Below are 144,179 nucleotides of genomic sequence, written 5' to 3' on the forward strand. Positions count from 1 at the left end.
GAAAATAAAAGTACCTAATGTTGTGTTGTATGTTTAGTCTAAAGCACATAAAGGCTTGATCGTCCGTTTTTAGGTTTGTTTCTCTAGTCGGGGGGGGGGGGGGAGGGTGCTACGAATGTAGACTCCAAGTCCGTGCATATGTCTGTCAGAGTCCTTACGGCAGAGTGGGAGATAGCCAGGCATGTTAAAGTAGTTAGAAGGGATGGAGGAGTGTAGGTTAGTCTCGCTTAGTGCTAAGATATCCGGGGTATTTGTTAGGAGAAATGCTTCAACATCAGCTAAATTAGTTCTAAGCCCACAGATGTTAGTGAATGTAAGCCTCAAGGGAGAAGGCGAGTTGGATTTGTTTGACCCTAGGCCTGGTTTAAGCTTATTTTTTTTATTGTACTGTCATCATATTTTTAAAGAGTTTCAGTTAGGTGAGGGGGAGCTGAACAAGAGGTTATGCAGGGTATCAGACATGCAACACAAGTAGACCATTTGCTGACCTTTCTTCAACTAGGACTGTGGCCTCGGGAAAGCCCATCGGGGATGAGTGCAGGGTCCCTTTCCATGCGCGACATGGCACTACAAACATCCCGATATTATACAACTGTTGATGAAGCAACCGCTCTAAGCGCTACCAAAGAGTTAGGGCACCTGTAATACCAGTTGGAAACAGCAGCCAGGAACTGTCAATCCGGTGCCCTCAGCCCATCAGAAGAAGATCACCCCAATCTAATTGCACAGGCATGCGTGGTACTCAAGCACTCCCAAGTGCCCAGTTATGATGGGTGGGATGTGTCGGAAGTGGAGGAACGGCATTCAATGCCCTAGACAAGAAACAAGATCTACCACTAAGTGTTTTGTTGATTCACTTGTGATAGTGTCTCTACGCCTGACTAATAGGCAAAGAAGGAGTATGGAAGCCGGCGAGACAGAGCCTATCTACTCCTTAAGCAATTTAGGTTTGCAGACCGGTAATTTGTTTGAGTCACCAGCTCTAGGAAGGTTGTAATGCAAGACTGGAGAGGCCTCCCTCCCCTTTGGTTTAGTTTCAGAGTTTTCCTTCTCTTAGACAGGTGATCTGGAAAGATCAACTGGGTCCATCAGCCCTGAGAGGGTTTGCTCTCTGTGCCTGGGTCCTACTCCAGGTATTTCTGCTACCCCGCCTGGTTAGTTTGTAGAGGTTTTATATCTAATGAATAGTTACACTCCTCAAAGTGATTAAGGGGCATGCAGTGGAAGCAGTTTTGTGGGGAGGCTTGTTAGAAAAGCGTTAGTGCGGATTAGGACTCTTACCTGAGGTTTTTCCATTTTTTTTTTTTTTAACTTTATGTTAGTTTAGGTTCAGGATAACGTTATAGTTTGAGTAGGTATTAGGAATTGAGCTAAGAAATTTGCCCAGTCACTGTATATTTAGACAATTGGTTGTTTAAACAGCCTGTGACAAAAAGGTACTTGACTTTTTGTAAATAGTTGTGTACTGACAGACGGGATGGGTGTGATCAAGCTGGTGTATCTGTGGGGACCAGGAAAGATGGTCTGTTAGTAGAGCGGCGAGCGGTAGCTGGAAGGAAGGAGCCGTGTAATGCGACGTGGACAGAATCGCGAATTGTTGACCCTCGGTGACCTTGAACACCACGTTCGCTCTGCTTGTGGTTAGAAAAAAAAAGTAGCATTGATGAACGCTTTGCCTGGAGAATGGTTGGGAAGATTGATGCTTGTCAGTCATAGCTGCATTAATGAATACAAGAGATATTTGTGGAGTAGAATAATATACCCGAATATTAAACTCTTGGAGGATAAAACATTAGTGTTTGTGTTTGACTTATCGAAGAGGATTCAATAAGTCGAGGAACCAAATATAAGGTTTATCAAGTTGTACCCTATTCACTGGACACACCCAAGTTAGGGTTGGTAGCCAGTAACAGAGTGGACTCCGAATATGCAGTGTTTAATATGGCAAGAGATAGATTCATGCGGTTGAATCAGCGAGAGGCAGGAATATGCCAAAATAATGGTCTTGGAATTTGCCGGTCACAGAGTCCGTTGTATGTCACTGGAGATCATGAGTTGTGTGTGTTGGGATTATTTCAGGGGGATGAGAAAGTGATAAATAGTGTCTACAAGGTTGAAGTGGCAAGTGAAGGTCTTTTGCCACTGGCTATAAGAGTAGCTGAAGGCACCTGGTTGGTATCCACGCAACAGAAGATGGAATTGTCTAAGGTATGTGGTAACACGGCTGCTGGGATAATCAAGGTGGGACCACCTTTAACTATGGTAGAACTGGACAGGGGTTGTGATGCCCGGGGAAAGGGCATAGGGTTACCTGCATATTATCAGGTTGAGGAACAGTATTTGTTAAAAGCATCTGAGGTAGAGTGGGCGAATGGCCAATTGACTAATCTCACTGACCTCTGGGACCCCCTGATCCATAGTTCACCGCCACATACTCGACTTAGGCTACCAAAAGCTATGGGAGGAGTTAGACGAATAGATTTGAGTGAATTACAGGCCCGATTAAACGGTCTGGAGATTACAGAAGCTAGGGATAGGCTTGATAAGGTAATGGTTACAGGAGCAGGAGTGAGCACGATAATTGTGCTGTTGTTGGTGGTTGTATGGTGCGTGAAGAGAGCGAATATGGGAAGAGAGCAAGGTGATGAGCATCTCGAAGCTAATTGCACAGATGGCGGGAGAGACCCTGGTTCGAAACCACCTGTTATTTTGGAAAATGCGGCTGCTTATGCTGACGAAAACAAAGTGCAATCCAGAGACTTCCCTGATGCTGAAATCCAAAGGAACTGAAGACGACTTGAAGAACTTCTCTTCTTTTCTTTCTTTTCTCTTTGTTTGACTCCAAATTCTTGCAGGGCGCTGAGCTGAGAACTGTCGAAAGAAAGTCCCAATGATACCTTGAATGACCGTCTATTGAGGTGAGAAGAAGTCCTCAGTGTAAGAAAATTCTTACTAGATGCTTATGAAAGAAGGCTTGAACTGTGAAATAAAAGGTGATGGTTCAACTACAACTGCTTAAGGTGAGAGAGACTCCCCTAGCTCAATAAAAAGCGGGTCCTTTTAGAATCCTGATTAGAGCTACATACCCTTTATTACGAGACTGTGCTGTTAATAGCAGCAAAGTGAAAAAAAAAACTCTTGTAAATTGCGACTGACACTCTGTGAAACCAAATAAAAATTGAACTATGAGTGAATTGATGAAAAGAAAATGGAAAAAACTCTTGTAAAAGCCTTGAAAAAAAAAACGAGTAATTTTATTTTGGAAAAAAAAGGGGCCAAAACTTTTAACCGAAGGAAGTAACTCTTATGAGCTAATTGATGAACTTAATGCATTTTATTAAATGACAATTTCTTTTTAAATGATGGTTATCGTATCTTTGAATTATCAATGTGAATTGAAAAAAAAAAAGAATATACAAACAAAGGAAAAAAATTTGCTTGTGAAAAAAAAAAAGAAAGTGTATTAGCCCTGACGAACTTTGAATTTTTACATTTTTTATGAACTTACGAATTTTTTAATTGACTTTTTTATGGACTTTTGAATGAACAAAAAAAGGGGAGAACCCTGATTAAAAAGTGGATATGGGATTGTGTGTATATTACTTTTTTTTGATGGGTAATTTGAGGATGGAGAGAGGGGTCTGTGAAAAAAAATCTGACGGCGAACTGTGAAAAGGGTGTGTTGATGAATTAGACTCCATTGGTTCAATATAGTCTAATGGGGGCGAATGTAACATAATCCCTCATTGGGGAGCTTTAGATCCCCCCAGAGGCCCAAGAAGGGCCGAATAGCTATGTTAAGATAGCTTTTGACTGATCCCGGGTAACAGCAGGTGCCTCGGGAATTTAGGGTAGATAAATATAGATATATTTTAATTCATTGTCAAAATGGGTATATTTGCTTTTTTGGTTGGAAAACCCTTAAATATTTTGTTATTTGGGAAAAACTCAACAACAGGAAGTGTGAGGATGTAGAAGAACATATTGTGATGGCTGATGATCTCAAGGTTATGGGATTTAATCTTGAATTGGGTCTCAGATCATTGGGGTTTAGCATGATTTGATGGCTGGGGAGACTTCCACCCCACCCACATCGGGTCAATACACTCTAAAATTAAGCAGATTGCTTGTTGATTTCAAGGAGAACAGATCACATAGAAACTGCCGTTCCCTGGAGAGGGGACCTCTCTACATCCTCATCCACCCGCCTGTCGCTGTCTGTGAAGAGATTTGAGACTTTCAAAAAAAATTACTAAGAACTGAATGATATTTTTAAAAACATTTGTACATAAGTTGTGAAAATTAACTCTGCAGACTAGTTACACGAGTTCGTTTTTCTTCCTGCCTGCAGCTTTGATATTCGCTTTCAGCATACAGGATTCCATGTAATAACCCTCAGAGAAGACTAGACGACACAAGCCGAGATTTCCAGATAAAAAGGGGTTCTAACCACTTTCTTCACAAGGAGGGGCTACACAATGACAAATTGTAAAACAGTACTTTCAAAAGGTATACCAAATTGAGTTTTTTCAATTAAAACTTAAATTTTGTTTTTATATAATTTTTTGTTTTTTGTTAATATTCTTTATATATATATGTGTGTGTGTTTCAAATAGCGGTGCAATGCATCTAGTGTGTAGTTGTAGTCGTAGTAGATGTGCTTATCTCTTGCTATCAGCTAACACCGCTGACTAGCATTTATGTGAAAAAGGAGTCGAATGCATTAAGTCTCTCTCTGCCAGTATACAGCCTCTCCATTTGCAAGGCCTATGTAGTGGTTCCACGCACCGAAACATGGAAACTGAGCAGCCTGCAGCCTCATGCTAAACTACAAGGACTCTGAGGACGTTGGCCCCCAGACATGTAACATGCAGGCCCACCGTCATGTGGATATGCCCTGGTGACTCATCAACCAACCCCCAGCTATGTGTCAAATAGTTTCACTGTCTTGTGGCTGTCTTAGGAAAGACAAGGCTAAGGGTGTAAACCCCAACAGAAAATCCGGAGTGGAGCCCCTAAGGTGGTGGGAAGACAGACCAGTTTCCTTCCGACAACTCCTGCATCCTTATTCGTTCCCAGCCATCTTGACACAGTCCTGCCACTGAAACTGGCGCATCAGGAAGAGAGAGTGAGGCTGATCCTGCACAAATCTCCCTCACTTTAATCCAAGTCAAGCGCAAGTCATGACATCGACTTTTTTTAACCTCAAGTCCTGCGGCGACAGGGAAACGGTGAAGCAGTAGGTGTGGATACACTGGAAGCTGTAGCTGTGAAACTACACGTAGGCGATTCAGGACATGTGGTCATTCCTGACTAGACTGAGGCAGTGGTGGGTCCGGCAGCCTCCTGAGTGACTGAACAGCCCTCTTTAGGATCGCTCTGCTCACCTCCGTAGAATGAGGACGGGGCTGGAAAAGGTGCCCTAAAAACAGCCTGCTTCACCAAACCCTGGCCAGCATACCGTGACTGGTGAGGATCTCTCTTAAGTGGTCGAAACAAAAGAAAAAAGAAAACAAAGGTGCTTACTCTAGCATCGTGGAATGATCGAACCCTGCTCGACAATACAAAAACAAATCGACCTGAAAGACGAACAGCGCGTGTAGCTCGTGAGCTTGCTCGCTACAATATTAACATTGCAGCCCTAAGTGAGACTCGTTTTGCATACAAAGGCCAACTGACCGAAACTGGTGGAGGCTACACCTTCTTCTGATGTGGGCGCAGTGATGAGGAGTGGCGTGAAGCTGGTGTGGGTTTTGCTGCTATCAAAACAACTCACGTACCAAAACTAGCAAGCATTCCTGAAGGTATTAACGACAGACTAATGAAAATGCAATTACCTCTTGGATGCAATACCAGCGTTACACTGGTCAGCGCCTATGCCCCAATGCTGACTAATCCTGATGAGGTAAAAAATAAGTTTTATGAAGAGCTGGACTCTCTCATTTCCTCAGTCAGAGAAACTTGTAATTCTTGGCGACTTCAATGCACGTGTTGGTACAGATCATCAAGCCTGGCACAACATCTATAGAAAGCATGGTGTAGGCAAATGTAATAGCAACGGACTCCTCCTCCTTAGACCCTGTGCGTCACATGATCTCAACATCACAAACACTATGTTCCGCCTCCCAAATCGCAATAAAACCACATGGATGCATCCACACTCTCGGCACTAGCATCAAATCGACTATGTCATTACCGGAGTCAAGGACAGGCAGGATGTGAGACTGACCAAAGCCATGTGCGGGGCTGATTGTTGGACCGACCACCGCCTCATCATCTCCAAATTCAACTTCTTCATCCAACCAAAGAGAAGGCCCCAGGGTAAAAAAACAGCCAAGAGGCTCAATACAGCCAAACTGAAATGTCCTAAAACAGCAGAGGAATTCCAGAGCAGCATACATAGTAAACTTGCTAACTTCAATCTCAATCACAACAGCATTTAAGAGAGCTGGACATCCTTCAGAGATGTTGTTCACTCTGCTGCTCTTAATGTTCCAAGTCTTGCCACCAAACACCACCAGGACTGGTTTGACGAGAATGATCCTGAGATCCACAACTTCTTGCAGGAAAAACACCGCCTGCTAAGAGCGCATCAAAATGACCCAGCTTGTGTGGCAAAGAAAACTGCCTTTTCTAACATGCACAACAAAGTCCAATCCAAGCTGCGTTCAATGCAGGATTCCTAGCTCAGTGCCAAGGCAGATGAAATCCAAGGCTACGCAGACAAACATGATACAAAGAATTTTTACGATGCACTAAGGGCAGTTTATGGACTAGTCTTCGGGATCCTCTCCTCTGCTCAGTGCCGACAGCTCAACTCTACTCACGGGAAAGGAGATTCTCAACAGATGGGCTAACCATTTCAACAAAGTGCTCAATCGCCCTGGAGCCATCAATGATATAGCAATTGAACGTCTCCCCCAAGTCCCTATCAATCAACAGCTCTACTCCCCCATCAATCGAAGAGGTCAGAAAAGCCATTCAGCAGTAAACCAGTGGAAAAGCTCCAGGTCAAGATGCCATCCCAGCTGAGATTTACAAGTTCGGTGGTGCAGCCTCGCGGGAGCAGCTGACCTGCTTGTATCAGATCATGTGAAGGAAGGGACAACTACCACAAGTTAAAAGACACCACAATCGTTCACATCTATAAGTGAAAAGGAAATTGCCAATCCTACAATAACCACCCATGTATCTCTCTCCTGTCCATAGCAGGAAAGATCTTGGCTAACATCCTCCTCATCCGCTTACTTGGTCACCTGGAATAGGGACTCCTGCCGGAGAGTCAATGTGGTTTCCATGCCATACAGGGGACCACTGACATTATCTTTGCCACTTGTCAGCTTCAAGAGAAATACATCGAACAGCACTGAGACCTTTACACAACCTTTATCGACGTGACCAAGGCATTTGACACGGTCAGTCGGGATGGTCAGTGGAAAATAATGAAGAAATTTGGTTGCCCAGGTACTTTCATCACAGTAGTTCGTCAATTCCATGAAGGCATAATGGAGCGCATCCTTGACGACGGTGAACCATCAGAGGCTTTTCCGGTAACAAGTGGAGTTAAACAGGGCTGTGTCCTTGCCCCTACATTGTTCAGCTTGATGTTTTCTGCAATGCTATTTGATGATTTCAGCGCACAGTCACCAGGCATCAACATTAAATTCAGAACAGATGGAAAGCTGTTTAACCCAAGGAGACTGCAGGCTGTGACAAAGGTAAGGGAAGCAGTGCTGAGTGACTTTCTTTTTGCTGATGACTGTGCCCTCAATGCCAGCAACGAACGAGAAATGCAAGATCAGATGAACAAATTCTCTGCAGCCTGTGACAACTTCGGCCTCACAATTAGCACCAAGAAGATCGAAGTTATGTTCCAACCAACTCCTAGAAATTTGTATCATGAGACAAGTATCTCAGTCAAGCGACAGAACCTTCAAGCGGTTGAGACCTTCACCTATCTGGGCAGCACTCTATCTCGGACAGCCACAATCAATCTCGAAATCAAAAACAGAATCGCCAAGGCAAGCAGCACATTCGGGAGACTCAGAAGCAAAATCTGGGAAAGGAAAGAAATCAGCATTGACACCAAGCCGAAGGTTTACAGAGCAGTTGTCCTCACCACATTGCTCTATGGCTCAGAAGCCTGGATTACCTACAGAAGGCACAAAGAAAAGTTGAACCACTTCCACCTGAGAGGTCTCTGAAATCTCTTCCATATCAGATAGCAAGACAAAGTCCCTGATACAGAGGTCCTGAAAAGTGCTAATCTTCCCAGCATAGCTACTACCATTCGAAAGACCCAACTGAGATGGGCAGGTCATGCCTCCCGCTTGCCAGATGAAAGAATCCCAAAACAACTCCTGTATGACAAGCTGTGCCAAGGCAAGCATTCAGTCGGAGAACCAAGAAAACGCTTTAAGGACAACCTCAAAGTCTCCAACACCAGTACTGAGTCCTGGGAATCACTTGCATCAGACAGACCCCACTGGCGTCACCTCATCAACAAAGGAGCTGAAACAGTTGAAGAGAGAAGAACCCTCAAAGCAGTACAGAAGTGTGCAACCCACAAAGCCAGAGCAACAAGCTCTGTCCCCACAACACCTGCTCATCACTGTCCAACTTGTGGGAGAGGCTTCCATGCCCGGATCAACCTTACAGAAGCACAAAAATATTACTTTTAATCACTGATGTCATGGTCATCTTCGATTTCAAAGGACGAACACGAGGTGAGGCATATATATATATATATATATATATATATATAATCTTTCTTTTTTTTATATATATCTATATAAAAAGTACGATGTTGAATATTATTCTTTTGGTTACTTTTGTTCTTTGATTAAAATGGAATAAAATTTAAATTTTCATTCCATTTTCAAAACAACTGTAAACCAGAACATTCTCTGTAAGTTCTACCAAATTTAGCATAAAATGTATATAACTTCTGGACTAATATATATATATATATATATATATATATATATATATATATATATATGGAAATTTTAAGTAGAATACATTATAAATACGAATCCAATACATCAGATAGCAAAATAATTTTTGGCAGATTTACCGTTTAGTTTGCTTCCTACACAGGAGTTTCTGTTTTTAGTTTCATTTCGTTAGCAGCCATGTTTGAGGACTTTTTTCTTTGGCCAATTTGTAGATTAATACCCTCAGTTATATCAACCCACCAACAATAATAAATTTAATTTTTCAGGGGATTAAGTGTGGGGATCAGATTTGGATATAAATTAACCATAAAATGTATATAATTTCCACACACACACACACACACGTGCGTCCCACTCACTGCCATGGTTCACTACAGATTGCACAGCTGCCATTGCACAAAGACAGCATGCATTCTGCCGGTTCGTACATCATAAGTCAAATGCAAATAGGCAAAAATTTATAGATTCTAGAAATCATTGTGAAAGAAAAAGCAACAGCCAAAAGAAAGCATGCTGAGATAACTAAGGAAAGCATAGAATTTCAAAAGATAGGAACTCGTGATTTTGGAAAATCTATAATAGGGTAGTGAATAAAGGACAAAGTAATTTCCCCACTATCCAAAAACCAGAAGGTCACATGCATGGCATCCGAGAGGGTAAAACTGCTTGCCTGGTGATTCGCCGCCAACTCCAACATAGAGACAACAAACAACTCCCTTCCAATTTTCCCTATGTGGACTGAAGCCATACTAGATGATGTGAAAATCACCCCTTCTCATGTCAATGATATCATAAAACACTTAGACACCTCAAGCCATGTCGACCTGATCTCATCTCTGCTATACTAATTAACAAATGCGCAGCTGAGCTAAGCCCCATATTTTTCAAGCTCGATAATAAATGCCTTGTTGAATCTTGCTTCCCTAATAGCAGGAAACCTGCCTCTGTGATATCAGTGTACAAGAACTCTGGTGAAAGAACTGGTCCTCTCAATTATTACCCTATCAGTCTCGCTCCCCTCGTCGCTAAAATCGTTGAGACCTTAATTAATCAAGCACGAGTCCACCACCTCGTAAAAGCAAATTTTCTCTCTCACAAACAGTATGGACTTAAGAAATGTCGTTCTACTACAGATATTTTAACAGTCAACTCTGCACACATATACCATACACTGGATAGGGCAGGTGAAGCCAGTGTATAGTCATTGATATATCCAAGGATTTTGACAAAGTATGGCAGATGAGGCAGAGTTTGTAGCTCAATTCGTTTGTAGCTCAATTCGTGGAGAAGAATTGGGTCTTTTATTTTGACTAATGTCGTTAGTTGTGGGGCCTTTTATTTTGATTAATGTTGTTAAAGTTTGTGATGCATTTAATCCATTTGTTGACAGTACTTCTTTGCTGTAACAGTTCTGTCTGCATTCAAACATTGCAATGGATGAGACCGGGTGCAAACCACAAACAGTCAGCATGACCTTCTTTTGGTACAACTCTGGCTTCAGAAATTGTTGCAAGACTTTGTTGGCATCTAACCACTGTGCTAAGCCACACTGGTTGTTGTAGAGAACCCACTTTTCATTGCAAGTCAAACCCTGGCCGACAAAATGGGCCATTCTTGCATAAAAGGGAAGTTGACACTTCATACAGCATTTCTTTTGATTGTTGTTAAATTTGTGAGGCACTTATTTATCAAATTATTTTTGTCTTTCCAATCTCTCTCAATAGTTGGGAATTGTCAGATATCTCACATCTAATTTAAAACCACGGTTTGAATAGGTGTGTGTGTGTGTGTGTGTGTGAATTGGCTTCGACTAAGGCTATTCATTGATCATTGTCAACATCTGATGGCCAACCACTAAGCTCATCATCTTCAAGACTATCATCGCTGCTACAAAATTTCTTAAACCACCCTTGTGCTGTGCATTCAGTCGTGGTTCCTGGGCCAAATGCTTTGTTGATATAGCAAGCTGTTTCTGCAGCTTTTCAGTCTAGCTTTAATTGAAATAAGCAAATTTTATGAATTTGCTTTTTTTTTTCATCTTATATTTAACGTTCTGTAAAGAACACAATTGTTTTAAAACGATCGTAATTTAAATGATTGGATAGAATAAAAATGCTTTTGAAAATGATATATAAAGTAAAGGTATTATAAGGAAATTTGAAAATACATCATTTGAAATCAAAATGAAAAATTTTGCATGAACCTTCTTCTCAACCAAATTTCAAGGTTATGAAGCATGAAAACAATGTTGTTTTTTATATTAATATATTTTATCTTTCATATTTCAAGTGGTCCTCTGATCTTATTCACAAAAAGTAGCCCCCCCCCCAAAAAAAAAGAAAGACGTTAAACAAAACTGGAAATTTCTATTTTGGATTGTGTTTATTTCTTGCAAGAAATGTCCAAAAAGTTTGAATGAATTATTTGTGGAAGAACAATGTTGTGATTTTTTATTTTTTAAATTTGTAACAGATTAACGTTTATTTCAACTAACACTACACAAGGCACAATTGATTTCAATATGTATAATAAATGTTTAGAAACTGAAACAAATGTGTTTAATAATAATAATGTTATTAATAGTTTTCATAATAATAATAATAGTTGAAACAAAATTAATAGTAAATAAATATTGTAAAGTAATAATAACAATGGTTATAAAAATAATAGTGCTAATAATACTATTATTATTAATGATAATAATGTTAAGTATTTTAACCAGTCTAACATACACATATATATATGTATACAATATATATATATATATATATATATATATATACATACACACACACACCTAAACTCATATAACATAATAATAATCAGTTCATTTTTTCATCAGTTTGTTGTTGATAGGAGTTCATCAAAGCACATTCCAATAAAATACTTACAAAACAAACAACTGGATGTGACATTGCAGTGATGGGCAGGAGTTGGATTTCATAGTGTACTTTAACTAATCTGTAGTATTGTATAATTTTCATTGTCACAAGAGTTACAGTAGAGAAAATGGGAGACAATCCAATAAATTGTTTTAAATACATCATTTTGATGATCAGAAGCTTCCTTTTTTATATCAACCTCATAATTTTTATATTAACCTCATTTTTCTCCTTCCTCCTCTTTTACAATAATCTCATCAATTTACTCCTCCCATTTTTATAATAACGTCATCACCTTTTCCTTCCAAATGCCAATCTTCTGCTCTTCAGATATTCCAACCGAGCAGTCTTTGAAGGATTTTTGCCATTTCTTTTTTATTTCTCTCTTTATTTTCATTTCACATGAATAAACTTTAACCCTAGTTTATTTTCTTTCAGTTTATTTTTTCATGTCAAAGGAGCACAAGTGCTAAGAGTTCATCAGAGAACATTCCAATAAAGTACTTGCAAAACAAGCACCAGCATATGTCAATAAAGTTGTTTGAAATACTTTGCTATTTTACTAATCAGAAGGTTACAATGGGCAGAAGCTGGATTTCGTATAAATGCGCTTTAACTAACCGGAAGTATTTTATTATTTTCATTTTTGGAAGCGTTACAATAGGGAAATGGGGAGACAAATTCATGAGCACTCTATTAAGGATTTCATTTTTTTTATTTTGTTCTTTACAATGTCAGACAATCTCCTGCTTTTCAGAGGATTAAACTGAGCACTCTTTTAAGGAGTTTTTGCCGTTTCCTTTTCTATTCCTCTCTGTTTAAATTTTATCCTTTGGTTTTACCATTAATTTCATCAGTATATAGCCACACTGAAGAGATCTTATTTGTTTTTAAACATTTTACTAATCAGAAAAATGCCAGACAATCTCCTTCTTTTCAGAAGATTCATCTGAGCGCTTTTTTAAAAAACATTTTGCATTTCTTTTATATTTCTTTCTTTGTTTTCATTTTGTTTGGCCATTAATTTCATCATAGAAAAGAGGTTTATTTGTTTTAAATATTTTGCAATTCGGACGCCTCCATTTTTATATTTATGCCATCATTTTCTTTTGTTTTTATATAAAAAAACCTCATCACTTTTTATAAGCCTCCTTTTTTATGTAAAAAACACCCATCACTGATTCCAAAAAACCTCATCACTTTCTTCCTCCTTTTTTCATATTAACCTCATCACTTTTTTCTCCATTTTTATATCTATGCCATCACTTTTTTCTTCTTCCTTTTTTATATTCACTTCATCACTTTTTTCTTCCTCCTTTCTTATATTTACACCATCACTTGTTCCTTCTTCCTTTTTTATATTAACCTCATCACTTTTTTCTTTCAAATCGCATGAAATCTGCTCTTTAGAAACTTCAACTGAGTGCTTTTTTAAGGATTTCTGCTGTTTCTTTTTCCTTCCTCTCTTTGGTTTCATTTTATTATCATTTTGTTTTGTGTGCAATTTGATGTGCTTGCATAAACCTGACGACGTCGAAAAAGACGAACCACACACATCACAAGAATATGGTTTTTCCCCTGTGTGTGTTCTCATATGTGTTTTTAAATCGTATTTTCTTGAACACAGATGGCCACAGATGTTGCAAGAATAAGTAGTCTCTCCGCTTTCAGTGTGCATTTGTACTTTTACACAAGTTTTGCTATTAATATCAACACTTTTTTCTTCCAAAGGCCAAACAATCTCCTGCTCTTTGGAATCATCAACAGAGCCCCCTTTTAAGGATTTTATTTTCTTACCATTTTGTTTTGTATGCAACGTAGAGTGCTTGTTTAAACCTGACGACGTTGAAAAAGATGAACCACATACGTGACAAGAATATGGTTTTTCACCTGTGTGTGTTCTCATATGAGTTTTTAAATCGTATTTTCTCGAACACTGACGTCCACAGATATCACAAGAATAAGCGCTCTCTCCGCTGTGCGTTCGCAGGTGTAATTTTAGATGAATTTTCGTTGTAAACGATTTTTGACAAATTTCACAAGAAAAAGGTTTAATGCCGGTGTGTTTTCGAACATGCATTCTTAAATTGTATTTTGTTTTGAACGATGAACCACAAACGCCACAAGAATGTGGTTTTTCTCCACTGTGGGCCAGCATGTGTAGCATTATTGAAGATTTATATGCAAACGACTTATCGCATATCTCACATGTGTATGGTTTCTCTCCACTGTGTTTTCGTATATGCACTTTTAAAGCATATTTATTTTTGAATGAAGAGCCACAGGTTTCACAAGTATGAGGTTTTTCTGTCGTATGTGACAGCAGGTGTCTTTTTAAACCAGCTGGAGTCAAAAAAGCTAAGCAACACACTTCACAAGAAAAAGGTTGCTTTACACCGTGGTGAGCGATCATGTGTCGCCTCACAGAACGTTTGTATCTAAATGATTTTGAACATAGCTCACATGAATGAGGCTTATCACCGCTATGTATAAGCATGTGTAGTTTTAAATCGTAGTGTTTTGGAAACAATCTAAAACAAATCTCGCAAGCATGGGCCTTCTCTCCTGTGTGCGTTCGTATATGTACCTTTAAATCTGAGTTGCACTTGAAAGAAGAGCCACATACTTCACAACTGTGTGGCTTTTCTGTTGTGTGTGACAGCAAGTGTCTTTTTAAACCAGACGAAGTTGAAAAAGACGAGCCACACTTGTCACAAGAATAGGGTTTCTCTCCAGTATGCGTTCGAATATGAGTGACCAAATCAGACTTTTCTCTGAACGATCGATCACAAGTCTGGCAAGTATGTCGCTTCTCCCCAGTGTGAGTTCGGACGTGTGCCAGCAATGCAGGCTTCCGTTTGAATGACTTTCCACAAGTTTCACATGAAAATGGTTTATCCGGCATGTGCAGCAGCATATGCATCCGTAGGTTATACTTTTTTGGGAACGATTTGTGGCAAACCTCGCAAGAGTATGGTCTCACCGTTGTGTGAATCTGCAGGTGTTCTCTTAGATTTGGTTTTGTTCGAAAAGCTTTGCCACACATTTCACAAGAATATGGTTTTGTCGTTGCATGAATCTGCACGTGCAGGTGAAGGTTACCTTTTGTTCGGAAACGTTTGCTACAGGTTTCGCAAGAATATGGTTTCACCCCAGAGTGGATCCGAAGGTGTTGTCTTAAATTAAGTTTTGTTCGAAGTAACTTTCCACAGATTCCACAAGAATAAGCCGCCTTCCCATTATGAGTCTTGTCTTCAGTATGGATATTCTCCCCCTTATTGATATCCTCTTCAGTATTGATATCCTTCCCCTCATTAGTATCCTCTTCAGTATGGATATCCTCGTCAGTATTGATATTCTCTTCAGTATGCATATACTCCCCCTTATTGGTATCCTCTTCTGTATAGGTAGCCTCCCCAGTATGGGGCGAGGTGTGTTTTATGACATTGCTTTCATTTGGTAATACTATACCACAAACCTCATAAGGATAAGGTTTTTGCTCATTGCTGGTTTGCATGACTATTTTTTAAAGTGTTTTTTATTGCAAAGGATCAGCAATCAAATTCAGAACATATGTTGTCCATTTGACTGGAGTTTGTCACATTTTCACAAGAATAAGGTTTCTTTATATTTTACTTCAGTTAGTTCTTAGCGATCAAGATACTCACCAACACTTGTATTAAATTCTTATCCAAGAGCTCTTTCAAGAATAAATGTTTCATCTCAAAAAGAAAAAAATTGCAGGTGTTTTTTTTCAATTTATCTCAACATTTAGGAATTTAAAAAGTGTCTAGTAGGCATTTAAGTTCACAAGAATAAAGTTTCTTTATATTTTTATATTTTACTTGAGTTAGTTCATGAAGATCAGGGGGATCACTCCTTGTTCTAACACTTGGTATTTACAAATGTACGTTGTCCATTTAATAAAACTGGTTTTGATTGCAAATGATGCGCAACACAATTCACAAGAAATAAGTTTCTTTATATTTTTATATTCTACTTCAATTAGTTCATAGAGATTGAGGGTCTCACTCTTGGGGTTAACTTACTTGGTTCAGCTTTGTGTTAAATTTATATCCAAGAGCTCTTTTACGAATATATGTTGTCTTTAATTACTTTCACAAGAGAAAATCTCTTCTTTTTTTTTTCAATTTATTTCCAGCGTGTCCATTTTTTTTTATCATTCTATATATGTGGCTGTTATCTGTGAATAAAAAAGAAATTTTATTTTACAATTTCAAATTAGAAAGCAAATATCAACATGGGTACCCTCCCCAGTATGGGTCGAGGTGTGTTTAAAGACCACTTCATTTGGGAGTGCTTTACCACAAACCTTATAAGAATAAGGTTTCTGCTGACTAATATATATATATATATATATATATATATATATATATATATATATATATATATGACAGCTTTTTTTTTTAAATAAATGTTTCTTTCCAATAGAAAACAAAATTAAATTTATCTTCACATTTCAGAAGAATAAAAGTTTTTTTCTTGCTGTCACCTGTGAAAGAATAAGACATTTTATTTACCAATTTCAAACATTAATTAAAATAGAAAGCAGCCATAAATTATGCAATAGTTTGGAAATTTGCAGAAATATGGAGCAGGTTGCGTCTTTTTTTTTAAACACCTTCACCCCAAACAAATTCATATCACCACTTGAATGTAAGGGACCATGGCTAAAAAAGATTAACAAGATGTTAACAAGATGCCTAAAAAAGATTAACAAGATGTTGGTTTTACGTTACATGTAAACTTCTGCATATCAGTACAGTCAGGGAAGATGGTAACAGGAAGGGAATTCTAAAATGTAGCTGTTCGATGGAAGAAACTATTAGAGCAGAAAACTTTCTGGCATTTGTATACATTAACAGTGAAGGGATGAGATTTTATTGTTAAACAGGTTTGCCAGGAATATGTATGTCAAGAGGGCACACATGCAATCAGTTCATTAGAGCACATTCCTTTAAAATACTTGTAAAACAGGCACAGCAATGCAACATTGCGGATATGGGACAGAGACTTTTAATCATAAACACAAATTGGCTATAATAATTAATAATTGCCCAATGGTTAGTTTTAAATAGAAATACAACTTTTGCTGCTTGTCATTTGTGCCCTGGAAAAACTGTGGATGAATACTTGGGTGACCTACAGGATCTGGCACATCTAATCAACAAAGCCCCTCTGACCAATGGCTTATCATTTTTTATGTTTTTAATTTTAGTTCAGTTTGTCCATAGTGATCAAAATGCCTACTCCTGGGTGTAACTTACTTGGTTCAGTTTTGTGTTAAATTTATATCCAGTGGTTCTTTTACGATTATATATCATCCCTTTAATAGCTGGAGTGTGTAACATTTAATTATTTTACCCAAGGTAAAGCATTTGCAGGTGTTTCTTATCTCTAGTGTATCTGTTTGTAAAATGAGAGTTTCTATCATAAATTCATACATTTCTATGTTTATAGGATAATTTTATTTTTTTCATCAACTTTGGCTCTTATTTGTGAATGAAGTATAAATTTTATCATACATTTAAAAAAATAAAAAAGAGAATATCAATTATAACCAAATGCTAATTACAGAAATGTTTGTGAAAAATAAGACAAGTTTATAAAGGAATTTATAGTTTACCTTAATTAATTCAAAGTTTCTCTATAATTTTGTTCATACAACAGCCGGTCCGCTGCATTGCTATAGCCTTCTTATACTCCTCCATATCTATTTGTTAGCAATACTTTAAGCAGACTACCTGTCTTTATCATATATATAATGGTACTTTCATTTTCAGAAGTATAATATTCTGGTTCTTTTGTCTTCATATTTCTAGTCTTTCTTTGTGTAAGAAAAGATAAATTAATGCATCAAAACAACATTTCAGAAGAATAAACCTTCTACTGTATACCTGTTATCTGTGAATAAATGTTTTACTTAATAATTTCAAATATTAATGAAAATAAATATACATTAAAACAAAATAGAAAGCAAATATCAATTACAACCAAATTTTAATTGCAGAAATGCTTTTAAAAAATTTATAAAAGAATTTTCCTTAATTAATTCATCAAAGTTTCTCTATAATTTTTAGAAGGACAGCACCTTTGCTATTCACAGAGTGATAAAATCATTTTAAAATTTGCTTCGATATTTTTATTAGTAGCTTTATCAGGGCAATATATATATACATATATATATATATATGGCTCATTCTGTGTCAAATCAACAAGGGGTTAAACCATGTCTGACACGGATTTTTAAAAAATTTGCTACACTTAGAGATCTCCATGAAAGGAACTGAATGGCACCTGTTACACATCTCAAAGCCAAGGAGTTCCTGAGATATGACCCTGACATTTTTACAAAAATGTGAATTTTTATGAAGAAGTGACAAACTTTAAAAGATGAAATCTGTTGTTTAAGAGCTTACAAAATTCATTCATATATCATTCTAAATTACTTGGAGAGATCTGCAATTTTATTGGGGGATATTTTTTTCAAGATCAAATAAAAACGTTGACTTTGACCTTTACCTGAATTATCACAAAAAAACCCCCCAAAAAACGTTATTTTAATTTTTTTTTATTTTGACAAAAGATTTGTCTATCTTATGATAATATATATTCTAAATTTCATGCTGGGCACCAGAACTATTATTACAAGCATTTATTCAAAGTGTGCAAAATTCAAAATGATTGAACGTAGTGCCTGCTACTTTATATAATATTTTGATATTTCACAATATGGTCAAGTTTAGTATCTTTGTAAAGCTATTTTAATGCTGATTAATATTTACATAAAACCATGGTCATAAAATCAATAACAAAAATTCTGTTGATGAAACTGAATTTTCTTCATTTGTTTTCTTTTTAAATGTAACAGATTTTGTTATGAAAAAAGTTATATAATTAGTGTTGAGACAATTACTCAGAATCTGGAAAATCAGAACTTTCTGAGGTATCGAAATCAGAAAATTTTTAGCCTAATTTCCGATTATAAAATGATTAAAATAAACAAAAACAAATGTTAAACTTTTCCATTATTGAAACTAAAAGATGAAATGACATTTATTTTTAAGCTACTGTTATATATCCCAGCTTATGCTGGCATATTGGAAATTGGAGTTGCTGGCAGGTTAGTTAGTGCAAAGAATGGTTTAAGAGGTTAAGGTTGATGTATGCCAAACGGTAGCTAGGATCAGCAGTGACAACCGAGGGCGATTGAGTTTGTATGAAAAAAAATCGATGCATGAAGAAGAAAGAAATCTTTTTGGTTTGCATGAAAATGCAGTCAGTTTTCTGAGTTTGAACAAAGCAGATGGCTCAATTAGATGCAAAGATGTGTTGAAGAAAGAAATGTAAGAATGTAAGTATTTAATAATGCGTTGCTTCCCATCCCATTCACTCATTAGACAAAATAAAGAAGCCATGCTAGAAATTGGTGTTGTGTTCTTTGTAAGATGTTATTCCAGCATTAACCAGAATGGCAAGAAAGCATCCCCATAAAGGAGCAGAAACTGGAAAAAAGGTATGGCGACTTTATTGAAATACATATATATATACACACTGGAAGGGACATGATCACATGTATAGACATACATTGATGATCACAGTGCATACAAGCATAGAAACTAAATAAGAGACTTGTGTACAGATACAGATATCAATAATAAATAAGATATAATCATCAGCAGACAGAGAAATTTCCTTCCGTACAATGTTACATTTGTCAGTTTGGTGCTTTGATGGCCAATTCATAACAAGCCATGAAAGAATTTGGATACACATAAAATAATGCGAGAGAAGAAAAACATAAAAAAAATAAGAAAAACAGCATAAATGGGTTCACAGAACTATAACGAAAAACATGTGAGATGCCACACACGATTTTTGTGTTTTATGTTTATGAAATTAATTTGAGATGTAGTTTTTGTTCAAAGTTATGTCGAAGAAAAAATGTCTAACGAATTATAAAAGAAGGCTTGTTGTGTGTGTTTAGAAAAAACACTCGATGTGCATGTACTCACAATTAAAAAAACGTATTTAGTAAAAATAAAGCCATGTGATTGTGGTAAGATTGAAAAAAAAGAGAAACTTACAGACACATTTAAGACACACACAAAAAATAAAAAATAAAAATCTATATGTATCACGTGAATATCGTTCAGGTGAGTGAAACAAGGAAATTGTGTGAAATTGACAGAAAAAAGAGAAAGAATGGACTTAAAAAAAATATTGAAAGTAAGAAAAAATAAAACGTATATATGTTTGAAAAAAATAGTTTTGGTTAAAATATAGTTGAATTGGATTTGAATTTTAGAAGTAAAAAAGGGCTTGATTTGCCCTAAAAGAATGGTGGATAGAGAGAAAGGAAAAAAATGGTAAAGAAAAAGAAAGTGCGAAGGGTGAACAGATGGAGTTAAAAAAAAAATTTTTTCTCTCATTGTGCAACACTGGCGTGTGTTGTTGGTCTGTCAATATTGCCATGTAGAGAAAAACATTTTTTTAAAAAAGAGAAAGAAAGAATGCATGTTTAGCTTTTGTTGAAATTGACTATTGTATTAGTTTTTTTTTCTCTTATATAGGACTTTTGAAAATTCATTTCGTTTTGTTATTTTGCAGAAGACATTAACAGACTGTCTTTGGTTTTGATTATATTGTATTTTGATAGAATTGTATTGAAAAAATATGATGTATAAATTGTTTCCTTATTGGGGGAGGGGCACGTTGTCGCCTTGCCAAAATGAAAATTATACGAAGAGAAAAAGTGAGAGAGAGGAATGAGGTTATTTTTCATTATTATAAACTGGTATTACTCGGGAATGAAAGTTGTTTAATATGAATGAGTTATAAATTCGTTTTTTAGCTAAGAAAGAATTGTGAAAAAAAATGTTTTGTGTTTCTAAGCAATTAGTGAATTGAACTGTTGTATTTTTTACTGTTTTGTGATTTGGTGATTTGTTATTGTCAATTTTTGTAGTATTTGAAGACATTACGATAATTTGTTGAACTTTGTGTATAATCAATTTTGTAGTGATGGAAAACTGTTGATGTGATTGTAAAATATGAAGAAAAGTTTGCATTGGGAGGCGATCATGCACTAAATTGGTGAATTGATTTTAAGTGAATGGAGAAGAATATATAAATAATTATAAAGAAAAACAACAAAATTATGAGATGGCTATAGAAGTCAGCATGGGTAAAGATGATAGGTTGAAGATTGCATTACGGTCATGATTTATTTTATTATTTACGGTAGTGATTCGCATATTTATTTATTTTTTTATTGTTTAGGGTTTTTGTGAAGATTTTCTTTGGTCACATGCAAGGTCAATGAAGATTTTGTACTCCTTGCCATTGGGATTTGCAGGTTATTGCCTTAACCTTGGGTCAAAGGTCACCCTGCATAGTGAAACAGAGTTGCTCAGGTGTGCTTTGACAAATTGCAAAATCGCACAATTTTGGAGGGTAAAAAATGCCTCCAAGAATTGTTAGCAGACATTAGTATGGCAAATGAAGCCATGAAGCATGATCATGAAAGGTCAAGAGCTGTATAAATAAAAGAGAAAAGGCCGGCATACATAACACATTAATCAGTAGATGGATCCCAAATTAGAGTTATAATATAACAAGATATCTTTATAAATCTTTTGATGAGTATATATGTGGGATGACCTGTCCTGATTCGGTGGCATCTCAGTGGGGGTGTAGGAAAATCACACACGAGTTCTTCAAAACAATAGGGAAATAAGAGGCACTATTTGCCAGGAATCTGAAGGGGTTATGGTTAGGTAAGAGTGACATTTTCTGGATTTGTATCGAGAGCTATGGTTTTTGAAACTTGGAAATCTGAGTGAATCAATACATTAGAAGATATCTTGTGTATTAGAGCACTGACCTTTGTAGATTTTTAGGTAGGCGTTTCTGGTTTTGTTCCCAAGAATTATGGCATGATTGAGAAATGGGACATATAAGTTGATGACAGAAGTATGAGGATGATCTAGTAACACCCTAAGGAGAGGGGAGCGTCAGAAGTTCTGGTGGATGAGTGAATCTTCAAGGGATCAAGGACTGAGGACCTCGATTGTTATGGTTATAGATTTTCTTCAACTTCAAGTCAAGAGTCGACGAGAAAGGGAGTTCCTTGTATTGAAAATCTGAGTTGATGAAGCTACGGGCTGTTTAAGCTAGCTGCAGTTATCCGCATAGTGTAATGGATTGCTCCATGTAGCAGACAAAAACAAATAGGTTTCCCCTAAAGTAAAGTGCGGGCAGTGATGATTATGGTTGTCCAAGTGGTCAGGAAATGACTGACTAACAGGAATTACATAGTAAAATTTTGAAAATATAATGGGGATTTATAATATTTTTTTGACCAAGGGTGTGTGTAGAAATTACAGAGTGCTTATTTAAAAATGTCTGTAAACATTTTTAAATATTGAGAGGGGAAGTATTATATATATTTTTCTTTTTTTTACACAGTGATCACCACTTATCAAGGCCCGGAAGCCACTCAGGGATAAGGGTTATTGCAAGTACATTACGTTAGTGTGGAGATTTGATGAAGTGTTTAATTAAGGGGGCAGTTCATTAGGAATTTGTTAACATTGGACTTGAAGACATCCAAGTTGTATTCCGGAGGGAAGCAGGCAGACGGAACAGAGTTCCACAGGCGTGCAGTTCTAAGAAAGAAGCTTTGTTCATGGAATCCGCGTTTTGATTTAGGCACAGATATAGAGTGGGGGAAATTTTTCACAGTGGATTCAGCTAGACGGGTGTTTTTCGTGAAAGATTGGTGAGGGGGGACCAGAGATTGGAGTTCAGACGAGCACCTTCTATGGAAATAACGATAAAACAAGGATAGGCTCGCAATGTCTCTTCTGTGGGAGAGAGGTTGCAGGGTAGAGAAAAGGACATCCCCCACTAAGCCACGAAGTCTATTTTGTACTCTGTCAAGGCATGATAGGCTGTTTTTGGCCGCTCCTGCCCAGATATGGCAACAGTATTCCATCCTTGGACGTACTTGGCTTTTATATAGATAGAGAATTGCATCAGTAGTGAGATATCTTCTGGAGCGGTAGAAGGATCCCACCATCTTTCCAGCGACCTTGGCAACAGACTTGATGTACGTGTTCCATTTCAGATCAGGAGTAAAGGTCAAACCCAGAAGCTTGTCAAAACACGGGGCCTCACCCAGACGAGAGCCATCCATCACAATTGATGCCAGATGGGGATCAGAGCGTTGATGATGTAAGGATAGGAGTTTGGTTTTGGATGCATTAAAGGTAACCAGCCACATCTTCCCCCACTAAACCACATTCTCGAGATCAGAGGAGAGAGAATCCGAGAGAACTTTGTCATTCACAGCCTTTGATGTGTTGCTGTAGATGGTCGTGTCATCAGCATAGATGTCAACGAATGATTTAAGTATGTGTTTAGGGAGGTCATTGATGTAGATCAGGAAGAGAGTTGGGCCCAGGATTGACCCCTGAGGGACTCCAGCATTTATATTGCAGGCCTCCGATTTTTGTCCATCTACCACTACTCTTATGAACCTATCGGAGAGAAATGATTTAATGATTGAGAAAAAATTTCCAGTTATACCGTAGCTGGAAATCTTGTGAAGTAGACCCTTATGCCATACCTTGTCGAAGGCCTTTGATATGTCAAGAGCAATTGCCCTAGAAAGAAAGCCTTTGTCAAGAGATTCACTAATCCTGTGGGATATAACCGTCAGCACATCTGCGGTAGATCTTGCAGAGCGGAAACCATATTGTGTGTCACTAAGAAGGTTATTCCTGCTAAGGTGGTTGACTATTTCTCTATTTAATATGGATTCCAGCAACTTACTCATAACACACAGGAGACTTATTGGTCTGTACTGAGAGGGAGATGACTGATCACAAATCCCGGGTTAAGCCAGCATATTGGAAATTGGAGTTGTTGGCAGATTGGTTAGTGCAAAGAATGGTTTAAGGAATTATGGTTGACGTATGTCAAACAGGAAGCTAGGGTCAGCAATGACAACTGAGGGTGATTGAGTTCGTTTGAAAGAAAAACGATGCATGAAAAAGAAAGAAAAGAGATCTTCTGGTCTGCATAAAAAACGCAGTCAATTTTCTGAGTTTGGACGAACCAGACAGCTCGGTTAGATGAGAAGATGCATTGAAGAAAGAAATATAAGAAAGTAAGTGGTTGACAATACAATGCTTCCCACCCTGTTCACTCATTAGACGAAATAAAAAACCATGCTAGAAATCGGTGTTGTGTTCTTCATAAGATGTTATTCCAGCATCAACCAGAAAGGAAAAGAAACAGGAAAAAAAAGGTATGGTGACTTTATCAAAATAAATATACTATAGATATAATCATCACTAGACAGAGAAATCTCCTTCTTCGCAACATTACACTACCAGTAAAAGCAAAAGCTAATAACATACAAGAACGGATGCTTGGTAAATATGGTAAAAGTGAATAAATAGGTAAAAATGGCACTTTGACAATAAAAATTAGGACCGTTCAAGAAATTTAGGACCATTCTCCTAATTTAAAATAGGGATAAGTCCCTGCACTTTAGTTTGGAACAAGTCGGATCTGTTGGGTTATAATTCTGTAGAAGCCCTAAAAGAAAATTTTAACGTTTTATTTAAGAATTATATTATAATATACATATTCATGTATAATCTGAAAATAAAAGCCTAAATAAAATTTTCCACTGCCATATTTACCTTAATTTAATTTTTAAGTTTTGAAAATGGAAACTTAATTCAATGATTTAATCGCTGGCAGCCACTGCTTTTAATTTTCTTGCACCAAAAAATTTTTACTTAAAAAAAAAAAGTAATAATACAGACAATTGACAAAACTGATTACAAATTACAAGTATCAAGCGTTACATGAGAACAAGAAAAAAATGACTGAGACGCTAGGAGGAGGACTCTTTAGAGTCTTAATAATGACCCAATAAATGTTATGGTAACATTTTATATTTTAAAGCCATTAAAATAGTAATCTGCAGAACCTAAAGAAGGGCTTCTTTCTTAACTATTCTGTACTTTCATATAACAATAAATAAATAAACTTGGGAAATTAAAACTCTCTAGAAGTTATATTACCGATGAAATTTAATATGAGGGATAGAATCTGATCAAACACCGAGTGCTGGTAATTCTGAATCAGATACTCTTCTGGTTTGCCAATATTTATGAATTATGGTACTTTTGTTTGCTTTTGTTTATATTTTCTCCAATTTACATTCATAACTTTTATGTTGTGAAAGAAAATTACTCATTAGAGCATTGGGTATTTTTGCAGAATAGTAGGAAACATGCTTAAATAATGATGTTATTATTTTGAAAATCATTCTCTATTGAGAAAAATCCAAATTAAACTGCATTGTTCTTGGATTAATATTGATGACAGGCCTCTTAGCAGCTGGTAAAAATTACAAGTCTTTTGGGCAGAATCTAAGAACATAAAATAGGACAAGTATAATAAATGTCAGTCCTTGTGATGCTTAGCTTGGCTGGGGTTATAAATTATGATGAAAGAGAGAAGCAATTAAGTTGTATATTCTTTACGGCTACCTGCATAAAGACTTTTCACACTAGCTCACTAAAAGAATCGCTCAAACTAGCAGAAAGCATTGTTGACCATGATTGTATTTTAAAAAAAAAAAAATTATCCCCCACCCCTACCAGTGAAACTATCTATTAAAAAATATTTAATATTTTTGTGTGAGAAGAAAAGCTTAGCCCTATTTTGATTTGAACTAGAGGAATGGAAGTTTAATCTACATTTCTTGATGGTCCTAACTTTCGTTGTCAATATGCCATTTTTACCTATTTATTCACTTTTGGCATTTTTACCTCAATTCAAAAATATGATGTAGATTTATTTTAGCTGTGTGAAAAACAACAACAAATAAAAAAGATAAAACGTGACATTTTCTGTTTCTGTCCGGTCCTTCAGCATTGATAAATCTGACAAGAAAGTGCTAAAAAGTATTAAAAAATACTTTGGTTTTTCAATAAATTAGTGGACTGAGTGAATATTTTCTCACCTCTATGCGATACATGCTTTGGTGACAACATTTCTTTGATTTTTGAAGCTGATGTCTGTTTACCGGTTAAGGCTGCTGCTTGTTTACAGGTTGCTAAAACAAGTTCTAAATATATAGCATGAAGATGAATGAATATAAAAGGCAATAAAAGATAATAGAAAAATATTATTGAAACCATTTTGCCAGTTGAGTTTGTTCTGGAACAATCAAAGCACACAAATACAGACTACAAGATTGAAATTTTGCCAGTCACCATAAAAATGTGAGTTATATTTTCATGGAAATGTAGAATTTAAGTAGATATTTTTACTATATGCTATTACTTAATATTACCAGATAAGGCTGTCTGAAGATATTGGCTTCGGAGACGAAATGCACCTAACATTGATGCTTTTAATTTTTCTACTTCCTTTTGCAAAACTTAATTATGTTCTGCAAACCCAAAAACAATAACTCATCTTTTCCCCCTTCTCCTTTCCCCTTTCTATCTGCCGCTTCGTGACTGGTTTCCTCACTTAAAATGTTTCAAACATTAATACTGTAATCCCTTTCCCTCTCCCATTGCAAAAAGCATTCATCTTCTGCAGGGCAGGGAATAAAAACGATAAAATCCACTATAAAACAACTAAACCAAACACTAAAAACTAGCGATTGAAGATACAAAGAGCTTGAAGAATAAAACCTACAAAATAATTGGGTGCAACATAAATACTATTTCCAAAATAATTGGATCCGGCATTAAATAACCCCAAAAGAGTTGATATGCCGTAAAACAAAACAACTAAACCAAAATAATGGAAGGATAGTTTGAATTAGAAAACTAAACAATATGGAGTTTGAAGACATTAATGGCTTTGTGGCAGCACTTCATGAGAGGAATTGATAGTTAGGATGTGTACTTGAAAAATGGACCCTCTCCATCACATCCAAATATATCAATTTTAAAATATTCTGATATTCTTAGCTCAGTTGATCCAATAACTCAAACAGAAAGATCTAATAAACTTTCCAAAAATGAGATGAAAAATGCATAAAATATTTTAGAAAAAAAGATTTAGAAAGAAAAATCTAAATAAATATTTACAAAAGTTCATTAATATAAAAATGTTTCAATAAAACAGATTTTTCCTTTTTGAAATGTATCCCAATGAACACAGATTGATTCTTGTGAATATAGTCTATTACTATCATATCAAAGAAACTGTTTATCATCAACATCTAATGATGTTTATTCTTTTGATACTATAACCTAATTAAATCTCAACACACTTCTTTATTAAATAACTTTTTCTGTATCAAAATCTGTGTTGTATGAAAGTTATTCTAAAACAATTTTATCTCTAGAAAAATATTATTTTGACTTCACAAACAAAATTTGTGTAAAACATATGAAGAATTTTTAGAACATTCATTTTTAAAGTTTTTCATCGAAAAAAAAACTAAACATAAACAGAAATTGCCTTTTTTTGTAGATTAAGAATATCAATCATTGAGAAAAATTTGTTCACCACTGAGATCATGTTTTATGTTATAATTTAATTAACTCTTAACACTTTTCAAAATTCCTTTTTATTATATCACTTTTTCCATAACAAAATCTGTGTTGCATTTAAAAAAAAATATGAAAAAATCTAGTTTCATTAACAGAAATTTGTTTTATTTATGCTGCAACCATTGTCTTTATGTAAATATTAATCAGCATTGAAATGACTTTACAAAGATCTCAAACTTGACCATATTGTGAAATATCAAAATGTTTTTATATGAGGTAGCAGGTACTGTCTTCTGCCATTTTGAATTTTACTCACTTTGATAAAATGCTTGTAGCAACAGTTCTAGCAGAAAGCCTATCATGAAACTTTGAATATATATTGTCATAAGATAGATCTTTCATCAAAATTTAAAAAATTAAAACGTTTTTTGAGATAATTCAGGTAAAAGATCATAGTGAACATGATCATTTGACCTTGAAAAACATAGCTCCAGATGAAATTGTAGATCTATCCAAGTACATTATAATGATATACAAATGAACTTTGTAGGCCTATAAACAACAGAGATATCGTCTTTTAAAGTTTGTCACTTCTTCATAAAAAATCATTTTTGTAAAAAGGTCAAGGTCATATCTCAGGAGCTCCTTGATATTGAGATGTATAACAGGTGCCATTCAATTACTTTCATCTATAAGTATAGCACATTTGAAAAAAATCTGTGTTAGATATCGTATTTGTCCACCAGAATTTGTTGATTTTACATGAAATGAGCACTATATTAGTACCCTGGAAAGGTCACAGGGAAGACAACAGAAGCAGCAAAACTAAAACTAGCTTGCTAGCACACTATGTATACACAAACAAATTTGGGCATCTAAAAACAATCACCCTTTCACAAATCCATGATATTATAAAAGAATTAGATACCTCGAATGCTTATGGGCCTAAGTTCATTTCAGCTATACTATTAAAAAATTGCTCTGGTAAGATTGCCTCAGTTCTCTCCAAACTCTTCAACAAATGCCTTATCAAATTTTACTTTTTTAATTGCTGGAAAAATGCTCCTGTGGTAGTAGTTCCTATTTACTTGCCTCCCCACGAGAGCAAAGTTAGACACAAGGTCTGTTTTTAATGTGGGGAAAATCCAGCTTCCCAAAAAGGGGCACTCTAGATAGGAACAAAAATAAAATTGCCTCGGTCGCGAAGGATTTCTCCTACACTGACCGAGGACAGTAAAGGTGAAGCGTAGCATCAGAACAGATACTACACTGGGATCTTGGTCTGAAGGCAAAGAAAGAATAGACTCCCTAAATTATCACCATATTAGCCTCCTCCCTCTTTTTCTCCAACTAATAATTAATAGAACTAAAGTTGTTCTGAGCAGATGAAATTCAAATGGCAAAAGAATTTTTTTAATTAAATTTCACATTAAATGAGATACAAATTTTACAAGAATTTTTCTCCACTTTTCTCTTTTTTAAATGAGATTTATTTTAGTGAATTCACACTTAAAAATTTATAAAATCACGAAGTATAACTCATTGTAATTGTAAACCAGAAGTCGAATTAAATAGTGATAGTCTTTCTTGACTGCTGGAAAATTGCTTCTGTGATACCAGTTTACAAAGATTCTGGCGAAAGAACTGGCTCACTAAATTATCACCCCATTAGACTTCTCCCTTTTTTGCCAACATATTTAAGTCTTTAAGTAATTAAGCTGCAATCTACCAACTTATAGATGCTAAACTTCTTTCCAACCAACAGTATGGATATAGGCAAACCTGTTCTCCTGCAGATATTCTAACTGTAATCTCTGAATGTATATACCATGCATTAGATAAAGCAGCAGAGACAAGATCAGTAGTCCTAGATATACAAGGTGCCTTTAATAAGTTTCTAGACTTTTTGTATGGGCATTTAAAATTGTTGTAGACTTTTTGTACAGGCATTGAAAATTGTTGTAGACTCTTGAAAACTCAGTATGTTATTGCTATACATCTTAGATGATGGACCAATCTTTATGATATCAGGTTCAAATGAACAACAAGAGCAGGAATTGGAATTGGATTATCACAGCTGGTAAATTTCCAAAAGATGCAATCTAGACATGAGGACACTTTAGAAAAATGATATGCAATAAAATTCTGTTTTAAACATGGAAAAAATGCCATAGAAACATATGGAATGCTTCAGACTGCTTTTTCACCATAGCACATGAATCAAGCATCAGTTTTTAAGTGCCATGAGATTCAAGGAAGGCAGGGAGTTTGAGGGATGATGAGATATATGGGAGGAGTATGGATCACCAAAATTGGTTGCCAAATAAAGAATTTCATGGATAAGGATGATTGTGTGTCTATAGAGATATTAACTGCACAGTGTGGGAACTGTATGCACAATTATTCACAAGGAACTGAAAATGCAGAAGTTCTGTGCAAAGTTTGTCCTATGAGTGCTCAGAGAAGATCAGAAAGAAAGACATTATCATGACAGCAGGGAGATCGTCGAGCTGATCAATTTAGATCCCAGTTCTTGATGCTCTAGTGATCTGCGATGAAAACTGGATCTACTGCTATGACCCAGAGACCAAGTGATAGAGTTCTCAGTGGAAGTATGCTGTCTTGCTCTGACCCATGAAGGCCAGAGAAAGTAAATCCACCCAGAAACTTATGATGATCCTTCTTTTAAACAGCATGGCCATGCTCTACATGCACTGGGTTCCGCGGGACAGACAGTTAACAAGGAATACTATGACTATGTTGAGGTTTTAAGGGAGTTCAGGAAAAGATTCTGTCAGAAGAGGTCAGCAGTCTTTAAATCGGGTCAGTTGCATTTCCACCAGGACAATGCACTAATCCACAACTCCATCCTTATCACAGACTATTTGATGAAGATGGGCATCAAGACAGTTCCCCACGCTCCCTATAGTTCAGACCTTGCTTCCTGTGACTTTTGATCATTCCCTAAACTGGGAAAAACTTATAAGCTGTCATTATGAGACAATTGAGAAGATGAAAGAGGCTGTGACGAGAGTCATTGACTTGCTCATACAAGAGGAGTTCCAAGGGGCTTTCCAGCAGTTGGAACAATACAAATGCATTGCAACCAGAAGAGATTACTTCAAAGGGGACTAGAGTTTCATGTGTGTGCTATCAATAAAAGTGCCCATACAAAAATAGTCTGGAAACTAGTGTAAAGACGATTAATTAGAATCGTAAGAATCGTGTATTTTGGGGGGAATCATAATTGGAATCACATCATTAAAAAATACCTTAGATTTACGATTCTTTCATTACGATTCTCTTAATTTTTCATAACATATTTAATATGATCTACAAGAATTTTATTAACTACTTTAAATGTAATCTTTATTTATCTTAATAAGTTTCAAAATTTCTTTGAATTTTTTTCTTTCTTTAATTCTTTAAATTAAAAAAAAAATTTTACTTTCAGCTTAACTTGCTTTTACATTTCGTTTTTTAGTAGCATTAAAAACCGACCTTGTGTCTAACTCTGCCCTCGTTTGGAGGCAAGTAAATAGGAAGTAATATGGCGACTGAAAAACGTTTTTCGACCACCATAAAAGCATTTCAATACATTTAAACCCTGAAGAATTTCCGTCATATGCAGTTGTTGTTCTAATTTAACAAGCCACTATTTGTGTTTCAAACTTAAAAAAACAAAAAACAAAGACGCTTTAAAATAGTAAAAACACTAAAGCTTTTTTCGTTTTGGAAGGGAGATTTCAAGCGCCCCTATTATCCCAAAGAACCAGTTATGTAAAAACTTTGCAATATTTTTCAATAATTATTTTTAAAAAAAAATTCTTTATAATCAATTTTTATTTAAAATTAAGAAATTATTTTCTAATATATTTTGTTTAAATATGTTTACATTTTGTTTTTAAGTAAAATTAAGAAAGTAATATTAAAAATATTTTTTATATCATCTTCATTCAAAAGAGTTACTTTTCAGTAGCTTTATTGGTTTTTAACCTAAATTTTCTGAATGTCAGAACAAGGCTCGTCTGCCGGACCTACTTATCCAAGCTTCACCGATGTTTGTTATTATGATTTAATCTGTTTCTTTTTTTTTTTTTTATGGATATTTTTTTTTGGCCGGAGTTTATGTAATTATTAACAGGAAAATTGTTGAAAGTCAAAATGGAATCTGCGCTATTTTAAAATATTATTTTCAAGTTTAATTAAAGTTTTCCGATACCCTTTTCTTCTTATTATTTTTGTTGTTATTTTTATTTATTTACTTTTTTTTGCCGGATTTAACAAACAAACGAAATGAAAGCAATGCAAAACAATAAATTTGTTGCTTATGCACTTATGTTACCGTTATTTTTTTAAATGGTTTAAGTGCCTCCCACAATGTTTGAAGAGTTTCTAATTGTTTTTAAAGGAAAATTGGTGAAAGTCAAAATTAGCACTTGTGGCGATAAACAAAAAGCTTTAGAGTGTACATACCTCTCATGGAATGTTGTAGATCGAAACACAGTGGAATGCTATTTGGTGCTGGTGCACTTATTGATCCATGCTATTTTTAAATAGTACTTTCAAGTTAAAAGTTTTATGATACCTGTTTTTATTAAATTATTAGGTGAAAGTACAGAATAGGTACACAACACCCTCCCATCCCCATGTTAAGAATAGCTTTCTAAATAATGACATTATTTCAGCACAGCTCAATAAGTGCATGATTACCTTTTATTTTCTTGAATAAAATAAAAACTACTTGACGAGAACACTACTGTTTTTGTTTTGATAATTATTTTTTATTCAAAAATAAAAAATAAAAATTTCAATTGTTTAAAACATGTTTTTTTCCCAAAGCTTATTAGGATTTTTTTTTGATTACCATATTTTTCATGAATATGCTCTAAACCTGTTTCAGAAATATCTAATATTTTTTCACTTTTCATGTTATAAGCCTCTCTATATATGGCCTCATCAACAGGAGATCATTTCATTTCTCCTACTGATCCTGATATGTATTTCAGTCTTCTTTCAGTCCGAGACCAGTAGTCTTCAATATTGTTGGTGCAAACACTAGTAAGCAGACCCACAAAATTTTGTAAATCGGTTACAGTCCTGTGAACATAAACTTGAAATATTTAAAAATAGCGCAGATTCCATTTTGAATTTCACCAATTTTCCTGTTAATAATTATATAAACTCCGGCAAAAAATTAACAAAAAAATTCCATTAAAAAAAAACCCCAAAAAAACAGATAAAATTATAACAAAAATTATGCGCAAATTTCAAGCCAAAATAAAACAAAAAAACTAGGTCACACACGCAAAAATTCTTTCCTTGTAAAAATAACTTCTCCCTTAGTCGAACAACGTACAACATCGGAGCCGATACATATTTAGCTACAAGAGTAGCATTCGTGTACGTCCGCCCTTTTTCTTTATATTTTTTAATATATAAAATAACTTGTGAAATTTATTGTTATTAATTTCATGGTGCATGTTTAATTCATGGTTAAAATATTCGTTTTGACTTTTATCTTCAATGAAAGAAATTTTTTCACTACACAAAACTTTGGAGTATATAATGGTATATTTCAAAACAGCAATTCCACGAGAATCGAAATCAGAATCGTATTTGGTATCGGAATAGTTAATCAACATTTTTCTGGAATCAGAATCGGAAAAAATTTGGGAATGATCCCAATACTACTGGAAACTTATTGAAGGGACCTCGTGCACTTCTTCAAGCTCTGTTGAGGGTCAAGAAGATCAAAGTGAAAATAAAACACTATCTCTTTCAAGTCTGTTTGATGAATTAGCTTCAAATAAGCCTACAGTAATAAATCAAAACTTAGAGCAGGTAGAAGTTGAGTTTAACCTGGAGACTATAACTACATCAGAATTACACAAATCACAATTTAAATTCAAAAAGAGTAAATCCCTTATTCTTAAGTGTTCAAAAGAACTTGACCATTACATAGATTTACAACTACTCGCAATTTCATTTCTGTGGTAGAGCCATTTTAGTGGTAGAATAAGACACAGGAGACCGTACCACTGCTGAATAAACTAGCTTCAAAATATTTAAGCACACCATTTTCATCTGTTGGGAGAAGCTCTTTAGTAATGAAGTGATAAGTATGAACCTACGAGGAACAGGCTGTGTCGTGAGAATAAAGACACTCTAATGTTTCTACATTACAACTTAAAAGTATTCAACTTTAAATAATGAGGAGACTATGAAAGTAGAGGAGACAGGCAGCAAGAATAGAAGAGGAAGTAGAGCAGCAGCAGAACTTCACTTAAAGAATTACAATTTGTACTTTGTAGTTGGTTTATAATTTCTTTTTCTTATCTAATTGCTTGATTATATTTATTTAAAAATTGGAAATTGTACTTGTATTTAGTAATTTTATTTAATAAAGACAAAAAGCTATAATAGTGACCAGACACATAACAAATGTTAAGTTAAATTAGCAGTTAATGTGTCAAGTTAAGCAGTTAATGTGTCAATGTGTTTAAGCAGTTAATGTGTTGATGCGTTGTGTCAAAACTATTTGATGAGTCACTTGGCAGTGATGAAATGGTTTAAATTAAGTAGGAAAGAGAAAAGTTTGGTCGATTATCAATTAATCAGCAAAGTGGCTGATTACCATTTATCTACCGATTAATCAGTACGCAACTAATTCGGCTATGTACTTACTTTCTGTAATTAAACAAGATGGCTAACCACATATTATTTTTTAATCACAACCAATTTTTACAGTAAATTAAATTGCATATAAATTTTTTAAATATTTACTTTATTAATGTAAATAGGTAAAAAATCAATAGGCAAAAAAAGGGTTTTTGACTAATTTTCAAACTTTACTTCCTTTCAAATAACTTATGTTACTAATAATAAACTTGGTTATTGTCCTGAATTACTAAAAATTAAAATAAATGTAAAAAAATTGTACAATGTATGTTCCTATGATGAAATGAAAATATCATATTCTAAAAATCATGCAAATTGATCAAATAGTTTATTTGGTACTAATGCACTTATGTTACCATGCTGAAATGATAAGGCTATTATTTAGAAAGCCATTCTTAACACAAAAAGGGGCATTTGTAACTATTCTGGTTAAATTAGTTTTTATGGGGTCAAAATTGAAAAAATCGTTATACATTTTGTACATACATAGTTCATTTTTAATCAATTCATATGCATGTCACATTGGTACAGTGGTAACATCACCACCAGTGAATCCTACAGTTATGCTTTCGGTTTCGATTCTAACTGATGACACCTAAGTACTTTTTTTTTTACTTTTGAAATCACGGCTTTATAATAATATATATGAAATCTGGACAAATTAAAATATCATATTTAAGTGTATTTTACAACCGAGCAAAACCCCCACCCCCTGCTAGTGTTTGATAAAGTAGTTTGTTTTTCTTTTGTCATTTTTATTCTTGGCTAATTTCAACATTTATAAGGTGCATTCAAGAAGTTTCCAGAGAGATATTAGGTGCCTTCAATAAGTTTCCAGACATTTTTGTACAGTCATTTAAAATTGTTGTCAACGTTTGAAAATTCGGTATGTTATCGCTATAAATCTTACAAGAGATCTGACCACTTTTTATTTCAGGTTCAAACAAACAGCTACAGTACGAATTGGAATACATTCTACAACAACTGGTGAATTTCCAAAATGCAATCTGAACGCGAGAACAATTTAGAAGAATGATATGCAATAAAATTCTGTTTTAAACTTGTATAAAATGCCACAAAAACGTATGCATTGCTTCAGACTGCTTTTAGACTATTTTACATGAATCGAGCATCAGTTTTGGAGTAGCATAAAAAGGTTCAAGGAAGGCAGGGAGTCAGTGAGAAATAATGAGGTGTGGGAGAAGTAAGGAAGTCAGAACACCAGAGTTGATTGGCCAAATAAAGAATTTCATGGATAAGGACTTAATTATCAATGCCAAAATATTAATTTATCCAAAAATTACGAAAATTCATTAAGTACGAAGTTATTTATAATTAAAAATAATTTTTAAGGAAAATTAGGTAAAATTGCATTTTTTGTAGAAGTTTTAAAATAGACAGTGAAGAGATCGTACACAGGAGATATAACTTGGAACGCAAAATTTAGATTACATATTCATTCCATGCAATATTTGTAGCCTATAGTGATAGACAGTTTTTACTAAAAAAAAAACACAATATCAGTTGTTCAACTATGATTTTTTCATCATTTTTGGATATATTACTATACGTAATATTGTTTTTTCTTAAAATGACATTAAAAAATTGATGTGTCGACTATCTCAAAAAGCACTGTTTAAATAATTTGCGTTTGCCAAAGTAGGGTTTTCATTTTTATTCTTGGCTGGACTAGCATATGGTGCAAGGAATTCTTTGTTGGTTACATCTAATTTCAACATTTACAACAAAAGGTACAGAATAGTTAACACAGTTTAAGTAATCGGCGGAGGTTTAGGAAATCCCCCCCCCCATCACTACCACCTCTAAATTCCACAGTTTACACTTTTTCTTTTTTCATGTTAATCTCATCGATTACAAACTTAACTTTCAGATTAAAAAAAAAATTAAAACAAAATATTGTTTATGACTTTTATTGTCGGAGGATCACTTTTCAATTATAACGTTCTACTAAAGTGAACCCGTACTTTAGGACAATAACCGAGAAAAATATTGTGACTCTCACATGACCGGTGATTTTATTCCAATTAAAAAAAAAAACAAAAAAACGTTAGGGTATATTTTTACTTTCCAACTCGATGACGACTTTTACAGGTTTTTGAGTATACTGTAAATGAATATCACAGTAATTTCCTATTTTAGCGTCTAAAATTTTTTTTTTTTAATTCAACAGAAAGTTTAATTGTATATAAAAACAAACAAACATGTTTCTGGGTTATGAGTAAACACATCTGACAATTCAACGGGTCTAACCTTTAGCATTTGATATAAATATTTCAGTTCAGTTTACATTAATTTAGTTTAAATACGTTGTAATTGGGTCTTTTTTAAGCGAGACGACGCGGACGAAATAGATAAGATAGATAGAATGAGAGGGAAGGGGGGGGGTAAGAAAGTTCCCTTCCTAATCCCCTTTTTTAGACTGGTAGTGGAATAATCATAGATCACGTGAGAGTTGCAATATTTGGGTTTGTATTACTGTACACATAGATTCGTAAAAGTTGTCAAAAAACAAATATATAACAAATAAATGTTATCAAAGGCAAGATAAATTACTTTTCTACCAAACTGGATATAATTTTCGTGTTTTTATTCAATTTAACATGTTTATTCAGCTCGAAAAGCATACAGTGTTTACCGATATATTGGAAAATTCAAAATGGCGGCCGACTCTCACTTTAACACGGTAAGTTCAGGAAAAGGTGTAATAAATAATAAACTAGACAAAATACTGTTAGAAATTCGCTCAATATATGTTACCGTGACATAACTTGATATATATTCGGTGTTTTTTTAATAGTATTTTGTCTAGTTTATTATTTATAACACCTTTTCCCGAACTTACCATGTTAAAGTGAGAGTCGGCCGCCATTTTGAATTTTCCAATACATCGGTAAACACTGTATGCTTTTCGAGCTGAATAAACATGTTAATTGAATAAAAACACGAAAATTATATCCAGTTTGGTAGAAAAGTAATTTATCTTGTATTTGATAACATTTATTTGTTATATATTTGTTTTTTGACAACTTTTTCGAATCCATGTGTACAGTAATACAAACCCCAATATTTTTCTCAGTGGGTTACAGAATAGGTGTTAAAACTGATAAAAGTCATGAAAAATATTTTCTTTCAAATTTTTTTTAAATCTGATGTTAAGTTTGTAATCGATGAGATTAACGTAAAAAAAGAAAAACAAAGTGTAAACTGTGGAATTTAGTGGTGGTGGCCAATTTCCTAAACGTCCGCCAAATAATCTTATTAAAAAAAAAAACGAATTTGTTAACTATTCTGTTCCTAACATCCAAAAGGTTTTTTTCTTCTTCTTTTAATTATAACTAAAAAAATCAGTCGTAAAATGTTTGCAATAAAAATATTTTGTGTCGACTTACCTTCATAGATTTCTTTCGGCTTGTTTGTTTTATCTGCGAAAATATGAAATTAAAAAAGAAACACGTGTTAGGTCAATACAAGTTGATGTTTTATATATAAAAACAACACAAAAACAATGAGATAGAAGAGTTTTAAAGGGAGATAATTCAGTATAAAGTTAACAAAGGGGATAATTCGATACTTTTTTTCTACTTTAAATTCAGGTTTTCATTTGACACCGGTATTCCTGGAACTGGAGTCGCCCACATTTTTGAATCGCTATAACTTTTGGTACTAGTGCAGAGAGTGATCCGGACGTAAATAATAACGTTATTATTTAAAAAGTCATTCTTAACATGGAGAGGGGAGGATGTTTTGTGCCTATTGTATACTTTCAACCTTACAATTGAATAAAAAAACATATCATAAAACTTTAATTAAACTTGGAAATACGATTTAAAAAATAGCGCGGATCACTCTCTGCACTAGCACCTAATTTTTTGTACTTATGCACTTTTGTTACCGTGCTGAAATAATAACATTATTTTGAAAGCCATTCTTAACGTGAGGGCGTTTTTAACTATTCTCTACTTTCACTTAACAATTGGGTGTTAGTGCACTTACTGATCCGCGCTATTTTTTAAATCGTATTTCCAAGTTTAATTAAAGTTTTTTTATATGTTTTTTTTTTAATTCAATTGTAAGGTTAAAGTATAGAATAGGTATAAAAGACCCTCCCCTCCCCATGTTAAGAATGGCTTTTTAAATAATAACGTTATTATTTCAGCGCGGACCAATAAGTGCACTACTGCACTAGTACCAACAATTGAATATAAAAGATATCGTAAAACTTTAATTTATGAGGAGGGGATGCCTTTAAACAAAAATTGATTAAATATAAACTCTTTAAAATAATGGAAAAAAAAAAAAAATTATTTTTGTATTTTTTCTGCCCATGTTTCAAAATAATCTCGTCAAATTTTAACAAAATTTAAACAGTGATTGGAGTCATCTCCTCTGGCGCTCTATAGCGAAAAATCAAAATGGACGCTTATCTTATTAAAATTTGATTTTCTTCTGTTAAAAAAAAGCAACAAAAAAACTAGCTGATCAAATTAATTGATTTTTTTTTGTATGAAAACTTTATCCCATAACGAGTACGTACAATATAATTTTTTTTTTCAATATTTACATTTTTTCATGTTTTGATTCAACTGTACAAGTACCAAAAATAGTGCGGTAACAAAAATGCATAAGCACTTAAAAAAATTTTTTTATTTTTAAATATTTACCTTTTTCATGTAGATAGGTTAAAGGCGCAGCATTTTTACACCCTGGAAAGAGCTTTTAAAATTACCAATATTAAAGGGTTTTAGGACTGTGCAAGCCTGTTCTAGTCTCACACAAAACACGCGTTCACATCTCAAGCCACTTTTCTTGTCATACACATACGCGCACACAAACATACACACACGTATATTCATGTTCACGTACACACGTATATATATTCATGTTCACGTACACAAACATACACACACGTACATATATTCATGTTCACGCACACTAACATACACACAGGTACATATATTCATGTTCACATACATACACTCACATTCATGTGCATACACACACATGTACGCACACATGGGCAACATCACTTCCCTTTAAAGGAAATCCACACATACGCAAAAGACCATCGGAAACAACTACAAAAGTAAGAGACCTGAGCTGTTTCCTTCTTTTCGATTCGGCTCCCAACCTGGGCGGTTGACGGACCAACCGCTCCTTCTGGGGCGTGCGCCTGTGCGCTCCATGTCCCCTGCTACTATGTGTGGGGCAAGAGCCAACAGACAGTACGTACACCTTACACACTTTCTCTCTCCATAGCCTGGATTGACTTTCTCTCTCTCTCTCTCTCTCTCTCTCTCTCTCTACAACAATAGACTTTCCTTCTCACCAGTTTACAGCGAGAGACGCACGCCAAACTAACTACAGTTAGTAGTTAGTGTAACAGAAATGTGTAAGGAAAAATTCAAGATGGCGCCCGACTCTCTCTTTAACACGGTAAGTTCAGGAAAAGATGTTATAAATCTTGCAGCAATTCAATAATCTTTTTACACCGGTTCTGCACGGATTCCAACAACGGTAAAATATCCTCACACGGCACAAGAAACAACAGCCACACGATTCCCCAGCCAACTCAATCGTCACTCCCCGACATCTTTCCCCTCACCCGCTTTTATCGTCGTTCTAGGCCGGCTAAATTTGCATATTCCGAGAATTCGTGTGACTTTGCGAGACATCATACTTTACAAAAGACGGCGGCCACCATCTTGGTCTTTCTTTTCTATTTTTGGTCGGTAATGCTGAGCTGGTCTCGAGATAAGTCTTTTTCCCCTCATCTGTCTCTCCCACGTACCCACACAACACGCAAACACGCGGGCGCTTATCTCCTGGATGCACGTTACAGTTAGTCCACTACAGGACTGCTGAAAACGAAAATAACGTTTAAAATTCCAGGAAACAAGTAGTTTCCAGGATATTAAGAATTTATAGTTTCACTAAGTGTGGGATCACTTTTCTATATTGATTTAACGTAAAATGAGCACCTACTTTATGGCCACCTTTGTGGAGGAGGTTCTGGTAACGTTTTTTATGGTGGTGGTGTTTATTTGGTAATTGCAGCCTAGTGTGCCAACACAAAACCTACCTTAAAAAACTTGTTGGTGCTTATGCACTTTTGTTGCCGTGCTTATATTTAGATGGTATTTTCAAGTTAGATTCAAGTTTTACGATATTTTTTATATTAAATTGTTAAGTGAAATGATAGAATAGTAGGAAAACACCCTTCCCATGTTAAGAATGGCTTTCTAAATAATAATGTTATTATTTCAGCACGGTAACAAAAGTGCATAGGTACTAACTTGTTTTCTAGGGGGTTTTGAATGTGCTGAAAATGAATATGGCATTTATATTTTCTGCAAATAAGTAATTTTGTGGATATTAAGCAATGTAATTCTTTATGTTATAAGTGGTGGTTATTGTTGTACGTGCAACCACTTATACTATTAACGCCATCAATTTTTATCCCCCATTCTTATTTATATTAACCTCATTACTTTTTCTTTCTCCTTTTTTATATGAACATCATCACTTCAATCTAATAAGTCCTGTTTTGTCAACTAAGTTCCAACCCCTGTCCCATCACCACACTGTTGGAGGCAAACTGTTGATCCAGCAGGCTAGCCTTCTTAGTTGCTATGTAAACGACCTCAAGTTGGTTGGATAGTATAGAAATCATTGACTGTCTATTATTAACTCCACTGTTATAAATTTTCCAGAAATTGTGAGTTCCTAATTTCTGGAACTTAATACGTTTTCTGGTGGTTACGGTATGTCTTCTTTTAGCTACTGCTATTTTGTTTGTACTATTATCTCTAGCTTTTCTCTATTTGTATCTGACTGATGTCCAGTGATGGCTCGTGCCTGGAGCTGTGGAACTGCAGCACCCCCAATCATTTCTACTCATTATTATCGATACACGTTAAAAAGAATACCTTTATTTTTTTCTTTCTATGTGATAATATATCATATTAATATATATATATATATATATATATATATATATATATATATATATATATATATATATATAATAAATTCCACAGCCAAACAACGTCGCAGCCCACAAGAGCCATGACAGTCAAAGAACCGGAAGTCCAAGACTTGAGTTTCGCCCTCATTTGGGCTCATCAGTTAGACACATCCGAACTCAGGATTCGAAACCCGAGCCTCTTGCATGCAAGGCAAGCACTCTACCAACTGAGCAAACGCCCTGCACACAAGAATTTCTATTAACCAACACAGATCAAGCAAACCGCGCCGAAATCTGACTGTGAAATGAACCTACTTCGTCTCAACAAGGGACGTGGTCATCCAACCAGCTAATAACCCCAAGCCGATGTTTCACAAGTAGGAGTTTTAACTCGAAAGGACGATGCCATCACGCAATGCTAACCAAGCGAGCAACTTATGATAGGATTTTCAGAATGTGAGAGATTGTATATAATAAATTCCACAGCCAAACAACGTCGCAGCCCACAAGAGCCATGACAGTCAAAGAACCGGAAGTCCAAGACTCGAGTTTCGCCCTCATTTGGGCTCATTAGTTAGACAATAATATATACAATATTAGTATTATTTAGTTAGACAATATATATAATCCTGAAGATTAATGTCGATAATTGTCCCCATACTCATATAAGCATAAAAGCAAAACTTTGCTTGGAGCTGCAAAATTCACAGTTACACATTCTTAGTGAAGTTCGCTTCTGCGCATGCGCGATCTAGAATGGCCGCTATGAGCCAATTTGGAACTGTAGTTTTCGCAGTTCCAAACGCGGTGTTTGCGCGTTTTCGCTTTTTTTTTTTAAGAGGCTTGTTTACAAATGTTTTCTTTTTATTATTATTAAAAAGTGTAACGTGTTCTTGTAAATAAAATCTCCACCTTAAAAAAAATTCACACACTTTAAAATGCGATTCAAGCAGACAAAAATATACAATATACCAAACTTATTTTTAATTAAAAGTGTTTGGGCTTTTAGCCTTGAAACTACCAACGCGACTAATGTTATTTATTTATTTTTTTTTTACCTATATGGCTTATTTTGTTTGTGTTTTTAAGTAGTTTGAAATCTATTTATTTTGTAGTAGTTAAACTTTACAGAATAAAAAATATTTACATTTTTTTCTATAGAAAAGCGAAGAAAATTTTATTTTTAAAATACATTTTAGTTAGAAATGTTTTTATGCATATATATACATGTGCAACTGTATGTATACATATATATATATATGTATATATATATGCATATATATACATATATATACACACACATATATATACACACATATATATACACATTTATACACACACACATATATATATACACACATATATATACATATATATATGTACACACACGATATATATACACACATATATATATATATATATATATACACACACATATATATATATACACACAAAAAAAGGTCCGCCGTAAGGTGGGCGTAAACTAGAACGCAAAACTAATAATTCTGAGATAACCCTTTCACCCATTCGGTCACAGTGATGATCATACCATGACATTATAAATTTATGTACTTAATGTATTCAAGAGGTAAAGCAGTTCACGCTTGCACAGATGTTGCGAAATAGACGATTTTACATGATACTCCCATCAGATTCTACAGTTGCTAAGGTAGAAAAATGAATATTTTGTTCTAAATGTCACATATTATAAGTCCAAGTCCCTGTCCATTGAGAAATTACTGGAATCATTCTTAATAGCTTTTGATTTTGAAAGTTTTAGTGAGACATACAAACACAATACATACATACATATGTTTGTCCTTTATAGAATAGACTAGCGGGGGTACCCGCTGTTGCCCTGGTGTTTGGAGGTGCGTGTGGTGTTAAATAAAAAAAACCCCGGGGGGGGGGGGTAAAGTTGGTAGGATCGAACCCGAAGGCCTGAGGCGAAGTTTGAAAATATAATCGGCTGGCCAGAATGAGTTACTGAAAGATGTTTGAATTTATTTAAGTAAGAACCAAATTGACAGGTGCGCGCTCGGAAGTCGTCGAGCGTTACGACGACGACGACGTCAATGACCAGGTTTGTTTGTTATAAGCGAAATAAAAAAGAAATCAACGTTAAAACTTGAGCGGGATGAGGGTTAATCAAAACATTGAAAAAAAACACAAAAAACTCACAAACGATGAAAACAGAAAAAACGAACACGTGAAAAATGACTTAAATAAGCCTGTTTCGATATTAAAATTTAAAAAATCGGTGGGTACCCGGGTGTTTTTGGGTGTGGGGTCGGGGGTGGATAAGCGAAGTAAATAAAAAAACAGAAAAACGAACGTTACGTGAAAATGGCTTGAATAACACTGGTTCAATATTTAAATTAAAAAAATAAAAAAAAAAAAGAAGACATCTCACACTACAATTCGAACCCAAAAAGATAACGAACCAACGCGCTAATCAACTGAGCTAACGCGGCGTACATGAAATTTAGTTAGTTCTTTAAGTATTTAAAGTAAATCAGGTCATGACGTCATCTGACGCATGCGTAGAACCGGCCGTCGTCATGAGAGGACCGTTTTTGTTGACCCCCTCTGTCGCAAATTGTCGATTTCGGGATGAAAAAATTAACGTTTTTGGCCAATTTTTCGATATTTTTCGAGCGAAGGATGGAGATTCAATATGATATCGAGTTTGTGAATTTTCGTTGTGTCAGTCAAAAGTTTTTAGCGGACACACAAACACACATACATGCATACATACATTTTCACTTTTATATATATAGATTATGAACAAGCCCTAGACTTAATATCTCAATTGTACTAGGAGTAACGGGTTTTACATGGTGTAATGTGACCGTTACAATTTAGTAATTCATAAAGAAACTGCAAATAAATAAATAAAATCCAGGCCGACATTTTTTCTTTTTTACAAAACGTTTTTATTACCCTTACTTTCGACATCACTTAAAAAGTCTCCATTTTAGCGAGGCACGTGTTTCTCTTTCTTCTGACTGCATGCTAGGCAGAGCCGCCCAATTCTTATCCTTGACTTTATAATGTAATGATGGCGCAGGCAGCCAAGACTAATGCTGAAAAGAGTCCCAGTTTGAGACCCACGACCAATGGGAGAGGTTTCTGCTGTGGCCAGCTAGGCCATTTCGCAAGAAGTTGTATTAACAAGGGGCGGGGGTGCCCGTGCTGTTTCCAATGTGGTAGTTATGGACATTTATCCCAAAATTGTGCGGGAAATGCATCAGGGGGCAGGACGTCAGCGCCGCCCTGTTCCCCAGACAAGATTTAATTGAGGCGCAATCGACAATAAATGTGTACGTGGACCAAGTGCCTTGTTCAGCTCTTCTCGACTCCGGGTGCTCACACACCATCATGAGTGCCAAGTTGTGTCGAAACTGGACAAAGCAGAACATCAAAGTAACCACAATAGATGGCAATACGCAAGCTTGCTGTGGAGCCGGAACTGTCAAAGTCCACACAGACTCTGGTGTGGCCGCAGACATTAATGTGCTGCTGATGCGAGGGGATTTGCTGGGATTCGATGTACTGTTGGGATATGATGCTATTAAGGCACTGGGGGGCTATTATCGGAAGAGATGGGACTGTGCGGTTCTTGGAAACCCCAGTGTGTGCTGCAGTTCACATTGATCGGCCTGATTTTAAGGTGGACTACGACCATCACAAAAAAGCATGGACTGCATCCTGGAAGTGGACAGAAGGAAGGGCGCCAAACAACTCAAGAATAGCATTGCAGAGTACTCGATAACGTGGAATGGCTGACCCATTCAAATAAGACAGATGATGAGGGGAGGTTTTGTCATGATTTTGCCATTGCTTATGATCTCACTCAGATTATTCGCAAACCCAGCCGTGTGCCCGATACACCCGGTCAATATGCCTCTTAGACCTTTTTCTCTCAACTTCCCCTGAGCTATGTTCATGTTCCGTTCATTCTCCTCTAGGATCCTCCGACCACTCCGTCGTATCAGTTAAGATAAAAACGAAATGTAAGAAGCCCCCAGACGTACCCCTCCACCGTACTGTATACCGATACTCTATGGCTGACTGGGATAGCTTCCATACATTCATATCTGATTTACCTCTGCACTCCATGTTTAAAAACGGATGTGTCCTCTATAGTATCAGATCTGACCAAATGGTTAATTGTAGGCATAGACCAATTCATACCATCTAAAAAATTCCAACAAAAACCTAAGCCAGCCATGGTTCTCCCCAGAATGTGCTGCTGCTATCGCGCACAGAAATCACTTTTTCCATAGCTACCAACGTAATAGATGCACTGAGACTAAAGCTGCTTTCAGGTCTGCCAGCAACCACTGTAAAAGAGTAATAAAAAATGAAAATGCAAGAGCTATACGCCCAGTCTGTTAAATCCAAAGTAGCTGATCAGCGGCTTGGATCCCACCAGTTTTGGCAAATAACAAATAGGATCCTGAACAGAAGTGTGCGTTCTATCCCAACCATTATTAATGGACCAGAGGTCATCTCGTCAGCATCAGACAAGGCCAAACTATTTGCAAAGAACTTTGCAGCTAATTCTACCCTATGCGACGAAGGCCATCAACTCCCCATATTTCCTCCTATAACACAGAACACACTAGGTAACATACAAATATCCGTGCATGAGGTCGCCAAGCTAATAAAGAACCTAGATTCCAGTAAAGCAACTGGCCCTGATGGCATCCCAATTATAGTGTTAAAAAAGCTTCAACCAGAACTTGCTCCTATACTTACGAAACTATTTAAGCGCTGCCTTAAGGAGAAGTGCTTTCCGACTCCCTGGAAGACCTCATGAGTTTGCCCTGTATTTAAGAATTCAGGTGATAAGTCATCTCCCTCTCAGTACAGACCAATAAGTCTCCTGTGTGTTATGAGTAAGTTGCTGGAATCCATATTAAATAGAGAAATAGTCAACCACCTAAGCAGGAATAACCTTCTTAGTGACACACAATATGGTTTCAGCCCTGCAAGATCTACCGCAGATGTGCTGATGGTTATATCCCAGAGGATTAGTGAATCTCTTGACAAAGGCTTCCTTTCTAGGGCAATTGCTCTTGACATATCAAAGGCCTTTGACAAGGTATGGCATAAGGGTCTACTTCACAAGATTTCCAGCTACGGTATAACGGGAAATGTTTTCTCAATCATTAAATCATTTCTCTCCGATAGGCTCATAAGAGTAGTGGTAGATGGACAAAAATCGGAGGCCTGCAATATAAATGCTGGAGTCCCTCAGGGGTCAATCCTGGGCCCAACTCTCTTCCTGATCTACATCAATGACCTCCCTAAACACATACTTAAATCATTCGTTGACATCTATGCTGATGACACGACCATCTACGGCAACACATCAAAGGCTGTAAATGACAAAGTTCTCTCTGATTCTCTCTCCTCTGATCTCGAGCGCGTGGTTCAGTGGGGGAAGATGTGGCTGGTTACCTTTAATGCATCTAAAGCCAAACTCCTATCCTTACATCATCAATGCTCTGATCCCCATCTGGCATCAATTGTGATGGATGGCTCTCGTCTGGGTGAGGCCCCGTGTTTTGACAAGCTTCTGGTTTTGACCTTTACTCCTGATCTGAAATGGAACACGTACATTAAGTCTGTTGCCAAGGTCGCTGGAAAGATGGTGGGATACTTCTACCGCTCCAGAAGATATCTCACTACTGATGCAATTCTCTATCTATATAAAAGCCAAGTACGTCCAAGGATGGAATACTGTTACCATATCTGGGCAGGAGCTGCTAAAAACAGCCTATCCTGCCTTGACAGAGTACAAAATAGACTTCATGGCTTAGTGGGGGATGCCCTTTTCTCTACCCTGCAACCTCTCTCCCACAGAAGAGACGTTGCGAGCCTTTCCTTGTTTTATCGTTATTTCCATGGCAGATGCTCGTCTGAACTCCAATCTCTGGTCCCCCCTCGCCAATCTTTCACAAAAACCACCCGTCTAGCTGAATCCACTGTGAAAAATTTCCCCCACTTTATATCTGTGCCTAAATCAAAACGCGGATTCCATGAACGAAGCTTCTTTCTTAGAACTGCACGCCTGTGGAACTCTGTTCCGTCTGCCTGCTTCCCTCCGGACTACAACTTGGTTGTCTTCAAGTCCAATGTTAACAAATTCCTAATGAACCGCCCCCTTAAGTAAACATTTCAGCAAATCTCCTCACTAACGTAATGTACTTGCAATAACCCTTATCCCTGAGTGGCTTCCGGGCCTTGATCAGTGGTGATCACTGTGTAAAAAAAAAAAAAAAAAGAAAAAGATACATGACAAGGCCCGTAATGAATACGAGAAGGAGCTTGAGGCATGGATCCAGGATGGATGGCTGATCCCCTACTCCAACAGGTTGGGACCACTCAAGGGTCTGATTCCCTTAATGGCGGTAGTCCAGCATAACAAATCAAAAGTTCGTCTGGTGCTGGACTATTGTGAACTCAATAGATACATTGAGACGTACACTGCCGATGCTGACGTGTGTGCCAACAAGCTGAGAAAATGGCGCCAGAAGGGCTCCAATGTGTCTGTAGTAGACTTGCGGAAGGCTTATTTGCAGGTGCGAGTGGATGAGACATTGTGGCCGTTCCAGACAGTGTGGTTCCAGGGTCAGAGATACTGCCTTACTCGACTTGGCTTTGGGCTGAATGTGGCTGTGCAAATCATGGAAACTATTGTAAATGCAGTGTTGTCCCAGGAAAAGACCACTGAGGACGCAACATTGGCCTATATTGACGATGTGTACGTCAATGAAGATATACAATCTGCGTTGCACGTCAAGTTAGCTCAATTCGGGTTGGAGTGCAAGGATCCCGAATGTCTGAGGGATGGAGCATGGGTATTAAGATTGGACGTCTGTGGGAAAGACGGTACCTTACAATGGAGGCGTGGCAGTGAGATTCCAAACATCCCTGATGTTATTACGCGGCGGACTATTTTTTCCTTGTGTGGGAAACTTATTGGTCACTTACCAGCATGTGGCTGGCTCCAATCACCTGTGGGCATCATCAAATGCAGGGCAAGTTTAGTAACTACAGGTTGGGATGATGTATCTGATGATGCTCTTCTAACTCTGATGATGACGGAAACTCTAGAGAGAGTTGACAAGGAGGACCCTGCCCGTGGAGAATGGTGTGTCGATGGGGACACTGTGAATGTGTGGATTGACGCTAGTTCTTTGGCATTGGGAGTGTTATTGGAGCAACGTGGAAACATAATTGAAGACGCGTGCGACCCGTGAACGATACTCAACACATCAACCTGGCGGAACTGGATGCTGTTGTGAAGGGTTTAAATCTGGCACTGCAATGGCAGTCAAAGAAGTTGCACTTGTACACGGATTCTCTCTGCGTCTACCACTGGGTGTCCGACACTCTTTCGGGACGAACAAGAGTCTGTACTAAGGCAGCCAGTAAGATGTTAATCCGGTGGAGGCTAAACACACTGAAGAGTCTGGTATCAGAGTATGATCTGCCGGTGAGAGTAACGCTCATAGCATCACACTGTAATCGTGCAGACCAACTAACCCGTGTGCCTCACTAATGGTATGAAGCTGTGAAGACAGGCGTGGAGTTCGCTGCTCGATCTTGCGCAGTTGGCGCGATTAGCTCATGCCAAATACAAAGAATTCATGTGCAGAGTGGACATCCAGGTATCAAAAGAACTCTGTATTTTGCGAGGTGTGGGGACCCAGCACTGACAAGGGCAGATGTCAAGCAGATCATCAAGCACTGTGAAGCATGCCAGTCTATCGATCCTGCACCTGAGCAATGGCAGAAGGGGTGATTGGAGGTTGAGCATGTGTGGCAACGAGTAGCGATGGGGGTGGTAAGCCCTTTCTAACCCTTATTGACTGTGGACCTATTCGTTTTGCAGTGTGGCGGCAAATGACCAGGCAGGACTCAGCGAATGTTGTCCGCCAATTGTCATCTATCTTTTCTGAGCGAGGTGCACTGGAAGAGATATTGATGGACAACGATGCTGCTTTTTGTAGCCACCAAGTTCGGCAGTTGTTGAATGAGTGGGGTGTCTGACTACGACTGCGATGTGCTCATGTGCCATCAGGGAATGGCATTGCTGAGAGGAGCCATCGCAGCATCAAGAGAATTGCTGCTAGAAAGCAATGCACCATTACGGAGGCCACGTATTGGTATAGCATCACACCAAAGGATTGGAAGACACTAACAACAGCACCGGCCAATGCCATACACACATACCATGTTAGGATAAAGGGCATTGACACTGTCCAGCCAATCGACGAGGAGAGCCATGACAAATACAAGGTAGGGGATCCAGTTTGGGTAAGACCCCCTGGAAACTGGTGCACCACCAAGTTCAAGGGAGGACGAATATCTGGAGTTGTCAGGCAGCAGTCGGTCCTTGTTGATGGAACCCCACGCCATGTGCGCGATCTTCGCCCAGCTAGTGAAGTGCATCCCACAACTACAGAGAGCGATGAATCATCAGATGATGAGCTGCTGATAAGTGAGGTCACCGAGCAAGAGAGTGGTAGTTGTAGTTCGTCTGATCAGGCAGGATAAAAACCAGAACCATACCCAGAACCATACCCAGAACCTGAATCCGAGATTGTAAATACCACCCTTCGCAGAAGCCAGCGAACTAAGAGGCCACCCCCAGAGTGTACTCTATGTGATCATCAGATCAGGGAGGGGGGGTGTAGTACTTACCAACCAAGCAAACGCCCACATGTTTGTGCCTTGTGTAGGCATGCGCAACAACAGAACTTGGGTTTTTATAAGCGGAAGTCTCGAGGTTGTCAGGAATCTCCGGGCGCATGCGCAAGTGGATGGATGGAGAGAGTGGTATAAAAGGCAGGTCGAATGAGAAGGTTGTTGTTGTTGTCATTGGACGTTACAGTGATGCATGCGTTAGCAGCTGATTAAGAAGTTTTTTTTTGTGTCAAGTCGTGCACCTCGGTGAAGGTTATATGTCGTGCACCTCGGTAAAGGTGTAGGTCATATTCATTCCTATGGTGGTCTCTTCATAAATTGCTATCACACTCATTCTATTATTATGCATTGTTGTTTCACCACATTTCGGCCAACATATCCTCTAACCTTCTTCAGGTGGTTAACTGAGATGGGATAGGAATGCTGAGTATTGTAATTGCATCACTAGTAATTACTGACTTCCATAGTTGTTGTTTCATCACGTTTTGGCAACCTAATCATTTGCCTTGCTTTGCATAGGATTGAAACAACTATTTTCAGACAATGCTCACCTGGAATTGTAGAGACTCAACCCTACTCAAAGCAGGCAGAGCGTTAATTGACCAAAACCTGGTGAAATAAGAACAACTATGGAAGTCAGTAATTACTAGGAGTACAGTTACAAAACTCATCCCATCATGGTTAACCACCTAAAAATGTCTCGAGGATAAGTTGACTGAAATATGGTGAAACAACAACAACTATGAAGATGAGGATAAAAATCTGCAAAAAAATAAATACACAAATTATGAAGCGTCATCTCAAAGGACTCCAAAGAATTAAAATATTACATGAAAAGAGTTTGCTTAGATGATTTGCATATTCCGTCAGCCTCTCGCAGCTATCAATCACAAGTAACACACTTTTATTCTCAACAAACTCTCATTCTTTCTATCTATATTCTTAATATTTTTAATGTAAATTTATATAAATAAATTTGCATTCTTTCGCTGATATATATCAGTATGTTTTCGTCGTCATTATGCGACCTTTTGCTTTTCAATCCTTCTACCATCCAATACATTAAACTACACACAGGGACGGGATCATCTATAACATAAGCAGACCATCCTGTCCCCTCTACACTGGCCTCCTCTGACTAGCAGAAAGAAAATAGTAAATGGAGATTTTGTGTAATGAAGAGTTGTAATGCAAATATCACATTTACGGCACTGTTTCTCCCAACAACTTAAAAACACTTAATTATAACGTTTTCTTTCATAGTTACAACATTTTTTTTAAAGTTAAAATGTAATAAAGGGCAATAAAATTTTTGAAGCCGAAATTGATTTAAGAATATTGTTTTGCAACGTTTTCACTAATAATTACTTTCAAATATATATATATATATATATATATATATATATATATATATATATATATGTAAACAAGTAAAGAAAAGGGCAAATTCAAAAATAGGGTTACGCAATATTTGAAAATCAAACTTCTAAAAATAATTTATATTTTTCTTTAATAATTACTATAAAAGAAAATAATGCAGTAAAATAATCAGAAAAATTAAAAATTGAAGCCCATTTTTTAAAAGACCAAATACACACCTTTTGAAGGCGAAACTATTTTCATAAAGGCAGCATTTGCAAAATTTAGCCTTAAAAATGCCAATCTGGCAACTCTGGATTCTAGATACACCGGCAAGTGTGGGGCAATTTCTTAGTAGGAGGAATTTGCCTTGGTTAATATGCCTTTTCACTAATCGGCCACATAATCTTTTGTTGTTGTTCCAGTTAGACTGATAAACTTAGCAATAAATGAATAATTTTACCTGTAATACTCATGAAACAGATAGACCTTTTCACAAAGGTGCATTTAAATTAGTTGGACTTTCATTTTCTGCAAACCTGATTTTCTGAACGCCATCTTTATTTTAAACCTCCACTCATCAATATTGTCTTGTTTGTATTAATTTACTAGCAAGCTGCCCAGCGTTGCCTAGTCATAAAATATGCATTATTATAATATTTTATTTAATACAAAAACTGAGACATGTGCATGCAAGTATTGTTTTTTCTGAAGTTAACTTCTTGTAAGTAAAAAATACTCGAGCTAAGATCGAAACCAAAATCTAGACAGTGAGTCAAATACGATAATCATTAAACCAGCTTGACCCGATCTTTAAAAAGTGTTTTAAAACCTACTTATTCTTAACATACAACTGTCATGTTTCACAGCCATGCATGCACATACATAAAACAGTTGAAGAGATAAAAATCCAATGACTCCCAAGTAATAATCTTTCAATTTTGACCCTTTTAGCAGCCATTTTTTCTCAGAAGAAAATTGATTAAAAAGTTTTTCACATGCCTGAATACCCTATATACTAAATTTCAATTTTGTAGATAAAAATTCATTGAGTATATAGGTTGAGGAGTGTCCTCTCACACACACAATTTCACTTTTATATACATATATATATATATTAGTGTGCTAGATGGCAATTTTCTTTTACCTGTCAATTACAAAGTAAATGACAAAAATGATATGGGCGTATGTGACAATGATAATTGGTTAAAAAGAATTCCTGTGCTACAGACACGTGGAAAAAAGGGGACATACAAGGATAAAAAGAAAAGGTTGAGAACGAGCAGGTTCTAAATCTTTTAATTGCTTGGAAAATTTTGGTCTGTTTATTCAATTTAATGCAAAAATTATTTTGTAATTCATTATATGTAAAAATTACTTTCCTGTTTCGACACCACTTAAAAGACTCTCGCCATTGTCCATCTTGCCTAGTGTACACTTTTCATCCTCTGACCGCATGCCAGCCCATACTCATTCTCGACTTAATATGTTCATTTTATTCAGTGTGCACTGTTTCTGCCTCGAGCATATGCTGGATTTTTTCTCCATTTTGTCCTTTTTGACCAACCCATGCATACTTTCTTAATTTGCATACATGCGTTTTTCGGCTACTGCTGATCTCTTTGCAGCCAACCATCCTTCGCTGGTTCTGATACTTTTCCATGCTCTCGTATGCCATATGTTACAATAATCCATTTGTTAAAATGCTTAGTACATCGCAAGCATAATGTTTTTTTATATTTTAGTTGAGTTCAGCATGTTTACGCATGTGCCATTTTAAATTACATTTCACTGAAAATGATGAATCACAAGTATAGCTGTAATACAATTCTTCACAGTTAATACATCTGTATTTGTTAAAATGCTTAGTACATCGCTAGTATAATGGGTTTTTTTTTATATTTTAGTTTGGTTCAGCATGTTTACGCATGTGCCATTTTAAATTACATTTTACCGCAAATGCTGAACCACAATCTTCACAAGAATAAGGTTTTTCTCCAGTGTGTGTGCGCAGGTGAATTCTTAAATGAGAGTTTTCAGCAAACGTCGAACCACACACTTCACAATTAAAAGGCTTTTCACCCGTATGTGTTCGCATGTGTTTTATTAACAATGCTCGCTCAGAAAATGCTGAGCAACACATTTCACAGGAATGAGGTTTCTCACCAGTATGCGTTCGCATATGAACTTTGAGATGAGATTTTCCTGAAAATGCTGATCCACAAACGTCACAAGAAAAGGGCTTTTCACCGGTGTGTATTCTCATGTGAACTTTTAAATTAGATTTTGCTGCAAATGATGAGCCACACAATTCACATATTTCAGGTTTTTCACCAGTGTGTGTACGCATGTGTGATTTTAAGTGTGATTTTTCTGAAAAAGCAGTACCACATACTTGACAAGAATGAGGTTTTTCACTTGTGTGTGTTCGTAAGTGTTTTTCTAGTGTTGACATCTGGGAAAATGTTGCACCACAAACTTCACAGGCATAGGGTTTTTCTCCAGTGTGTATTCGCATATGGTTTTTTAACACACATTTCCTTGAAAATGCTGAGCCACACACTTGACAAGCAAATGGTTTCTCGCCAGTGTGAGTTCGCATATGTTTGATTAGATGAGAGTTTTCTGAAAACGCTAATCCACACACTTGACATGAAAATGATTTCTCACCAGTGTGTATTCGGACATGCACTTTTACATTGGCCTTTTCTGAAAATAATGATCCACAAATTTCACAAGGGTAACGTTTGGCTCCTGTATGTTTATTCATATGACTTTTTAATTTTGATAAATATGGAAATGAAGAGCCACACACCTCACATGCATACGATTTCTCTCTCATCTTCATTTGCATTATTTTTTGTGAATCACATCTTATTGAAATTATTTTCTATTCTTTATATCGCCATAAAATCCTTTTATTTTCGTCCAATATTCCTGTGAATGAATAAGATTTTGTTAATAAAAATACGATAGTTAAAAATATCTGTGGAACAAAATGTTTCCTTTTTCTTATTTTAAATAGTTTTCATTATTAATAATTAGAAGCTGATTATCCAAAGAAAAAAATAGGATTCTTTATAAATTAATGTTTTCTATTCATTAAATTGTTTACTTGAATATATATATATATATATATATATATATATATATATATATATATATAATCGGCACAATAATATCTGCTATCTTTTCTATGAAAGCATCTTACAAAGTATTCACTAGATATTAAAATTAATTATAATATATAAAATTTTCAATTTTAAAATATTCATAAGTTCTGTAATAAGTTAGTGTCTGCAATGAAAACATCATATATTGTGATGTGTTTTGAGTATAAAATAATTAGATTTTTTCTAAATTTAAAGTTAAAAAATAAATCTATCATGCAATTATTTCAATAAACATAGAGAACAGTTTCATCTATTGATGACTTTTCAGTTACAAAAAGTAAAAAATATTTAAAGATTGAAATAATCAACAAAAAACTGTTTTGGTGTAATTTGATTCATAAAATTGCGAAGGAAAATTATAAGTGAGACATATTTTTTAAATTCAGTTTACCAATTTAATACACAACTAATTAGTTTATCAGTTCTCAAGAGTGTATACTAGATTTCTGCAGAATGCAGAATCTAATAGTGTAAACAGAAAAGATGAATTTAAAGCCATTTTAATATTTTTTAGTAAAATTATACATTTAGTAAAAAGATAAAAACTATGATATTGAATTAGTAATTGTTTTTCATTATTGCAAATCAAATGCATTACTGGCTTTAAAGTTGGATAAAGAATCAATATCTTCCATGAATAGTTACTTCAATAAATATTGAACATTAATAAATAATATAATGAATATATAACATTAGAAATCTTTGTTTATATTCACTTATATATAAAAGGCACTTTGATTGTCTGTGAGAGATCGTTTCTTATTGACTCCAAAACGACTATACCGATTTTTATGGCATTTTGCATAAATCTACTTTATGTTCCTGGTAGTGTTTTTAGATAGGTTTTGTAATGTAATATCTGTGATAAGTACCAAAAACGATAACTGAAAAAATCCAATTGAGGAAAGTACAATCTGATTTTGACCAAAGTAAACACTTTTTGCAGCCTAACATCAGAAGTTCATTTAAGAAGTTTTATTACTGCATAAACAGAAAAGCCTGGCGTATAAAATGAACAGAAGGTTCTTTGATAAGACAGGAGTTTTAAATGTATGTTTCTGTTTAGAACACAATCGAATTATGACACTTGACTTGTATTTTTAACTTCAATTCAAGTAATTATATAAAAATAATTTCAGAAAATTAACAGGAGATTCTATACAGTAAAAAGTAGACTACAATGTCTTGTGGAGTAAGTATCTGCTGGAAGGTATGCAAACGTTACTCCCAGTGCACCGTATCTGGTTCTCAATTACAACAGGAAATCAATCGATTTAATGGAAAATGGGCGATTTCGTTGATTTTGATGACAATAAAAGTATTGGAAGTGTAGAACATTCATTGATCCTCATACAATCCAGGACAATATTGGGTCTCTCTGTTAGCAATGGTTGTTTTAATAAATGTTGAAGGTATAATATTAGAAAATAGTCTCATATAAAGATCTTTACATTATGAACATTACTCAGCATTACTTTAACATAATAGAAAATATATTTTTGTGGAAATCTCCAATTTTCACAGGAGACTATCAGAAAAAAGGAAACAGGAATAGCCTCCAAAACATTTAATCTACACAACTAGTCATTTTCATCTGTAACTTAATTTTCATCTAATTCCAACAGGCGCCAGAAATTGAGATTCTGACTATGGAAGATCGGATAGAGAAAGCAAGGGTGCTGACAACAACTGAGGGTGAAAGTCATCATATTTAAGAGCCATTGTAATGCAGTGGTTCCTACGGCCCTAGCTCTAGTGTAACTGGCTACAGGTGTGGTGGCAAATGTCACATAGTGACAGATTGTTGAAGCCATGAAACACATTCCTATCAATACAATAAGGCTAGACACTAAACCCAAAACTGTTCAGGAAATGAACCATAGAAAGGAGCATGAGCGACAACCTTCTTCCTATCAAGATGAAAATGCAGATTTTGGAGATTATCGTCTATATGAAATGATGAAATGTAGCATTCAGTATTAACTTATATAACATGTTCACAAACAATAATCGTGAGTTGATGCTCCTGGAAGACAGCAATGTTAAACATCATGACTCTTAAGGGCATGTTCAGTAAAAATCGATGTTCTGGTAATGGAAACACTGGGTTTGATCTGTTTTTATACATCGATACAATAAAGGTATTGAGAACTATGACTGTTGAACATATATGTCTGGCCATCACCATTAGTGAATCTAACTCAACCATTACTTTCGACTATCAAAGAGGAGCCTACATACCAAGGAAGTGATATGGTGACAACTCATGTGGAGAATTGTGCAATGTATTGTGCAAATATCAGGTTGCTGTGAAAATTCGATTGAATATAAACATGGATGGATCAGTGTTGGTTCATTCCCTATGCAGAAGAAAGGCCAGGAATTCTCAAGGGATTGATTCGACAGATGTCTGTGAGGAAGCAGAATAAGGCAAAGGTGCACTTAGTGATGAACTATAACGAACTTAATATGGACACATTCTCAGCAGATCCAAATGTGTGTCTTATTAAGATGCCCGCATAGCGCACAAAAGAGGCTAGCATATCTTTGCAGAACCCTATGACAACATACCTGAAAATACAAGTCAACAGGATGGTGTAGCTATACCAGACATGAAGATTGAAAGAAGCAGGTAACATTTAACATGCTTGAAATTTAGTTTGAAAGTGGCTTCCTTAGTCATGAAGGCCATCACCAGCATGGTAGTATAGCAAGAGGAAGCTATGGATCGTACATTGGTTTACATTAATGATATCTGTGCCAAAAAAATGTCACACTTATATCACATTTCATGCAACATTAGGTTGGATTTAGGCTGTAAAATAAGAATTCAGAACATTTTGAGGATGGTACGCAAATGTTAAAAGTGAGAGTCTGAGTGGGTTGCAGTATCCTATATTGGAAGAAAAAAAAAACACTGGCCAAAAATTTTCAGTTATCAGGTGATGAATTGTTTCTTCTTGTGTGTGCATTGATTTATATACCATGTAGAGTAATCAAGAGAAGAACTCATTTGATCATGAAGGACATGGATTATAAACTGACAGACTCTGTTCTTCAGCATATAATATGCGAGTCTGTGGATGCAGTAAGACTGAGTGATCCAGCTTATAGAGACTAGTGCTTGGACACGGGAACTAAATGTATGGGTTGATGCTAGCTTGCTCAAAAATGATGTTGAATAAAAAGATATGAGACAGCGTTAGCAAACACTCATTGATTATGGGCTGAGAATGATGCCAAGCATATTAATTTAGTCGAACTCGATGCTGTATTGGAGAGCATTATCTTGGCTCTCCAATGGCATGGCAAAACATTACATATATAGATGGATTCTATGTGTGTACCATTTGGTTTTGGATACTCACATATGAAAGTGCGATTCACATTAAGGCAGATATACATTAGCAGACAGTTAAGCACACTGAAGGAGCTGGAAGAGGAGTATAACCTCTCAGTGGATGTAATATTGGTTGCATCAATTCTAAACATGGCTGATCAATTAATGCACATAAAACTGTTGTGGATTGAATGCAATGAAAAGGGAAAGTAAACCTAAGTCCTTGATTGATGCTGTACATGTAACTGAGTTGGATACAACCCTAATCATTGCTATTCACAGAAAAATTTTAAAAATCATTTGATAAATATTAGTATTTCAAAGATAGTAAGATGTACTTACACAATTAGTCAAGTCTTAAGATATAGAATTAAAAAATACTTTTTAAATGCTTAATTAGTCCCCCAAAACTAGAAGTTTAGTAATAGATCTAGCTTTGCACAATCAAAACAACAGACAAAGGATTGCACATGAGTTTCATGGAAGGCCCAAAAGTCATAAGGACAATTTTATTTTAAAATTTATAAAGGGATTAAATTATTGTAGTTTAATTTCTGTATTTGTAAATTTCATAAAAATTGATTGATTTCCTGAATTTTGATGAATTCTTCAGTGAAGAGAGTGATCAAAATATTTGGTCAATGTTAAGATTCATTCCAACTCCAAAAAAATTCTTACAATGACAACTTGCATGTACAGAAATAGCCACCATTGATAACATAAGGAATTACATTGCTTAATATCTGGAATACTATTTGTTTGCGACAATTGAAAATGCAGTATTCGTTTTCAGTATACTCGAAAACTCTAACAAGTCATCATTTTATAAAAGTGATTGTTAAGGTGGAAAATAAGTAAAAAATTACAAAAAACGCTTTGTGGCTGACCAAAAAACAAAAAATATCACTAGGTGGCCAGAAAGTGGGTGCTCATTTTTCGTTATATGTATAAAGAAAAGTGATCCCCATTATTTGAAAAAATAATTTCTTCATATCATGAAAACTAGGTACGGACAAAAATGGGCAGACAAAAATAGGGGGACCAAGTTTTGAAAGCCGATTTATCATAATTTTTTTGTAGATTCCTGACTACTTTTTGATTGTATTTGAAAGATTAAGGACTAAACTTAAGTTCCAAAAGGAAAAAAATATTTGTACACGTGGAAAAAAAAAAAAAAAGTTATGAAAAATGTTTTTACAGCAAGTTACCCAATTCAGCTAAATTTTGAAGTTAAATTCATTCTAAAAATCCTTTAAAAGATAAATATTAGTTTTCTGGGTCTATTTCAAAGATAATTATGTAAAGTCCTAACATATTGAATTAAATTAAAAAAAAAAAAACCCACCTTGTTTGTACAAAACATAAATTAATTAGCCCAAAACCGAGTGATTCTGCCGTTCGCAAAATGCAACAAACTAAAATTTTGTAAACACAGAATATACGAAGGCCCAAAATTTCAGGCAGTGGAAAGACTGAAAATGACGTCATGTAATTAAAAGGAAGGAATGGGTGTGATAGGTCCCCCCCCAGACGTGCATTCGTACATTCCTATTCCGAACGTTTGCATAAATTTTTCCAATTTTTAATTTAATTATTTTTCTATGTTCCTGTTTTTAAATTAATTTTTTTAAATTATTGTTTAATATTATATAAAAAATATGTCACGCCGAAAGTTTCACATTCTTGCAAGCAAGGACATTATTAAAATCTTGCATATAAAAACTATGCGAAATCTGTAATTTAAAAAAAAAAAAAAGTAGAAATATTTTTTGCAATTATAATTTTTTTTGTGTGAAAATATTAAATAAACAATGCTTAATTCAATGGTAATATCGGTAGTTCGAGAAATTTATTTTTCTCCGAGTTATATCGAATTAATACGGATTTAGGGGCTTTTTCGCAATGTTCCTGTAAAAATCATTTTATTTCATTTTTATTACAAATTACGATGCTTTATTTATATAAAAAAGCAAAATAAATTCTTGCGTTTTTATTTACTACTGAAAACCATAACTTTAGTAAAGATATTTTTTGTTTAAACAAAATAATACATTTCCACTAAGATTTAAATAAAAAAAATAATTAGTTCCTTATATTCCGCGATCATTATTTGATAAATACTGAATATTTCATTAAAATTGGTTAATTTCTTGATTTTTGGTGATTTTTTTAAGTAAAGGGAGAGGTCAAAATGTTTATACATTTTCAGCATCGGCATACATTTTGCCCGTACCTAATGAAAACTATTTCTCTGTGCCACTTTTAAATGTTACATACGTTTTTAGCATCCCCGAAAACCTGAAGTAGTCGTCATTGTAAAAGGTTTTGGAAGTTGGAAAGGATCTTGACATTGACCAAATATTTTGGGGATAGGACATTTGTTTTGCACGTACCTTCTTTTAATATATGTGTCTGTATCTTAGATACTGTATCTATTAAGAATTTTAAAGCCAGTTAAAAGTGCTATTAAATGTTTTTAAACTCATTTCAAATTTTAAAATGTCAATAATTAATTCATTCTTTTCTTTTTCACGAATAAACAAGATTAAAATTGCTTTACCAATAACTTTTAACACATTGAACTATTTTTTCCTCGTCTTGTTCATCCTTTTTATTCACGTTGATAAAACACAACTGATTTTGCAGCTGTTTACAACTTTTAAAAATATAAGCATCATTTATCGATTGTTTATCATTAAAGTGATACAATGTATATATCACTGATACATATTCTTAATGCAATATTTACCTTATTGTAACGGTCGACTGGTACTTCTCCGTGTTCAAATTGACTTCCGGAGAAATCATTATTTCGTTAAATTCACCGTAAATATTTGTTTGGTTTTTATCCTCACTCATATTAAAAATGGCTTTTTTTTAAATGAAATTATTTTTTCATTTTCTAAAAGAAAATTCACGGGTTAACTTTCACGGATAAGGTCCCGACGTCCCGCCTTGTTCTGAGTTCGGGAAAAAGCCGGCTGGCGTAAGCAGTGTTGAGGCAGAAAATTACTCTAACCCTAAAACCCCTTCAGCATGAATTTGACAAGTATGAGCAAATTTTGGAGGCGAAAATTTTCTTACGAGAAAATAACATTTTACGAAAAGAAGGACCTATGTGCATCATTTGTCAAAGACAAATGACAGAAGTAAAAAGGGGCAAAAATTATTGTTGGAGGTGCCCTTCCCCTTCACATAAAGAAAGGCACATTTCGATAAAACAAGACTGTGAATCATTCACAGAATTTCGTAAACCCTGTGAACCAAGTGCACACTAAAAGAATAGAAAATATGTGGATGGTGTGTAAACGGAGATTGAAAACAATGTATGGTGCAACACTCAGTGCACCATCCTCAACTTTACCGTCGCATTTGGACGAGTTCATGTGGCAACAACGATATGGTCACACGGAGAGCGATGCTTTTACAAATATTGTGAAACAAATCGCAGAATTTTACAGGGTTAACTAACCATGTGTACTGTGTACTTCTTATAAAGATTCTAATCATGTGAACTGTTTTTTTTTTTTATTAATGAACTGTTTATTTTTTTTAATAAATTCTAATTATTTCAACTGTTGAATTATCAAAAATTCTAATTATTTGAACTGTTTTAAAATTCTAATTATGTGAATTGTTTTTTTTTTTTAAATTCTAATTATTTGAACCGTTGAATTATCAAAAATTCTAATTATTTGAACTGTTGAATTAAAAAAATGCGGTATACCAAGAATTCTAATTATTTGTGGAATTTATAAGGGAGTAAAACATTACTAATTATTTGAACTGTTTATTTATTTATTTATTTTTAAAATTCTAATTATTGGAGCTGTTAAAATAAAAAATTCTAATTATTTGAACTGTTTTTTTTTCTTCAACTCTTTTTTAACAACTCGGCACTTTATTAAAGGGGGTAATTTTTCGCCTCGACACCGCTTACGTCAGACAGCTTCTCCCTGAACTCATAACGAGGCGGGACGTCGGGACCCTATCCGTAAAAGTCAACCAATTCACGGACGGTTTTTGTTTTCTTTTTTCATTTTAATTCTCACATTTTAACACGTAATAAATCAAACAAATCAAAAATATCATTCAAATCAGAAAAAAATCGAAGTGATATAGAAACGATGTCATCGTGGATTCAATTCATGTGACAAAAATCAATCAACCACTTACTATTTGAAATAAAAGAAAATACGTTTGCTTTGAATATTAACAACAACAACAACAATAACAGAAACGTTTACGGCTATTCTGAATATTTTCCGGCGTTATTATATATATCTTTTGTTTTTAGTTTATTTTTTGGTACGTGTCGTATTAATGTTATTTTATTTAGAATTTTAAAAACTTTTATTTTTGGAGAACTCTTTCAGGACCTGGAGAGATAAATCAAGGTCAGTTTGGCGTATATTTTAGTTAACAACGAAATAAATGAACTAAAGTAATGCAATAACACAAAATAAAAACTGACTGAAAGTTGTCACTATATCAAAATGGGCAGAATTGGAGTTTAGGTGGCGACTAACCTCGAATCCAAAACAACCCAAACCAAAAACAAAAGGGACACAAATCTCGATTCACCGGTTTGTATCCATGGAAACAGTGATCACATCGTTTAGGTTACAAATAAGCTGAACTTATTTTTCCAAATTAATCAATATAAACAGATTTTTTTTCCTTTTATTCTACACCATATCGGTGCAGCTTAGATAAGTAGGTCCCGCAGACGAGCCTCATTTTGACATTCGGAAAACTCAGGTTAACAACCGGTGAGCTACAAAAAGTAACTTTTTTGAATGAGAACACTTTTTTTAAAAATTAATTTCTTAATTTTACTTAAAAACAAAATGTAAACATATATGTGGTCAGGAGTTAAGAAAAACAGAAGTCTTACTGTGGGTAAAAGAAAAAACAAAGATGGCAGCCAGCATTTTATTATGTGCGTTCTTGCAAAGTCTTGTGTGCGCATGAAGCTGGCAACTACAAAACGAGCTTCATTTTTCAGTGCTGGTGAGATTCCAGATCTGGCAGGAGAGTAGGTGCAATGGGAGTGGAGATTCTACTTTCTCGGATTTATTCCCTTTTGTGTGTTTGAGGTGACCCTCCCCACACACACACACGGGAGGCGTAAGCTATTTCGGCGTGGCCAACGCTGGCTTAAGCAACATGATTAAGCCTTTTAATGGCGACGGTGATGTGGTGGCATAGCTTAAAAAAGTGGATCTTGTGGCAAGGATTCAAAAGTTGGACGATGTGGCAGCAGTAATACCACTGTTTCTAGAAGGGGACGTGCTGGCCCTCTATTTGGAGCTCAGTGAGCGAGATCAGGGTGACGCGGACGCCATCAAGGGTCGACTGATCGAAGCTTTTGCAGAGGGGCCTTTTGAGGCCTTTAATAAGTTGAAGGAGAAGAGGTGGACTGGTGAATCTGTTGATGTCTACGCGAATGAGATAAGGAGATTGGTTGAGTTGTCGGGCATAAGGAGACACGCCACGAGTCACGTAGTCAAAATGACATACATTACCAGATTTCCAGAAGAGATATCGAAACGTTTACATCAGGTCCCGGGAGTAGAGACACTGGATGTGAGTGAGCTGCTCAAAACTGCAAAGATCTTGGTGAGCACCCAATCCACAGAGTCTGTACAGAGTCAGGAACGGTACAGCAGGATGTGGACAGGAGTCTACTGAACCCGAGGGTGGCATGCTTCGAATGTGGGGCACCACACATGAAAAGAGACTGCAGGAAGTTCTTGACAGACAGTGTGTTATAAATGCAATCAGAGAGGCCATTTAGTGGTGAAATGCACGAGTTTGGGAAACTGGCAAGGGGAAGCTGGAGCGCCAGCGGTCGCTCCGATTCGGGAATAGTGGCGCACTCGCAGCAGATGCCCAAGCAGAAGATCGTGGTGGAAGGATGGGGAGTTATGGCCCTGATCGACATTGGCTGTACCACTACCATATTGCACACAACCCTGGTTGGAAGATGGAAAGGGAAGGGTGAAGTAGTGGCATTCGATGGGTCGCGAGTGAAGTGTTGAGGGAGGAAGACAGTCACTATTGATATTGCTAAACACCGGATGAGGGTCCATGCAATTGTAACCGATCATCTGATGCCTGGCATCCAAGCCATCATTGGAATGGATGGGATATGCCGACTTGGAGGCGTTACTATCACATGCAACAATGTGAGGTTCAGACTAGCTGAGTGCGCAATGACAGAGCAAGCTCCTGGAGGGACCAACATGGCCGAGGAGGAAAGAAAAATGTCGATCAAAGATCCGGACTTCCAAGCCGAATTCAACAAAGAGCAGTGGACTGTGGAGTGGGCATGGAAACATCAAGCACCATTGCTGACAAATAGGGTAGCATGCTACACTAATTCAGAGGAGGGGCGAGAAAGGAGTTTGAACAAGAAGTGGACCAATGGATTGGGGAGGGTATACTGCTGCCTTGGACGGATGACGTTAAGTTGGGCATTTTGCCGTTGATGGCCGTTTTGCAACCAACTAAAGGGAAAGTAAGACCGGTTCTGGATTTCCAAGAGCTGAACCAACATGTTGAGTGCCATACTGGAGGTGACACCGTAGATGTGTGCAGTGAGACTATTAGAGAATGGAGGCAGATGAATGGGGCGTCTACGTTGGTAGATCTAAAATCTGCCTATTTGCAACCCCACATCGCCAAGAAGCTCTGGAAATACCAGTTAGTCAGGTACAAAGGCAAAACCTACTGCCTTACGCGAGTTGGGTTCGGGTTGAATTCGGCACCCAAGATCATGTCAACTATCCTCAGGAAGATTCTGGAAACAATGGGAAAAGGAGATGGTGCAGTGAGTTCATACATAGACGACATTCTTGTGAATGAGACTCTGGTAACTGCCAAGGAGGTGGTGGCTCATTTGAAGAGGTCTGAGTTGGTCACCAAAGCACTGGAAAAATTAGACGGAGGGGCTGCTTTGGGGCTAAGGCTGAAACAAGGTGCGTCGGCCAGCCTAGAGTTTCGAAGGGGGAACGAGATCCCGCAACTGAAGCAAGAGCTCAACAGACAGGAACTTTTTTTCATATGCGGGAAGTTGATTGGACATTACCCCGTTGCTGGCTGGCTTAGACCAGCATGCAGCTACATAAAGAGGCATGCCAAACGAAGAGGATGGGATGATAAAGTGGGAGGAAAAACGGTCGCCATGATGGAAGAGTTCCTGAAAGAAACTGAACGGCAAGACCCAGTCCGGGGAACCTGGAACATACCGTGAACATTGGATGGAGTCGTGTGGTGTGATGCAAGCAGCATTGCAACAGGGGTCGTCTTGGAAGTTGGAGGAGTGGTTGCAGAAGATGCGACCTTGTTAAAGAAGAAGAATAATGTCAGCCACATCAATGTAGCAGAATTAGATGCGATAATCAAAGGGGTCGATCTGGCCTTGAAATGGGAACTGTGTGACATCTGCATCAAAAGAAGACTCTGCCACAGTGTTTGCTTGGCTAAAGTCACTCATTTCAAGCGAAAAAAGGATAAGAATGAAAGGGGCAGCAGAGATGTTAGTGAAGCGCAGGCTTGGGATGCTAGCTGAGCTGATGCAGGAGTTTCGTTTGAAGCTTTGCGTAGACATGGTCGCTTCTGAGAAGAACCGAGCAGATGCTCTCACGAGAGTGAAGAAAAGCTGGCTTGTGCTAAAGAAAGATGTTGTTACTGCATCGGATCTAGATGACGTTGGCATGCGAGAGCTGCACAATCTGCACCATATGAGGGTAGAGAGGACGTGGTACTTGATGAAGAAAGTCAACCCGAGTGTCAACAAGGAACAAGTGAGGCAAGTGGTCAGGACATGCGACAGATGTCAGTCGATTGGTCCTGCTCCAAGCACGCATGAAGCTGGTCAATTGGGACCTGGGAGAGACTGGCATGCAATGTTACCCATTACAGGGGTGGACTTTACCTGACCATGATTGACTGCGGGCCCGGGCGATTTGCCCTATGGAAGAAACTACATGGAGGAACAGGCAATGAAATAGCGGCAATCCTCGATGAATTGGTTTTGGAGTGAGGTCTCATGGAAGAGCTGTTAACTGACAACGAGACTGCATTCATGTCAGTAGCAGTGACGGAAGTAATGAAGAAATGGAATATCCAACAATTTTTCAGAGCTGCCTACAGACCCAGTGGCAACGGGATCGTGGAGAGAAACCACCGCATCATAAAGGCAGTTGCAGAAAGAGGAGGCACCTCACCTGAGCAAGCTGTCTACTGGTATAATATGTCGCCTAGATTGGGACAATAGGGCAGGTCGATTTTGGAACCCTAGTGAGGCAATGGTGATGATAGTTGGGGTTTGACATAAAAAAGACCTACACGAAATATTTTTTTCAAAATCGTTATCTTCGCTTGAGGAAATGACTTTAAAAGTTGAAAAATTGAAGCTATTAAAAGTTTTCGGTGAATTGCCAAGAACATCTCATCATCAAAACAAACCGTACTGTTAAGAAAATGGAATCATTATTTAGAAAATTTTAAAGTACATTTTTAAATAAAATGAGTGAAGATAATGAATTAATAAAATAAATATTAAGTGTAAGGGCAAAATTATGTTTTTTAAATAATAGCAACCAAAGTTCGCTTTTTCATTTCAGGAACTTTTTTGGAGCAGAAACATTTTAGATTTCACCGGCATAAAACACGCTCGTTATTGATATTGAAAAATAACGTTTGTTTATTATTTAATTTGAAAACATTACGATTTAGGCTTAATTATTTCGAAAGGAAAAACGAAAAAGACTTGTTTAAAATATATATTATTATATTTCAAGTATCTGCAGTGAATTTAAACATATTCGTTTTATCTTTTTTAATTTGTTTTTCTATTAGGTTGGTGCATAAATAATGGCATTTTTTGGACGTTCAAACGAATGTCAAAAACATTTTGGCACCAACCTAATATTTCACATAAAATTCTATTTGAAATTTTTATTAAAATATACTAATACTCCAGTTTTATATTTAAAAAAATATATATAGTCCATACAATTTTATTCTTTACGAAACATAACCATGTAAATTTTCAAGTTGTTCTACTTAATAAAAAAAATACTTTGCTGAAAATTAATGTCAAATTTTTATTTTTTTTATTTTCAGGAAGTAATTGTTTTTAAGCAGTATTTTTCTTCTAAAATTATAGTTTTAAAATCAGATAACCCACAAAGATTAATACGAGTAAATAAGGAAACTGCTTTAAAGGTTTTGCTTATTTGTGCATCTATGTTATTGTGCTTAAATAACTTTATTATTTAGAAAACAATTCTTAATATGGGGAAGATAGGAGGTTGTGTTGTAACTATTCTGTACTTTCACCTAAAAATTTGATAAACAAAAATTTCATAAAAATTAAATTTAACTTGAAAATACTATTAAAAATAGCATGGTAACATAAATGCACAAGCACTGGTTTTTCAAACTCTAAACGCTTGTTTAAAATGGCACAGCGACAGCAAGAATGACTCTATGAGTAAATTCATATTATTGAAGGAGGGGCTAAAGTCTGCTAAAAATGTTTAAACTAAACACTACTATGCCTCTGATTTGGTTTTGTCCTCTCTCTTCAATACATCTTATGCAACTCTACAAAGTTTTTCATTATTTCTTATAACTAGCACTTATTTTTTACATATGAAACTGGAAGATAGCCTAAAACAGTTTCCTTCATCCATTATTTATTTTACTTTTCAGATTAGAATGTCAGTGAAGGCACAACGTTCAGTTTTAACCCGTGGTTCACAAAATTTGCTGGTCCACTTTGTCGTTTGGATGAAACAGCACCTCCAACTTCACAACAAGTCATCCAGTTTAGTTATTTCCTCAATAACAGTTATTGCCACTTAAAAAATAGTGGGATTTCTATGTTAATTGCTAAGGAATTAATTAGTATTTGGCAAGTAGTTAATCCACAATTGTCCTTGTTAGGGAAACGTTATATAGGACAGAATGCCAATATATTTTGCTATAAGAGGGCCAAACAGATTGACAGGGAATCTCTTGCAGCAACCAAAGTGAAAAAAAAAAAAACTGAAGGAACAGCTAGACAGATTGTTTGATATATTTTCTTGTAGCTGTAAACTTCCTGTCTTGAGAAGTGATGACTTTGCTGTAAAGTGCAATACAGGAAATTGTCAAAAAGGCATATAGTCTACACTTGTCTCTTAACAAGGAGGTACAATTAATTCTATAGATTCACCAGCAATTATGTTCCTTTTTTCGTGGAAAATAAAATAATATATTGGTATTTATTATGTAATCTGGCTCTATTATTAAGCATGCAAATTTTGCAATTTTCAGGTTCCACTAGAAGAAGTGCCATTTAGAGCAATTTTTAAATTAATTGATGGAACAAGAAAAAGCCTAACAACATTTACTGGTCCTTTGGGAAAACTTAGTATCAATAATTATCAAGATTTGCTTCAAGTAGAATTCTAAAAAAAAAATAGTGCTCTCCCGATCATCATTATCTGACAGCAGAAGAAACAAATAATTTAAATGTAAATACCAGAGTCTACTTTTTGAGAGTATGCTGTTGGCATTTCTCGAGAAGTTAAACTAAGATATGCAGCTTAGAAAATTGGGCCATTGAATCAAGCAAGATGGCTAACATAAGTCACAAGGTTAATGTGTTTATGGACCAGAGGTGTCTATCCTCAAACACTATGATAAATTAAACATTCTGGTCAAATTTATCATCCAAGTGTATGCAGTTAGTTGGTTTGAGATCAAAACCGACAATATTTTTTTAACCAACAGTATATTTTAATATGATTCAGAGAACAAAACAGTTAACTGAAATTCAAATGACTGTTTTAAACAGTTCCAAATATAGCGCTTTTGCACTACTTCCGGAAAATATAATATCGATGCTAAACTCAGATGAATTGGATGTGAGAGAAGAGGGCATTCAAACGATTTTGTCCATTAGGTAAATAAATACTTATCCATTAAATTTTATTAGTTTTCTCAATTTACCCAAACAATAGTCAGTTTTATTCATATTTCATCACAAAAATATAAAAAATAAGTGTTTTCAAATAATTGTTTTTTGTGTTGTTTTTTTTCCGAAAATAGTGAACAACTCAAAAAAAAAAAAAAGATTGAAAAAGATTACGGCTATCAATTTTGCAGCCAAACATTGGTCAAATTTGATTGATTTTTCTAAAAAAGTTGTATATGGGCAGGAAGCAAGACATAGATACATTATTATAAAGTCATCATGCCAGCATATTAGACCTTCATTTTTCTTGAAAAGAACTTATACAGAATAATATAGTTCTATTATAACAGTTTATATTATTGCGTTTAATAGAAAAATTAAAATGCATGGTTCTGTAACTTGATACAAGTTACAGAATTAAAATATTGTGTAATACATCTCCACATATCTTTTTAGGTTGTGAAATTTAAAAGACTTAGTTGCTAATTAGCTTTTTTTACAATTTTTGTTTAATTAATGCAGTAAAAGTTGAGATATTTTGCTAGTTGTGATTCATAATTAAAATTATAATTCATGTATTTATTTTTCTTTCAATGTATCTCAATTGGATTTTTTATAAAAATAGTGAAATTTCAAAGTTAGTGTTGTGTAAAATGCTATGAAAATGACGGATTTCTCAGCATTTTTCTAGACGATTTTTAAAATTAAATGCTCAATTTTCTGTTCAAGATAGGAATCTGATTTTTGGTATCTGTTCTTATTACATCAAATCCCAACTATCATCACCAGTGCCATGTTGATTTTCTGAAAAAAGTTGCAAATCGACCTGCCCTATTGGGACAAGTGTCAGAGACGGTTCTGCAACTGTCAATGTTCGCATATTCCTGGAGACATCCCAGGGTTGAGCCAGCAAGCAGAGAGGCAGAGGCCACAGGGACCATTAAACTCGGTGATGAGGTATGGGTAAGCCACCGGGGGCACCCTGCACCACACAATAGAGTAGAAGTCACATGACTGGGAGGAACACCAGAAACAACATTGTGGTGGACGGAGTACCGAGGCATATTCTCGACATCAGACCAGCGGAAGGGAAATCAATGGAGGGGAATGTGCAGCAACAGGAGGAGGACGAGACACCTAATCCACTGTGAAAAATTTCCCCCACTCTATATCTGTGCCTAAATCAAAACGCAGATTCCATGAACAAAGCTTCTTTCTTAGAACTGCACGCCTGTGGAACTCTGTTCCATCTGCCTGCTTCCCTCCGGACTATAACTTGGTTGTCTTCAAGTCCAATGTTAACAAATTCCTAATGAACCGCCCCCTTAAGTAAACATTTCAGCAAATCTCCTCACTAACGTAATGTACTTGCAATAACCCTTATCCCTGAGTGGCTTCCGGGCCTTGATAAGTGGTGATCACTGTGTAAAAAAAAAAAAAAAAAAAAAAAAAAACCTCACAGGCCAAGTAGAGAGAGGCGACCGTCACAGTGGATGAGAGACCACAAAATATGATCTTGAGATCAGGGAGGCGTGTGGTCAGAAGCTATGAAAAACAGAAGTCTTACTGTGGGTGTGCAGCGAGTGAGTTCAGGCCGAGAAAAGGAAAAACAAAGATGGCGGCCAGCATTTTATTACGTGCGTTCTTGCAAAATCTCGTGTGTGAGTGAAGCTGGAAACTACAAAAGGAGCTCCATTTTTCGGTGCTGGTGAGATTCCAGATCTGGCAGGAGAGTAGGTGCAACGGGAGTGGAGATTCTACTTTCTCGGATTTATTCCCTTTTGTGTGTTTGAGGTGATTCCACCCATTGGGAGGCGCAATATATAAACAATATATTTTAGAAAATAATTTCTTAATTTTAAATAAAAATTGACTGTAAAGAAAATTTTTTGTAAATAATTATTGAAAAATATTGCAAAGTGTATACATAGCTGGTTCTTTGGGATAGTAGGGGCGCCTCAAACCCCCTTCCAAAAAAGACAACAAACGAACAAAAGCTTTAGTGTTTTTACTATTTTAAAGCACTTTCTTTTTATTTTTCTGTTTTAAAAAATTTTTTAAAGTTTGAAACACAAGTAGTGGCTAGTTGTTAACTTAGAACAACAAGGGCCCATGGCGGAAATTATGCTGAGTTTAAATTTATTGTAATGCTTTGTGAGAAATTCCATGTACAGTCGCCATCTTTCTTGTTTTGCTTGGCCACCAATGCAGTTATGGTGGTTAGCTATCATTGGTTAATTTTGAATGTGTCAGGTGATTTGGCGCGCTTTTTGTATCATGCTTTTACTTTCAGTCCACACAGGAACTCGGTAAGTAGATTGACTCAAAACCCAGCGGCTCCTTCACTGGAGTGAGCCACGACAATTCCTTCATGTTATATCACCAAACAGTTGGTGAACAAGGAACCTCATCTCTACAAGCAGAGACAACTTTACACTGCTGAAACTATCCATATTAAGGATGACATTCAAAAACAGTTCTTCATGTTTATTTACCAAATATTGGATCTTATCTCAATTCATCTAGAGTCCCAAGTGACTTACATTATGCCTAATTATAGGTGCTAATATTCCGGCCGAGTCCTCCATGAACATTCATGGATCCTTTTGAAGAACAACGAACTAACTTTCTGACAATAGGAATTCATACTACTGGCTCCATGCGTATGGAGGAAAAACAGGCCACTATTTTGCAAATGGACAATACCAGAACCAATAAACTTTCATTGCTGTTACATTTGAATAAATTTTGAGTTTGAAATGTATGGCTTTTGTATTTGTGGATTCTTTTGCCTATGCGGGGAGTAAATTGGGATGTGAGAAATAATTTCTTACACCTTTTATTGGATGCGAAAAACGTTTTTTTTGTTGTTTGTTTTACATAGGCGTCACCACTTATCAAGGCCGAGAGGCCACTCAAGGATAACGGTTAAAGAGTGTACAGTAGTCAAAAGGATAATATAGTAATCGATAGTAATGGAAGTTCAGTAAATTTGTTAACTTAAGTGTAACGGCTCATCAGAAACTTGTTCATGTTGGACTTGAAGATAACCATATTATAGACAGCTGGAAAGCAGGAAAATTGAAGACAATTCTACAGGCGTGCAGTTCTAAGAAAGAAGCTTTGATCATGGAATCTACGTTTAGGTTTAGGCACTGATAAAGAGTGGGGGGAATTATTGATTGTGTTTTCAGCCGTCATATTTCTATTTACTTGCCTCCCCACGAGGGCAGAGTTAGACACAAGGTCAGTTTTTAATGTAGAGAAGCATTTATTACTAAAAACGTGTTGCAGGGGCAAGAAAAAACTACGTTCTCTCGTCTTCTCCCCACTCCACGGTTTCACACAACAGAAGGACTGCTCGACTTTCAAGCAGAGAGAGAGAAAGAAGAAGAGGGAACGCGGACGAATAAACTCAAACAACAACAGTGTGAAAGTGAGGCTTAGGTTTCTTTTTCTACAACTTTCTTTTTTTACAACTTTCTTGTTTATTTGTGTTTTTGACAAATAAACACAAACTAAATGAACGATGGTTTTTCCGTGTCAGACGAAATCCATGTAAATACAATCGTTGTACCCAAAAACGTAATTCGATTGTAGGGATTTCGCCTAGAATTTAATGACCTTCGTCTATCTCATTTTTGAGAGTGACGTCACTGGTAAGAAACTTTCACCATAAAGACAGCGTTGTTTGGACCAAAAATTCAATCTCGGCAGGGGGCTAAGAGTCCCCCGAATCGGAGATCCACTTCACTTGCCGAAGGATCTCGTGCAGCGGTAGCAGCAGGAGCAGTAGTTCCAGGAACAACAGCAGCAGCAGCAGCAGTAATTCGAAGAGTCCTTTTCAAGGCTAGGTACTCCGAAAGACCTTTCCCTTCGTTTACTCTGCTAGCTTTTCAGACAGCAGCAGCAACTCAAAGAGCCCTTTTCAGGGCTAGGTTATACGAAAGGCCTTCCCTTTTGATTTACTGCTTGTCGCCTCCTACACTTCCAGAGTTTCCTGCAGTCCTTCCTGCGACACCGTCCTGCCTGCAGCCTGCGACGTTTGTCAGCACCTTTCCCTGCCAGCACCTTTTTTCCTGCACATCCTACCTGCCAGCACCTGCTTCCTGCACGTCCTGCCTCTAGCCTGCAACGCCCGCCAGCACCTTTTTCCTGCACGTCCTGCCTCCAGCCTGTGACGCCTGCCAACACCTTTTTCCTGCACATCCTGCGATGTCTGCCAGCACCTTTTTCCTGCACATCCTGCCTGCAGCCTGCGATGTCTGCCAGCACCTTTTTCCTGCACATCCTGCCTGCAGCCTGTGACGCCTGTCAGCACCTTTTCCTGCCTGCAGCCTGCAACGCCTGCCAGCACCTTTTTTCCTGCACATCCTGCCAGCAGTCTCTTTTCTGCATTTCCTGCTCCAGTTTGCTGTGACCCCGTTTCCTGACGTTCACCAGAGTACATCAACATCCAATCTTTCCAGCTCTCGTTCTTAAAGACACCAGGCACACCAACGTCTAGCAGTCTCGAGCACACCGACGTCCAACTGTCCAGAACAACATCTACTTTGCAATTATAAATTTTTTTTTTGATTTTTCTTCCTTAACAAATAAAAGGACGATTTTTGGCATTTAAACGAGTATCCCTTGTCGGTCGTTCTTCCTTTGCCTTGTTCACCGTTCTTTTTTGCCCGTGTCTATCTTCCAGTTGTTGGGTCGACTGTCTCCGGACGATCGGCCCCGCAACAAACGAAATGGTGAAATCTAAAAGCAAGTTAAACTAAAAGTAAAAAAAAAAAAAAAATTAAAAGAATTAAAGAAAGACAAAATTCAAAGAAATTTCGAACATTTATTGCTATAAACATAACGAAAAAGTGAAACATAACAAAGAAGTGAAAATAAATAAATAAATAAATGCAGCCAAAAGCAAGATAAATCAACGTAAAAGGGTCAATAATGGTAGAAGCGCCGGTGTCATATGTCACGTGACCTAACTGTTCTGATTTTCAGAATGAGGCTTGTCTACCGGAGCTACTTATCTAAGCTGCACCAAAGGCATTTTTAAATTCAATTTTAGTGATATTTGTGCACTCTGTTAACGTTGCGCAGTATCAATTTTCTAATTGTAAACTGAACGATATGGTCACTGTTTCCATGGATACAAACCGGTGAATCGAGATTTGCGTCCCGTTCCTTTTTGGTTGTTTTGGGTTTGAGGTTAGTCGCCATCTAAACTCCAATCCTGCCAGAAAGCCTTTTACTCCAATAGTTTCTTCCCCAGAACTGCTAGACTTTCAAACTCCCTTCTGGGATTCTGCTTTCCCATCTGTACTGACATGCAGAAGTTCAAATATAATGTGAACAGACATCTTGCTACTCATCTCGCTTCATAATACCCCTGCAACTTATGTCCCCGATAGTAGCCCCATACTTCAAAGTGACACTGTGCCTTGTTTGGGGTGAAAATGGAATAATAAAAAATAAAAATAAAAAATAAATAAAATAAAAATAAAATTCAAAACAGTGAAAAAGAAACCTGTTAAATGATGACATTTTATTAATTATAACTTATTTTTCGAAAATATATATTTTTTCGAAATAAAAATTGGATCCAAACTTTTCCATGTTTAACTAAATTACGCAACCTGGTCTCGTCGTAGTCTAATGGCGGAACATTTCTAGGCCGACGTGATATTTTCACTTTACACCGGTTTGTTTTTCCGTTACGCCTAAAAGGGTGTAAAACCTAATAATAATAATAATTTTACCCATAATATTCATAAAAAATCAGGGTACTTGTGTAGTTTATCAAAGACATTAAAAAACGAAGATATTGAAAAAGTACTATATTGTACATAACCGTTACAGAATAAAGTTCTCATAAAAAATCGCTTAATTTGGTCAAGTAGTTTTTAATATTTTTACATAGGAAAATCAAATTTTAAAGCGATCGAATCGATTGAGGAAGCCGCACATGGGGAGATAACTTCATTACCCCTAAAAGTTTGTCAAAATTATTTTGAAATATGGGCAGAAAAGCTACCTAGATAAATATTTTATTTTGTTTATTCATTTTTTTTTTTCACTTATTTTATGAGTTTTTCGGGTGTTTGTTTGTCTGCATTTGGGTCTGTAAATTTTTTTTTTTCAGAAAAATCTTTATGATATACATACCTGTCACCGCACGAAGATGTCATATTCCAAAAATTACGTAAATCGATCAAGTGTTTTTTTTATTTGAGAAAATCAAATTTTATGACACATTTTATCGAAGGATTAGTGCGAGTGCGCTATCTTACTTGCAAATGATCGGAAATGTAGAATCAACAACGGCAGACAGAAAAAACACTAAACAAAAAACAAAACAAAAAAGGCCGTCTTGCCTTGCAGTCAAGCCCGGCAAACTCGAAATAAGTTCGACAACTCTAGAAGGGTCACATCAGTATTTACACCGTCAAATCACGATATTACGAATTATTAAAGTTTTAAAACATAAAATAAAAAAAAAATCAAATTAATATTTAATAAAAAATATTTAAAAAATTATTTAAATATTTTCATTACGCAAAATTTCCCGGTTTTTTAAAAATATTTTTAAAAATTTAATTTAAGGGTAAAATCACGCTATTACAAATTATTGAAGTTTTTTTTTTTTTTTTTTTTTTACATAGGCATAACCACTTATCAAGGCCCAGAGACCACTCGGGGATAAGGGTTAAGAGCGTACAGTAGTCAGTTAGACAATAAAGTAATCGTTAGTAATAGAAATTTGGTGAATTTGTTAACAAGTGGAATGGCTCACCAAGAACTTGTTTACGTTGGACTTGAAGACAACCATATTGTAGTCAGCTGGAAAACGGAAGACAATTCCACAGGCGTGCAGTTCTAAGAAAGAAGCTTTGTTCATGGAATCTACGTTTAGGTTTAGACACAGATAAAGAGTGGGGGGAATCATTGATAGTGTTTTCAGCTAGAAGAGTGTTTCTTGTGAAAGTTTGGCGAGGTGGGGACCATAGATTGAAGCTCAGTCGAACACTTTCCATGAAAATAACGATAAAGCAGAGACAAACTCGCAACATCTCTTCTGTGAGATAGAGGTTGCAGTGAAGAGAAAAGCACATCTCCTACGAGGCTATGAAGTCTATTTTGAACTCTATCAAGGTAGGATAAGCTCCTGCCCAGATGTGGCAACAGTATTCCATCCCTGGATGTACCTGGCTCTTATATAGATAGAGAATTGCATCAGCAATGAGATATCTTCTGGATCGATAGAAGGATCCGACCATTTATCCAGCAGTCTTAACAATAGATTTGATGTATGTGTTCCATTTAAGATCAGGAGTAAAGGTCAAGCCCAGAAGCTTGTCAAAACACGAGGCCTCCCCAAGATGAGAGCCATTCATTTTAATTGTTGCCAGATGGGGACCAGAACGTTGATGATGTAAAGATAGAAGCTTGGTTTTAGATGCATTAAAAGTAACCAGCCACTCCTTTCCCCATTGTACAATGTAATCAAGATCAGAGGAGAGAGAATTGGAGAGAACTTGGTCGTTTACTGTCTTAGATGTGCTACCATAAATGGTAGTGTCATCAGCAAAAATGTCTACGAATGATGTAAGGATGTGATTTGGAAGATCATTAATGTAGATCAGGAAAACAGTTGGGCCCAGGATGGACCCCTGAGGGACTCCAGCATTAATACTGTGAGCTCCTGAATTTTGCCCATCAACTACTACTCTTATGAATCTATCAGAGAGAAATGATTTAATAATTGAGAAGACATTTTCAGTCGCCAATTAAGCGATTTTTTTTAATGAGAACTTTATTCCATTATTCTATTTTTTAAAATCGTATTTTCAAGTTAAATTCAAGTTTTACGATATCTTTTTTGATTGAATTGTAAGGTGAAAGTACAGTATAGTTACAAAACTCTCTCCTTTCCCCATGTTAAGAATGACTTTCTAACTAATAACATTATTATTTTATTACAGTAACATAACTACATAAGATCTAGTTCTTTTTTAATATGGGGTGTGTGATTGAACCATTCAAATTTTTCTGTTTATTTGATATGAAAATTTAGTAGCATTACAAGTTGATTTTTTCTTTTTAGATAATTGTTATTTTATCAACTTGCATGAAAAGAGCTATGTAAAAGATGCTTAAAACCGTTTGAATTATGCAACTACCATCAGTAGTTCAAATGTTATGAGAATTTAAATGCCAGAATTTAGTTTTTTCGGTGGACATTTTTCTTTAGAAAAAGTGAGTTAAATTACAGACCTCAATATTTCAAGAAATTCGGTAATTTCGCCACCATTTATTTATTTTTCAATCTATTCTCATGAAACTTGGTACTCTTATGCAAAATTGTGTAAAAGTTGCCAACGATGTAATCTATCACAGAAGCAGAGAGTCATTAAGGCCAGCAAAAGGCAAGGTAGACAACATGAAGTTATAGCACCAACTGAAAACTTGTTACGGCACACACAAAGTTCCTTACCTTACACCACTATACCAGCACAGGGCCCATAGACAGCTTGTAGTAATCTATCAAACACTCCAAGCATTCATCTACCAATTCTGTCCACACCTGCCAAACCATGTAGATCCAGCATGGTGAGCAAACCTAATCACAGGCTTGACGTGATATAGAACCAATGAGCTATCCTTATACCCTCTTCCAATTTCTCCATAAACTGATTCAAGCTCATAATAGCTCAGTATATTTCTCCTTCAAAGAAAAGATGTTTAGTATCAGTAATAGTAGCCATATACCATCCTCCTCCTTCTCTCTCATATCCCCTCTTCCAGTTTCAGGTTCACTGTGAAGGAGTGCCAGTTTGTAGACTGAGGCATTAAAACCTGTTTTATTCCAATCTCATCAAATACACATCTAATCACTAACCATCCGCACATCACTATATTACAACAGGTTTATCATTAAATGTGAGAAAATGAGAATTTTACATGATAAACAAAAACAAAATAATGAGTTCAGAAGGCATACAGTCAAAAAGATACATTTTATATATATCTAAAATAGAAGTTTACAGCAATATAAAAAAGATAGAATATTCCTGAATATTTTAGAGTTCTGATAGAACAAGGAGGAATTTATTAGTGAAGATATAAAAAAAAAAATCAGAATTGATATCTGAAGTGCCGTGAGAAAATCATAATAAAACTTTTCTGTTCAATTATATGAATTTGATTTCATTAAAAGTTGTTGATAAGAGCCAATGTTAATTGTTTTTCATATTAGAAAGTAAGTTCAATGAGAAAGATTGAGAATATTTCAATGTGAGAGTTGGCTATAAGTGAGCAGATTACACCTAAAGAATTCAAGCAGTTTGTGTGCGTGTGGGTTGCACATTATAAGTGTGAGTACATATGAGTTGACAAGCCCAATAGAGCCAACCAAGGATGCTGGTCCATCAATTTCGACTCAACTATCTATTGAAGAAAAATCTAGCCTTTTAAGAGACCAAAGTAACTCTTTCCAGTAAATTCAGAAAGTTATCTGATTGATCCAAAATATTTTTTTTTCAGGATACTGTTTCGGCAGATCATCAGCACATAAACTAGTTTATGAACATATTTTGACTCAAACAGAAATTTATTGTAATAAGCACCGTCAGAATCAACACACTTTTGTCAATGCAAAACAAGTGTACTTATGCCAGTAACATAAAAATCGTGCCTTCTTGTGGCGATGAACTTGCTGAAGGTGTTTTTGATATCACTTAGGTTTTTGAAGCATTTCTCACACAGAAAGTTGTTGAAATGCTTGAAAAAGTGGTAGTTAGTAGGTGAGAGTTCTGGAGAGTATGGCGAATGAGACAAAGTTTTGTAGCCATATTCGTTCAACTTAATCATGGTCGGTTTAGCAAGGTTCAGTGAGGCATTGTCATGGAGGAGAATTGAGCCTTTTCTGCTGACTAATGCTGGGGATTGTTGTTGAAGTTTCTGATGGATTTCATCCATTTGTTGGCAGTACTTCTCTGTCGTAATGGTTTCGCATGCATTCAAAAACTGTAATTAATAAGACTGGTCGCATACCACAAAATAGGAAGCATGACCTTCTTTTGGTGCAACTCTGGCTTGGGGAAGTGTCCTGGATCTTCGTTGGTATCTAACCACTTTTCAGCGTAAGTCACAACCCAGTTGAGAGACGGTTCATTATTGTTGTGTAAAAGAAGCAAAGATGACATTTATAATTGGTTGTTGTTCAAGTTGTGAGGCACTCATTGATCAAGTATTTTGTCTTTACAATCTCTCTCAAGTGGTTGGAAAGTGTTGTATACATTATGTCTAATTCAAAAGCAAATACTTGAACAGTTGTGCATAAATGGGCTTCAACTAAGGCTCTTGATTGATCGTTGTCAACATCCGATGGCTGACCACTATGCTCATCATTTTCAAGATTCTCATCACCACCATGAAATTTCTTAGATTACCCTTGTGCCGTACATTCAGTAGTGGTTCCTTGGTAAAACGCTTCATTGATATTGTAAGCTGTTGCAGCAGCTTTTCGGCCTTTGAAATAAGAAAATTGTGTGAGTTTACTTTTTTCATCTTGCATTCAACATTTTAAAAAGAAGACATAATTGTTTTAAAACACTGTAATTTAAACAATTACTGTTGTATATTGGGATGGGTAACGCTAAAATTATCACTAGTTGTGTACATACGCAGTGGATTCTTGACAAAGTTCTAAAACAAACGGAAATTCCAAGCAAGAATAAAATGTTGCAGAAAGAATGTGCAAACAATGTAAATCAACATTCTTGATACTGATCGATATTCAAACAATCAACAGTCGGAATGTTTTGTCTCAGTTTGGGAATATCAAGCAAAATTCCTGACAAAGAAATTGTTAATATAAACAAATGCAAAATCAGGACAAAAAGACAGAAGGGAAAGAGAGCCAACCTGAGTGTTATTGCTGTCATCCGCCATTCAAATTTTCTGCCACCCAATTCTCTCTTTCTATACGCCAAGTCATTGTGTTGAAAGAAAGCAAAGTTTTGTATATACTACTTGTCAGCTTATTTTTGTAAAAGAAAGTTGATAAACTACATATATATCCACACCCTCTTTTGCATTCGGGCTTAAGAATTATATAGACTAGACAATCATGAAAAGTGTACGACAATGCAACATTTGATAGAGCGAGAAACACTCTTTAAATGATATATAAAGTAATGGTATTATAATTTGAGATGCAGTAATTTGCAGATCAAAATCTACACGCCAAAATGACATAATAAAAAATCTGAAATCAAGATGGCGGCGAGTCGAGTTTGGAGAACTGGACTGAACAGATCAGAGATGTAATTAAATCCTTCTTAAGTAATAGAAAAATCAAAGTTGTCCTTGACGGTCGTACATATAAAATTGTTTCGGAGATGGGTATATTTGCCGATGACACCACTCTCTATAACAGATATGAGGGGAAAACAAATGAACACATATCCAAGGAAATGGCAGAAACACTAGAGGATGACCTCCAATCCGTAGTGGAATGGGGACAAAAATGGTTGGTCACATTCAATGCTGCTAAGACTAAGCTTGTTTCCTTCAATAACTACAAGAAACCTTCTCTACCACCAATAGCAATGGCCAAGAACACATTACCTGAAAGTACTTCTTTTAAACTCCTCGGCCTAACGTTTACAGGGAATATGAACTGGAATAGATACATTGAGAGCATTGCCAAGGCTGCTGCAAGGAAGGTTGGCTCCCTCTACCGTGCCAGAAAACTACTTACGCCTAACAGTATCCTATACCTCTATAAGGCAATCATTCGCCCATGTATGGAGTACTGTTGTCACATCTGGGCTGGTGCATCTGCTTCTTGTCTCTCGCTCCTGGACAGGGTTCAAAAGAGAGTCGCCAACCTGATAGGTCCTGAACTGTCATCTAGGCTTCAGCCTCTGTCCCATCGACGAGATGTTGCATCCCTCTGCCTGTTCTACAAATACTTTAATGGTGAATGCTCTGACGAACTGCAAACACTTGTACCTCCACGACGTAACTACCCCCGACAAACCCGACAAGCTACTAAGTCTCATCCCTTTACAGTAGAGATCCCTAGGTGCAAGAAAGCCTTTTACTCCAATAGTTTCTTCCCCAGAACTGCGGGTCTTTGGAACTCCCTTTCGGGATTCTGCTTTCCCAACTGCAATGATATGCAGAAGTTCAAGTGTAATGTTAACAAACATCTTTCTACTCATCTTCCTCCATAATGACCCCGCTAATTAAGTCCCTGATAGTAGCCCTCTGCTTCAAAGTGGCACTGTGCCTTGTTTGGGGTGAAAATTGAATTTAAAAAAAAAAAAAAAAAAAAAAAAAAAATTATGATGGCGATTGAATGCTGACAAGAGTCCGGTTCGATTTGATTACAAGCTATTCAGATGAAGAACTTTAAAAATTGAAAGTGTTAAGAGAATGTGAATATTATATGATATGCATTGGATTTTTAAAAATTGAATGCGTTGAGAGGGAAAAAGATTGAAATGATTCGCGTCGACCTTTAAAACATTGAGGGTAGAGACTAGCAGGGGTCCAAGCGACTAGGTTAAAGACTAGCAGAAAACTGTAACATGCATGGAAATCAAACATTTCAGTCTCTTGAAGAAGAATAGCTGATACATACACACAGCCTCTTTAATCTATTCAATAATGGACTGGCACAGGTTCGATCCACTAAACTATAGTATCAGCTTCAAATCCAAATTGTCATATTAATATTAGGATAACTTATTCTATTTGAAAGAACACATATCAAACCTTGTACTCTGCTATATTGAATGTAACTTGTTTTTGACTGACACATAACATATGTACACATTTTTCATGCAGGCACGCATTCATTATAAACTCTTTATTATTGATTAATAAATGATGTTTAAAACAATGAAATAACTGATTATCCAAATTTTTTATACATGTATAATTAACGTGCAGAAGTTCCCATAAAAAAGAATAATTTTCTCAACTAAAATAAAAAATAAACTTGAGGTTAATCTCGATATATATTAATTATTTTATATAACTCGACAACTTCAAGTAGGAAACACCGTTTTTCTGTCAACAGTTTAAATCAAAAGATTTATGTTTACTGCAAAATCATATCAAATTCTATTTTCTGTTTTTTTTTTTAAAATTTAGAAATATATAGAATTTCTTTATAGTAGATAAAATATGTTAGTCAAGTCCTTAGCCTTAATCTTGTTTGTCGGTGCTCGTGCACTTATTGAACTGTGCTGAAATAATAGCGTTTTTAGAAAGACATTCTTAACATAGGGAGAGGAGGGTGTTTTATTATTATTATGTACTTTCACCTAACAATTTAATAAAAAAGATATAAAATTTTAATTTAACTTGAAAATACTATTTAAAAATAGTGCAGTTCAGTAAGTGCACAAATACCCATTTGTCATAAAATTGTGTTAATCTGAATTTTGTTTTTCAGATATTTTTGCCATTCAATGAATTAAAACAGAGCAATAGCTAAGATTTGCCTGATATATTACAAACATTGTAAAATATTACTCAGTGTTCCCATATTTTGTAAATTCATTAAAATCGAATTTGATGACATTACTAAGATTATATAAAAATACTTCACTTTTAACTCTTGACTTGGAAAGTTGAAGCATATCTCTTATGAGACAAATTAAAAAATAACTGTCTACATCTACACCAAAAACAATTTTATTCGTAATGAACATGCATAAATATCTTTATTTAAACCGTATCTTTATTGTTTATATTTCAGAATCGTCAGCAACCAAACAAAAACTCAAGCAAATGCATTTATTAAATTTGAAGGATCTTCATTCTCTTAGTGACTTGAATATGAAAATATATTTTAAAATTTCTTGATGTAAATTGCCTTAAAAATCTGAAAGAAGGGAAATTCCATTATTATGAACTGTATGAAATCATCAAATCAGATTTTGCAAATTTCCTTTCCAAATGTATATGTATTTCTTTTTTCCTCCATATATTTAGTAGAAAAGTAACTGGGTATTCTATTATAGGCGGGATGCTTTATAGTCAGTCATGTGTGAACCTTTTAATAAAGGCAACATCACATATATCCATAATACTTTAAAAGAATTCTGCTAATGGTGAAAACTGAAGTTATGGCTTAATTTATTTGGATTTGAAAAGGTCAGCTTTATTTAAATATTTTAAATAATCTTATGTTAGACAAAATTCTGATAATCGCTGTACTTTCTATTTCTATGCAGTTTTCTATTTCTATCCTAAACGTACAAAAAATCTGAGATATGTCGATTTTAAAAACGAAATTAAAATCTGATACAAATGAAAAAAATACTCTCAAAAAATATAATATGCTGAAACATATACGAACACATACTGGAGAAATATTGTAATATGGGACAAGAAGGAGAAGGAAGCAACCTTGGTGGAAGTTAGTGTCCCGAATGATGCTGGGTTAAACAGAGCTGAGAGGGAAAAGATTACTAAATACCAGGGTCTTATGTATGACATGAAAAGAAACTGGAACCTTAAGAAGATCTCTATCATTCCAGTAATTATAGGAGCAACCGGACTTATGAAAAAGAATTTTACAAACTATCTTACAAATATACCAGGTAAACCAAGTGCAAAGGAGATTCAAACAATTGCACTTAAAGGGACGGTTAGAATCTTAAAAAGATCTCTCGGTTGGAGTGTCTAAAATAGCAGGTGTATGTTTGGCATCTGGTAGGATGCCCCATCCCTGGCTTAAACAAAATGATAAGAAAAATGAAAAAATAGAGAACTTGAATGCCTACTGGAGAGAACTTGAATGCCTATTAGACACTGTCCTCGAGTGTCTAAGGTCTCTCTGTACAGGGGTTTGCCGAAACAATCTGGCATGAGGATACTTTTTCCATAGAAGTAAACCCTGACCAAATATTCAAAATCACATAGTATTCGCAGCCCAAATAAGATCTCCTCACTACGGCTACTCCACAGCTTTTCCGATGAATGGTGCACCTTCTCCAAGTGATATTACCTCAAGTAATAGCACGAAGCTGGATACTCCACCAGACTAGATAAATTCTTGTCCTAGAATCCAGTAAAACCAAGAGACCAAAATAAAAGATATTCTACAACGTATGAAAATGGTTAATTGGGGAGAGGAAAATTATGTTCTCAATTCTTTACTCAGTGTTTGAGAAATAAAGAACTTAAATGGAACATTCGAATATCTATGTATCTCATATAGAGTTCAAGTGTTAGCCCCAGGTTGTGGACCTCTTGATTTCTGAGAACTTCCACTGAAGTAAAATAAAACAAAAAAAAAGAGAATGCACCAATGCAGATTCTGTCACTCAGCTGTTGAAAGCCCAAGCCACCTAATGTCTGGATGCAAGATCCTTTTAGCCGATAGTCATTACACTGCTCGCCACAACAAAGTATGTAGATACTTACATTGGAAGATCTGTGGAGAGATGCAACTAGATAGGTCGTCGAACATCTGGGAACATGAACCATCACCGATAACATCAAATGGAAAAGTGACAGTGTTCTACAACAAAGACATACAGGCAGGCAGATACATAAAAGACAAGGCCATGAAGCCAGATATAGTAATATGGAACAAGCCCGAAAGGACTGCACTCATTATCGATGTCACAGTTCCAAACGACTTTGGTCTTAATAGAGCAGAACGGGAAAAGATAACAAAATATCAGGACCTAAAAAATGATCTAAAAGCAACATGGTCTCTGAAAGAAATAAACATCATACCAGGTGTGACAGGAGCAACTGGCCTAATAAAAACCTTCAAAAATACTTAGAAGCAATCCCTGGAAAACCAAGCTGTAAGAAAATACAGATAGCAGCCATAAAGGGAAAAGTGTCTATTCTTAAAAGAGCCCTCTGATATAAATTTAAATTATAATAGAATCAAGTGTTAGCCCCAGGAAGGAGCCCCTTGATCTCTTCAAACTAACAAAAGTAAAATTAAAAAAAGAGAAAGGCCCTATAGTTGTGAAGTATGTGATTCTTCATTTATACAGAAGCCACATTTGTTGTGTCATATGCAAACACATTCCAGTTAAAAACCATATTCTCCTGTAGTATGTTGTCTGTGCTTTTCACAAAAAGGTCATATTGTGCAGCATATGCAAACTCATACCCAAGAGAAACACTATTCTTGTGAAATATGTAGTTCCTCAATTACATGGAAGCATTATTTGTTGTATGATATTGGAAAACATTCAGAAGAAAACTATCAGCAGCGTGCCACTATCATGAGCACTGGGAAATATCTGATAAGCTCCCAAAATCACAGAAGCAAAAGCCAGCAGTACAGTCTCCATCACAAAACTGGCCAAACATTTTAGACAAAACTGCCTTACAGATAAAACAGAATCAGCAAAAAGTCTGCTATGAAAATAACGTAAAAACAGACTCCAAAAATACACAAAGAACATCTATTGCAAAAAAAAAAAACCCAGAAAAATAGGTCAACTAATAGTGTGCCAAATACTTTTGGAGTGAATTCACGTAGGACTACACGGATAAAGAAGTCCCTATAGACTGATTAAAAAGAGGACGATCTACTATTACGCAGAGAGGATTATAATGGTTGCCCAAGATCAAGGATTGATGATCAATGCTTTTAAGTGGCCTCAGCAATGACAAGTGAAGCTTCTACCACACAGAAGTAGAGTATGAGCCACGTGACATCCAGTTGTAAGGTTCTGTTGAGGAACGGCTTCTAATCAAGGCAACACAATTGAATGTGTAAATATCAACATTGAACGATCTGTAAAAAGTTCAATATCGAATGCATCAGTAACTCCTAGGAACATATACCAAAAAGAACAATTTGAAATAAGTCATACACAATCCACATAGTTATATGGGACAAAAATGGAAAAAGTAGCCTTAGTAGAAATTAGTGTTCCTGATGAGGCTGGGTTAAACATAGTTGAGATAGAAAAGATAATGAAATACCAAGGTCTAATGTATAACATGAAAAGAAACTGGAATCTTAGTAAGATCTCTGTCACTCCAGTAATTGTAGGAGCAACTGGATTCAGGAAAAGAATTTCAAAATCTAATTGCTTGTGCTTTCAGATCAGACTCTGAAGATATTGACTTCCCGATTCAAATGTATAGTACGTCAAAGTTTTTGTCACTTTATCTCTTTGCAAAGCTTAATCATGTTCTGTAAAGCCGAAAACAAAAACATTCCCCCAATCCCTACCTTTCCTTTTCTTTCTTTTTCCCCCTCGTTTTCTCATCCAGTCGGTAGGACATTAGAATATGCTGACTGTCCCACTACAGAAAGTAAAAGTCTCTCGATATGACCACCTGTTAGCCATGGGTGGCGACCTGTGATGTTTTGGGATAGGGTCTTGGTGGTTGAGCAGCACTTTGGCCCTTACCTGGCCTAGATCAATCAGCTGGCCGTAAAGGCCTATTTTAGAAGACAAAATCAAGATCCACATAAACACAAGTATCACAAAAAATATTCTCCTAACTACTGAATTAAGGCGGTGACTCTAGGGTCAGTCAGTTTGAAGAAATGGGTATATGACATTGTTGTACTCCACCGACTTTTCTTACTATTTTCTCAGGTAGTAAAACCAAGAGACTTTACACTGAGTTTGATTCGGACACTGAAAATAAGGAAACTTCCAGAGATTCATTATTCTAAAAGTAGAAGACAACACCTCATTGACAAAACTATCTCCATTTTTAATACAAAGGGAAATTTCTGCAAAAATAACACCCAAAGCAGTTAACAATTTACAAAATTGGACAATTCTAGTGGAGGTAGAAAAAAAGATATGCTGATATTCTGCTAAAAATTGAAAAATTCTATGACAAAACATTTAAGTCTATCCTCATGGAAAAATGAATACATCAATGAGTCTTATTCAAAATAAAGAACTATCCTGTTGTTTAATTGAGGAAATAAAAATGGAACCAAAATTCCAAGCCTTCACATAAAAAGAGTATCCATTAAAAAGAATGGAAACACTATACTAACAAACACCTACATCATAATCTTTAATACATTGAAAGCTCTAAAGGAGATAGGAATTAACTATTCAATTGAAAAATAGAACAATTTATACCAAACCCCCTACAATGTCGGAAAAGTCAGAAATTTGGGCATCATTAGGATGTATGTTACAATCGACCAGCATGTGGCAGATGTGCTTAAAAAAACTTGACCATGAGACAAATGAATGCGCAAACCAATGCAAATGTGCAAACTGGAGAGGACCACACTGCCTATGCAAGGATTTGCAATATATGGAAAAAAGAAAAGGAAATTATAATGGTAAAACAAAAACAAAACATTGAAGATGGACATATGAGAGACCAGAATCTATCAGCAACTTTTTAAATGATAGACTCTTTCAAGTATGGATGGACAACATACTTTCAATTTAAAAGAACCATAAATGAGTGTCTCCCAAGGAAGCATCCTGTCCTTCATCTTTTCAGTATAAAAATAAAAAAAATAGCATATAAATCATAGACTCAGGAATTAACTACGCTCTATACAGAGATGACCTACTCATATACTATCAATCAAAATATATACTAATAGCCAAACACAAACTCCAACTCTTTCTAAATAAAATAAATAAATGGGCCAAAGAAAATGGATTCAAATTTTCAGAAGAGAAAAAAAATGTATACACAACTACAAAAGTTCCATCACAATCCGACCTTGAAACTAGATAATAATATCCCAGTCATTGACGAACACAAATATTTAGGCATCATATATGGTAGGAAATTGCCATTCATACCACAAACAAAATGCTATAAGATAATGCAATTAATCAAAGTGTTAGCACATACCGACTGGGATGCCGATAAAACTACATTGTTTAAACAGTACTGATCCTTAATTATATCCAAAACTGACTATGGATGTTACATATATGAAGCAGCCAGAAAATCATATGTGAAGGAATTAGATACAATACACCAACAAGGATCGAGATTGGCCTTGGGAGCTTTCAGAACCTTTCCAGTGAAGAGCTTGTATGTGGAGGCTAATGACCCACCACTGACCCTAAGAAAACAAAAACTAACTCTACAATATTACTTAAAGCTCACATCATGTCCATCAAACCTTGCATATCAATGTGTTTTCTATTCACAATATACACACCTCTTCAACAAAGAAAATATTATCAAACCCTACAACCTCTGTATAAAGCACCTCCTCACAGAAACCAAAAACGACACAGCAAAAATACATGAATCTATCAACTCGGAAACTCCATCTTGGATGGTTGAACAACCATCCATAATATTAAAATTGAGTAAATATTCTAAAACAAAAACCCATCCCTCAACCTTCCATGAAGAACTGATTAACATCCAAAATAAATATAAAGAAAACTCACAAATCTACACAAATAGATCAAAGGATGGATACAGCGTAGGATGGGGGCTTCTGTGTTTAGTACAGAGGTGTCTGCTATTGACTTTGTGCTAGATATAATAACAACTGACAACCATCAAAAATATCTCATCCTTACAGATTCTCTTTCAGTCCTTATATCGCTGAAAGAAAACAAAATGACAAATCCCCTTATTAAAAATCTATTCAATAAAATAGACACCAAAACAATAAATAAATACAGACCTAAAACCCCAAATAAATATATATATATATATATAAGAAGCACATGAAAGTACATCTTTTAAACTCCTCGGCCTAACGTTCACAGGAAACATGAGTTGGAAAAATTACATTGAGAGTATTGCCAGGGTCGCTGCAAAAAGGTAGGTTCTCTCTGCCGTGCTAGAACGCTACTAACGCCCGAAAGTATCCTGTACCTCTATAAGTAGGGGTAGGCTATAGAAACAAAATTTTTCAAATAAATGCCAAAAGTGGCTTATTACCTTCATTTATATGTAAATAGATGGGAACATGTGATTTTTTTCAAAACGCGTCAAAATTGGAGGGTCGCTGGCTCCAAACGTGATTTGACCGCGTCAACGCGTGAAAATGACTCAAATTTCGCCCCTGAACACACTTAATCATTTATTGAAAGCCACAGGGTGCATTTTTTGACTATAAATGCATTTGTATCATTAAATCTAACATTCCCATTGGCTATCCCACAAGTATAGGGCTTTTTAGGGTATCTTAGAGTCCAAAATGGGTCAAAATTACCCCAAAATTAGCCAAAAATGGTCGGAAATCACGGATTTTCCAAAATGCATCTCCCAAGCCACACAGGGTGCAATTTTTGACCATAAATGGCTCTATATCATTAAATCTAACATTCTCACTGGCTATCCCACCTATATAGGGCTTTTCAAGGTATCTTAAGGGTCCAAAATGGGTCAAATTTACCCAAAAATTAGCCAAAAATGAACGAAAATCACAGATAATCCCCAAAATGCAGGTATTATATCTCATCGGGCTCCTATAAACACTCCTGTATGGCTTTTTACAGTTGGAAGACTGAAATAACCACCCTGTTATCTATCCTTTTGTATTTAGGGTATTTAGAGATCTTTGGGGGATGTAAAAAGGGTTAAAACAATCCAAAAATGACAAAATTATGCTTTACGGTACATAACATATGAATCATTAGTTCATTCATCAATGATACTTTTTAGAAACATCGTAACTTTACTACATCAACTTCTCAGAAAGTAATTAATTGTAAATTGAACATTGAATGTCAATAAAATGCTGTCCAAGAAGAGTCTGAATTCATATTGTTCTCATAGTTACCCCAAAATTGATGAAAATGGCCCTTGATTCGCTATTTCTCGATTTGTAACCAATATATTGAATAACTTGATAAAAGGTATGAGTAATTAGCAAAGGAATTATTTTGTTATTTCAAGACACAGCTTCACTTCACATTACTTTAAAATCATTCAACAGTAAAATATCAATATAATGCATTAAAGAGCTCGTCAATCACATCATTATTCTCTAGCACAAATACTGGTTTTCGTCTTGTCAAGTTCCATGCACCAATGACATTGCACGACAAAAATTGAATTTTCAATTTCTTCTACTCTTCAATTCGGGAAGGATACTGCTATGTTTTCTTTCTATTGTCGTTGGGAAGTTCGCAGATTGTAAGTGACATGTGTTTGGGTGGCGATCTCGGTACATGGGACAGTGCTACGGATTGTACCCGATCTGTTTAATGAGTAGTTCAAATTGTTTGAGGTATCATTCTCTGGCAATTGGTCACTTATATCCTCCACTTCAAATTGATCATCGTCCAAATCCAAACGATTGTGCAGTTCTTGCTCTGCCAGAAACCATTCATGTTCCATATCGACGTGGAAAGTGTCAATGAGCCATTTGCGAGAGAGAGACTTTTGATCGACAAAGAATCTTCGTTCATGTACATCAAATTCATCAGGATTCACATCTTTTGAAAGTATATTGAGAAGGACATGGTGCTCTCGTTTCCATTTAATCATATTCACACGTCTGGAACCCTTTACTTTGTAGGCATCTTTGTCGTAAATTTTTAGCAATCGATCAAGTTTATGTTTTATCCCAGGTATTGTAACATAACGAACATCACTTCCAAAGGCTTTCTGCCACAATTGTAGTAATCACAAGGAGAACTGGTGAATATGATTTTTCTGTGTCGTGGTACCATATTTGGCAGCATGATGTTGCACAGCTTGAACACATTCAGCCTCAGTTGGAAGAGAATCAAGCAGAAGATAAGTCCAATCGTCGTAATTATAATCTTCGTCAATCTGCCCTGCTATACCAGCCATGTTCATTGCATTTTACTAACTGAAAAAGAAAGCAAAGTTCAATCAAATTCACAATTAATGCAATGCAATCGTGTCTATTTAAAGATGCCATTGCATTGTTACAGAAAGAAAACATTTTCTTATTTGGTAATTTTCCATCTATAATTCAAATTAAGCCCCTTTTTGACAACCTATGTTGATTCTTAGGGACTATTTGACTCTCTTTGGCTAAATCGGCCACATTTAGCCCCTTTTAAAGGTCCTTATACCCCTCATTAACAGTGCAAAAGTTAGGAGAGTGCCTGCTTCAAGCATTTCCCAACAGTTTCTGCCATGTAGAGGTGTCTTTGGGCCCATGGGAGGTGCATTTTGGAAAATCCGTGATTTCCGACCATTTTTGGCTAATTTTGGGGTAATTTTGACCCATTTTGGACTCTGAGATACCCTAAAAAACCCTATACTTGTGGGATAGCCAATAGGAATGTTAGATTTAATGATACAAATGCATTTATAGTCAAAAAATGACCCTGTGGCTTTCAATAAGTGATTAAGTGTGTTCGGGGGCGAAATTTGGGCCATTTTCACGCGTTGACGCGGTCAAATCACGTTTGGAGCCAGCGAACCTCCAATTTTGACCCGTTTTTAACAAAATCACTTGTTCCCATCTATTTACATATAAATGAAGGCAATAAGCCACTTTTGGCATTTATTTGAAAAATTTTGTTTCTATAGCCTACCCCTACTATAAGGCCACCATTCGCCCATGTATGGAATATTGTTGTTATATTTGGGCTGGTGCATCTGCTACTAGTCTCTCACTCCTAGACAAGGTTCAAAAGAGAGTCACCAACCTGATAGATCCTGAACTGTCATCTAAGCTTCAGCCTCTGTCCCATCGACGAAATATAGCATCCTTCTGCCTGTTCTACAAGTATTTTAACGGTGAATGCTCCAATGAACTGCAAGCTCTTGTACCCCCTCAATGTAAATCCCCCCAACAAACCTGACAAGCAGATAAATATCACCCCTTCACAGTTGAAATCCCTAGATGTAAGAGAGCATTCTACTCCAGTAGTTTTTTCCCAGAACTGCTAGACTTTGGAATTCCCTTCCGGGTTCCTGCTTTCCCAACTGTACTAACGTGCAGAAGTTCAAGTGTAACGTGAACCGGCATCTTGCTGCCTAACTCCCCACATAGTACCCCTGTAGCTTATGTCCCTGATAGTAGTCCCCTAAATCAAAGTGGCAATGTGCCTTGTTTAGGGTGAAAATCTAATAAAAAAAAGAAAAGAAAATGGCAAGAACATTAAAACTCATGCACAGAAAATTAATTATTCAAAATAACACCAAACATCAGAATAAGATATACAAAAAAAGCTGTCAAGAAAAGAAGAGGTAGTAATTACTAGACTATGAATAGATCACACTCATGTCACTTACTCACATCTACTAAAAGTCCAGACCAATGGCCGCTGTCAATGAGAAATCAACGATAAACGGCTGTTGTGATAGTGCAAAGTTATTTGCAAATGTTATCAAAAGCGGTGGAGAGTACTACAAACATGGGGAGACTTGTTTTCACTCAGCTTCCAAAGAACACTACAGGTTTTCTTCAAGGAGAGATCCTTGATGACCTATGTGAAAGCTCTTTCAGAGCCAATAATAATAATAATGATGGATGGGGAAAAGACAAAGGAGAAAATAGCTAATAAAACTGAAAAAAACTGAAATTTTGGAATGGTTTATTATAACTAAAATCCGGTGATGATTTTCTATTTCATTTTTTAAACTATTTTTTAGATCGAAATAATGAGTAGTTTTGAAACAAATCGGCAGTTATCACATTTTATTTAACATATTGATAAAATTGAAATTTAACGTTAAGATGGGGGTAGAATGTAGCGCCGGTGTTAACATTGAAAATAAAATCCTCAAATTTTTATCTGTAGATACCCTATCTTTCACTTTTTGCGTTTTGTATCATTATTGATAGAATTAATAAACATATTGTAGGGGAATAAATAAGAGCACCGGATTACCGGTGTAGGGTAAGGAGTGAGGTCCCTTGAGAAAAGAAGAGGAGAGTCCGTACACATGAGGCACGGACGCAAAAAGTTCTTCTCCTAAAAGACAATGTTGGACAGGCAGAGTACAACTCTAGAATACAGTCCTCACTCCTCCCGTAAACCCCACTATTGAAGTGAGTAATCTTTTTACCTTAATGTTCTGAATTGCAGTGTTGTCATGTTTTCATGTTTGTTAATAAATTCTTGTCGTTTATACTTGTTGTACGTTTAGTAATTATTAAAGCTGGTCGGTAGTTTTGGGACTTGGAAGAACCTAAACCCGTACCAACAGTGGTGACCCCAACTAGCAACATAGAATACGCAAAGCAACGTTTTTTTATGTTTTAATAACAAAAGGAAAATGCGTAAAATTAAAGTTTATTTTTAAATAAAAATAATCCATAACATGAATCCCGGCGTCAGAGTGGTTAAAAATAAATAAACAAAACATTTACATACGTAAGTTAAAAAAAAAAATAAAATAAAATAATGACTAGTTACGTTTTTGTGCCGAGATTTATTTTATACAAGTATCGTTACCCTTTCATCGGGATATTCACATTTTTCTCGCACAACAAATATGGCCGACCGCGTCTTCTTCAATTTGCATGCGGCGCCAGTCTCGTGATTGGCTGATGTGAACACTACGTCACACTTCGTCTTCCTCTTGCTCTGTCCCTACTATTACTACTATACGGTGTCATCTAGCTAACTGTCGCTATAAATAAATAAATAAGATAAAAATAAATAAATAAATAATAATAATAATAATAATAATAATAATAATAATAATAATAATAATAATAAAAATCATAAATAAATGTGAAATGGCGTCGCCCACATTCAGTCTGATTCCAACGGATGTACGGAATGACCCTGCTTTGTTTTTCGCACAGCTAGATTTATATTTTCGGCAGAAAACGATATCAGGACAGACTGAAAAGTTTTGCCATGTGGCGACTATATTACCTCAGTATGTTATCGTCGAGGTGGGAGACCTAATTATATCTCCTCCCACGGAGAAACCATATGACACCCTACGAGAAAGAGTGACAACTGCTGTGTCAGTTTCAGCACACAGGCGAATCTCACAATTATTAGAACAGGAAACGGTGGGGGATAGCACGCCGTCACAGTTTCTAAAGCACCTGCAGAAGTTGGCTGAAGGGACAATGGACAATAATATTGTCAAACACATCTTCCTACAGCGTATACCAACCGAATATAAGGTGGTAATAGCTGCAGTCTGCACAAGATGAATCTATGCCAGTGGAACGAGTGGCTGAGATAGCCGACCATATTGCCGATATAATGTCGACACGGTCGTCAACGGTGGCTGGCGTTCAGACATCGGAGAAAGACGAGCTTCTCTCCAAACTAATGGAGGGACAGACCAGATTGGAAGCTCGCATGAACAAAATGGCGGAGGACATCGCGAGACTTACCCTCGAGAATAAGCAAAGGCGGGGGGGGGGGTGCAGCCACTCCAGAAAACGGAGGCAGGATAGGACCATTTGTTGGAAGCACAAGAGATTTGGGGAGAAGGCAAATTCCTGTATCCCACCGTGTAGTTACAAGAGTTCGGGAAAAGCTTAAACCGACAGAAGAATGTGGCATCAACTGTCGGTGCATCTCGTTCAGGCCGCCTATTGTATGTGGTGGACAAAAACTCAGGTACATCCTTTTTGGTGGACAGCGGGGCACAGGTGTCTCTCATTCCTGCGACTGCAGCCGACAAGAAATCCCCTCCCTGTAAATTCACACTACAAGCTGTGAATGGCTCGTTAATACACACATATGGGGAGAAGTGTATGGACCTTAATTTAGGCCTGCATAGAACATTTACCCACATTTTTATAGTGGCGGATGTAGACAGTGCTATTTTAGGTACCGATTTTTTACAGGCATTCGGTTTAGTGGTGGATATAACAGGCCAGCGTCTGAAAGATCCAGAAACGCATCTCACAGCGTGTGGGGTAGTTAGGACTGGTACTCCATTGTGTCCAGCAGTGGCACATGCAAACCAGGATAACGATTTTCTGAGTATCTTGAAGGAATACCCTTCAATTTCAGTGCCTTCTTTCCATAGGGACGTTTTGCCACACTCCACCACACACTATATCGAAACAAAGGGTCCGCCCGTTCATAGCAAAGCTAGGCGCTTAGCACCAGAAAAGGTAACAGCGGCCAAGGCTGAATTTCAGCAAATGATGAAGTTAGGCATAGTTCGCCTTTCAAAGAGCGAATGGGCTTCACCTCTTCATCTTGTCAACAAAGGTGTTAACACATGGCGGGCATGTGGGGACTACAGAGCATGTGGGGAATGCAGTCACTAAACCAGATAGATACCCAGTACCACATGTCCAGGACGTGACAGCAGTGGCTCAAAATAACCGTTTTTTTACAAAATTGGATTTAATTCGAGCATATCACCAAATACCGGTGGAGCCCGAACACATTCCTAAAACGGCTATCATCACCCCATTCGGGATGTTCGAGTTCATGCGAGTTCCTTTTGGGTTGCGGAATGCAGCACAAACATTCCAACGGTTCATAGACCAGGTGTTGTCAGATTTGCCATTCGTCTGTGCATATATTGACGATGTACTTATTGCTAGCCAAACTAGAAAGGAACACATTGGTCATGTGCGACAGGTCTTCGAACGTTTGAAGCAATATGGGATAGTCCTAAACCCATTAAAATGTGCTTTTGGTCAATCCGAAGTAATTTTTTTAGGACACCATATTTCAGGGGGGGGGGGAATATCCCCATCACCAGAGATGGTCAAGTCCATTCAAAATTTCCCTATCCCTGCCACAATGAGGCAGCTGCGTCAATTCTTGGGGCTGATAAACTTTTATCGTAGGTTCTTACCTCACTGTGCACAAGTACTTTTACCATTGACAAGTTTGTTAACAAATGTGAGGAAGTGTGACATTGTATTTTCAGAGCACGCGGTAGAAGCATTCAACAAGATCAAGGCTATGTTGCAGGAGACTGCAAAATTGCCTCACATCCAACCCAACCAGCAGCTGTGCCTAGCAGTGGATGCATCCGCAATTGGAATTGGAGCGGTCCTACAACAAAAATGTGATGCGGACTGGAAACCCATTTCCTTTTTCTCAAAAAAATTAACAGAGACTGAGAAACGCTATAGTACATTTTCCAGAGAGCTGTTAGCTGCATTCTCCGCGATACGCCATTTCCGGTAGCTCTTGGAAGGTCAGCAGTTCCATATCCTCACGGACCACAAACCCCTGTTAGGCGCTTTACAGTCTTCCTCGGACAAATATTCTCCCAGAGAGATTCGTCAGATGGATTATATCCTTCAATTGACATCGGATATCCGGCACATCAAGGGAGCAGACAACATCCCAGCAGACACCTTATCGCGGGGAATTAATTCCTTCCTGTTGCAGCCGGCAATTGATGTCGACACCTTGTCTAAAGAACAACAGAAGGGTGAACATTTACAAAATCTCCTGCAGAATAATCCAACTTCATTGAACCTAGTGACAATTACCAACCCTACTAGCCACACAAAAGTTGTGTGTGACACATGCACAAACAAACTGCGACCATACGTTCCAGCATCGCTACACAAAGACATATTTAAGGCAGTACACAGTCTATCGCATCCAAGGGCCAATGCCTCTGTAAGGCTACTAACAGACCGATATGTCTGGCCGCGAATAAAAGCTGATACAAGAGCGTGGGCGAAAACGTGTGTGTTTAGGCACGTTTCCAGTTCCAGATGAGAGATTTCAGCACATTCATATCGACATCATCGGACCATTTCCGACATGTGAAGGTCAGTGCTATCTGCTGACATGTATCGACAGATTCTTACGATGGTTTGAAGCTCTACCGATGCCAGACATGACGGCATACACAACTGCCAGGACATTCCTTGCTGGCTGGGTGGCCAGATTCGGTGTACCACAAAATGTTACATCAGACAGAGGTCGACAGTTTGAGTCAGACCTTTTTCATAAACTTGCAAAACTTATGGGCACCAAGAGTATACACATAACGGCTTATCACCCCCAGGCAAACGGCATGGTCGAGCGACTACATCGCAGTCTGAAAGCCTCCTTATGGGCACAGCTTACGGACAATACAAGGTGGTTAGAACATCTGCCACTAATATTGTTGGGACTGCGGACAACGGTGAAAAGAGATATGGAGTGCTCAGCAGCGGAGGCTCTATATGGAACCACATTGCGGTTGCCAGCACAATATTTTTTTGAAGCACCAAAAAAAGTTATGGACATGACAGCGTTTGTCGACCGGCTAACAACAAAAATGGCCAAGATGGCATATTCTCCCTCAGGCTCGAATAGGAACATGGTCCCATATGTACCTAAGGGTTTAGAGACTTGCACGCACGTCTTTATCTGTGATACGGAAAGGAGGCATTCCCTGCAACCGCCGTATCGTGGCCCCTTTAAGGTTGTGGAGAGACAAAATAAGTTTTTCAAGGTACTTATCAAGAATGAGGAACAAAACATTTCGGTAGACAGGTTAAAACCTGCAGCACTGGAAGAGACATATCTGAAAGTATCACCCCCAAACGCCATGCCGGTAGATATGACGCTTCAGAAAGTAGAAAAGAAAAAGACACGGTCAGGTAGACATGTCAGATGGCCAGCACATTTAAAAAATTTTGTGACGGTTTAAATAAAATTAAAAATGTTGTCCATTTATTTCAGGTACTCCGTATTTTTGGGGGGGGGGGAGTACTGTAGGGGAATAAATAAGAGCACCGGATTACCGGTGTAGGGTAAGGAGTGAGGTCCCTTGAGAAAAGAAGAGGAGAGTCCGTACACATGAGGCACGGACGCAAAAAGTTCTTCTCCTAAAAGACAATGTTGGACAGGCAGTTCTTTCTTCCTCGGTGAAGAGGTCGTTGTAATTTCGTTTACAGCTGATTTTTTAAACAGTATTTTCTGACTAATTCTGTGTTGTCTTCCTTGACGAATACCGATTGAAGAAAAAGAATACAGTCCTCACTCCTCCCGTAAATCCCACTATTGAAGTGAGTAATCTTTTTACCTTAATGTTCTGAATTGCAGTGTTGTCATGTTTTCATGTTTGTTAATAAATTCTTGTCGTTTATACTTGTTGTACGTTTAGTAATTATTAAAGCTGGTCGGTAGTTTTGGGACTTGGAAGAACCTAAACCCGTACCAACAATATCTTAAGAAGTTTTATATTCAATTTTTTTATATATAAATCATAAAGAAAATCAGCAATCTTATTTGGAGATACAATTAATTATTGCGTTGTCATACAAGAAAAAAAATGTTAATATATTTATTAGATCCAGAATTTATATAAAAAATATAAATTAAATTATAAATCTGCATTAAAAAAATACTTTTCCTAAAAACATTAATCGTATGGGTATTAAATATGAAAGAAAGCTTATTATTTGTGAAGGTAAAATATTGATAGGAAGAAGCACTGTTTATAAACACATTTTACTTTGAAATTAAACAAAAATATTTAAAATTTCAACATTTCAAATCCATTTTAATAGATTCACTGCAACATAAACAAAAAACCCTCATTTTGTTATTGAAAATTGTTGTGACTTGGAAGAGCCACTAAAGAAGACCCGGATATGAGTTAGCAAAAAAGGTAATTGTTATATCACGTGTTGAATGGGTGCCTTTCGATTGATAAAGGGAGATGTGTGCGCCATTTTATGGGAAGTTTTGAACACAAAAAAGAAGTCGGCTCGCTATCCCGCGTCAAGAGAAAAGACGTTACAAATCGCAAGTTTGAACAAGAGAAAAAGAAGTTGGCTTGCTATTCCGCATTAAGAGAAAAGACGTTAAAAATCGCAAGTTTAAACAAGAGAAACTAGTGGTTTGGTTTCTTTTTCTTCAATCGGTATTCGTCAAGGAAGACAACACAGAATTAGTCAGAAAATACTGTTTAAAAAATCAGCTGTAAACGAAATTACAACGACCTCTTCACCGAGGAAGAAAGAACTATTTTACGGTCTAGAATTGGCCTTGTAAAAAAGAATACTAAACCAGTGAGGCGTTAGAATTCATGTCAAAAGGAACCAAGAAATCTTCTATAGAAATACATTACACCACAGAAGATTTGGATTATTTTCTTGGATTACAGAACCAAGAGGATTGAAATTTTCTCGAATGGGAACGTTTAAGTTAATGGTGCAAGGTAGGTAATTTACATACACTCTCTTTTAAAAAGATTAAGTATTGACGTGTTTTATTTAAGTTCTTTAACATGCAGTAAGCTCTGACTACACCCATATTCTCACCCCTACTATCCCTTAAAATATTGTTAATGGGGTTCTTTGAGAACCGCCAGACGGACTAATTTGGCAGACACTGTTATTGGTGAACATAAAACTGATTATATCTTTCTTTCCCTATTTATCTTTCCATTTATTCAAAAAATATTGTTTATCGTAGTATTCTTTTGTTTTTTTTCCTTCTTGTTGTGCAAATGGGATTATCTTCATTGGCCGTCATGATAAAATTTCCGTTACTCTGCCAAATTAATTGAATGATACTACATATATTCATGAATTAGTAGTATTCGTACCTTGAATGGTCTTTTACTCCGATCTTTAACTAAGATTTGCGTAAAGCCATTTTCGACCTAAAGTTAGGAGTTCTCTCTTTTAATATTTCCCTATTTCACAAAATTATTTCACACAAAATCTTTAAATAGCACCTATATTATGTTCACCTGGCTGTGGTTGTTTTGAACCTCTATTTTAGTTTACCTCTCTACCCCCTTGACTCATCATCTTTTCTCTTTCAGTTTTAGCAGACTGTCGTTTGAAAAGAGGTCCCTGTTTCTGGTCTTTCTTCCTGAACCAATCGCTATTCTATCGTTTGGTCATTGTTCTGCTTATATTTAGTGCGCTAACATGGCTTCAGTAGATTTCTTGTTGAAGAAAATGAAGTATACCCGGGAGAGAATATTATTGATATTTGAGTCTCTAGGAGACTCAAAGGAAATAGATGAATCCAAGTACTCATTGAATGAGACCATAGTTAATGAACAATTGGCGTGTATGGATTTTCTTCAAGAGAAGTTGGTCGATGCCTACTTGGAAGAAAATATCGAGGATGAGGTAGAAGCTTTCAACAAGGAGAACACAGTATTTAAAATACAGACTTTACAAAAATTAGCAGGACTTTGTCCTATTAAGTTGAATAGTGACACCAGTCTGAAGTCTTTGAAAAAGGACAAAGGGATTAATTTAACCCCGAAAATAGAATGTCCTAAATTTAATGATAAGGACCTAGAATCAAATAAGTTAGCATTCTTGAACTTCCATCGGGAGTTCCTGAATTGTGTATCTAATTTAGACAACGATGCCTTGAAGTTGGTAGTTTTAAAGAACCATTTATCCGGGTACGCGTTCCAACTGATAAAACATTTACCTGTTTCTGAGGAAAATTATTCTGTAGTTATAGATCTACTATGCAAAGAATTTATAGATCAAAACTGTATAGTGGAGTCTATATTCTCTGTCTGGTTAGATGTAGGCTGTCTGTATGGCAGTTCTGCAGTGAAGAAATACTTGAATGATTTAAAAACCCAAGTGTATGAATTGAAAAATTCTTTCCGAATGAATTTTCTAGAGGGTTGTTCATCAGGAAATCGTTTGTTGAGTTTTATAATATTTAACAAGCTCCCTGCTTCGTTAAAATCTGAGTTGATTCATAAATTTGGTACTAACAATCCCATCCTTATACAAATTTTGTATAATAGTACCGATATCCTTAGAACCCTGGAGTTTTGTAGGAACGACTCCAGAAATCGTAAGGTAATGGATTGTTCTAGAAGAAAATCCTATCCTAAGTTTAATCCTCCCTCACAAAATAAGAGGCCCTCTACTTTGGAAAATTTTCACGTTGGTGCGTCTAATATTAAATATGGATGCTGTTTCTGTCGATCTAATAATCACAGGATTCGTACGTGCAAATCTTATCCTGCTTATACCGACAAGTTAAGGAGATGTAGAGAATTTAAGATTTGTTCTAGGTGTACTAGTACTCTACACATGGATAATGTATGTCCTTTTAAGGAAAAGGAATCTGAGTTGTGCTGGTCATGTAATAGGCCTGGGCATCTTAGTGTTGCGTGTCCTGGATCGATTAAACCTATCATCTCTTCTAATGAAAGCTGGTTGACTAGCGGTTCGTCTCTGTTACCTGTGGTTAACATTTCAGTAAATCTGTGTGGCAAAGAAGTTACATTTAACTGCCTGTTAGATACAGGCAGTGAAAAATCTTACTTATGTAAGGAATTGTTGCATGAGTTTTTTGATAAGAGACTCCCCTTGAAAAATCGCAAATTTAATGCTAAAACATTCCTGGGTAATGAGACAAAAAACTTTAAGGAAATAAATCTCAACGTCAGTTTTCCAGATAAGTCAAGATCAGTGCCTTTTTTGATAGGCGAGCATCTGAACGTATCCTTTCAGATTGAACGACTCGGTAAAATGGCCGCTGACTTGTAAAATCACAATGTAAAGTTGGCCACATATTTTTCTGGTATCAAAGATAACGTCCTTCCAGTGCATTGTCTGGTGGGTATTGACATCATAAAATATATGGGACCTATGCAGATAATTAGATTTAGAGACGGATTTGCGCTTGAGTTATCTCAAGGAATAATCTTGTTTGGGGACATTGATAACTTTAGACTCTGTCGGTCAGTGCAAGAACAATCGGAACTGAATTATAGTCGTATTGTGGGAGAATTTTCTTCCTGCGATATCACGCACGTCTACTTTGTCATGAATGCGAAGTCCGAATATGTCGATCTTTGGAACTGTTTTGATGAAGCTGTGGTAGAAAGAAACGTCGATAAGATGTTTAGCTTGGAAACCTTAGGTATAATTGACGAAGTAATCAGTGATTACGATAAGGCAAAACTCGAGACATTTCGTTCTTCCATCGAATACCTGAATAACTGTTATTACATTAGTTTGCCTTGGAATTTGGACAAACTTAGCTAAGTTCCTTTGTAGTGAAGTAGAAAAAAAAAGAAATTAAAAAAAAATATATATATAAGACTCAGCTGTTCCTTCCAAAAGGTTGAGCTCTTCAACGTCTAAAAATAATTCACCGCCACAAAAAGAATTCACCATCACTTCTTCCAACCGTCGTTTCACTCTCTGCGCTCTTCCCCTGCTTAAAAAATAGTAACGTTTATATGCTGCCCATTTCTCTACTTATGCAAATTGACTATCAACCAGAGCCATCTAGTTTTCCATTTCTCCAAACAGCCAATTTGCAAAGGGGGACAACTCAAACCACACGCCCCCTTGATCTACACGATCATCACATGTCAACCCATCACGTAGTCGCTCGACCAACATGGCGGCCGTCTCTCTCGCTCCGACCTCCGCGGAGCCTCTTCGTGAACGTCGCTACTTGGCTCGACGTCGCTGTCTTCCTCTGATGACACCACTACCGGCCGCACATCAAGGGTGTGTCGAGGGATGCCGTCGATAGATACATTGTTCGGGGACTGGACACTTGTCACAATGCCCCTCCCCCAGCGTGTGGTACAGCGAGCATCAGGCAGTTTGATCCACACTTCCTCTCCCACTCGCACAGTCGCTCGCTGCTCGCCTTCCTCCACGGGTACCTGTGCAGTTCAGGGATGCCGCCACTCGTACTTGAAGACTGCCCTCTGCGGCACTGACTCCACTTTTTGCCCTGACTTTGGAGCCATATTATACCAGAAGACAGCTTCTGGCGGCGAAATCTGGCCCCTTTCAGCTATAGCCTTAATGGTCCTGTGATGCCGCTCCACAATTCCGTTTCCGCCTGCTCTATATGCAGCCCTGAAATAGCGCCGCACTCCCCACTTATCCAACACATTCTCCATGGTAGCTGAGCGAAAGGCAGTTCCATTGTCCATTAGCACTTCCGTCACTGAACCCCTCTCCAAAAACACCTCTTCCAAGACCTTTGCAATTTCACCTGCATTTTCCGCCTTGATCTCCCTCCAAATGGCTACTCTTCCTGGTCCACAGTCGACCATTGACAGATACGGCATCTGTCGATAGTGCGTTACGTCTATCGCCAACCTGCTCCAGTTCTCTGCCACCTGAACCTCACCAGCTTCGTGTCTACTCGGCGCAGGGTCGATTGATTGACACCGGCTGCATCTCTCAACCACTGTCCTAACGGCCTCCTTTGTGATTCTGGGGTCCACCTTCCTGGCCAAGAACAAGGGTTCTATCCACTCCAAAATGGTGCATGTCATGCAAATCCTTCAGAGTGTCTTCATTCAAACAACATATTGCAACAGCCGCCTCATTCGGCGCCTTTAGCTAGGTCTTCCGCACCCTCGTCATCACATCTGCTCTGTTCTTCACTGAAGGAACGATAGTGACCCTAAGTTGAAGATCAAATTCCCTAATCAGCTCCCTTAACATCAATCAACGCTTTACTAGCATCTCGGCAGCGCCTTTCGTCTTCACCCTCCTTTCTCCTGTAGCTTCGGACTGGATCCAAGAGAACACAGTGACTGAGTCCGTCCTCACCTCAACATTCTGTAGCCCCCATTTCAAGGCTAAGTTGATGCCCTTCATAACCGCATCCAGTTCCGCCACATTTATGTGAGCCACGTCGTCCTTCTTCCGCAACCAAGCAGCATCTTATGCAGTAACACCACCTATCTCCAAGGTGACCCCCACTGCTATACAGCTTGCATCATACCACATAACACCTTCTGCACTGTTGGGTACATGCCAAACACCTCTCACTGGATCCTCCCTCTTCACCTCTTCAATAATCTCTCTCATAATGTCCACAGTCTCTTTATCAACTCCATCCCCCCACTTCGCTCCACTGGCTAGCCTTTTGATATAACTACATGCAGTCCGTAGCCATCCTGCAATAGGGTAATGACCTATCAGTCTTCCACATATTGAGAAGAGTTCTCGCCTGCTCAATTTTTCCCTCCGGAACACTAACCGTCCTATCTGGTCCTTTCTTAGTTGGAGCCCTAACACAGCTCCTCCCTCCAATGATTCCGGGCATTTTGCAATTAGCCCAAAGCTGTTGAGGTGTTTTACTACGTCCTCCGCAGTTGTTACCGTCTCATCCACCAAAATATCATCAATGTAGGAACTGGTGGCTCTTCTGACTGCGTCCTCCTTGCTTAGCACCGTTTTGAGGATCGCTGCCATGATTTTTGGTGCAGAATTCAGGCCAAAACCCAACCTAGTCAGGCAGTACGTTCGCCCCTTGTATCTGACCAGCTGGTATTTCCAGAATTCCTGTGAAATGTGGATCTGTAGGTATGCAGATTTTAAATCCACAATCGTCGCAGCCTTCTGAATCTGCCTCCACTCTCGCATGGTCTCTCCGCACACGTCCATCACATCGTCTCCCGTGTCACACGCAACGTGTACGTTCAGCTCCCTGAAGTCCAGTACTGGCCGAACTTTTTGTTTTGTGGGCTGAACAACCGCCATTAACGGCAGCACACCTTCCACCTTCTCCGTCCATGGTCTTAAAATCCCCTCTGAGATCCATCGGTCCACCTCCTTCTCAAATTCAACTCTTGTGCCTCCTCGCAACGTATGCTCGTAGCATTCCACTCTGTTGTTCAGTATGGGAGGTTCTCCCTTCCATGCCAACTTGACTGTCCATTTCTCACCATCAAAGTGTGCAGAGAAATCTTGGTCCTCTATCGTGCAACTTTTGTCTGACCCGCCCGTTCCTGTGACACCTTTTTCGAATTGCACACCTGCAGCCCCTTGATGTCCTCCAAATTTCACGGAGTTCCTATATACCGTAACGCCCCCTAGTTGAGCAATTGCGTCCATCCCTAGCACCACATCGACACCCGTGACAATTTTGTTAATAACAATCGCCTGGATTGTTAGTGACATCCCACGTACCATCAACCCAACGATACTTGTGCCATTGCACTTCACCTCTCTGCCGTCAACTGCCGGAATGCTGCTGGTTCCATTGCATGTGTCAACCATGTCTTTGGTGAGAATTGTTGAAGTACAGCCCGTGTCGACAAGGGCTTTTGCACTTCGTCCATTTAGGGTCACCTCTACTTGTGGTGACATACCCTGAAGCGCCTTCATCGAATAAGTGGTGTAGCCACCGGCGCAGTGGCTTCCCCCTGTTCGTTTCCCTGGGGACAGAATCTGCTGATGTGGCCGACTTCCCCCTAGAGGTAACACGTGACTTCTGGCTTTGGCTCCCTGCACTCCCTCGCCATATGAGGGCCTTGGCATCGGTAGCATCTACCAGAGAACCTGGGTCTCTGCTACAGTCCTCTCTGCTTTTCGTCCTTCACAATTTCCTGCTGCAGTTTGCTTCGTTGAGCGACAGCTACGATTCCCTGCTCCCTCTCTTTTCTCCTGGCCAGCACCCTAGCCTGTGTAATTAACTCCGCCACCTCCATAGTATTTACACCGGGCAGTGGCTGCAGAGCTATAGAAATATGGTCCGGGAAGCCATTGATAAAGGCCATCTTAACCATCTGTCGACGGCCTCCTCCATCGAATCCTGCTAGTCCCGTCAACCTCCTGATATTGTTGGCGTACACATCGACAGGCTCTCTGGTCCACACCATACGGCTTAGTTTGCCATATGCCACAAACGGTCCTTCGGTAAATGCTTCCTTCAACTTTTCCTCAATGGCGTCAACAGACAGTCAATCCTCCTCCCGCATCTCCAGATATAGGGCCAGAGCATCACCATCAAGATACAGCGGTATCAAGCTGGCTACATCCGCGATGTCCCGCAACTTAGCGACAAGTTTAACCTTGGTAAGCCAGGTTATAACATCTCCCTCTCCAGAGAACGTCTTAAGCATTTCACTGCCGATCCTCTTTGCTTCCATAGTTCCCGCCGATATAGCTTGTAGTGAAGTAGAAAAAAAAAATAAATAAAAAAAAAAATATATAAGACACAGCTGTTCCTTCCAAAAGGTTGAGCTCTTCAACGTCCAAAAATAATTCACCGTCACAAAAAGAATTCACCGTCACTTCTTCCAACCGTCGTTTCACACTCTGCGCTCTTCCCCTGCTTAAAAAAAAGTAATGTTTATATGCTGCCCATTTCTCCACTTATGCAAATTGACTATCAACCAGAGCCATCTAGTGTTCCATTTCTCCAAACAGCCAATTTGCAAAGGGGGACAACTCAAACCACATCCTTCTAATTATCAGGTGTCCTTGGCTGTTTTGGATAGAGTTGTGCACAAGTTATCAGGCAGAGGATTGTATATGGATTACTGCCAAGAGTTCTTAGAACAAGAAAACGAAGGTATTATAGAGAGAATCAATGTATCCCCGGTAGACTTTGGTAAATATACATGGATACCTCATCGTCCTGTATTTAAAATTTATTTGGTGTATCTTGTGCTGCTATTGCTTGTTATATCATGTGTTGAACGCGTGCCTTTCGGTTGATAAAGGGAGATGTGTGTGCAATTTTATGGTAAGTTTTGAACACGAGAAAGACGTTGGCTCGCTATCCCGCGTCAAGAGAAAAGACGTTAAAAATCGCAAGTTTGAACAAGAGAAAAAGAAGTTGGCTTGCTATCCCGCGTTAAGAGAAAAGACGTTAAAAATCGCAAGTTTAAACAAGAGACACCAGTGTTTTGTTTTCTTTTTCTTCCATCGGGATTCGTCAAAGAAGACAACACAGAATTAGTCAGAAAAGACTGTTTAAAAAATCAGCTGTAAACGAAATTACAACGACCTCTTCACCGAGGGAGAAAGAACTATTTTACGGTCTAGAATTGGTCTTGTAAAAAAGAATACTAACTCCAGCGAGGCATAAGAATTCACGTCAAAAGGAACCAAGAAATCTTCTATAGAAATACATTATACCACAGAAGATTTGGATTATTTTCTTGGATTATAGAACCAAGAGGATTGAAATTTTTTTTTTTACACAGTGATCACCACTTATCAAGGCCCAGAAGCCACTCAGGGATAAGGGTTATTGCAAGTACATTACGTTAGGGTGGAGATTTGATGAAGTGTTTACTTAAGGGGGCGGTTCATTAGGAATTTGCTAACATTGGACTTGAAGACATCCAAGTTGTAGTCCGGTGGGAAGCAGGCAGACGGGGCAGAGTTCCACAGGCGTGCAGTTCTAAGAAAGAAGCTTTGTTCATGGAATCCGCGTTTTGATTTACGCACAGATATAGAGTGGGGAAAATTTTTCACAGTGGATTCAGCTAGACGGGTTGTTTTCGTGAAAGATTGGCGACAGACGAGCATATGCCATAGAAATAACGATAAAACAAGGATAGGCTCGCAACGTCTCTTCTGTGGGAGAGAGGTTGCAGGGTAGAGAAAAGGGAATCCCCCACTAAGCCACGAAGTCTATTTTGTACTCTGTCAGGGCAGGATAGGCTGTTTTTAGCAGCTCCTGCCCAGATTTGGCAACAGTATTCCATCCTTGGACGTACTTGGCTTTTATATAGATAGAGAATTGCATCTGTAGTGAGATATCTTCTGGAGCGGTAGAAGGATCCCACCATCTTTCCAGCGACCTTGGCAACAGACTTGATGTACGTGTTCCATTTCAGATCAGGAGTAAAGATCAAACCCAGAAGCTTGTCAAAACACAGGGCCTCACCCAGACGAGAGCTATCCATCACAATTGATGCCAGATGAGGATCAGAGCGTTGATGATGTAAAGATAGGAGTTTGGTTTTGGATGCATTAAAGGTAACCATCCCCATCTTAAAGGTAACCAGCCACATCTTCCCCCACTGAACCACGCGCTCGAGATCAGAGGAGAGAGAATCAGAGAGAACTTTGTCATTTACAGCCTTTGATGTGTTGCCGTAGATGGTTGGAGAGAGAATCAGAGAGAACTTTGTCATTTACAGCCTTTGATGTGTTGCCGTAGATGGTCGTGTCATCAGCATAGATGTCAACGAATGATTTAAGTATGTGTTTAGGGAGGTCATTGATGTAGATCAGGAAGAGAGTTGGGCGCAGGATTGACCCCTGAGGGACTCCAGCATTTATATTGCAGGCCTCCGATTTTTGTCCATCTACCACTACTCTTATGAGCCTATTGGAGAGAAATGATTTAATGATTGAGAAAACATTTCCTGTTATACCGTAGCTGGAAATCTTGTGAAGTAGACCCTCTTTAAGTTAATGGCGCAAGGTAGGTAATTTACATACACTCTCTTTTAAAAAGATTAAGTATTGACGTGTTTTATTTAAGTTCTTTGACATGCAGTAAGCCCTAACTACAACTATATTCTTATCCCTACTATCCCTTGCAATATTGTTAATGGAGTTCTTTGAGAACCGCCAGACAGACTAATTTGGCAGACACTGTTATTGTTGAACATAAAACTGACTATATCTTTCTTTCCCTATTATCTTTTCCATTTATTAAAAAAATATTGTTTATCCTAGTATTCTTGTTTTTTTCCTTCTTGCTGTGCAAGGGGTACTCTTCATTGGATGTCATGATAAAATTCCCGTTATTGTTGCGTAGGCTGTTGCTGTAATGAGTTTACTCGGCACATCGGGAGGTTCTCGTGAATTCGGTCTGCTATTTCTGACAGTTTGTCAGGCTCTGTTTCTTCTGTCGTTGGTGTGAAAATTTGCACTGTTGATGCTGGCAGTTTATCCAGCCGCAAACTCCTCATGATATTCTCTGACATCTTGTTATCTCCCAAAAGGGTGCACATGTGATGTAACAACTGCAATGGAGTGCGGCCTCCAAGTTCGACTTGAGTGAACAAGTTGCGTAGCATCAACTCGCTTGATAAGTAAGTTCGTTTAAGAATTGCTTCATTCAGCCAGTCGTAAGGGTTTTGAATGCAGTGGCTTGGCACAAATTGTTACCAGTGGCTTATAGTCCGTGATGACGGAAAAGGCTTTTCTGTGAAGGTATGTATGGTACCGTTGAATACCATGCACCACGCCCAACATTTCACGTTCAATGTTGCTGTACCGGGTTTGGGCATCGGTAAGCGTCTTCGATCTAAATGCAATCGGTTTGCCATTCTGGATCAGGGATACTCCCAGGCCCTTCTACGAAGCGTCTATCTCGAGTGTTATATGCTTGGCCTGTTCCTAATACAACAGGCATGTGTTCTGGGAGGTCATCTCTTTAAACTGGTTATATCACCTTTGGTGTCCAAGGTTCCAAACCCATGGTGCTTGGGATTTAAGAAGACTGCGTAGTGGGTGTGTCTTCTCGGCATAGTTGGCAGACACTGTTATTGGTGAACATAATGGCGACATGGGGACAGGTAGTTCAACATACTTAAGGAGCGTTGCAGTTCCTGCTTATTTTGTGGGTTTGGCATCTTTTTTATATCACGTACCTTGTCCGGGTCTGGCTTTATTCCATTAGGGGTGTAGACGTTCCCCCAAAAAGATATGGTGGGCTGCTTTATAAAGCATTTCTGGCTGTTAAAGACGAGATCTGTTTCGGCTGCTTGGGTCATGAGTTTGCGTAGATTGATTTCATGGTCTTCGTCGTTCTGGCCACATCGTCAGCAATACTGGGTACACCATCTAGGCCTTCTAGGATTTGGTCCATTTTTGCTTGGAAAATATCCTGGGAGACGTTAAGGCCAAATGGTAAGTGTTTCCAGCATACGCATCCGAAAAGTGTCCTGCAGGTTGTCAAGAGCTGTGACTCTTCATCCAGGTGTATCGACCAGTATCCAGCCTTGGCATTGAGCTTGCTGAATACTTTGGCTTTTGCAAAAGCTGGGTTCAGTTCCTCCACGTTGGGTATTTTGTGTGGGCATCTCTTGAGACTTGCGTTAAGCTTCTGTGGATCCATGCATATTCGGAGCGACCCATCTTTCTTTGTGCTGTATACGAGGCTGGAATACCAATCTGTGTGTTCTTCGACGTTCATGAGCACATCTTTCTTAATGAGCCTATTCATTTCCTCCTTTATTTTATCCTTGAGGTGGATGCTGCATTTCCGTGGAGAGTCAATGAAAGGTTCAGCACCTTCCTTCAGTAGGAGTTTGGCAGCCCCACTAAAATTTCCTATCCTGTCAAACTGATTTGGGAAATCGGATATCAGTTGAATGATGGACATGATGGGTGCAGTTGGGCATCTTTTGAGGGTGTCGACATGAATTGTAATAAGCCTCAGCCTTTCACATGTTGGGAGACCCACGACTGCAGGTCCTTGTACTTCTACAACGTAGAACAATGTGTTTGTCCACTCTAAGTCCTTGTGTTGACATGGGAAGCTAATAGTTCCCAGGCATTGGATGCGCTCACTTCCGTATGAGGTCAGTTTAACGTGTGGACAGGGTTTTAAGATGGACAGGGCTTCTTGAGATATCTATATGATCAAAACTTTTCCCATATGTCCTGCCTTCGGTTCTCTTTGGGGTTTGGCTTTAGTGTCTGCGAGAATTGCTGCGGTGTTTGCCTTTTCTTCTGTGGTCTTTGGTTTTTGCCTTTCTGCAGCATCTCGCCCAGTGTCCCTTGCTTCCACATGCAGAACACTCATCATTATATGCTGAGCATTGCCTGGGCTTGTGGTTGGTATTTCCTGCCTTGGCTGACATTGTCGATTCTTTCAGTTTTCAGCATTCCGAGCTGGTTTAGTTGCTCATTCCCAGCGGTGATGGCTTCGTACTTCCGACCCTCGGTTCGCACGTTGGCTATGCTATACCCCTTTGCTTTGCAATAGAGCTCATTTCTGACGGCTTTGTATGCTGTTGAGAAAATAATGAACTCTATTAATCTCTCGCTCAGTTCCTTGTCTATAAAATCACATTTATGTGCTAACGTTCTGGCTCGTGTAACGAAGTCGTCCAGCGTCTCGTTTTGTTTCTGACGGTACTGCATTAGGTGGAGTCTGTGGATTCGGAAGTTTACATTCACCCGGAGTTGACTTTTGAAGAAATTCCACAGGTGTTCCAGTGACTTCTTTTCCTCGTCAGTGAGTCCACTGGTGTTTAGGCATCTTAGGCCTTGGTCGCCTATACCACGGCATATTTTCCTAGTTTGCTTTGTGCATTTAGTAATTTCTTCATCCTTTCTATATATAGAGGTTCATTTTCTGTTTGAACAGGGACATAGCTTTGCTGAGTTCATAGTCGGTAGGAGGTGTGCCATAATTTATTGTTTGTTGATGTTTTCGACAATAAATAATAATATTATTATTATTTGTGTTTTTTATTCAATTAGTTATTTTTTTTACAAGAGCGGGGCTCTAAGAGGTGTAAATAATACGTACTCACACTTTTTTTTCCAATATGGCGTTGTTCGTATCCCCATGTGGTCTCTGGCCGACTGTGCATGCGCAAAGTTTTTTTTCTTCGTCTGTTATTTTATTTTCTGTTGCCGTCGTAGTGCTGTTGTTTCTGTCATATTTATTTATGGCTATTTAATCCCACCGCTAGCCACCATGAAGTGTTACTTATTGGAGTGCTATTTATAGGAAATATAGCCGAGCAGAGGAGCGAGTAAATCGACGTTTATTTAGCATGAGAGCTAAGCTGGTAAGGTTACATCCGGGCCTATACAAAGGGAGGTAATTGGTCTAGTGCATTACTATAACAATGAGAAAATTAATTATTTTCATTTGGATAGACATTTCAAAATGTGGGAGGGGGGGGGGAGCTAAGAAAAACACAAAAAAAAACGCTTGTCTAGAATATTATATTCAGTTTATTGGAAAGAGCATAAAATTTCACATTGAATCTGAAAATACCGTAACAACTGAACCATTAGATAATTTTTGATAGATTTTTAAAGTTTAAAAATTAGAAAAAAATGAACTCGTAAAATTCAATTGATCTCTTACGTAAAAAAAAAAAATGGCTGCATGAACGCGCGCAGTAACTGTTTTTTAAAAAATGGTAAATTTTCAGATTAGGTCAAGGTCCACCTCCACAGTTTTCTTTTAAATGACGACTTTTGAAGGTTTTCGACTATGCTGAATACAAAATTCGCATTGAAATTTTGCAGAAATAATTAGTTATCAAGATATAAAAAGTTGTATTATGCATTGTATTCTTTGGCGGCCATCTTATTGACGCGAGTGCGCCATAAACAAATCTACTCATCTACTGACACTGCACGCGCGTAAAAAAAGATGGCCGTCAAAGAATACAATGCATAATACAACTTTTATATCTTGATAACTAATTATTTCTGCAAAAATTTCAATGCGATTTATGTATTCAGCATAGTCGAAAACCTATAAGAGGTGCCATTTAAAAGAAAATTGTGGAGGTGGACCTAATCTAAAAAACTATCGTCAAAAATTCCCCCCAAATTCTGACACACCTAACGCTGGGGTAGGTCGTAAAAAATACCGTTTTTAAAATTTTTTTTATTTTAATAATAAAAATATATTATGAACTGTTTTTTTTTTTTTATTTATAAACTGTTTTTTCCCTATGAACCGTGAACCGTTTTTTTTTTTTTTTTTTTTTTTATCAAACAAAAATAGACCTTATATAATGAAATATATATTATGAACTGTTTTCCAAACAAAATGAAACAAACTTTATTTCCTCCGTTATTATTTTAGTAAGAACGAATTACTATTTCGTTATCTTTCTTCCTAAAATGTTTTATCCTTCTTACTAAAATAACATTGTTTATAATTCGCTGGCTGGGGCAGTGGGGCTGGGGCACGTCCTAAAAAAAAAAAAAAAAAAAAAAATTCTACTTTATCTATTTTCGTAATTTTTGAATATAATCATCTTAAAAATGGAAGGAATACGTAGATACCAAATTTTTCATGTGAAATTCAATATAACGAAATCTCGTCCCAATAGCGTAAAATAAAGACCCATTTATAGGGGAAGTCGAGGTAAGTTGAGCATAGGGGTAAGCTGAGCCACCCCCTTTTAACCACAATTGAATAAGCCAATCCAAGTTTGTATGAAATCTATAAACAACTGATCACGTGACTTTAACCTCCACCATTTTGTTTTGCTGAACCAATATCGGAGGTTGATGCAATAAAAGAAAATCAGATTTCGTGCCAAAAAAGTAAAATAAAGCGTTACAGAGGTGAGTGCATGTTTCTTGTGTGTAGTAATAGTTTGATTAGATATAATATGTGGTAGTTGTTTGTTCAATTACTTGCCTTCATACCTGTAAAAGATTTTTACATTCACCACACATGAGATGCATGCATTTGAACAGACAATTCAATGAGGTCAGACTGGGGTAAGTTGAGCCAATGCTAATGGGGTAAGTTGTGCCACTGGCTCAACTTGCCCCATATGTCTTTTTACACGTTTTCAAGAAACAGATGAATGTGCAACCACATCAGTAGGCCTGTTATAGAGTGAATTCAAAATGCATGTTGTATAAGTTACATGCTCTACTTGTATAAGAAATAGATCTATGGGTTACCTGGTAAATGTTTAAGATGTGTAAGCCGTGCTTGGATAGGAATTTGCATGCTGTACAGGCGCTTTGTTATTCTAATAATAATAATTATTTTTATTATTACTATTATCATTATTATTTTTAATATTATTATTATTATCATTGTAGAATCAAGAATACACTTACCGCCCCTCTCCACCATTATGGACTAGTCTACAATTACTCAGGCATGGTGGGTTATTCCATTTGGAGGCGCCTGATTGGCTAAACATGCCAGGAGAGGCAGGTGCCTCTCTACAAATGCCAGCTGTTCTGGCATTCATTGTTCAATATTCCAGACTTATGCCAGGAATTCTACTGAATCAACTAGTTCACTCTAGTAATATTCTACATCATTATTGGATTTATTGTGTTAACTTCATTTTTCTTTTTTGTGTGTTTCACAGAAAAAAAGCCCACCAGACATGCGCCACTACATGCGAAAGACAAATCGTGGACAAACTCCTACATACGTTATGGAACGGGCTGCTGCCACTGTTACTGGAGGTCAGAGTGTGAGGAGTGCTGCAAAGGACTTTAACATTGATCGAATGACACTGAAGCGGTACATGGAAAAACAAGACAGTCAACCAGCAGGGACTGCTTACACACCTGTTTTCTTACGGCAATTGGTTTTTAGTCCTGAAATGGAAAGGGATTTGGCTGACCACGTGAAACAATTGTCAGACATGTTTCATGGTTTGTCATTGAGAAGATGTCACACACTGGCATATGAGTTTGCTAAAAAAAAACTGTCTCAATCTGCCACCAAGTTGGGATCATGAGAAAAAAGCAGGGCATGATTGGTGGTTAGGCTTCAAGAAGCGCCGGAACCTGGCAATTAGAGTGACAGAAGCAACATCTTTTAGGCGTGCCACAGCCTTCAACCGCCCAGTTGTTGATAAATTTTTCAACAACTTGAGTCAGATAATGGACAAGTACAAGTTCTCACCAAGTGACATTTACAACACTGATGAGACTGGGTGAACCACCGTTCAAAACCCTGGAGCCGTTGTCACAGAAAAAGGAAAGAAACAAGTTGGTTCAATCACCTCCGCTGAATGCGGGGAATTGGTAACGGTGGTGTACACTGTGAGTGCAATTGGATCAGTCGTGCCTCCTCTGTTCATCTTTCCCAGAGTCCACTACAGAGATCACTTCATCAGAGGTGGACCAACACAGTGCATAGGGAGGGCAACATGAAGTGGCTAGATGAATGAAGAGGTGTTTGTGGAATATTTAAATCACATCATCAAGCACACCAGATGCTCACCAAGAAAGAAAATCCTCTTAATCCTCGACAACCATGACACACACATTTCTTTGAATATTGTGAACACAGAAAGATCTCATGGCGTTGTCTTACTGACCATTCCACCACACACTTCCCATCGTCTCCAGCCGCTCGACTGGTCAGTGTATGGACCCTTCAAAACAGCGTACAACAGAGCCATGGATGGGTGGCTACGATCCAATCCAGGGAAAACAGTAACAATATATGAAATCCTAGCTCTAGTGAACCAAGCCCAGATGATTGCCATGACACCATTGAACATTGCTGCTGGATTCCAAGCCTCGGGCATTCATCCATTTAACCGGGGCATCTTTAGTGAAATTGACTTTTCCCCTTCTCTTCCAACTGACCGTGAGCAAAATGTGGCTGCAGAAAGCCTTGAGGCAAATTCTACTGTGGAAGATGCAGGACCATCAGGTGAGGTTCCTGGAGCAGTCTTGCCCATGCACAGTGATGATGTCCGACCACAAAAACAGCAAGAAGATGATCTTATGCAACCATCCGCATCTGGGTCTTGTGTTTCATCTAGCTCACATGATGTCATGCATCGTCCATACATTTCACCATCTGTAATTCAGCCATTTCCGAAAGCAGCACCAAGAAAGAGGTGGTCACAAAAAGGGCAGCTCAAAGATTTTGACTGACAGCCCTGAACGACAGAAGCTTATAGCCCTTTCTGAAAATAGAAAGAGGAGCCTATTAACAAAAACAAAGCAGTGTTTGTTCAATGCTGGTGGGAAAAAGTCATGTCCCCCGAGATCTAAAACCCCATGTTCAAGTGACACTGATGATTCAGATTTTGAATCTGATGATGTGTCATCAGATAGTGATGGTGATATTGATCTGGATAGCCCAATAATCGAAGGTGACTTTGTGGTTGTCAAATGTGCTGGCAAATCACGAACTGTGAACTATATTGCCCGGGTTGACACTCTCAACAGGGAGGACTTTGAGTTTGAAGGTGTTTTCTTTCAAAAAGTTGCTGGGAAGGTAGGAACGGACAAGCCTGTGTTTGTTCCAAACCCAAAGGACGAAGCAGGTTTCAATGCAGAAGATGTTGTTTACAAGCTGCCACAGCCAAATAGTGTTGGCAGTTCTGTCCGTTGTTCTAGCCAGCTCGTTTTCAGCTGTGACTTGTCACAGTGGCAACTTCATTAACTTACTTTCAGATATATGTTTCAAATTTTGTGCTGGTTCATTCGCTGTAATTAACATTTCTACTTCATTATTATAATTTGTTTTATAACCACAGTAACAATTTTGGGCTTGTTCTTTCTTTATTTGCAACACATTTTTGCGTGGCACAACTTACCCCTGTGTGGCACAACTTACCCCAGAGGTTGGATCAACTTTCCCCATGGTCGGGGCAAGTTGAGCCATTTGATATGCATTTTTGTAAAGCACATGGTCGGTTTAGGTGTACTAGCAGAAAACTGCAACTTGTTTCAAAATGTTCCCAAATAAAAGAATTTTATAATAATACACTCATCTTTGCAAAATAATTAGTCGTTTGGGTTCTGAAGAGCCAAAATGGAAAATTGGCTCAACTTACCCCGACTTCCCCTACATTTATTTTTTGACAACTTTTTCGAATCTATGTGTATAGTAAAACAAACCCAGGAAGTTTTATCGGATGTTTTTTTTTTTTTTTTTTTTTTTTTTTTTTTTTTTTTATAAGTTAACGCTTGCTGTATTTTAAAAAGTCTTTTCGCGAAGTTGTCTGCTTCAAAATGAAACGAATATTTTCATTGTTTTTCAAATCTTATTTTTAAAAATAAAAAACCAACAAAGAAATTAAGTTATCAATTTTTCTTAGTTTGCTTATTTAAAAAAAAAAGAATTTGAAAAAAAAAAAAAACCGCAATAAAACAAAATACAAAAAACAATCTCGTTTCATGTTGTAGTCGACAGCTCCGCAAAAAGTCATTGTATACACGAGAGAGATAACTTGAAGAAAGCCATCGAATCAAGCCACCACACAAGCTAATGTTAATTGTTAATTTAACAAAGGGAAACAACTCGTAATATTTTTCATACACATTCTCTCCCTTTGACTGTCATTTCATTAATATTACTCCCTTTGCATGTTATTTTCATTTATATTACTAAATAAGCAATCATTTTGTTGCTTAGCAATTATTAAATATCCAATATTAAGAATCAAATGAGTTTGCCAGCGTAAAAATGTGGCAACATAGTCTTAATAAAAAGTAGGTATCTGCAAAATATATTGCCGATTCCTTCATTTAAAAATTCACAAAAATGTGACTAACCAATTTCAATGAAATTTTCAGTATTTATTAAGAATAATCAAAGAATTTATATTATTATTATTATTATTATTGGTACTTGTACAGTTTAGTCAAGACATTAAAAAATGAAAATACCGAAAAAAGCTTAAATTGTATGTATCCGTTATAGAACGAAGTTCTCTGAAAAAAAATTTCACTTAATTTCATCAAGTAGTTTTTTTTTTTTTACAGCAGAAAAACACGTTTTTATGAGAGCGCGTTGAAGGCGGCCATCTTGGATTAAAAAAAAATTTGTTTGAATTTTAGAAATGCCAAAGGGGGATAACTCCAGTTAAAGTGCTGACACCCCTTCCCATCTTTAATACTAATCTAAAAATCGAACATTTTGCTCGGTATCATAACAAGTGGTTTTTTAGCTGTAAAAAAAAAAAAAACAAAAAAAAACTACTTGATGAAATTAAGTGAAATTTTTTTTCGGAGAACTTCGTTCCATAACGGATACATACAATTCAAACTTTTTTCGATATTTTCATTTTTCAATGTCTTGACTAAACTATACAAGTACCTTATTATTATTATTATTATTATTATTATTATTATTATTATTATTATTATTATTATTATTATTTTTTTTTATCTTAGTGAAAATGTAATTTTATGTAAACAAAAGACACACCTTTACTAGAGTTATAGTCTTAAGACCTAAAATAAAACGCGTGCAACTTTTTTCCCCTTTTTTAAAAATGAAAATATAGCATCGTAGATGTGAACATTTACTTTAAAAACAAAATACAGGGACATTATGAAAAGAGCCCTTAAAGTCCGTGTTAATGAAATCAATATAAGTCGAAAAACAAATAACTTCTCGAACTAACGGTATTACCATCGAATTAAGCGTAGTTTATTCAGTATTTTAACCAAAAATATAACATAACTATAAAAACATATTTCTTGTGATTTTCGTGATAACTATTTCCAGGGAAATTTTAAATGTAATATATCATTTCTCTTGTACGCATGGATAAGTAAATATCGAGTGTAAGATTTTTTGCTTAATCTTAACAAAAATAAAAAATAAATAAATAAAAAATGAATAAATGAAATAAAATAAAATAAATAAATAAATAAATAAAAATAAAAAATATTGGAAAAAAATGAGATGCCAAGTCGCTAAGAAAAATAGTTAAAAAAATGATATGATTTCTACTAAAAATTACTTTACAGAAGTAAATCGAACGGCGAAAAAAATAAAATGTAAGTTTATAACTTTCATTAGTAAATAATTTCCTTTCAAATTTGAATTGTATATAACCGTTAATAAAGTATATTTTAGCTTATTTTTAAATGAATAACACATTTCTAAAAATAAATCGAGTAATGTAATTGCTAAAATCGACATTTTGAATATTTACAAACTTTTTATTTCCAAGTCTAAGAAAAAACATTAGCAAACAAACGTCATCAATAATTCCAGAGTATTATTCAATAATAAAAAAATATCCCAAGTTTAATATGAAAATTTGGTAAATTTTTACTTACTTTAAACCTTAACATTCACCTTTGAAACGATGACCTGAGACGTTTTCGAGTATGCTGTAAATGAATATCGCATTTAAAATTCTCACAAACAAGAGGTTTTCGGGATATTAATCAATATAATGCGGTATTCGTTTCATCATATCGAAAACCAATAACAGTCGTAATTTTAAAGGCGATGGTTAAGGTGGAAAGTAAATAAAGAATTACCGAAACTTTTTTTTTACAAAAAAAAAAAAAAAAAAAAAGAAAGAAATTCTCACTTGTTTACATTAAAAAATATTCTAATAAAATTAGTATTTCCTGTTTATGATACTAAAAATATAATTCAGATAGGCATCTTTTAAAAAACACAGGAGTCTTGACTTTTACAAGTATTTTTACCCATACTTAATAAAGAAGTTTCTTTGCAATTTTAACTCCTTAGCAGCTATTTTTACCGGCTACAAAACAAATCGAATTTGTTCCACACGTTCAAATTCATTACATATCAAATTTCAAGTCTGTAGATCCAAAATTGACAGAGAAGTTTGGTAGGTGGTAGAGACCCTTACTCACACAGACAGACAGATAGACAGACAGACAGACAGACAAAATTACTTTTATATATATTGTTGAAATTTGCCTAACCGGAAGAACTTCTGCCCGTTCTATTCTAAAGGCTCACGAGAATTCGATCTTCTTACTGGAAGTTTCCTTTGGCAAGTCTGAAATTAAATGCCAAACTCGTTTCGGCGATGAAAGTTAATTCCAGTTTCGATTTTGTTACGTCTAGACGTGTCGGTCACGCTGCTATGATAATCCAATGGGAAGACCCCCCCCCCTTCATCCTTTCTGCAGAAGGGCATTCAAAATGAACTCATGATTTCTGTTTTTTAATTATTTTGTTTAATTTACAAGAAAATGCGTTTAATTGTTTAAAATTCAAGTACTTTAAAAAGTAATTGAAATTAATATTTTATGCATGTTTGTGGTTGCTTGTAAAATTGCACATAAGGAAATTGTTGGGTGCAACAGAAGAAATGTTCCATCTCCAACTGATGGAGTTCTTATGATGGAGCCGAGAAACTGACCAATTATTCCCTCAAATATTAATTTCTATCACGAAGTAATATCTGATTTAAATTCTTAATGTACAAAATTTTTTTTATGTAAAATAGAAAACGTCGTTGCAGCTTTGGTTCATAAAAATTACAATTCCTATGCAAGTATCGTCACATTTTCCTTCTATTTTGTCATGTTAATGATCAGGGACGTGCAGACGAGGTGTGCCAAGGACAATTCCTCAAAGTGTTAGTTTCAGCGTCCTAAATTCTCGTATGAAAAAAAAAAAAAATAAAAAAAAAAATGAATAGACCGCTTAGTAAAATGGTGGATTATTTTTTTAAATACAAGGGCTGTGGCAAAAGTAATGCCTCCTATTTTATTCTGCCTGAATAGATCAGATGGGATTGCATGTTGCATTGTTATGATGATTGAACTTATGCATCCATGATTTGAAAGTTTAATTTCTCTGTTACAGATATCGCGTGAAATTCTAAGAAAGCAACCTCCTGTCATAGACGTGCATCAGAAATAGAGATACGTCATTAAAATTTTGGCAAAAGTGCGTTGAAAATGTTGGTTACAATGAAAAAAAAAAAAAAAATTTTGGAGCACAAAAGGTTCTCATTTAAATGGTACCACTCCCGTCTTCAACTTTTTGAGCTAAAAAAATAGGTGGTTTCACTCTTGAAATTACCCTCATACTTAAATATAAATTCCAACTCACGAAGGGAGATAATTAAAATAATGCAATAAGAAATTATGGTACTTGTACAGTTTAGTCAAGACATTAAAAAATGAAAATATCGAAAAAAGTTTAAATTGTACGTATCCATTATGGAACGAAGTTCTCCGAATAAAAACTTTCACTTAATTTCATCAAGTAGTTTTTATTTTACAGCGAAAAAAACAATTTGTTATGATACCGAGCAAAAGGTCTGATTTTTAGGAAGAAATGCTAGTTATTAAAGGTAGGGAGGGAGTGTCGCCGCTTTACATGGAGTTATCTCCCATGTCGTTTCTGAAATTCAAGCAAAAATTTAAAACAAATCAAAGATGTCTGTCTTCATCGTGCTCTCATAAAAACGTGTTTTCCGCTGTAAAAAACCCCAAAAATCTACTCAATCAAATTAAGTGAAATTTTTTTTCGGAAATCTTCATGTCAAAATGTACAATATAACCTTTTTCGATATTTTCATTTTTAATGTCTTGATTAAACTGTACAAGTACCGAAATTATTTCCCTAGAATTTAATCTGTGCCTTTTTTTCCTAAAACAAATTGACATTTTTATGTTTTACGTTTTTCGAAAGAATTTAATAAGAAACATAACGAAACGGATAAAAAATAAAATAAAAAACTCTACAATGTTTTAACAAACAATAAATCATAGCGAGTTTCATTGTATACGTAAAGTGCAACTTTTATAAAAAAAAAAAAAAAAAGAAAAAAAAGAAAGGATATCTACATAAAGCTTATATTAAGGTTCATAATGTAACGACCTGCATAATTAGGAATTGAGTTCGTCTACTTCCTTTGCTAGTCTCTTCTTCAGTTGTTTGTCAAGTGAGAATTATATTTTGCTTTCACCGACTTTTTATTTCCGTATATCAAGTATTCGATTAAACTTGCCACTTGTTTTTAATGTTATTTTGGTCAATTCTTATTTCAATCACGGAAATTATTAAGCATGAAATGAGTTTTTGGTAGTAAAAAAACAAAACAAAAACCAAAACAAAACAAGGTACTTATGCAGAATAAGGATAGTACTATTGTCAAAACTTTCAAAGAAGAGTTCGCAAAACATCGAAAGGTCCCGAACGAAACTTTCGTGATTTTTCCCCCGCAAACGAGGGCCCATTTTTTCAATAGAAGTATTATATTATTTCTGTTATTTGCGGCGATTCTAGCGAAAATGTTTCGCGGGGTTAATAATCAAATGCTTTCATTTACAAGCTCAAAGCTAATTGGCACAGGCAGTAGGCTTAACTCCCATCATCATCATCATCATGACGGGCTCCTTGCCTGGACCAGTGTGACTCTTCCTCTCCAGAGTTTCTTGTCTTCCATCAGTTGCCTCAGATCTTCAGGTTCACAGTTGGCGTCGTGTGCTATTTGTTGGATGTACATGGATTTAGGTCGTCCTCTGCTTGCGCGTCCATGTCGTGGAGTCCATAGCAATACATCACTCACCAATTCATGCTTGCTCCTCAGACAATGACCGGCAAATCGTAGGCGTCTTTCTCTGATGGTATTAGACATGGCAGGTAGGCTGCCATAAAGTTGCTGCTTTGTGGGATGATTTTGCCAAGATATATTTAATATTGTTCTTAGTCTACGAGTGTATGTGCCGTCTAGTTTTCTTTCCAATCTTAACTTTTAACTCCCAGTTTGCCCAAACATACATCATGTCTCAGGCAAGTTGAGCACGTAATGAAGTAAAAAAAAAAAAAGTTTGAGCCAAGTGTTTTTTTTTGTCTATTTTCCTCTTAAAATGACAACATTGCCTGCCTTTGCCGGCGACGCTCGAGTTTGGTTTGCCCAACTCGAATCATATTTTGCTGCGAATAATGTTTCGGAGCAAACCCAATTACATATTTTATTTAGTGCTTTCCCCGTGTCTTTGACTCCTGACACTCTTCTTAACGCTACATATGACATTATAAAGCAGGAGGTACTGCTCCGGACGTCAGTCTCGGCGGGAAAACGTTTTTTGAAACGTTGGTCCATGACGAACATTTAGTGGACTGCAGGCCAACAGAGTTACTCCGCAGAATGAGGGAGCTGGCAGAAGATGCCCCCCCCCTGACAGTACCCTAATTAAGCAGCTTTTCTTCTCAAGACTGCCGGCGCAAGTAAAGGCAATACTAGCGCCTATGATAGAGAAGCATTCCGTCGACATAGTAGCAGCGTCGGCGGATAAAGTAATGAATTTTGTGAAAGAGCCTACCACCGCGGCGATCCCTCAGCCACAGGCTGAAGTACTCGCGGGCCCTGCGGCGGATAGAAATTTAACACAAAAACCAACATCGGTGGCTATACTTACAGCCATCGAACGCCTCACCAGAGAGGTGAGTAAGCTGAACATGGGCAGGTCACATTCGCCCCGACGCCACTTCAAAAGCCGCTCACCTTCCCCATACCACCGTCACCATTCAAACATGCCAGGACTATGTTTTTACCATAGTCGTTATGGCGCTGAGGCAGGAAAATGCAAAATGCCCTGTTCTTTTCCTAACCAGGGAAACTAGATAGCGGAAAGACGAGCACAGCAAGCTTTCCACAAAATTCTAACAACTGTGCATATTTTTTATGGACTCTCAATCCCAAAAACGTTGTTTGGTTGATACAGGTGCAGCTTGCAGTATCTGGTCACTGAAACTCATTAAAGAGACGCCACCAGTGTCGCTTATCACACTGCAATCGGTAAATCATTCTCCCATTCCCACGTACCGTCAAATTTCACGTCCTCTGGACTTGGAATTACGGGGAGACTTTACATGGGTTTTTACCGTAGCGGATTTACCTTATGCCATCCTAGGCGTGGACTTCCTGCATCATTTTAATTTAATGGTAGACATGCGCAGACGCCGGCTGATAGATGCTAGTACGGAACTTTCCGTCCCTGGCATAATGCCAAATGTCCCATCTATCAGCCCGGTATTTTTCATTGCCGCTTCAAATGATCCTCACCATGAGTTGCTACACTCCTACCCGGAATTAACAAACCTAAATTTTGTGGTGAGCAAACCCACGCACACCACAAAACACCACATCGAGACCACAGGTGCTCCTGTTTTCTCATGCCCTCGCCGCCTCCCTGCTGATAAACGTAAGGCATCGAAGGCAGAATTTAACCATATGCAGCAGCTAGGAATAATACGCCCCTCGTCCAGTCCATGGGCTTCCCTGTTGCATATGGTCCCAAAACGAGACGAAGATTGGCGTCCAACTGGGGACTACCGATGACTCAATGCCATAACGGTACCTGATCGTTACCCAATCCCAGATATACAGGATTTTGCTTCCTCGTTGCATGGTTGTAAGACCTTTTCCAAACTAGATTTGGTCAAGGCTTACCATCAAATCCCAGTAAATCCGGTCAGCATACCAAAGATGGCAGTAACAACTCCATTCGGGGCGTTTGAATTTTAAGCTATGCCTTTTGGTTTACGTACTACCGCTAATAATTTTAAGCGCTTCATGGACGAAGTAGTGCGTGATTTGGACTTCGTCTATAACTATATAGACGACATTCTTGTGGCAAGTGCCTCACCTGAGGAACACATCACTCACCTTCACGTACTGTTCGAATGGTTTCAGCTATACCAGGTGAGGATAAACCCTGGTAAATGCGTTTTCGGTGAGTCGTCACTAGTTTTTCTGAGCCACATAATCAGCCCAGATGGTATATCTTCGTTACCGGAAAAGGTGAAGGCTCTGCAAAACCTTCAACCACCTACTTCACTTCGCCAACTAAGGCACTTCCTCGGTCTGTTGAACTATTACAGACGCTTTATCCCACACTGTGCGGATCTTCTAGCTCCTCTTTCCGACCTGTTACGCAACAGGAAGAAGAAAAATGAGCAAATCTCACTTAATGAGGTCCAGCTCAAAGCTTTCAATGAAATGAAAACAAAACTAGCGACAACATCTCTACTTGCACATCCTGTACCCGATGCCCAGTTTTCTTGGTCATTGACGCATCAGGCACAGCTGTAGGTGAAGTGTTACAACAGCAGCACCAACAACAGTTACAACCTCTCGCATACTTTTCGCGACAACTGAAACCGGCAGAACAATGTTACAGCACGTTTGGCCGTGAACTGCTGGCAATGTACCTCGCAGTGAAACACTTCCAACATTCCCTCGAGGGTCGTCAATTTGTGATCTACACTGATCATTATCCGCTTACATACGCACTTGGATTTTGTTTTGCAATTTACCAGCGATATCCGACATATCTCGGGTGAGCAGAACGCAGCGGCAGACACATTGTCTTGCCTTCCCATTAATTCTCTGTCCTCACCATCAGATATCGATTTACAGCAGTTGGCCTTAGACCAGCCTAGTCTAGACACATTGGTTGGATCCATCGTCACCTGAATTTGCGATTTGCAAATTCGCTGGACACGTTCATGCGTATCCTGCCAAAAGTCAAAGGTACACGAGCATATCCGTGCACCTCTTGGAACATTCATCCCCCCAGACGCTCGGTTTAGCCATGTTCACATAGACTTGGTTGGACCATGATCGGTCAGTCAGGGATTTACTTATCTCCTGACCTGCATAGACCGTTTTACACGGTGGCCTGAAGCTATTCCCCATAATGACATTTCGGCTGAATCTGTAGCGCGAGCCCTTATATCAGGCTGGATATCGCGTTACAGAGTTCCCACCACCATCACCACTGATCGTAGTGTACAATTCGAATCCCACTTATTCCGGGACCTGTCCAGGATCCTAGGGATCACACGCATTCGGACAACGAGCTATCACCCAGCTTCTAACGGAATGATAGAACACTTCCATCGCCAATTGAATGCACATTACATGCATACTCTGACCAACAAAGCAGCGTTACGTGCTTACTCTGACCAACAGCGATGGAGCGAGTACTTACCGGTCGTCCTTCTTGGCTGTCATGCCTCAATCAAAGAGGACTTGGTATTCTGCAGCCGAACTAGTATATGGAGGACCTCTATCGTTGCCAGGTAAGATGCTGACCCCGATAGAGGATACAACAACTGACTCAGCTCTGTATGTTACAGACTACGAGCCTATCTCAGTAAGCTACCACCGATGCACCCTAGGGAACAGACCATAAAATCTTTGGTCCTGAAGGACATATCAACATGGACTCACGTGTTCCTTAGAAAGGACGCAGTAAAAGCTCCTCTAACTCCACCCTACACTGGCCCTTATCACGTGCTTTCACGCACTGATAAAGCTTTTTTCCTTGACGTTAGTGGTAAAAAAAGAGACAGTTTCCATAGATAGGGTAAAAAGAGCCTTTCTAGACACATTAATACATGAGCCACACATTCCTCCAACACACACAGCATCATCATACACCTGAGGTAAATGCTCCACGTGAGAACAGTTATGTGGTCACTACACGTAGTGGCCGATGGGTACATTGGCCAAAGAAACTATGTGAAACTGTATATTTCTGTTAAAAAAGAAAGTTTTCTTTCTCTCCTTTCTACAAAAAAGAACATTTTCTTTCGTAAAAACAAAAAAATAACTTAAATAAATTGACATTTTTATATAATTTTTTTTTTTGCTATTTGTTCTGTTACCCTTTTCTTTGTCGGCTTTCTGCCTAAGCAGGGGGTTATGTAGCAGAAACAACTAGAACTCTTTTCTTGTGCGTCAGTGCCTCCCCTGACTGTGCGATATGGGACATACTGACCAATCAGAGGCATAGCGCAGGGACCTTCCTTACTCCCTAAGGAACTCTAACTGCTTCCGTTCCGGACGAGAAAAACTCCTCCTTTTTTTTTTTTTTTTTTTTTTTACACAGTGATCACCACTTATCAAGGCCCGGAAGCCACTCAGGGATAAGGGGTATTGCAAGTACATCACGTTAGTGAGGAGATTTTATGAAGTGTTTAATTAGGGGGCGGTTCATTAGGAATTTGTTAACATTAGACTTGAAGACATCCAAGTTGTAGTCCGGAGGGAAGCAGGCAGACGGAACAGAGTTCCACAGGCGTGCAGTTCTAAGAAAGAAGCTTTGCTCATGAAATCCGCGTTTTGATTTACGCACAGATATAGAGTGGGGGAAATTTTTCACAGTGGATTCAGCTAGACGGGTGTTTTTCGTGAAAGTTTGGCGAGGGGGGACCAGAGATTGGAGTTCAGACGAGCACCTGCCATGAAAATAACGATAAAACAAGGATAGGCTCGCAACGTCTCTTCTGTGGGAGAGGGGTTGCAGGGTAGAGAAAAGGGCATCCCCCACTAAGCCACGAAGTCTATTTTGTACTCTGTCAAGGCATGATAGGCTGTTTTTGGCAGCTCCTGCCCAGATATGGCAACAGTATTCCATCCTTGGCCGTACTTGGCTTTTATATAGATAGAGAATTGCATCAGTAGTGAGATATCTTCTGGAGCGGTAGAAGGATCCCACCATCTTTCCTGCGACCTTGGCAACAGACTTGATGTACGTGTTCCATTTCAGATCAGGAGTAAAGGTCAAACCCAGAAGCTCCTTTTCCAGCCAGACGCCAAAGAGAACGGACCTGCTTCTTCACTCTCTCTCTCTCTCTCTCTCTCTCTCTCTCTCTCTCTCTCTCTGTCTGCCTACACCGGTACCGGTATCCAACTTGGGAATAACTACCGGGCAAAGGCAGACGAGTTCTATCCTAGATATATCTTTTTGGCATCTTACCCTGACTCACTTCAATAAATCTTTTCCTTGTTAAGTTTTACGAAGTCGTTTGTTCGTTTATTTAGCAGCTTGTGTTGAATTATTTATTTTATTAGGGAGTGCCCGAGAAGCATCTACTCAACTTCCTAAACACGTCTTTCACTTTTCCCTCCCTTCTGGACTTGAATGCAGAAGTGATAGCATGCGTACAGCAGTGCACCATGGGGGCTCTGCTGACACTAAAAGATGACTAAAATTCACCGTAACTTAATGAACAAATACACACACACACAACATTCTATCAATTTCTGTCTAATAATATAAAAAGTACAAATGAACACTTTTCAACAACTGTTAATTAAGAAAATATAATTCATACAATTGAGCAGAAAAGTTTTGATACGAAATGTCAGAGCAATGCGACGCATGGCACTCAAACTGTCGACATCGGAAGTCTTCTTTATCTCAACTAAAGACTCTCCTTTGTTCTACAAGAACTCTTGATATTCACAAACATTCTATTGCTGTAATCCTCCATTCCGAAACACATAAAATATCTCTTGTATGAGTGTATGTCTCTTGGTCTTAATTTGTTTTGTTCTTTTCAGTTGACATGTCTCTCGTCCTTTTCCGTTTATAAACACCCCAATAAAAATGGAGATTTTTCAAGCGGTGACCCTTCAAAAGCGATCTTCCTTAAATAGTAGCTATCTAACATGGCGAGCCTTGCTATATATTACAAAGATAATTTAATGAAAAAATAATTTAAAAACTGAAAAATATTTTTAGTTGTTACAAAGAAAATACAATGACTCGCACCTTTGTCGCAGTCGCAAATATAGATCTATGTTCTCTCGGAAACCAAAGCAGCGAAGCAATTCGAACCACCACCACTACCTAAAGACAGGTCTGTAAATTAAAAAAATGACGTCACGAATAGTAGGCAAAACGAATGAGATCAGTCAAGCAGTCAGAATGCAAAACGAATGAGATCAGTCAAGCAGTCATAATGAGTGACGGTTTTTGAAACAGGATAAAAAACATTATTTTAATATATTCAAAATTGAAAAATACACACGATTGATAATTGAATTTAACTTTATTCAACATTAATTAAAAAATATAAAAAACAAGCGTTAATTCAATAAGAAAAGTTGCACGTTGTCCCTGCGTTAAAAGATAAACATCGCAGTTTATTATGGATTCCATGGACTAAAATTTCATTTATTATTTTTATCGTGAATAATTTGAAAATAATTTTTCCATATTTATAAAAACAAAAATCTACACACACAAAAAATCAAGCAATGTAGTGTATATATATATATATATATATATATATATATATATATATATATATATATATATATATATATATATATATATATATATATATATATACACAGGGTGGGCCAAAATAAGGGTCCTATTTTTAAACATTCATAAATTCATGTAAGTTTTAAGAAGTGTTTTTCGGTCAAAATTTGTTTTGTTTATTTCAAAAAAATCTCGGAAGGGTCAGTCTACACACACATAAAGTTTGGTGAGTTTAACTTTTATTTTGTGGAAGTTATTCAAATTTAAAGATAGGACCCTTATTTTGGCCCAATATATATATATACACACATATGTATATATATATATATATATATATATATATATATATATATATACTCGGGGTTTTTTATTCAAAAGTAATGGACTAATGAATTCAACGAAGTTGTTAGATAGTGCTCAATAAAATGAGCTGATAATACTTGTTTATTGTTATATAAACATGGTCACATCCTGCTGCTACAAATAGCCACTTGTTTCAATCAAACAACAGATATCATCAGGCAGCGACTTGACTATTCAAAAGTTCAATGAATAACCTTATTCATTGAACTTTTAAATAGTCAAGTCGCTGCCTGATGATATCTGTTGTTTGATTGAAACAAGTGGCTATTTGTAGCAGCAGGATGTGACCATGTTTATATAACAATAAACAAGTATATATATATATATATATATATATATATATATATATATTATCGATATAAAGGGGCTCCTTCAGTCTTTAACAGACACTCACGAAGAGGTGCCAGCGCGTGAAATCATTGTGGCAGGAGGTGCGCAATCTTCAATCAAACATCTCCTGAGTCGACATTGTTAAATACCAGTGGCAAGTGAAGTGTATGTACAAAAGGACTAGAAACAAATACCGAGATATGCGGAGAGCACGTACAGCACCTATAATTCCCAAATGGTCACCAATATGGTACTAGCCGGGCTCAACGTTGCTTAACTTCGGTGATCTGACGAGAAACGGTGTGTCAACGCGATTATGCCGTATATATATATATATATATATATATATATATATATATATATATTGTATATATATGTATACATATTGTATATATATATGTATACATATTGTATATATATATGTATACATATTGTATATGTATACATATTGTATATATATCTGTATACATCTTATACACAAATGTATGCATATATATTATATATATTTATATATATTGTATATATATGTTTACATATTGTATATATAGTATACATATTGTATATATATAGTATGCATCTATGCATATTGTATATTATGTATACATCGTATATATATATGTATACACTTTTATATGTATACATATTGTATATATACATATTTTCTATATATACATATTTTATATATATATATATATATAAATACATATTGCATATATACACACATATATATTTTTATAGATACATATTGCATATATATATACACATTGTATATATCTAGTATATATACATATATAGTATATATATATGTATGTATATGTATACTTATAGTATATATATGTATATTTGTACTTATAGTATATATATGTATATGTATACTTATAGTATATATATATATTTTTTTACATGGGTGATCACCAATTATCAAGGTCCTGAAGCCACTCGGGGATAAGGGTTATTGTGTGTAAAGTAATCAATGGGATAGTATCGTAGTAATAGTTGGTATTGGAGATTTGATAAAGTGTCTTACTTAAAGAGGCGATTAATCAGAAATTTGTTTATGTTGGACATGAAGACATCCACGCTGTAGTAAGGGGGAAACGGGCAAATGGAAGAGAATTCCACAGGCGTGCACTTTCCAGAAAGAAGCTTTGTTTATGGAATCTACGTTTTGATTTAGGCACAGATAAAGAGTGAGGGAAATTACTGACAGTGGTTTTAGCTAGACGTGGAAAATAACGATAAAACAAAGACAGGCTCGCAACGTCTCTTCTGTGGGAGAGATGTTGCAGGGAGGAGAAAAGGGCACCCCCACTAAGCCACGAAGTCAATTTTGTACTTTGTTAAGGCAGGATAGGCTGTATTTAGAAGCTCCAGCCCAGATGTGGCAGCAGTACTCCATCTTTGGACGTACTTGGCTTTTATACAGATTGAGAATTGCATCAGTAGTGAGATATCTTCTGGACCAGTAGAGGGATCCTACCATTTTCCCAGCAGCCCGGGTAACGTACTTGATATACGTGTTCCATTTCAGATCAGGAGTAAAGGACAAACCCAGGAGCGTGTCAAAACATGGAGCCTCCCCAAGACGAGAGCCATTCATTTCAATTGATGCTAGATGGTGATCAGAGCGTTGATGATTTAAAGTTAGGAGCTTGGGTTTTAGACGCATTAAAAGTAACCAGCCACCTCTTCCTCCACTGTACCACGCGCTCAAGATCAGAGGAGAGAAAATAAGAGAGAACTTTGTCATTTACGGCCTTTGATGTGTTGTCATTAATGGTCGTGTCATCAGCATAGATGTCAACGAATGATTTAAGTATATGTTTTGGGAGATCATTGATGTAGATTAAGGAGTAGATAGGCTCTGTTTAAGGAGTAGATAGGCTCTGTTTAAGGAGTAGATAGGCTCTGTTTTAAGGAGTAGATAGGCTCTGTCTATCGCCCGGCTTCCATACTCCTTCTTTGCCTATTAGTCAAGCGCAGAGACACTATCTCAGTGATTCGACAGAAACACCCAGCGGTAGATCTTGTTTCCTGGCTAGGGCAATGAACGCCGTTCTTCCCCATTCCCAGCATGCCCCACCCCTAAAACTGAACATTTGGGAGTGCTTGAGTATAAGATATGCCTGAGCGATTAGATTGGGTTGACCTTCTTCTAAAGGGTTGAGGGTACCGGATTGACAGTTCCTGGCTGCTGTTCCCGACTGGTAGTACAGGAGCCTAACTCTTTGGTAGCGCTTAGAGCGGCTGCTCCATCAACAGTTGAATAATATCGGGTTGTTTGCAGTGCCATGTCGCGCATGGAAAGGGACCCTGCACTCATCCCCGGTGGGCTTTCCTGAGGCCACAATCCTAATTGGAGAAAGGTCAGCTGATGGTCTACTTGTGATGCATGTCTGAAGCTCCGCATAACCTCTTGTTTAGCCCCCCCTTACCGAAACTCTTAAAAAAAAATATGACGACAGTACAATCTAAAAATAAGCTTAAACCAGGATTAGGGACAAACAAATTCAACTTGCCTCCTCCCTTGAGGCTCTCATTCACAAATATCCGTGGGCTTAGAACTAACTTAGCTGATGTTGAAGCATTTCTCTTAACAAATACCCCGGATATCTTAGCACTAAGTGAGACTAACCTACACTCCTCCATTCCCTCTAACCACTTTAACATGCCTGGATATCTCCCACTCTGCCGTAAGGACTCTGACAGACATATGCACGGACTTGGAGTTTACATTCGTAATACCCTTCCCTTGACTAGAGAAACAAACCTAGAAACAGATGATCAAGCCTTTATGTGCTTTAGACTAAACGTGCAACACAGTATTAGCTACTATTATTTTCTCTACCGCTCTCCCTCGACTCAGGACTGCTCCATAATAAACAAAGTATCTGACAGCATAGACACGGCACTGTCCCTCGACACTAGCGCACAAATACATGTGTTTGGTGACTTTAATGTCCACCACAAAAACTGGCTTGGATTCTCTACTCACACAGATGCAGCGGGCAGCACAACCCATAGCTTCGCTATATCTCACTCCCTATCACAAATTGTTACGTTTCCAACCCGTTTCCCTGACCAGGAAGAACAACACGCATCACTTCTAGATCTGTTTTTGACCACAGTTCCCGATGACTGCATAACGAAGGCCCACAGCCCACTCGGAAACCCTGATCATGCAGTGATAATGGTTGAAATCGCCCTAAACTCTAGACCCAAAACTGAAGAGCCAGTGCTCAAAACAACGAGATATTATAATAAGGCTGACTGGGAAGCCATCAGGGAACTAATTAGAGATGCTCCATGGAAAAATATTTTCTCTCTTCCTGCTGAACAATGTGCAAACGAGACCACTGACTGGTTCAAAACTGCAATCGAAGCGCATGTTCCCATGCGGAAATTTTATAGTAAGCCCCACTCTCCCCAATGGTTTACGTCGACTTGTGCAACTGCCATTACTCAAAAGCAGCATGCATACCGTAGGTTTAACCGACATAAGTCCAGTTCAAACAGACTGAAGTATATAGAAGCTAGAAATAACGTTAAGAAAGAAATAGCGACAGCTAAGAGAGAATTTACGGAAACCACTAAAAAGCGCATCGAAGCACAAAAACTAGGAACTCGAGACTTCTGGAAAATCTACAACAGTGTAGTAAATAATGGGCAATCAACAATTCCCCCACTAACCAACAATCACGAGGTTCTTTGCTCAGCAACCGACAAGGCTAACATGCTTGCCAGTCGGTTTGCCTCAAACTCCACACTGGACCCTTCCAACCACCCCCTACCTGACTTTCCTATACGGACAGACGCCACACTAGACGATCTGAAAACCACCCCTGCTCAGGTGCATGCTATCATAAAAAACCTTGACACTTCAAAAGCATGTGGACCCGATCTTATCCCAGCTGTGCTATTAAAAAAGTGCTCAGCCGAAGTAGCTCCAGTTATCTCCAAACTCTACAACAAATGTCTTAATGAAGCTTGCTTTCCGGGCTGTTGGAAAACTGCTTCTGTTGTACCAGTATTCAAGAATTCTGGCGAAAGGACAGACAGATTAGGAAGAGAGTTGGGCCCAGGATGAACCCCTGGGCGACTTCAGCATTAATACTGTGGGCCTCTAATTGCTGCCCATCGACCACTACTCTTATGAGCCTATCAGAGAGAAATGATTTAATTATTGAGAAAACATTTCTAGTTATACCGTAGCTGGAAATCTTGTGAAGTAGGCCCTTATGCCATACTTTATCGAAGGACTTTGATATGACAAGAGCAATTACCCTAGAGAGGAAGCCTTTGTTGAGAGATTCACTAATCCTATGGGATATGACCGTTAACACACCAGCTGTAGATCTAGCAGAACGGAAACCATATTGCATGCCACTAAGGAGGTTATTTCTGCTAGGTGGTTGACTACTTCTTTATTTAATATGGATCATGACTTTATTTAATATGGATCATGACACACAAGAGACTTATTGGTCTGTACAGAGGAATATGACTTATCACCTGAGTTCTTAAATACATGGCATACTGACGAGGTTTTCCAGGGTGTTGGAAAGCACTTCTCCTTAAGACAACGCTTAAACAGTTTTGTAAGTATGGGGGGGGGGTAAGTTCTGGTCGAAGCTCTTTCAACACTATAATTGGAATGCCGTCTGGGCCAGTTGCTTTACGGGAATCAAGGTTCTTGATTAGCTTGGCGACCTCATGCACATATATTTGTATGTTGCATAGTGTGTTGTCTGTTGTAGGAGGAAATACGGGGAGTTGATGGCCTTCGTCGCAGAACGTAGAGTTAGCTGCAAACGTCTTGGCAAATAGTTTGGCCTTATCTGATGCTGATGAGATGACCTCAGGTACATTGATGATAGTTGGTATAGAACGCACACTACTGTTCAGGACCCTGTTTGCTATTTGCCAAAACTGGTGGGAACCAAGCCGCTGCTCAGCCACTTTGTTTTAAGGGACTGAGCATATAGCTCTCTTGCACGTTTTTTATTACTCTTTTACAGTGGTTGCTGGCAGTCCTGAAAGCAGCTTTAGTCTCAGTACATCTATTACGTTGGTAGCTATGGAAAAAGTGATTTCTATGCGCAATGGCAGCAGCAAATTCTGGGGGGGGGGAACCATGGCTGGCTGTTAGGTTTTTGTTGGATTTTTTTTGGATGGCATGCATCGATCTATGCTTACAATTAACAATTCGGTCAGGTCTGATACTACAGAGGACACAAACTTTTTAAACATGGAATGCAGAAATAGATCAGATACGAATGTACGGAAGCTATCCCAGTCAGCCATAGAGTATCGATATACAGTACGGTGGAAAGGTACGTCTAAAGACTTATTACATTCCATTTTTATCTTAACATACGACGGAGTGGTCGGAGGATCACAGGGGAGATAGAACAGAACATGAACATAGCTCAGGGGAAGTTGTGAGAAAAAGGTCTAGAAGCCTTGCATACTGACCGGTAGTATCGGGCACGCGGGTGGGTTCGTGAACAATCTGAGTGAGATCACAGGCAATGGCAAAATCATGACAGAACCTCCCCTCATCATCTGTTTTATTTGAGTGGGTCAACCATCCCACATTATGGACATTGAAATCACCACAAATGTGAATGTTAGCCGAAGGATGAGCAGACAGGATGAGGTCAATTTTCTCAGATATACTCTTTGACAGTAACCCCACTGTTGTGGGGGCGATAGAGGGCAAATATAGATGCGGTGGTGTAAGCAAGTGCAACCCGGAAGCACGTATAAAGTAAATTAGGGTCTTCACTGGAGATATCTCTACCACACGGAAAGCCATCATTAATGTAGGCGTATATTTAATATCCATGGCGATCTTGGGGGCAAAGTATATCCGAAATTGGGTGGATATACCATTCCATTAATTCTATTACTCATGGGGATAATTACAATGGATATACTTTGTCAACACCGAGAAAGCATTTGGACGAAAGCGAATAACACACAATCAATGCAACAACGAATAAGACTGCCTGGTATACTTTTCGAAATATCAAGAAGGATCAGTACGCTTTCGCTATATGGGAATATCACTTTCTCCTATGGGCCTATTTTCTGCCCACCCGGATTTATAACCCTGAATGACATTGGACTCCTTCCGATAACGGACTACCCAGGTTGTATCAACTTCTCTTTTCGTATAATTTTCTCCATATAATTATCCACCACCACTTAAAAACTATTGTCAATAATTGTGCTGAAAAGCAAAATAGAGTCTATTCGCAGCTGAACATTTTGCTAACTGCATTTCATTTCCTCTGATGATATGAACCATTGTTGAAAATCCATGGATTAAGAAAATTAAAATAACCCCTTCTATATATTCCTTTGTCAAGCAATAAATTCTTAAATCGAATACATATCTCCATATGTTGTTTTTTCAGAATTTAAAATTAAACCACGAAACTTATATATTGCTCTATTCTTAAATAATGAGCTTTTCCTTTTTGGCTAGGATCTCCTTGAAAGTATTACTTCAAGTAATATCTATCAGGATTTTTCATCTGAATTCTATCAGTGTCTTATCTCGCTTATATATATATATATATATATATATATATATATATATATATATATATATGTATGTATACTTATAGTATATATGTATACTTAAACATATTATATGTATACTTATAGTATATATGTATACTTAAACATATTATATGTATACTTATAGTATATATATATATCTATACTTATATATATATGAATCCATATTATCATATAAATTATATGTATACTTATATATATATATATATATATATATATATATATATATATATATATATACTTATATACATGTATACATATATATGTGCATACATGTAGAATATATATGTATACATATAGTTTATATTAATGTAATATATATATATATATATATATATATATATATATATATTAAATATGTTTAGAAGCTTAAAAAATCGTCTTTCTCGTATGGATAGAGACTTTTCTTAATTCCTATTTTTGTCATGTATTTTTTACAGCTAAATAACAGTATATATTTCATTAATAAAAGAAAAAAAAACTGAAAAATTATTTTGTCAAATTACTTAGTTTACAAATAAAAAAACCCCAGAACTTTCGTGTTTCTCTGATATATAGAGAATTTCTTTTACAATTAATTCCAGTTTTAGTCACGTAATTTTTTACGGCTAAAATATTATATATTTCATTAATAAAAGAAATAAAAACCGAAAGAACTCAAATGCCAAATAATTTAGTTTACAAGTTAAAAAAACAAAATTTTCGCCTTTCTCTGATGTATAGAGAATTTCTACAATTAATTTTTATTTTAGTCACGCAAGTCTTTTACAGCTAAAGTGTGATAACACACAAACAAAAATGTAGGATTTATATATATATTCGAATGAAACAATGAAGTAATAACTATTACACTCGACTAAAATTTTTACATTTTTGTTCTCATGTACAAACACGTGATGTATTTACGCTTTAAAAATAACGCCACTAACTTTGCTACACTTTGTTGGATGAAAATTATCCCTTCAGATGGCACGTATCCACCTGGATAATTAATCTTTATCTCTTGGAAAAACAAACCTTTTTTTAAATACTTTCCACGATACCTCGAAAAAATGAAACGAGAAAAATTTTCAAAAATCAACAAAGCACGTGTACGAGACTGCCGAAGCTAGTAGTCGCATAGTTACGACTTTGTGTCCACTATCTTTTTTTTTATACGTGGCGTCATCAGTGTGTTATTAGTTGGGCTATGATAACACAATATTCTTTTCATTGTTTTGACTCTCGAGTATTTATCCGTCACACTTAGACACAGTTTATCGACCGAGAACCACAGTACTCTATATAAAAGCATATAACGACAGCACTCTGTATAAAAGCATATAGATACACACTCGAGAGTCAAAACACTAAAAGGAATACGCTGTTGTCATAGCCTTTGTTATTAGGCCTCCTTTTCTAGATGGCTATGTTCGGACATACACTGCTCAATCAGCTGGCAGGGCGGATTTATTTCTTCTGTCTCCTAAGGAATTTTTTAAAGCTCTTTTGAAACTTCGGTCAGCCAGAATAGAAGGAACTCGACAAGCAGCGAAAACAGACCCCTCTATCCTCTCGCTCCTCCCCACTAGACATTCCAACATAAACAATTTTTACTGAAAATAACTGATACCGGCCTGGAACTCCACAAAGAACTGCTGCCAGACACACCTAAACACCTTCTATTCCTTCTTTTTCTCAAACAAAAACAGTCCAACGTTTTGCTGTTAAAAAAAAACCCTTACGTTGTTTTGCTTTTAAAACAGATTTGATTTTTTATTCCACGCTTCGTGTTCGACTATAAATTATTTATTTTATAGAGATGCAAAAAAGCAATTCACCTTAACCTTTCCTTTAACAGGAAAGTTTAAGAAAATTCAAATTCTAATCAAGAAAAAACTCATTGTAAGGTAATTTTCGTACAAATATTTATTTTTTGAATAACAATTGCTAGCAAACCATTACAAAAATTCTATATGTTTTTGTATTTGTACTTGTGCAAATTTTGAACCGGACGTATCTAAACGTCCGCTCAGCTTTGCCCGAAACATGATATCAACCGCCCAGGTTTGTCTGTAATTTGACGTAAGATGCTGAGCGGACTATCACAACGCGGTAACAAGCAGACGACTTTCGGATAAATAATAAGAGGGAGGGAGAGAGAGAGAGAGAGAGAGAGAGAGAGAGAGAGAGAGAGAGAGAGAGAGACTAAAAAATAAAACAAAAAAAATAACTAGATATTATATGGAAAACTTGAGGATAAACAGGACTATGGATTTATCAGTGTTAAACAAATAACTGCAAACGCCCAAAGAAGTAATTGTTTTTTGTCAAAAGAAGAAATTAACCGGATCCCAAAAAGAATTGCATTGAGAGGCTCCTTAAGCAACGGATGTGAGTGAAGTTGCACAAACTTTTCTTCAAATATTCGTGACAAAATAAAAAAGAAAAGAAAAATGAAAAAATACTTGAAAATAAAAAATGCTTCTCTTAGGCTTTTCAAAAATCTTTCAACGACCCCCCCCCAAAAAAAAAATACGTAATTTGCTTTGAAAACAAAACTAACAACTAACTTATCTACCAAAAATGAAATAAAAATGATTATAGACATGTGTGTAGATCTTGAACCAGATAAAAATGTTTGCCATGAAATATTAAATGAATGATAAATGAAATTACGGTAGGTTGTTTTTTGTTTTTGTTATTTTTTATTTCTACGATTGCCATATATTTTACTATTTTCCAGTTTCGTACCGTTGTTAAGATTTGATCACCAACAATGCTCGAAATAATTTGATTGACGCCATATTCCGGGCATATCCGAGGGGACACTTAGATACGTCAAGTTTCAGAATCTGCACAAGTACCTTTTACTTTATTATTATTATTATTATTATTTTATTTTTTTTTGTTTAAATTCACGATACGAGGAGCGTGCAATTATTTATATCTCTAAGGGTCATGTGGCAAATTACAGCTCTGAACTAATTGTGGTTTCTGTTTTACAGGCGTTTGAACTGAGTAAGGTGTGAAATGGAGCCTGTTGAATGTCGAGCAGTGATCCGGTTTTTGTACTTGAAAGGACGCACACCACAGGAGACTTTTGATGAAATGAAAGAAACTTATGGTGATAATGCCCTATCATATGACTTTGTAAAAACGCTGGCATCATGAATTCAAACATGGCTGTAAGTCTGTGGAAACAGCTCCCAGACCTGGTCGCCCCCCTTTGCCATTGATGAGGCATCTGTCCGTCAAGTTGAGGCTGCCATTTTGGAAGATCGGCGCATTACTATTCACCAAATAGCCCAAGATGTCAAGATTAGTACAGGGTCTGTGGAAACTATCATTCATGAGCATTTGCATATGTATAAGGTGTCTGTTAGATGGATTCCCAGGTTGCTCACACCATTCCAGAAGCGAGAACGCGTCGAGTGCTCGAGGATGAATTTGGAGATGTGCCAAGAAAATGAGTCAAAGTTTTTAAAAAGACTGATTACACAGGATGAAACCTGGGTCCATCACTGTGATCCAGAGACCAAAGCCCAGTCAATGCAGTGGAAGCACTTGAACTCACCACCTCCAAAGAATGCAAGGGTGCAGCCCTCCGCTGGCAAGGCCATTCTCACAGTCTTCTGAGACCAGGACGGAGTAGTGATGCCAGATTTTCTGGCAAAGGGTACCACAATTATAGGAGCCTATTATGCTTCACTTTTGAGGAAATTAAGGGAAGCTATCAAAATCAAGAGGCGGGGCAAGATCAGCAAAGGTACCCTTCTCCTGCAGGACAACGCTCCGGTCCACAACTCGCATGTCGCCAGATCAGAAGCACGGGCGTGTGGTTATGAAATCCTTCCCCATACTCCCTACTCTCCTGACATTGCACCCTCTGACTTTCACCGCTTCCCAGCCATGAAGTTGTTTTTGAAAGGAAAACGTTTCCCAGATGATGCAGCCTTGATTTCTGAAGTCACGTCGTGGTTGGAGGATCAACCTGGGGTGTTCTACAAAAACAGTCTTCAGAGCTGCATCAAATGATGGGAGAAATGCATAACTCTGGGTGGTTCCTATGTAGAGAAAGACTAATAAATGTGCCAAGTTTCGTTGCTCTACTGCTATGGGAAGTGGGTCAGGGGCATTACTTATTGCACGTCCCTCGTAAATATTTACTTCTTTTATACAATGTATAATAAATCAATGATAGCGAATATTTTCTTAAATGATGTTTCAGCACTTTTCAGTGTTTTATGTAAACTGCCCGACAATTTCCTTTTGCATATGTATTAACAATAAAAGCAGTAATAGCAAGTTCCATGAAACGGGGAAATGAAAACTCTTAAGAAAAATAAAGTCATCTTTATAGATTAGGCTAGAACGAGGCCAGTGCTACATAACGTAAGTTAAAAGTTTTCTAGTTGAGGACAGTAAATTATGTTTTTACCATCTTGTGGGGTTGAAAAATGTTTCTTTTTTTCGCATTGACTATAAATAAATAAATAAATAAATAAAAACTGCGTTGACCTAAAGCCAAAAAGTTGTAGATTTGAGTTTAGTCCAGTGTTTATAAAGATGGCGATTATAATTTTCCTTAAGAGGTTTTATTTTAGCGTTTCATGCGTATGATGAAAATTTCTATCGCTTATTACTTTTCAATATTTTTTTGCTAAAGCATGATTAACAATACGAATTTTTAAAGTCACACTGAAACCCATTTCACTCTAAATAATTTGGGTGACTGTAATAGGATTTAACCAATATTCGGATAGTTTATGTGAATAAAAAAATGAAGAAAATGACGATAATAATATATTCATAAGTTAATTTATTAAGTAATGTTGACACTTTCCGGCTACAGGAATAACATGGAGTTCAGAATAAAGTTTTATATAAAACAGAAATTCACTTAAAGTAAAACGAAATACAACACCAGCACAATACTCAACACGCTGAAATTATTAACAACTTTTATTTATTTTTATTTATTAAAAAAAAGCGTAAACAGTTTTATTTATTTTAATGGTAGTTATGTGTAGCGACATTAAAATGCTTATGTAAAACAAATAAAAAGTATATTATGCACAACTTCGATATTGAGCACTCTTGCATGAAGCTCGTTAAATACATTGGTTGTTTCACTTCTGAAAAATATTAACATGGAATTATATATATATATATATATATATATATATATATATATATATATATATATATATATATATATAGGAAATTTATTACTGTGAGTCCAGAATGAGTTTACAAATTGTTTCAACTAGAGGAAAATCCTTAAAGAGAGGAAAAATCCAACTAGCATCATCAGAATTCATAGATGGACTAAGTTATAAAGTCAAATAAAAATGGAAAGATCGTAGATAAAGGGGAGTTAGAAAAGAAGGGGGAGTGGTGGGGAGAGGACGTTGGAGTTTAAAGTAGTAGGAGTGTATTAAAAAAAGAGAGGGGTTTATAATTAAATATTGATTATGTGTAAATTCTTATATACGTGTTTTTTAATGGTTTAAACTTAAAAGACGCTACTTTTGTTGATAACGGCATAAGTAACAGTTAATTTAAAGGATCACCATGGCAACAGGTTGGAGAGTTAATGTTAGTGAAGGAACGGGTTGAAAATGGGGTTTAAAGTAATTTAGCCGGGCGGGGAGAGATTGAAAGATATTTATTGTTTATAAAATGGAAAGAAAAAGAAAAGGAAAAATAAGTTAATGAATTGTACTTTACAGGTTTATTTTGATAGTGTAATGATATATATAATTAAATATAATATATATATAAATAAATTAGCCGGGCAGGTAGAAATTATACGTTACAGGTTTATTTTAATGAAATAAAATAAAATAGGTGAAAGCTTAAGTAAGTAACTTAAATAATAGAAAAAAACATTTTTAATAAGTAACACACAAATATAAGCACACGCATAAATATGTACAGCAAATGCACATACGTAAATGGGGGAAAATTTACAGAGATGATGGCCTTATCATTGTTGAAAACGCAAGCGGCCCAAAGTGCGAAGGCATTAAAAAGAACATTATCAGGGAACTGAAGAATATGGATCTAAAGATTGAAGTAACTTCCAACTTAAAAACAGTAAATTTTCTAGATGTTACCTTTAACCTCCCTAATAATACTTATGAACCATACACTAAAAATAATACATACCCCCTATATATACACCCTATGTCCAACCACCCCAAACACATTATTAAACATATCCCTAAATCAATAGAAAAAAGGCTTAGCACAAACTCATCTAACTCCAGCATTTTTAACCTACACAAACCCTTCTTTGAAAATGCTTTAAAGGAATCTGGATATTCCAACCCTAATATTACATACTTGGACCCTAATAAACCCAACAATACAAATAGGAATAACAGATCCCGCAAAGTCCTCTGGTTTAACTGTCCCTATAATAATATGATAAAAACTAAATTAGGTAAAAAATTCTTCATGCTTCTTAATCACCACTTCCCCCCTAGTAATATTCTACATAAAATTTTTAATAAGAACACTATTAAGCTTAGCTACAGTTGCACAAATAATCTAGAAAATAAAATTAAAAAACACAACAATAAAATACTAAATAACCACAACTATAATAACAATGGTCAAAATAACTGTAACTGCCTTAAAAAACCCCAATGCCCGCTCCTGCAAAATTGTCTCTCAACAAATGTGGTTTACAAAGCAACTATTGCCCCTGCTGAAGACCCACAAAACAAAAAATTTTACATTGGCCTCTCAAGCACCACGTTCAAAGACAGATTTAGAGTGCATAAATGCTCCCTAAATAACCCCAACCACCCAAATAGTACTTCATTAACTAACCACTATCTACTACTTACCCGAAACAACCTCACCCCAATTATTAGCTGGGAAATTCTTAATAGAGCTAGTACCTGTAAATCACTAAACTCCCCATGTTATTTATGCTTAACTGAAAAATTACTGATTACTAATTTTAGAGATAGAGATAAACTTCTAAATAAAAAAACTGAAACCTCACTTAATTGTAAACATTATAAATCCCACCTCTTAAGCAACTTCTCACCCTTCTAATAATAACTATAACCCACCCCTAAAATCTAACACTAACGAATTACACACACCCTATTTACAACCTAAACTATATAGTCCCCCATTCATTTTAAAAGAACCCCTCCACAGAACCCCCACCTATTTATCCCACCATTTTTTAGCTACATCTCTCTTTACCAAACTCATTTTTGTACCCCCCCTTGCCTTAATCACTCCTTATGTCATTATTTAAAGGTTCTCGCCCCATAGTCTCTTATTGGCTATTTCCATAATTAGGTCTCGATTTCTATTATTTCAATTACGTACTTATCACAATTGGTATCCTTCGACTTGCCTCTCGGTCTATTATCTACTTGTTAACAACTAATCATTTACTTACCTTCTATTTTAATTAATTATTTAATTTACCATCTACATATAACATATATAATACGCTTTTCTCTTATATTTACCTCTTACTAATTCTTTCAATAATAATTATCATATTTTTTAACACGAAGCTTATTTACATATTTTTCGTATTTGTGTTTGTACATATACTCAAGCACATGCTCCTCCCCCATTGATGTGTGTATTTTTTTACATGTGTACTCATGTGTATGTATTTGTGTGTCTTTGTTATCTACTTACTATCTACATTTTATTAATAATTATATTAATTTTTATTATTTAATTAACTTACTGATATCCTTAGTTTTTGTACTTTATTAAATAAACCTATAACGTATAATTCACCTATTTACCCTTCTATTTCTCATTTCTTTCTTTCAACTTAACGCCCGACAATTCAAAAAACTATAAATAATAAATTAAAAACAAAAAATTAATTTTTTCAATCTCTCCCTGCCCAGCTAATTTATATATATATATATATGTATATATATATGTGCACATATATATATATGTGTGTGTGCGTGTGTATGTTTGTATATGTATGTATATGTGTGTGTATGTATGTATTTATATGTGTGTATATATATATGTGTGTGTGTATATGTATGTATATATATGTATTTGTGTTTGTGCGTATCTTCTACATGTGTGTATATGTATGTGTTTATATATATTTGTATTTGGTTACGCATCTTCTACATGTATATTTGTGTGTGTGTTTTTCTGTGTGTATGTGTTTTATTCACTTATTATAAATATCTCCCTAATAATTTTATGAATTTTATTATTTGATTAACTTACTGATATTCTTACCTATTTCTATATTAGTAAAATAAACTTGTAACTTATAATTCATTAATTTATATTTTTCTCTTTCTCTCTTTCCTTCAACTACAACGCCTGAAAATTTAAAAATTATTTATAAAATATTTTTCAATCCCCCCCTCCCAGCTAATTTATATTTATATATATATATGTATGTATATGTATATGTATATATATATATGTATGTGTAAGTGTTTTCATCTGGATGTATGTGTATTTGCATATATGTTTATATATGTATATATGCGTGTATTTTTACGTATCTGTGTATGTGTACATATATATATATGTGTTTGTATATGTATGTTTGTGTATATATGTATATATATATATATATATATATATATATATGTATGTGTGATCACGCATGTGCTTTTCCCCCATTTACGTATGTGCATTGGCTGTACATATTTATGCGTGTGCTTATATTTGTGTGTTACTTATTAAAAATGTTTTTTTCTATTATTTAAGTTACTTACTTAAGCTTTCACCTATTTTATTTTATTTCATTAAAATAAACCTGTAACGTATAATTTCTACCTGCCCGGCTAATTTATTTATATATATATTATATTTAATTATATATATCATTACACTATCAAAATAAACCTGTAAAGTATAATTCATTAACTTATTTTTCTTTTTCTTTCCATTTTATAAACAATAAATATCTTTCAATCTCTCCCCGCCCGGCTAAATTACTTTAAACCCCATTTTCAACCCGTTCCTTCACCTATTTTATTTTATTTTATTAAAATAAACCTGTAACGTATTATTTCTACCTGCCCGGCTAATTTATTTATTATATTTAATTATATATATCATTACACTATCAAAATAAACCTGTAAAGTACAATTCATTAACTTATTTTTCCTTTTCTTTTTCTTTCCATTTTATAAACAATAAATATCTTTCAATCTCTCCCCGCCCGGCTAAATTACTTTAAACCCCATTTTCAACCCGTTCCTTCACTAACATTAAC

General features: G+C 36.7%; 1 protein-coding gene across 3 annotated transcripts; it reads right to left on the reverse strand.

The window, feature by feature from the left end:
- Positions 1-12,915: 12,915 nt before the first annotated feature.
- On the reverse strand, positions 12,916-74,962 carry LOC145292836 (uncharacterized). 3 transcript variants are annotated; one of them, XM_080138880.1, is made up of 3 exons: positions 74,799-74,962; positions 37,494-37,526; positions 12,916-16,043 (listed from the first exon to the last, which is right to left on the reverse strand). In XM_080138880.1, the coding sequence occupies exon 3, from the start codon at positions 15,354-15,356 to the stop codon at positions 13,056-13,058; it is 2,301 nt and encodes a 766-aa protein (XP_079995006.1). In that variant the 5' UTR covers positions 15,357-16,043; positions 37,494-37,526; positions 74,799-74,962; the 3' UTR covers positions 12,916-13,055. The 3 variants fall into 3 exon arrangements, 2 of the variants coding, with proteins under 2 accessions (XP_079995006.1, XP_079995004.1); XM_080138878.1 differs by lacking the exon at positions 74,799-74,962 and adding an exon at positions 60,414-60,476; XR_013869605.1 differs by lacking the exons at positions 12,916-16,043; positions 37,494-37,526; positions 74,799-74,962 and adding exons at positions 52,707-54,088; positions 60,414-60,564.
- Between the last annotated feature and the right edge of the window lie 69,217 nt (positions 74,963-144,179).

Source organism: Euprymna scolopes, chromosome 14 (assembly GCF_053919585.1).
Source record: "Euprymna scolopes isolate OS-2025 chromosome 14, ASM5391958v1, whole genome shotgun sequence".
Taxonomy (NCBI): domain Eukaryota; kingdom Metazoa; phylum Mollusca; class Cephalopoda; order Sepiida; family Sepiolidae; genus Euprymna; species Euprymna scolopes.

Bases quoted from the DNA above. Each gene is read 5' to 3' on its own strand.
- LOC145292836 (XM_080138880.1), bottom strand. From the start codon at position 15,356: ATGCAAACCAGCAATGAGCAAAAACCTTATCCTTATGAGGTTTGTGGT.